Source organism: Sciurus carolinensis, chromosome 1, assembly GCF_902686445.1.
Source record: "Sciurus carolinensis chromosome 1, mSciCar1.2, whole genome shotgun sequence".
NCBI lineage: Eukaryota > Metazoa > Chordata > Mammalia > Rodentia > Sciuridae > Sciurus > Sciurus carolinensis.
In genome coordinates, this window is record NC_062213.1 from 128,461,887 (window position 1) to 128,604,061 (window position 142,175).

The following is a 142,175-nucleotide window of genomic DNA, read 5'->3' on the forward strand; positions in this document are numbered from 1 at the left end:
TGCTTTGTACATGTGAGGTAGACAATAATTTTGCTGTTGTTGTTAAAGACATAAGTATGGTTGACAAAAAAGCTAATGCACTCTAAGCCTTTATTAACAGATGTTCTGTGTGAAAGAGTTTGTACTCCTAATGACTCTTAGGTGGATCAAATCACATCTGAAATATTATGTTCAATTCTGGGCAACAACCATGCATTCCTTCCTTCAACAAATGTTTATGAAGTTCCTGCCCTGTGCCAAGCACCTTTATTCATTGCCAAAGGCTTGGGAGTCAAAAAGACATGTTTGAATCTTAGTTTTGCCACTTACAATGTGCATCAATCAGGATAAGCTAGGGTTTGTTGCAGAAACAATTTGAAAAGATCAGTGGCTTGCCACATCCCAGTTTTGTTTCTCAGTCATGCTACATGTTCTTCATGGACTGGAAGAGGGAGGTTCTACTCCACATAGTCTGTGCTCCAGGGCCCATTTAGAACATTGTTTATTTATGGCAGACAGAAAGCAAAGCTAATCATGCACTGGTTCCTAAAGCTACTGCCAGAAATAACACACGTCATTTCTGCTCACATTTCATATGATCATGTCTAAATTCACAGAGAGGGACAGATAAGGGTGGGCAGTAAAATCCTCTTCCAGACTGTATGACTTAACCTGTTCAAGACCCCATTTTATCATCTTTAAAATGTTAGACTGAGATTAAGAGTGCAACATAATGCATGTAAAGCATATGGTATGTTGTAGTCTGTCAGGCAATGGTAGCTATTTCAGTTTAAATTCTATCAAAAAATTTAAAACCTGATATTCAGCATAAGAAATTACTGTAAATAAAGCTTTCTAAGTACTTATGAGTGGAGTAAATTAGTTTTCCCTTTTTTCTTTGAAGACCCATTTAAGCTGACTAAATTATGTTTACAGAGCTGGCTTCATGTTTTCCATCTCTACTTTTTGACACTTTTCCAGAATCAAAGAAATCTATACAGAAATTTTTCATATTGAAAGTCTATTCTTGAAACAAGATTGTAAGCGAGTGAGTACAGGAACTTGTTTCATGATTTTTTTTTTGCATCATTGGAAACTAAGGCAATTCTCCACCCAAGGAATATTTCTTGGCACTGATAAGGTGTTTGGAAATAAAATTGGGACTTTATGTTATTTTACAGTGTCCATTGGTTTTTCTAAGTTTATACTTACATTTTAGAGTGATTTATTTTTAAAGGTATCTTAGTTGTTAAATTTAAATGCTATTTTCTACCAAATAACATCAGAGCAAAGAGTGTGATTGTCTGACTTGGCATATAGGTCCAGAGTTACATGAATCCTGGTAATATCACTTCTAGACTCATCCACTGAAAACTAAAGGGAATAATAATTTACAGCTTTATCATTGCTCTTCTTAGAATGGCTAAAAGAAATTCTATATAGAGAGAGTTGAAAATCCTTTTCATGATGTAACTTATTCTAGTTCTTTTAAATAGTTGGTTACCATGTGAGTTATCAAATGTGATTTTAAAAAATAATTATGCAATTGGGGGCATTCCAAAGTAAAGACTTTGAAATATGTATCTTCCAATTTCACCTCTTAAGAAACCTCCTTTGAAATGAGACAGGAGTGATGTTTGGGAGTCACATGGGTGGCACATTTCCAGACTTCTCTAAACCACTCAGTCCTGTGAACCATGTGTGCAGGGCAGCCAGGTTATCCCTCAGCACTGTTGTCCTGTGCAGTGTTGTTGGTGATTATGGGATGCTTTGAAGATAGAAAGCAATGATACCCAGGCTGCCATTCAAACTAATGGCCAGCTCTTTGTTAGAAAACAGAGAACTCTCCATGTTTGTAATCTCATTAAAATGTACTCAATAACAATAAGAATCTTACAGAGTTGACATCAGGGTTTAAATAATGCTTTTATGCACTCTTTTCTTAAACTTAAAAAAAGAGAGCTGACTGCTGGTCTGTGTCTTTGCCAAACTTTTTAACTTGGTATTTGTTTATAAAGCTCTATATACTAATGCCTAGCCTGTGAAGGGAGAGAAAAGTGAGGGAAAGACCATGTCCCCAAAAGGGAAAGTATACAGATATCCTCCCTTACAGGGAGGCTTTGAATTAGCCTTGAGTGATTTAGATTCACTCAGATCCAATTTAATTAATCAGATTTAATTTGATTCAAATTCACTCAGTTCTAAAACCCCAATTTTTGCCCAGACAAGTCACATGGGGAGGAAAATTATATTAATCAGCTTACACATGTCCCACTCTTGGTTCCTCTTCTGCATGAAGCAGTTTATAGCTCTCTAGGCTCTGGACTTTCCCTCTCAACACCCATAAGGAAATTGCAGGGCCCTGGATATTCATGCAACAGAGAAGAGGTTAGAGGTCTTGAAAGGTGGTAGGGGACTCTAAAATTCCACCTCCTATCTCATTCTCTTCTCCTTCATCTTTACCAACCATTAGCAAAATTTGGATCATGACTTAATGGTTCCCAAACCTATTGGATTATAGAATCCTCTGTGGAACTTTTTAAAAAGTCAAAGTTCTGGGCTCCAGCCCACATCTACTGAATCAAAATTTGAGGTGGTAGGGCCAGGAGTCTATGTTGTTTAAAATTTCTTGGTGATTCTGATGATCATTCCACTTAAGGAAGTGTTAAGCGGATTGCAGGTCTATGGGCCATCTTAGTTTTTTGGCAACTGGAGAGATCGGATAAGAACCATAGCTCTCCTCACCACCATCCCACACTGCCTCCCATCCCACAGTACACTGTGCTATCATAGATATTGAGGAATTCAAATCTGTGGATACAGAATATTCCATGCAAGGTCCTCAGTGATTACATGTCCACCACAATGACAGTCCTAACTGTCACATCCCCAGGGAAAAATAAATCTTCAGCAAAGCTGCCAAAGATGCACCTCTCACTCAGAATTGATTATCACCCACTCTGGCTGTACTCCATTCTGCTGTTTACACTGTACAGCATTTGTCCAACTTCATGTGGCTGATCCTTGGTTGATTTTATCCAGAACTCTCTTCCCTTGAGTGCTTGTAAACAGTACCTGACCAAGGAGCTCATTTAAAAGGAGAAGCCTATGTGCACATAATTCAAATTCTACAACCCCTAGTGATAACACTATTATGTGTGATTGCAATTCTCTAAATTCTTTTAACTTATTTCCTGCCACCAGAGTGACGAATGCTTTGATATGTTCCTGAATTTCTGTGATGCTTTGCCATGAATTCCTGTAACTCATCTCACTGATGGAGTTGATCTCGGGGTTAGCTTTAAGTGCTGGGCTGTTCCCAGAAAGACCAGCTTCAACTGCACCTCCTGCCTTGTGCTTGTCCAGTAAGATATGATGGCTCAAGCACCCCAATTCTTTCCCTATCTTGCTGTCATGTTGGACAAACACAGAGATTTATGTACATTTAGAAAATTACATATCCTCATTTTAGAAAGGGAGTTTAAGTGTATGTATTTATGTCTATCTGAATATTGTGCAACTGCATGTGTGTGGGTACACATTATATGTGTATGTAAGTATGGGTATTATTTCCCCTACTGCAGGGCAAAGCATTTCTGCACTTCTTTTTTCATGTAGTAAACATACATAATATAATATATGTCATTTGAATCCTTTGTAAAGTATACAATTCAGTGTATAAAATTTCTGTATTTCATAATGGTGGATTCCATGAGTCTACCATGCTCTTTGTGGCTAGCTTATGTAGACTATGAGAGAGACTAACTAGAGGGTGCAAGTGAGAACCCTGGAAGTCCCCAACCTTTCCATCTTCCTCTACGTACTACTTGACCCACTTTTCAGCTCAAGAGACTTTGTGTGTGTGTGTGTGTGTGTGTGTGTGTGTGTGATTGAACCTAGGGCCTTGGGTTTGCAAAGCAAGTGTATCACCACTGAGCTACAACCTTAGCCCTAGTTCTAGAGACTTTTATTGTGGGAAGCTTACCTACAAAAGATTACGGCAGGTTGGCAGTAAAAACCAGTTCCTGACACATAATAAATAATCAGTAATTGTTTAGTGAATAAATAAATGAAAGCCGAATTTTAGCACAGGCCAAGAACTGTGAAGGTACAAGGGCAATTTGAAAAATAGTGTGTAATGGGTGAATGTGACCAGGATATATTCTAGAAGGTAGTGGTAAAGTGCTGTGAGACAAAGTTGAAACCAGATTAGGGAAAATTGACCCAAAAGAGCACTTCTCACCTCATCCCCAACAGAGTAAACAGACCCGGAAGGGAAGTCTAAGGGCATGGTGAAAACCCAAGTCAGCACCCCTGCCCCCAGGAGGTCCGTCCCTTAAGATTTGGGGTGGGAATGGAGGTAGAGGTGGAACTTAAGAATTAAGACAGAATTTTAGATTGAGCAGAGAATCTACAAACACATTTAATGAGTCACAGAACAATGAAGCAATGCTGTATGTCCAACCAACTTGGACTAAGGACCTTCTTAGGCCAGTCCCTTCCGCCACACAAGTGAAATAGATGCAAACAACTGTCCTCATGGAGCTCCATTTTACTTTGAAAGATAAAGTTAAATTAGTAATTTGGATACAATTTGAAAAGTGCTATAATAGAGATTATGTGTTAAATACAATGGAACATAGTAGAAGGAGAGATTAGTTCCACTCCTTGGGGGCCAGGAAAAGCCTCACAGAAGAGATGACATTGAAATGTAGACTTTGAAGTAGAACTAGTCAGAGAAGTCGGAGAAGAGGGGCAGGGCGATCCAGACCAAGAGCACAGCATGGACAAAGGGGCATGAAATTGCATGGCAGGGAGAGCATTGCTTCATGCTAGAAGCAGCTGCCCACTAATCTGTGTAGAAATACCAATACTGCTGGAGATTAACCATCTGGAGCACACGCACAGCTGTTCTTTGAGAACCGCTATGTTAATGGACATAAAGAAACCATGAGAAATAGCGAACCTGGCCAAAACCATCAGAGAAGCTAGAGAGAGGGACATTACTCCAACACCCCCATAAATGGTAGCCAGATAAATAACAAGTTGTCAGTCACTACTCTGATTCCTTACAAGTATTTATATTAATATTATCATCAACTTATTCTATGCATCAGAAGTATTTTTCTTAATGGTCATTTAGATCTCATTTGTACATTTATCAAATAAATTTGTAGACAGTCCTCTTCATTTCATTTCCTCTAAGGTCCATGAGAAACCAAAACAGCACTAGGAGTGGTACAAGGTGGGCAGGCCTAATGCTTGGAGCTGTATTCATGGACAGTTGGGTTGGTCCAAAACCCATCTTTCCAGGCTGACACACATGCTTAGTAATTAAAGTGGGGTTTTTATACAGCTTTAAATATTTTAATGTGAACATGCCCCGAGGGCCCGCAGCAGAGTTTGGTTTAATAAATTTAATAACCAATTAAGACACCCTCAACTTCAACCTCCATTAGGTTAATTGTTTAATGAGTTTCAGAATGTCTCTCAGGACATTTCTTCCCTCGATGTGGTAAGAAACACACATGTACACACGTGTACCAGTTGTGAATTGTATTAGCTGTGCAACCTTGAGAAAATCAAAGAATATCTCTGGACCTCCTTTTTCTTCTCTACAAAAGAAAAGAGTTGGACAAGGTTTTCATAGTTCCTTCCTATTCTTGACTTTTATTAATGTAACAATTGAATGTTATCAGTACAGGGAGGCAGAGGTTCCTTACCTTCAAAGAATGCACTGTGCCTGTGTATGTGTGTGTGTGTGTGCGTGTGTGTGTGTGTGTATACATGTGTGTTTAAATGAATCTCAAACAACCTGGTGTCTTTGTGCAAGTAACTAAATTGGAGATGGATATATCAGTGTACAGAAAGTTTCCTTGAAAGGTTTTATTAACTGACGAATGTACAGATAAAATTTGTAGACAATCTGGAGTTGGCAAGTTGTGTTTGTTTTCCCAAAACTCAGCAGCTCCTTTTCTCCTGAGGACTTGAATGGCTTTCCCTCAGGAGCTACACCTTGGAGAACCCATCAGCAACTGAGTGAGAAGAATAGCTCTCACCAATCTACCTCCCTGCAGTAGGTATCTTGGGGCCAAATAAATCAACACCCCGTCCCTGTCCTTCTATTCTCCTAGTATCATGACAGGCCAATGCCATTGTGGGAAATTAACCTGGGTAGGAGAGAATTGTAGAGAAAAGGAAAGAGGAAAATTAAAAATATCATCTGCTTCATTTCCTACAACTGAATGAATGGTCCTTCTTGCCAGGCAGACTTGGAGACTATAATTCCTCGTTTTTTTCCTTCCATATTAAGACAGAAAAACAAAAACAAAAATTCAAGATACAATGCAATGTTAATCTGATCCACTTGGTGCCTTCAAAGACAACTGGTACTTAAAAAAACAACTATTTAAAATATATTTAAAATACTAGTCAGAGGGGCATTTGCCTTCACCTTCACAGTAACGTAGGGTAGCATGACCTGAGGAAAAACAAAGTCTGAACTGTCCCATTCAGTACAGCCAAAAGTTGTTTATCCAAATCCATGACAAACCCGCCTTTCAGTTTCTTTGGGACACTGCTCCTTCCCTCTGCATATTCAACTCATCTTTAAGAATGAGAAATTGGCAAGCTTTTCAGTTTCCTCAGAGCTGGATCTTCCCAGAGTGGCAACATTATTTTATTTAAAGTGCATTTGAATTCCCAGAATTTTAGAAATCTCCATATTCAAATGCTAGAATAAAAACACATTCCACAGTAAGATGAAAAAGTGCACTCTGATCCAAATCCCGGGTACTAATTGGGAAAGTTTCTGCTGTGGTTGAAAACATGCTTTCATTTTCAATAAGTCATAAAGGCCTCAGGAACAATTTGGGGGTCATAGCTATGGTAGTTAAACCCATTGGCCTGTTAGTACTAAGACGCTTAAGTCATAAGTATTAGGTAACATTAACTGATCCTTTACAATGCTAAGGAACAGATGACAAACATTACAGAAAAGAAATTCAGGAAAATGAGAGAATGAGAATCTTTCCTTAGAGAGGTCTAAGAAGGCTGCCAAACCCTGTCTGTGCTAAACCTGGAGGCAGGAAGAATCTTGTTTTGTTTTGCCAGGCTTGATTTATATACAGGTGCTGGATCTTTTACTATGTGAAGCATGCCTGTAGTAAGCATGCAGGCGTGATCCATCCAAGATTCACATTTTTGTTCTGTTACCTAGAGAGGAACTCCTGAACATTCTTCAGTGTATTAGAGCAACAAAGTTCACTCCCACACAACAACCTATCAAACAAACCAGTGTCCTTATACGGTGGAGATGGGAAGGTGGGAACCGTGATAAACATCCCTAAAAACATTTACATTTTTCCTTGCTTCTTGGTAAGATGTTTGTAAGTGTAGTCATGGTGATAAACACAGAATAGCTGACGGGAAAGGTTAAAAGCAACTTTAGAAATCCTCCTGACCAGCAGTTTCCAAACATGGTTCGTGCACATCAGAAGTGCTTGTGGAGTTTGTTAAAAACTTAGATTCTCAGGCTCTTCAAAAAATATTTTCTAAATAACTAAGATCAGGATCCCAGAATTCTATCTCAAATAAGAAGATAATAGCCAGGTTTCAGAACCTGCTGTTATTTGGGTGAATAGATGGCATCTGAGAATGAATTCAGTGGCTTCTTAGAGAAAGTAAGGACTCAAGGCAAACTTAGAGAAACCAAGATCTTTAAAAGTAAACTGGTCAAACAACATTACCCTATGTAAATTTATGATTACACAAATGGTATGCCTTTACACCATGTACAAACAGAGAAACAAGTATCCCATTTGTTTACAATTAAAAAAAAAATGTAAACTGGTGATTTCTTTGAACAGATCTTGTTGACAATGTCATTGTCAGGTCCTGGCGTGTGAAACATTTACTCTGTAAAGAACCTGAGCTTGAAACAGATGTAGACTGAATAGCAAACTAAAGCTGTGCTCCAGCTGTTGTTTTCAAACTCTGCTCCTGGAGAATGGAGCTGAGGGAAATTACAAGCAGAGTTGGCACTGAACCCTTGGCCCATCCTGCTAGAGACCCTCTGTATCAATCCATTTTCTCTTGCTACAACAAAATATGTGAGACTAGGTAAATTATAAAGAATAGAAATGTATTTAGGAGGTTGGAAGATTTAAGGGCCTTCTTTCTGCATTGTAACATGGTGGAGGTAATCACATGATGAGACAGAGCAAGCAAAATAGCTTGGGTTTCTTTTCCTCTTCTTATAAAGTCACTGATCCCATCATGACAGCCCTACCCTCACGGCCTTATTCAATCCTTATAACCTCCCAAAGATCCCACCTCCTAATACCACTAACATATGAACTTGGGTTTTAAGCTTCCAACACATGAACTTTGGGGAGACACAGTGAAACCATGCCATCCCTGATTCCCTGGACCAGGTCAGCCCTGCTCTGTGTTCTGTTGGTGTCCCAGTTTGTGCCCCCTCAGACAGCATTTTTCACATATATGAAAACAGTAATTTTCTGTTGTTCTTTCTTGCACAGCAAACTTCACAAAGGTATCTGTTATCATTAAATTGCTGACATTCTAGCAATAAACACTCAACTAGTATTTGTTAACTCATTCCAACTTGGTTAAAATTTTCTCTGGAGGATTCCAAATACATTTACTTTGAAAATCAACCCGAGTGCTTTGCATTTTAAAACATTGTTCCACTTAAGAACAAGAAACAACAATCCCAGTGGATAGGTCTACCCTCCAAATCTAGCTGGTCTGTTTTTTTAAATTAAGTCTTTCTGGAGCACAATCGTGTTCATTGGTTTATGTTATCATTTATGGCTGCTTTAATGATACAACAGCAGAGTTAGTAGTTGCAGTGAAGAACACAGACTACAAGACCCACAGAGTTGGTCCTTCACGGGGTTTGCCAACTCCTGCCCTAGAGTCATGCAGACATGACAGTGTGACATTGAGCATATCATTTAGCATATTTAAATCTCAGTTTTCTCATCGAACAGGGTAATAATAACAGTATCCTATCTTACAGAGTTCTTATGTAGAATACAACAGATAATTCCTGTAAACCTGCACATGGTTGTTAGGACATGTTGGTTGTTTGTTTTTTGGTACTGGGGATTGAACCCAGGGGCACTTAATCACTGAGTCACATCCAAGCCCTTTTTATTTTTTATTTTGAGACAGGATCTCACTAAATGTTTAGGACCTCGCTAAGTTGCTAAAGCTGTTCTCAAACTTGTGAACCTTCTCCCTTAGCCTCCTGAGTTGCTGGGATTACAGGTGTGCATCACCACACCTGGTTTAGTTGTTATTTTTATAATTAAAAAAAAACTTGCCTATATTTCTTGTTGTCTTTCTTATGCTATTCCTCACCTGCTTTTTACATATTTAATTAAAATAAAGCTAGATTATTCCTGAGTCTTAATGGAAGCACTGACATTTGAAAGAACTTTGGGTTCAATCACTTTTTGATAATTAAACTACACAATTCTTCAAAACAAAGACTCTAAAATGTTCCTTAATGCCATAAAAATAAAAAAAAAAAATCTAAGGTTAGATCTCTAGGATGCTTAGTAAGCGTGCCTTCCTATGTTTGTTTTGCACAATCTTCAATCATGATAGACAGAAGTAGGGCTTGACTTCACGCACATTTATCCTCTAATTTGGTATTTATCTTGCATATTGTCCCATTGCCTCAGATTTCAAGCACTCACAGCAGTTCTATTCCTTTTTAAAATGCAGGAGGTGGGTGAAAGAGAGCACTAAAAATATCAAATGGTTTTTCATAGCAAGAAAATCTGAATGATAAATAAGAAACCAGGCTAAGAATCTGCAAGGTTATCTTTTAAACTTGCAGCCCTTGCTGCTGTAAAGCCCACTCACTGTTTATATTAAAATAAATTGTTTAAGTCCTTTAATCAGATAGATATCTTGCAGAATGGATTGTTGCTCATGCAAAGGAGTAAAGAATTTGACTCATCTAACATTTTATTTATTAGTTTCTCTTTCTGATCATGGTGCTTAAATGGAATCTCAGTTTTCCCTTTCATATTCAAGATTTCTAGTCTGGCATTTACCAAGACTCTGTCTTATGAGAATTTTCAGCAATAAGAAACTCCTACTTTGACTCCTGTAAGTACTCATCCACCCATCAGAGGAGTTACATGCTGGGGCATAGTGTCTAATTGCCCATAGCAATGGGAATTTACAGTTTTTGTTAATGTATAAATCTGTGCTCTAAAAGTTGGACTGTAGTCTGGATTTGTATGTTTGGGATACTCACATGTTGGTGAGGCAATCTAGATTTTAAACTATTTTTTTCAGGAATTTTGCCCTCAACTCCGAAAGATAAGCTCACTCTAACCTGTGTCAGTTCTGGTTCTCCAAGAAGAAGTCACCAAGAAGGAACTTGTTATGCATGAAATTTGCTGGGGCAAAACCCATGAAGAATGGGAGCATAGGAATGGAAGAAGGCAGGAAGAGCCTTCTGCCTGTGATTCAGCTCTGACACATGTGGAAGGAGAGAAGAGGAAGAAGAATTGAGTAGAAGGAATCTCAGACTACAGCACACTCTATGGAAGTCTCAAATAGTCAGTGGAGAGCTCCAGAGCTACAACTATCCATCAGAAGAGTCTCAAGTTGGGCATAAATGGCCCAGCTCTAGTACCCTCTTCCCCATTTCAGTCATTGGCTAGGACCACCTGAGTAGACTATGACTTTGGAGCAAACACTTGTGAGTATCCAAAGGTGCAAGAGACTATTGGCTAACAACCTCCTTTCTTCCATGTCTCTTGGAGGGAGATCTGAGGAATGCATGACATCACAGTTCATCCTTCACCCCACAGATCCACTTCTTCATGTAAGTTCAAGCATTGTTCCCATAGTCCTTATCCTGAGGAGAAACTTAGAAAAAACAGTTAGTGGGACAAACTGTAGTCTCATCTCTGCAGTTGATCTTAGAGCCAAACTGGTACTCACTCTTAATTTTTCTTACTATATTTTCTTAATCTCCCTCATGTTGGTATTTGTGACTTTCCTGGTGATTTTAACCAAACCCTCATCCTTGAAGGATCTGAGCCTTTGGCATTTATATCTCTCCTATGTCAAGGTTGCTGTTTGTACCCATTGATAGTTAAAATTGGGTAAGGGATTACCAAGGGGTGCCTAAGTAGATAACCTGGGTTCGGCATACATTCATCCCTGCCCTCATTGTGTAAAAGCAGCCCTATCTCTCTTGCTGATCAGGATCAATTTCTTCTGCCAAGGCAATGATTCTATTTTTTGCCTGCTGATCTCTGGACACAAGGTTTCCAAAGTGTCCAAATTAGGGGTATACCTAACCTGGATGAGATTTCTTGCTCTGTGCTCTGACAAGAGGGTACTTTCTTTGGGGACCAGGCTATCCATCAGAGAGTCCAGAATTACTAGAATTGATCACTGGGAGTAAGTGAGACTACTTCTACTTTCATCACTTTGTATTCTTCCGGGAGAGGGTACAGTCTTACAAAGAGGTCTCTAAAATGTATTGTGTCCTGAAGGTCGCCATTCCATCCTGTTGGGCATTGTCACCAAATTGCCCCTTCAGCTGCACCTTCAGTAGGTCATTCCTATAGGACCCCAATGTGCTTTAGTGCCAACTGAGGGAGAAGAGTTGGTGCAGCTGTGGTTGGTGACACAAAGGTCTGGGCTACCTGAAATTTAGTTGGCCCTCTGGTGCTCCTTCAGCTGGATCCTTGGTGTACCAGTTCTGTCCTTTACTGGATCTCTGACTTTATGACTTGGCAGATCCAAAGTAACCCAACTCATAATGGATAGTTCTGGGTACTTGGTGTTTCATGGTCATGAATTCCAAGACTACAAGGGTTCAATTACATATTAAGAACTGTTTCTCAAAAGGCGAATAATGCTTAACTGCATATGGCACAACTGTGCTCAAGAACTCCAGGGGCCTTAATTATGATTCTCCCTCTGGGACTTAATCATAAACTCCACTTTCCCACCACTGAGATATCCACCATCATTGGTCTGCCAGAATTTATGGCCAAAGTAGCAGGACTGACTGAAGTGAACCTCCTGCAGAGCCTTTTCTGCTCTGGGCAGATGGTAGTCTTCTATGACACTATGGCACAGTATTTCTAGGTATGGAAAGTGTTGCTTCCAGAACCCTACGGGCTCATTAGGTACTGCGCTTTCTAGCAAGGTAGAGAATACAATACATAGCAATATCCCAGCACACCCTGACCATTGGACCCTGAAAATTTTATTGAATAGCAGATTCCTGAATCTTTTTTTTTTTCATTTCTTCTCTGTAAATATACATGACAGTAGAGTGTATTTTGACATATTATATAAGCATGGGGTATAACTTATTCTAATGATTCTTGAATCTTGATAGAGATTTCCCCCGTATTCTGGAGTATATGTGTCTGATCAAGGTCTCCAGCACTGTAAAACATGTTGCTGTTTTGTTTTCCTGATCAGCATGATGTTACCAATTATGTTCTGAGGGAAGTCCAGATGGTCCAGCTCTCTTTTCTATAGTATATTATGTCAAAGGGTAGGATAATTAACAGAACCCTGGGGCAAAACTGTAAAATTATTGTCCATCTCCTTGATTTTCTTCAACTTCCATGAATGCTGATATTAACTATAAATTAGGGGGACTAGGAAAATGACCCCATCTGGATCCATAGACCCAGTAGACCCCCCTCTCCATAAACTGGGTTCCAAGCAGGAATATAATTATAAGCTCATGCACCTATTTATTTATTTGTTTATGTCTCCCCAATTAGAACATAAGTTCTTTGAGAGCTATGAATTTGTCAGTTTTAGTCCTTGCTATATCCTCAGCATCATTCAGAGTACCTGGCATACAATAGGTGCCTTGTAATTGAATAAAATCTATTTATTCATTATTATTTTACTTGGCAATACTTTATGTATTAAATTTAAGGTTGTATTTTTTGTTCTGTAACAAACTAGTCTTTTCCTCACCAATAGTATTATTAATAAAAATATAATAACAGTAATCATCATATGTTTTGTTCCTTCTGTTCCTGGCCACAAGCAGTTGACAACACAAAGTAGACAGAAAAGTTGGTCCAGTAGTGAAAACCTCCTGTACAAGGGTGAACTTGGCAGAGATGGGTTACTTGGTGACTCTCTCCTAATTTCTTATGTTCCTGCAGCATCCTGCTGTCAGCTGCAAGGAGACCTAAAACTGCATTATAATCACCCTTTCTACTTGTCTGTGACTTCTTCTAGATTAGATTCCTTAAAGGAATGAACTTTGTCCTTTCATCATATATAACCAGGACCTAGCCACAATACCTGACAAAGAATGGGAAATGAGTAAGTTAATTAAATGAATGTTTATGAATAAATGAATCAAATCACCCTGACAGAGCTGAGCTGCAACTAACAAGTTTAATTTAGATAAAAACATGTTTTTTCTGAGTCTTGCTCTAAAATGATGCCCCATAATCAAGCACCATGGCAGATGATTCAGTTGTCTAACTGGGTCTGAGCCAAAACTGGACTCAACTCTGGGAGTTTTTAAAAGGAATTTTTTCTGTGCTTTTACCCCAGGGTATTCATTGCTCTGTGGGATATGTGATGAAGTATCTACTTCTTTAGAAATAAACATTGCCTCAAAATAGAAAAAAGGAAAAAGATTGTACTCTGTTGAGAGACTTATTGCACAATGAAAAAAATGTAATATTCTTAAACGTGCGTGCATGTGCATTTATATGCATATTAAACATGTATAGATGTGTATACATGTATATTCACACACACAGATTAACAGTCATGACTAAAGACAAGTTGACTTAGCAAGAAAATGATAAAAGACAAATAGAAGATAACGGCTCAAGGGTTTATCTATATTTACACCACAGAAGATAATCACAATGCCTAGAACACTGCCTGACAAAGAATGGAGTAGTTTAAATAGATCTAATATGCCATGTATTCATTTGACCAATATTTACTGTATTTACTGAATATTTAGTATGACCCAGAAACTCTTCTAGGCACTTAAAAATATTAATGAGAGAGATATAAGGAGGGAGGGAGGGAGGAAGGAAGAAAGAAAGAAAGAAACCCCTGCCCATGAGAAAAGAGGCAATAAACATAATGAAATTATATAGTGTGTTAGATGGTGATAAGTGCTATGGGGAGAAAATTGAGAGGTATAAGGCAGTTTGGGAGTGTCAATGTGTGTGTGGGGTTTGTGGTAGGAGTGGGAGAGGATGAGTTTCTGAGGCAAAAGGAAGGTAGATGTGGGAGAAGATGAAAGCTTACAGCATTAAATGGGATGATTAGAGTAAGTACCACTCAGAAGGTAAGATTTGAACAAAAATATAAAGAAGGAGAGGAAGTCTCTGTGGAAGAGATGAGTCTATGCTATTCACTATCGCACAGGAGAAAACACTCTCTAAATCCTTGGTCTCATGCACTTCTCCTTCTTTCAAGCATTCACCTTTATTCTAGAAAGTGATGCCTTGGGTGATTTTCCTTCTTTGCAAAAACTTATCTCTTAAATAGAGGAATATCTTTCTTCCCCAAAAGTATATGATCATAATGACCCAAAGTGATGTTGACTTTTCTGAATGAACTTTGTTTTTTTCTCTGAAACAGGAATATAGTAGTCCCTTGGTATCTGTGGAGGGCTGGTTCCAGGACCCCCTCAGATACCAAAATCTTCAGATCTGGAGTTCCTTATATAAAATGATGTGGCATTTGCATAGAACCTGCATATATCCTCCCATAAAGCTTAAATCATCTCTAAATTACTTGTAATACCTAATATAATATAAATACTGTGTAAATAGTTGTTAAATTGTTTAAGGAATAATGCCAAGAAATGAAGTCTGTATGTTTTCAATACAAATGCAATTTTTTCTATCTGCCATAGTTGTTTAATGCTGTTTTAAGCATGCTCCTCAGGAAAGAATAAAAAAAAAATTTTAAAAAGGAGAGGAAATTAGTAAAGTGAATATCTTTGAAATCATTGCATCAAATATTATCTATGGGTATTTTCATGTGTATTAGTCCATTTTATATTGCTATAACGAAACACCTTAGGTTGGGTAATACATGAAAAAAAGGGATTTATTTGCCTCACAGTTGTGGAAGCTGAAATTTTATGATTTGTTGACCCCCTCTGGTCAGTCTCTGGTGAGGGCCCTGTGCTGCATCAAAACTAGGTGAGGGAGAGATCACATGGGAAGATAGGAAGTAAGAAACTGAGAAGGGTCCAGTCCTGTTTTATTTTATAACAACTCACTCTTTCTGGAACTAACTGGGGTTCCTGTGAGAACTACATTAATCCTTCTAAGAACTTCCAATGACCTAATTAGCTCCCTCTTAAAGGGCCCACCACTTCACTGAGGACCAAACTTCCAACACATGAACCCTTGGGGGACAAGCTATATCCAAGCCTTACTACTATATAAAATAAATATTTGTATTAAACTCAGTTTCCATGATGATATTCAAAATGAATATTTGAATTTAGACACAATTACTTTTAAAAATCGACATATTAAACATAATTGTATTTAATGAGTTTACTAATTGTTCTTTTCTGTCTGACAGAAGAAGACTATGTTTAGCTGAAGCTTATGTGAAGTAAAAAAATTAAAAGAGTTAGGGAAACAGGGAATGGGTAAGAGAACAAATATTAGCACTATTAATATATCAAAGAAATGCAGTTATTTCATTTGGCAACTTGAGCACCTAAAGTTCTCTATTATATACAATGAAGACTAAGATAGCTCAATAGAGAGCAATAATAATAAAATAATTATTTGGGGGCATTGTTATTGGACACATCTAGTAGTAAAGCTTTTTCATGGATTATTTCATATAATGACTTCAAAGAGCACTCATCTGACGAATGAGAAAACTGAAGAGGTTATGTAATTTACCAAAGTCACACAGTTAACAGGTGGCCAGGTCAGGAAATGATTCCAGGTTTGTTTGCCACCAGATCCCACTTTCTCATTCTTTAAGCTCTCTACCTCTTTACTATTTTTACTATTGCATTCATGTTTACAATGAGAGATAAAACAAGTGAATTAGATCTTCACAAGAGCAGAGGAGAAATGTGAGATTTGACAATCATATGGCACTTTTACCTTATCCTAGAACATAACATAGTTCATTCGAAGGTATTCATGACCATAAGACTTGTGGCACTGTAGCCTTTGGAAACCGAAGCTGAAGATGCCTGAAAAGGTCCCCAGTAGGGACTTCCCAAGACATGGGTTTACTAAAACACCTGTTGTTAAAACACCTGTTGAGGTTGTCTCCATGATGCTCCTATTCTCTACTTGAGCAGACCATAGTCTTTTGAGGCTATCTTGTAGAAAGCCAGAATAAAATGCTAAAGAGTCAACTGGCCTAATTCTAAGCTATGTGAGTAATTTTGACTCAAGATATAGTGATGCATAAGCAAAAGATGAACAAAATCTAAGGAAGGTGTGATAGCACAAGGCAAAGATTCCTGGATTGAGAGCAGAAGATCTAAATTCTTATGCTGGCTCTATTACTAACTCATGTGACCTTGGGCAAGTCACTTCACCACTGAGTCTTGGGTTTCCTAATAGGTATGATATCCAAAGTTGTAAAGCTTAAAGAATGCTGATGGGTGTGCTTCTCTCAGGAGATAATGATTAATTGTCACCAATAATTGATTTATGTATGTATCTCTGGAACCTGAGGGCAGTCAGGAAGTTTGATTCAGAAAGATTAGAATGAGCAACTCCAGAACTGGGAAGATCATGTATGGTAAGATGTAAAGTTACCATAAATTTAGTAAAGATAGGACAACTGGTACTTCACCTGAAGTGTCCTCTTTAGAACCAGTTATGGGAATAATTTGGGTGTGCCATCCTCTCCATGTGCTCCACAGCCTGAACCCCACTGAAGTGTGGGTGAAAAGAAGCCAAGGCCATACCACTTAGAGCTCAGATCATGAAATAGAAGAAAAGAGCAGAGGTGAAGAGAAGGGAGGGGCAAGGAGGTAGAGTTAGCTCTTAGGTTAGTACTGTGAACACCATATTCAGAAAAAGTTCCTCTGTATCAGGGAGAGAGATCATAATCCCATTCAAAGCTCTATCTAATCTCTCCTTAACACAGTCTTGAGGTAAGAAAAGTTTGACTTCTTCGAGAGAAGTTTCTGGAGTAGCATAGACTTTAGGAGTACTTAGAGTTTGTGTAACCAGGAGGAAACCAGGAATAAGCATATGACAGAAGGAGAATGTGGCCTGAGTTCCACAGCCTGACTTTTGAGTCTAACTGATCCTCTGCACTGGACGTGTCAACGATTTGCCTGTCATTCCCTACTTCCCCCACCTTAGAGGGATCAGGCTTCCTCTTATTCCAATTGCCTGAATTCTGAGTAGGTTTCAGTTTCTTTTAATCAAAAGCAGCTTGACCAGAAAGAATACCACCATGTTTCTTGTCCTGCTGGCTCATAAAATAGTCAGAAACAAGAGCAATTTTTCTTCTCAGTCTCCCTACAGGCGCATGCCTGGTGCTATGCCAAATCTGCACAAGCTGCTGGAATGGAGAGGCACCAGACTTGTGGATCTTTGGACTTTGGCTTCCATGAACCAAGAGACCTCCCCTTACCTACTGGTTTTGGTGCCCCCTATCATTTCCTCTGGAAATAGCTCCTAGTCCTACAGAACTCACCAAGACAACCAGCCACCCTCACTCTTGAAGCAGGTTTGGGGCGAGGGGTTAGAAAGTCAGCAGAAGGTCTAAGGAAAGCAGTGAGGACATTCTAGGCAATAATTGATAGTTTGTTTCTCAGAGTTCCTTCAGATATGAGTGACTGTCCCTGTTCTCCACATTGTTTCCTAGGACGCGTCCTTGGAAAGGATTTGTTGGAAAGGGAATGGTCTGAGCTTGGATTACCCATATGCAAGGATTAGGCCCTACCTTCTCAGGAGAAAACTGAAATTTCAGGGGTTAAAATATCCTACCCCAAAAAAATTCTGGAGCAGGCCCAGAGCCCGGGAGGAGGCCAAGCCTGCAGAAATGCCAGGTCATGCCTTCAGGGCAGCGTGTGGATATGGCTCATAAGGAATTCAAACAAGGCCAGCAATGCCAAGGCAGGAGGGAAAGCTAAGTGGGCAACTGGGATATCATATGGTGATCCAGAGGCCAGAGGGCAGGTCAATCAAGATGCTGAGCTTAAACAAATGGAAGGAAGAAAGACCAATGGAAATAGGGCAGGGAAGGCATGTCTGGGAAGTACAATCGAGTTTATTAAGATGAAACTGGCAAACTGCCACAGCCTTTCTGTGAACATTAAGCACACTCCCTTAATATCCTGAAGCAAGGCCTTGAAGTGTCAGTTTCTTATTGGACTTGTATCACAAGGGCCAGGGTATACTGGGAACAGAAAAGAAACTTTGAGTCAAAATTAGAAGGCGTCTCCCAAGTCAGGGAAATGCTAGGGAAGAAATGGTCATTTAGAGGGGAATATGTCCATGAGAAACCATAACCAAGCAAAGGTATAGCAAAAATAGATCCATCTCATAAATGTTAAGGTCAAAGGGACAACAAACAGGAAAGCAGAATAAGGAATGGGCTCACTGGCCTTTAACAAAAAACAGGGATTGGGTGGGATGGAGGATTATGAAATTAAAAGCTTAATCTTCTGGGGAAGAAAGAAGTTAGAGAAAAATGGGGCTGGTAGGGGTGAGGCAGGGAAAGCAGATATGAGCTCCATGTTGGATATAAGGCAGGACTGCCCTGGTAAACTCAGGTGCCCAAGAGAAACAAGTAGAAGGAGCCATAGTGTCTATCCTGGGACAAGCAGGGAGAACCACAGCTCAAATACCTTAATGCACTTGGGTCTTAGGTCTTAGTTAGTGAACCAAAGAGCATTTCCAGCTCTCCGGTGATCAACAGGGCAAGGGCTACTGATGTTTTTCCCAAATGGAATCTTAGTCTTAGGGTGGAAGGTGCAGGCTTGGGATAGTTACATACCAACTGTGAACAGGAAAATGAGGATCAGCAGCAAACCTAACACAGAAGGACTGAGAGGAAGCCCCAAGAACTCCTAAGCCTCAACAGGACTTCATTAAGTCATAAGAGAACGAAATCAAGGCCTGCTGGAGTGATATTGCCATCCTGATATGCTCCTGCTAAGACTGTGAATAGGTACATTTGTTCTGGAGATCATTAGATCATTAGATTATTAGAGATCATCTGGCATTAATTAGGAAGAGCCATAAAAAATATGCCCCATCTCCGACTGAAACGTCAACATCTAGAGATCTAAATAAAGGAAACAAGCGTCGATGTAAACTCAGATTTATGTACAAGGAAGCTCATTATTGTGCTTTTTATATTCAAGGAAAACTGGGAACAATGTGAACATTCAATTGCAGAGAACTAAACCAGCTAAAGGAAGAAACTTCCGGAAGATGAACTATTAGGTGGCCACACTAAATCATACTAAGTAGCAGGGGAAATGCTTGGGTTATAAATGGTAAGTGGAGAAAGAAAAAACAAAAAACAAAGTGGAACATGTAGAATAATCTCAATTTTGTAAAAAGATTTTAAATATATCCGCACAAAAATATAATGAAAGGAGGAATACTAAAGCTTAATAATCACTGTCTTAGATAGTGATATTAGAGATTATTTTAGAATTCTCCACAATTTTCTAAGATAAGCATGTATAATTATAAACAGAAAACATAAAAATATTGTATAAAACTCAAAGGAAAATAGGAAGCGGATGGAATGCAATACACTGAGTTCTACCTCCTTAGGTGATATTTTGTAATTATGCCTCAAAATTTGACATGAGTATATGGTCTGCATGACTTCTAATATCTTTAGAATACTGTTATTCCTGATTGCCAAAAACAAAACAAACAAAAAAAGGCAGACACATAAAACCCCAAATCATTTGTTTCTAATTACTGACTTCTTTTTTAACTCTGTTCCCTTTAATTCTGTTGAGATGTAGCTGTATTTGATCTGAAACCATGACACAGTTAAGGTAAATGAGACTCAAGCTTGTTGTAATAAACACAAATTTAAGCATGCCTTACATTGTCATTCAATTATGGAAATAAAAAGACATTAAAGGCAATCTGTGCTATTACAACCCATGTGCTTTGATTTATAAAACATATCAGAACTTCTGGAGCAGGTGAATTGGGAAAGAGGAGGCAATAGAGCTGGGAGTAAGAAGTGGCCAAGTATCAAGATCTCTCTGGTGAGTGGATACTCAGGATCACTGGGATAGTAGCCAGGAAGTCTAATCTGAAGGAATTTGGCAGGGGCAGAAGGTGGTTTCATGGCCTGGTGTTTTAATGATTCAAGAATAGAGACATGTTTACCCGAGTTAATGGGGGGTATGGGAGTGAGCAGTGTAGGGATTGTGAGACAGGTAAGGAAGCAGGAAATGCTCAAAACTGCACTGCTGGACCTCATAGAGACAGCATATCCTTTGAGAACCAGAAGTTGCTTTAGAAACAGTGCACCTTGATTCATTCTGTGGGTCCCGGGGGTCCAGCATCAGGTGTCCTGGCTCCACACTTCTGCTACATTTGATGATGATGCAGCTGCTTTTTGTCTGGGCTTCTACTGTTCCTGTCTCTACCATTCCATTTTCTTCTTTATTTTTTTCTGTCTCCTGGTCTCTGTTCACTAATGGTGTCTGCCACATCATGGTATCTGCTTTATGTATGTTTTTCCAACCTCTGTTCCCACTACCAACAGCAGTCCCCACACCTCACTCCATCAAACCTCCTATTTAAACTCTACAAAACAGAGGATCTTATTGGTGCAATTCATTACCCTTTTCCTCATTAAGTAAAGGTCCCTTGACAGATTATTTCATAGAATGCTGACAGGCCTATGAACCGACTGCCCTGGGATCATATGTGCAAATTTGGTTGAATCAACTGAGATTAGGATGTAGAAGTTTGTGACCAGTTTTCCTCGGTGGGAGCAACTGAGTATTCCAGGCATTAGAAGAATAAGAGATTCCTCTTCAATGTAGAGTTCTTCCAGTTTGAGAATGAGTCCTGATCAGAGGTAAATGAAAGCTGGAAATGTCAGAATAATAGTTCCAAAAGGGAAATGGAAACTGCAGCCAGTCAGAGCAAGAATGGCAAAGCATAAGAAAATATTACATAACACATACTCAGATGTCCATGGCTACTGCTGGCATAACAAATTGGGATAGCATGACAAATAGTGGTAGACTGGCAGATGGACTTCCTAACACAAGCAAGTCTTGGTCAGGATTAGCTTTGAAATGAACCATATTGGATCAACATGCTGGATGCTCTGGTCCTCCCTAAAAATTCTATGGGTACTTTTGCATTTTATAGGGAGGAAAATGTTACTCTCTGAACAGTTTATTCTTTAGCTAACAGTGAGTTGGGAAATAACCCCTGAATTCTTTTACTTGAGAACTCTGAATTTAAAAGCGAAGCAGAGGGTTGTGGAGTACAACTGTGATCCCAGTGACTCAGGAGGCTGAGGCAGGAAGATTGCAAGTTCAAGGCCAGTCTCAACAATTTAATGAGGCCCTGTTGCAAAACAAACAAAAATTAAAAAGGAATGGGGATGTAGTTCAACAGTAGAATGCTCATAGTTTCAATCCCCAGAACCACAAAATAAAATAAAAATAAACATCTAACACAGATTCCTCCGTTCCCTCTTGAAAGGACAGTATTCAATTTTTTTCTTTAACATATGTATTAGTTTCTTATGTCTACTTTCACAGATTATCACAAACTTGGATGACTTAACAGAAAATGATCAAAATAGAAGGGAGACCAACAGCATAGAAGGTGGGATGGGGGAGGGAGAAGAAAAGGGAAAAGAAAGTACAGGGGGATGAAATTTACCAAATAGTGTTATGTGTATGGACAGATATATCACAGTGAATCTCACTATTATGTATAATTGTCAGGCACAAATAAAATTAAAAGTAAAGAATAAATGTGATAAGTATATCTATTGAAAATAAAATAAAACAATAGAAATTGACTCCCTTACAAGGTGTAGAACACAATGCTGCCTCTGAAGTCCCTGGAGAAGACTCCTACCTCGCCTATTTTCAGGGTCTCATGGTTGCCTGCGGTCCTTGGCATTCCTTGGCTTACAACTACATTGCTACAATTTGTACCTTTGTCTTTATAAAGCCATCCTCCCTTTGTGTCTCCAGTTTTTTGTTCTTAGAAGGACACCAGTCATCTGATTAGGACCCACGCAAATCCAGCATGACTAATTTCATTTGCAAAGCCCCTATATCCAAATAAGGTCCCATCCTGAAGTTCTGAGTAGAACTCAGTTTGGGGTGGGGGGAAGTATGCAATACACTACAACATGTTAAACATTTTCCAATCTTTGGTCAAAATAATAATGGGGACAAATCCTGTGCTTTTCTTAGTCTCTGTTGAATGATGTATATATGTTCCTTTTTGTCTCTAAAATGAATACTGGTCACAGAGGAGTTGTGAAACCTTAAATATTTGACTGGCTACCTATCACCAGCACAGACTCCCATGGGACCTATGCAGAAGGGACACCTAGCAAATGGACACTGCTTATAACTAACTGGGATTTTGGCTCTAAACTCCCATAGAGATTTGGGCTAAACTGCTGGGCCTCGCATAACACCCTGAATAAAAGCAAGAAAATATCTTCTTACAGACTCATAATCAATACTTTAAACTCTTCCAGGGTGACGAGAGTTCAAAAGGGATTCACCCAAATTAAAGATGCCCCAAGGGAAAAAGAAAGTTGATCCCTCTAGTAGAGGAAGCAATAGAACAGAGAATAAAGATGTAGGCTTTGAATCAAGTCTGACATGAATTCAGATCCTGGTTTTGTCACTTACTAGCTGGGTGAACTCATTCAAACTAATTAGTGTCTGAATCTCAGTTTCCTCATTTGAACAATGGAGTAGTAGCATCTTCTTGATAGGGCTTCTGTGAAGAACAGATGACATCATCTATGCAGTGCCCTCAGTACATGTCAAGTGCTGGCTATAATCATTACTAAGGCCAGAAGGACGGCCTAAACTGACCATACCAGACCTTTTATCTCCTGGGCCCTACCTTGATTACACCTGTACTTTGTAGAGCAGAAGTTTCCCCCTGTGGTAGCACCCTAAAGCCCTTTCTCATTAGATAAGTGGTAGTGAGCTTCTCTGAAAGCGTAAAGCAAAGAGTACTCTAACAAGTTATGCACAGTGTTTCAGGCTGTGGTCCCAGCTATTCAGGAAACTGGGGCAGGAGGATCACTGGAACCTGGAATTGGAGACCAGTCTGGGAAACACAGAAAGACCCCAACCCTCCTCTGTCCAAAAAAGAGCACTCTAGTATTGGCCAAAGATTTTTACCTAGAGTTGCAAATTGGCAGGTTTTAGATTAAATTCTACTCCTCATGAGTTTAATTTGGTCTTGGCAATTTTGAAAAAAATTGGTGTCTATTGCTGACATTTAAAAATCCAGAGTTGTTCTATAAAACTTCAAATTTCTGGCTTAAAAAAAAATAGAACCAGGTAAGATTAAGATTTGCACAAGTAAATTCTCTTGTGTCTAGAATGCCCATTTACCATATTGTACAATTGGCATACTTTTGAGATTGAGAAGGCTTTATTAATAACTATGCCTAAACAACAGGTGTCACCTGAGATTGCCTGGGGAAAATTGGGATGTGTGGTTAGGTACCTTACCCATAACCCCAGTGGTCTGAAGCTACTTGGGAATGGATGCCTCTGGGTATTGACTCTCTTTGTTTGCCTTTACCTCCCTGGTTTTGAGTTTTCAACTTCTATTTTAACACCTTACACCGCACATAACAATTGGTCCGGGGCATTCCTTCAACTTTGAGCAGAAACTAACCATCCTCCTTCTACTGAAAATGGAAATAGTGACTTGTAAGAATTAGGAAGAAGGATCCATCATCTCTGGTCTGGGCGTCTATCATTTTCTCCTTCCTCTAAAAAGAAAAAGATGCAGAGTAAGATGTCAAATCAATGCTGGACCTCATTCAGGTGACAACAAGTGTTCTGGTTTCCAATAGTACATTACTAATTACACAATGCCATCAATAATTCAGTGTCTTAGTAACTAGTCCTTCTCTGTACCCATCAGGCATGTATCATTAGGCTGTGCATCACATATGTCATAATTTACAGACATTACAAGATTTGTGAAGTGCCTTCTGAATCAGAAAGAATTGGTTTGAGAGGAACATAAACCAATTCTTTGAAAATTTTGAATTTTCAAGGAGTCCCTATCCCACAAATGTATTGTGATCCAAAGTTTAATTATAAATCTAGCATATTCCTAGTGAAACAATGTTGCTTTTCCCGCCCCATACATACAAAGTAAAATAAAAAATAAATCATATAACATGTAAAGATTAGTACTGTTAAATCTCTTTCTAGGTACTGGTTGAGGTAGAATTTATGTGGAAAAGAAAGTATCTGTTGGGCACAGTAGCGCATGCTGTAGTCCCAGCAGCTCAGTAGGCTGAGGCAGGAGGGTGGAAAGTTCAAGGCCACCCTCAGCAACTCAGAGTGGCCCTAAGCAACTTAGTGAGACCCTGTCTCAAAATAAAAAATAAAAAGAGTCAGGGATGTGCTCAATGGTAAAGCACCCCTGGGTTAAATCCCCTGTTACCCGCCACCCTCCCTCCAAAAAAACGAGAGTATCTTCTGAGTATTTAACTTCTTAGGAATTCTGAACCAAGAGTATTGAGGGGAAAAGTAACCTATGAAGAGGTTCTAGAGGCATTTTCTTCCTCTGCCTATTTGTATCTTCTAAATATTATTCTTGTAATCTTTGTAGGATAAATAGATAGATCGAATCTCCATAATCTTTAGGATATTTGATGAATACAGAAAATGCCATTCCTTGATTAAAGTGGGTTATTTGAAATTTACAAGATGGAACAGAACTATCTAACTAGGATATATTGGGAAATTCTGCTTATAGAGACAGGTGATCTTGCTTTTAATTTAATCTCTGCTATTAACTTATGCAACTTTACATAAATAACTCACTCTCCTTAAGATGCGGTTTTCTTATCAGCTTTAAGGATGACAACAATAATTCATATTTCACCAACTTGTTCTGAAGATTTGTTGAGATAAGGTATGCAGCTGAACTTTGTAGAATCACAAAGAATAGAAAAACAAATAAGTGCTTATTGGGCTTATGTTATGAACTGAGCACTATGATGAAATGACTATTATTAACTAGCCTTCAATACCAATTGCAGTGTTGGTAATACTGTCCTTAAAACTGCTACTCTAAATGGTCCTCAGTTACATACAAACAGAGATCAGGGCTTCCTTTCAACTTTAAGCAGAAACTAACTATCTTCCTCCCACTGAAAATACTTCCAGAACACCAGGCTTATAAACATCCTGCCAGTCTGAGTTTAATGACAATGTTACAGTGGATATGATGCAGCACCCTGGCCCACACCCCAGAGTAGGAGTGATACTGACTCATTGTGACTTGCATTAGGAAGAAGAAATGCCCTACTTCAAGAGTTGGACAATGGCAACTTCCAGCCACAGTTGGACTATATTTCTACCTGGCAAGGAAGGGGGTGGTCTAATTAGAATTGACTTCATCAATGCTGTTACTATTGAGTTCCTAGAATTCCTGGAATTAAATGGTGTTGCCTTGTATGTCGTGTCTTAAGGGCTGCCTCAACAAAGTACCTCAGACTGGGTTGTTTAAACAACAGAAACTTATTGTCTCACAATTCTGGCTAGAAGCCTGAGATCAAGGTGTTAGTATCGTTGCTTTCTTCTAGGGCCTCTCTCAGCTTGTGGGTAGGTGGCTGCTTTATTCCTGTGTCATCTGCCCTCTGTGTATAACTGTGTCCTAATCTCTTCTTATAAAACAACAATCATTGCATTAGGACCACACTAAGGACCTCACTTTTACTCAAGCATCCTTTAAAGGGTCTAACTTTAATTATATTATAGTCACATTTTCAGATACCAGCGGGTATGACTTCAACATACGAATTTTGGAAGGACACAATTCATCTTGTAAATGCTTTGTTATATAAATCAGTGGTTACTTTGTTCCCTGGTTCTAGATGAAGCAGATCCCTTGTCCATCCCAAAATAATCTCTGCATTTCCAGGTCTTTCACTTTTGCTCATGCTTCTTATTGTCTTAGAGCCTTGTCTTCTAACCATCTGCCTCTCCATCTTCAGGATTCATCAGGTTCATGAGCTCTTCCATACTGTGCACCAGAGAAACATCTTCCCACTGGCAATTTAGTAGATGCAGAAATCAATCAAGACTTTTTGTGACATCTTGAATGCTCTTGCTTGATGGCGTTAGTTAAGAGAGCCCTCAGAACTTGCTGAGGTGTGTGCTTGGTTTATAGGTTGCACTGTGTAGCCTGCACCTGGCCCTCAGTTATGAACCTGGTTTTAATCAATGATATTGTTTCTGTGTGTAAATAATACATAATTTATGCTATTGTTCCAAAAAAAAGAAATTTCCCTAACTTCCCATCTCTATCTCCTTTGTCTTTTCCTTCTCTCCACAGTCCTGCCCTGCCCCCACTACCAACCCCCCCAACCCCTCCAGTTTTCACAGTACTTCAAAAAGACTCATGAATACAGCATTGCTATTGGTATCGGCAGTTCCCTTTAACTGAGGTGCTGGTGTTCAAGAATAGCCTATGTAAATGAAAACACCATGTCTCTATGTAGCATCTTCAAAGGTCTTTCTAGAATCCACTGTCCCTTGATCCACATCCTATGTCTTCTTTTTTTGAGTCTCTCAGTAACCCCAAGGTCTACCCTTGAATTCCTATTTCTTGGTAGGTTTATTTGATCTTTTAGTCATTTTTCCTAAATGGAGCTCTCCCCCCACCCCTTTTTGGTTCTTAGTCATCGCACAGAATGAAGTTACTAGAAATCCACCTGGCCTTGTCCATTTCAACCAAGCCATACTCACAGAGAAATCTAAAGCATGTTTAACCCTGCTGTTCAATTTAGGTTAATTCCCAAGCAAGGCAATATGCTGTCTTGATGCCTTGTTTGTTGTTCCATCTGTTCTTTACCCTAAATATACTAAACTGATGGCTTCAGTGATGTTACATAACAACTATTTCATCAGTTTTTTGGTTAGTGACCTCATATGATCTAGTACAATATAGCTCCCAGATAAAACGTAATATATTCTAAACTGAATAGGTCATCAAGTGCAAAAGGTAGAGAATGTCAATACATCAGGAACAATTTATTGTTGTTGCTTTTAAAGCCGTAACCTTCAAACAAAATCCTCAACCAATGTTTTTGAAGGTCTTTTAAATAAGAGTATCTGTAGACATTTCTAGATAACAATGTTATAGAATTATTAACTCATAGTATGATTTTTTTCCTGCATTTTCTTTTCTTCTAATTTAAGGCCCATATTGTCAGTTATTAAGATAACTTCAGAATAAAGTACTTTAAATCCAGGTATCTAAGTCATAAATTAATAGTTGTATAATAATAGTTTTTTCAATGCTATGAAATGTGACATTCTCCCAAATGAACTTAAAACCAGCTTTGAAAACCAAATATTTTCCAATTTTTACAAGCAGTTACTTCCTAATCCTCTGGCAAGCATGCCACAGGCAGCCACCCCTATATAAATATGCAGTTAGAAAGATAAACACTCATTAAAGTCACTAGTGGTAGCATTGTTTCTCAGAGGGTTCAGCAATATTTGTTCAGTAGGTAGATGAAGAAAGAGATTAGTAATGTTTCCATTGGGTCCTACTCCTTCCTAAAGCCAGCCAGGCATCTCCCTAGGAGAAAGGCAGTATTATAGGTGTGTGTTTCAGAAACGCCTTAGGATATCTTTCTGCTTCAAGGACAAACCATGCTCCTTATTGGTTCCATGCCAAGCCAACCATTTTTTTAGGGGCAACATTTTTAGTAACAATAAGTCAGACCTCCAATATAGTAGGAGTATATTTATACAATGAATTTCATTTTTAAACATGTGGGTATAGCTTAAATATTTACTCATTAAACTAAGAATGTTTCAGGTAGGCACTTTGATCTAATTTCATAGGCTTGCAGAGTTTTAAAAACTCTCAATCTACCAGTTAGTGTAAAAAGAGCCCTGGCCAAGCTTCCAATCCAGTTAGGCCAATGGCTAACCTGTGAACTCTGGGAAAGCTGGCTGGGCTTTCCTTATAACATAAAGGTGAATAAAGTTGATGGGCTTTAATTGCCTCTGATTCTGATAATTATGAAATTTTCTTTGGGAAAAATAGACCTCATATTACCATTTTACAGGGTGTTTGTGAGGCTCAAAGAATAAAATATATCAGTTAGGGGTAGCTGTACTTGCTTTCTTTGCTAGAGCATTTGGTGGAATAGATGAAAGAAAAACAGTAGCAGAAGATATTTACCCGCTCCACTTTAAAGAAGGAAGGAAACAATTTAAGACTCTAGAGTTATTTATGGTTCATTCAGATAAAGATTTGGTGAAGTAATTAAACTTGGCATGTGTTAGTATGTTGATTATAAGCAGCTAATATAAAATCATTGTCAAACAAAGCAATATGTTTCTCTTATCTGATTAAAATGTTCAAAACGTTAACAAGCTAATCTTTTCAAAAGATAAATCTAGTGTTTGGTATATATAATGTTATTTTCTTTAAAACATTTCAATGATTGATTAATTCTAAGTCCTCCCAGGCACTGGGGATAGAGTGGTGAACCAAGCAGTCAGAGTTCCTTCCTTCATAGAACACCCATTCTCATACTAGTGAGAGGAAGCAAAAAATATATAAATAAACTAATAACACTGTATCAAGTCAGTAGAGGGATAAGTGTTATGGCAAAAATTAAAGCAGAATAAAGAAGATAGGAGGAATCAAAAAAGGAGAGTGCTGTTTTCTACAAAGTGAACTGCATTGCTGATACGGATTATTTGAGGACAGGCTAGAATGGAGCAAGAGACAAATCACAGGAATAAATGTGTGAGAGGAACCCATTCCCAGCTGAGGGAACAGCAGGTTTCTGGGGAAGAGCAAGAAGGACAAAGTGTCAGAGGTAGAATAAAAGGAGTAATTTCCCACTGGCTTATTTCTAAGAAAAGTGTGGCCAAACTTACACATACACATACACACACTTCCTAATTGAACTTCTTGGTCTGTGCCTGTTTTTCATTTGTAAAATGGGTATGATAATAATGTTTCATAAGGGTGTTGTGAGGACTAAATGATTTACTGAATGCTAAGTATAATTAAGGTAGTCTAACACAGAGTTAAACTATGATGTCTAGTTATTATAACTGACAAAATCATTATCATCTCTTTATTTACAGCAATTTCAGTAATTGGATTTTAAGGTCAATATTGTTTTTTGCACTGACCATTAATTATTAGGGGAGTTTCCTTATACAGGTTGTTAGGCTATTAGGTAGGGTTATGATATGGAGTGGTTCAAGCACCAAGGTTTATGTCATCAAAGTTCTACAGGAAAGTTTAAAATAATATAAAATGTAGTACCTTAATTATAATGTTAATATCTTAATTAATCATAGAATGATTATATTGTATCCATATGCTCACTTAAGTTTTTCTTTATTTTTATTAGTCCATCTTACTCATTTTCCTCTCCTCATGACAGCAAGGAATCCTTGCATGTTTGCAATGTCTTTCATATTCATTTCCAGCATGTGGACTGAATTGATTCCTTGTTTCTCAATTACAACCATCATGGAATCAAGATTAATAACCTGCTTGGTGAGTTTTGTCCACTTTGGAATCTGGAGGCTTTGTAATTACTGTGGCCTGTTGGGCTCTGTGTCGTTCTTGCTAAATGCTCGAGCAGTGAGGTCAAGGACAGCAGCAGTCCAGGGGCCTGGATGTCTTTGGGCAACCCCTGCCTACCTCCATTATTTCTCCACCTCATCCTGAGTGGATTGAAAGTTCCCTGATATACCTTCTGTGATTAGAATAATGCCTGGCACATTGGGGGTACACAAATTTGTGGAATGTTAAATAAATAAAAATAGGACAGTTAAATAAATAAAAATAGGATAAGCCTGGTGGACAATGTTGTACCCTCCTAAACAGACAGTCATTAAAGTGTGGCTGAGAAGGATGAAAACCTGTCCATTGAGGGACTAGACTCCTACCTCTATTGCTCATATGGAACATGCACCTTTATGATCAGCCCCCGTTACCTCAGGGCTTGTGATATCTGGGACCACCTTTGCTTTAGGCATGAGGTTTATGTGGTCACTGCATTTGGTTCCATGAGTAATAACCATTGAGCATAGCCTATATTAAAAAAGTAAAATAAGTTCACCCTGGAACAATTTTTATTCTCAGATCCACTGAACTGATTCCTTCTTTCTCAACATTCAACATTCCTTCAGAAAATACTTAGTGAGGGCCCATTCTGTATCAGACTGGGTAATGTAGTTATATGGAACTTCAACTCTACTTAGTAAACACCACCAAATAGCCAGGTGCAGAGGAATGCACCTGCAATCCCAGCTACTTGGGGAGTGGAGGCCAGAGGATGGCTTGACCCCACAAGTTACATTGCAAGACCCCGTCTCAAAACAAAACAAAGCACTACCAAATAAACTTGGTCAAGCACCATGGCGCCACAGAATAGTATCCTATGTATCATATGATCTCAAATAACATAGTTAATTTTCAGTGGGGAGAACAGAAAAGTTTCAGAGTAGAAGTGGTATTCTTTATTATGAAAGGAGTGAAGAACATATCAATGAGCAGAGTTATTATATGTTAATGTGTGCTATAAATATAAAATAGTGATACTACATCATCTGCTATATATGTTTTATTATTACCCAGTTAAGCCTCTGATTTCTCACTTATCTGTTGTTCCCTGTCCTCTAATGCCATAACCAGGAACCACTTTAACTAAGAAACACTTACTGGTTAACAAACAAGCAAACAACACACAACCACGCACACAGCCAGCCAGTTGGTTTAAAAAGATTATTCAGGAGCTGGCTACTTCAATGGTAGAGTGCTTGTCTAGCATGTGTGGGGCACTAGGTTTGATCCAAAAATAAACAAACAGAATAAAGGTATTGTGTCCATCTGCAACTAAAAAATATTTAAAAAAAATAATTCAGGGCAAGTTCTTGGGAACTTTCAGAGGGTTTGGTGGCAGTATACACCTTATTCCTTAGTTTCTTTGCAAAGAAACTACCTAATAGCAGATTTTTGACATTCATTCTTTGTCAGTTAAAACCTTTGTTTCATTATAAAAATGAACTACCATAATTCTTTGGAAATGTTTTCAAATATTATATTCCTTCTTATTAAGAAGAAAGAGGATATAGCAGATGTCTCATATATTTTGAAAAAGATTTAAGGGGAGGATGAGGTTGAACGACTTTTCCAAATAACTTTATATAATTTCACTCATTTGTCAGCTAATATTTGTGGACTGTCTGTTATATGTCAGCATAGACAACAGGAAAAATAATCTTGGTAGAGCTACTAAGAGTAACTAATATGCGCAGTACTTTATCCAGTATAAACACTGTGCTTTTTACCTTTCATATACGATGTATGATGCAACATCTAGATAAATACTTTGTGGTTGTTCATTTCTCTCCACTATGTTAATGAGACCCATTAATCAGGAGCATTTAATGTTAAGAAGCAAGTTGCTTGGTTAGACTGACATGTAGTCAACTGAGCATTTCCATGTGGCTGGGTACTATGTATACAGAATAACTTATGTTTTGAGTAATTTTGTTTGCTGAAAATGACAATCAGCTGAAGAAAGAAAAACGCGGGTAAGTTTTAAAGTTGGGCCCAAAATCTATGTTTGTTTCAAAAAGGAAAAGGAGGGAAGGGAAGAAGGCCCATACAAGAAGTTGAGGACCAGAATTCTGACTAGAATTTATAGTGTCCTCAAGAGAAATGTTCAATTATACAAGGATGGAAAACCTGGTCCCTACTGGAATGTGCAAACGGTGACTTTTTCCTAAGTCGTCCCGCTTGCCCGACCGCAGCCTCTGAGTCCCCGGGGACTGTGGGGACTGGGTCAGGCAGCCGCGCAGCTGATAGCCTACGCCCAGCGTGCGAGCGGCGGTCCCCGCACAGCCCCGGCTCCGCCCCGGCCCCGCCCCGGCCCCGCCCCCACGAGTGCCGGCCAATGACTGGGCTCCGGGGGCGGGCGGGGGGCGGCGGGGGCGTGGCGTCCGCGGCCGGCGCGGTCGTGGCGGTGGCTGCAGGGGCGGCGGCGGCTTGGCCGGTCGTCCGCGGCCCGTGCGTGGGGGATGGGGGCCTCGAGCTCCAGCCCTTGGCGACGGCGGCGGCGGCCGTGAGCTTTGGGCGGGCGTCAGTGTCCGGGACGCGGGATGGAACGTCGCGGTGAGTGTAGAACGGCGGTGCTCGCTCTGGCTGCGGACTGGGTTCGGGACTGCAGCGCCGGCCGCCGGCCAGTTGCAGTCCGGGGTTGGGGAGGCCACGCTGTGGCCCCAAGCGGAGGCGATTGCGGGAACGGGGTTTTCCGGGAGGTTCGGACTCTAGCGAAGGACGCCCACGAGCGGGGAGGTCGCGAGCGGGCGCTGTGGGGACTTTGCGAACCTAGGTGCGCAGCGCCAGTGCGGTGACGCCGCGGTAGCCGCGGGCGAAACTTGCGGGCGAACTTTCCTCCTCAAGTAGGTCTCCCCACCCTACGTCCCGCAGCCTCTTTCCCTTTTCTAGCCACCTGCGTTCATCGCCTCCCTGCGGAATTCAGGGGCTCTTTATTTTTACTCCTTGGTTTCCTTTCCCGGGTCTTCATATCCGTCTTTGCCACAGGGATTTGTTTGGAAGTTTGGTGACGTTTCCTAGAATTTAAGTCTGACTAGTACAAAGGCTGAGGTAAAGAAACGAACACCTCGTGACCTATATTTACTTTTTCTTACCACATTTCACCTCATGTAGGCCCTGGTTGTTTACTACTTTGGGCGGGGAGGGGGATGTCTAAAGGTTCAGAAACACCCTTGAGTGCCCCCTCTGTTGCATCTGTATCCCGCCCTTTCTCTGTCCTTCCCTTGATACTGTCCCTTCTGTTACCATTCACCTTTTCCCAGCCGTGGCCCTAGGGCAAGTCGTGTGCTTTGCAAAATTGGAATTGATAAGCTGGGAGATTGCAGCTGCTACATGGAGAGCATGCCCCTGTGAGTTTGTTGCCCTGGATGTCCCAGGACCCTGTCCATGATCGAAATCTAGTGTTCCGGAGGCGGCCTGGCTTGTGTGGAAACTAAGTCGACCAGGACTCTCCTTGTCTTTGGGTTAGTCAGACAAGTGCCAGGTTTAATCTCACTTTTTCATTACTATCCCTCTCTGCAGAGACCAAGGATGGGGTTCCATACTGAGTTGTGTGGATCTTCTGGGGGAAGGGAGGAGAGGTGTTTAGAACAGCAGGCAACTTTTCGTTCTGTATCTACCTTTTCCTCATTGGGCTAAAACTTCACCTCCTTATTGAGTTTGGGAGTGTGGGGGGTCTCCCTCATCACGAAAAAGAATTTCAAAATTAGATGTGAAGGTGAGTAGTTCGGATGAGTAAATAAATCATAGCACATTATGATACACTTGGAGATTTAGATCCTTTTTTTTTTTTCAGTGATTTCTATAGGCAGATTGCCAGAAATGCCTACTCAGAAATGCTTCCTTATTGTAATAACTGTGCAAGTGAGGAACTCTGACACTTAAGCCTCATTAGCTTAACAGTACATATATATGTCTCATGATTTTGAGAAGACTTTTAAGAGTAAATTTGAAGAAAGCAAGGTAGGCCTAGGTAGAAAAGTTTCAGTCCCCAAGTTGGCAGGATATTGAACTTTGCATGAAGAAATCACTATTCAGTGAATCCATGGTCACTCCAGCTCCCTCCACCTCCCTAAAATAGAACAACCATCTCAATTATCAGCACCCTCACCTCCCAGCTGTAAAAGCCCTTGACCTAGGAATGTGGGCTTTTACAACTACTCTTGGTCCCAGTGGGTTAGAACCACCATTGAACAAAGATTATTCCCAGAAGGTATCCTGGAAAGATTTTGATTCCTGTTCATGATAATTTATTCAGCATTCACCTTGAATATTTAGCAGGATCTGACTTTATGCTAGACAGAGTCCCTGTAGAACCTATCCATTTATTGAGTGGCAGGTATACAATAACCGAAAAATAGAGCCCAAGGCATAATATGAGTTACCTGAGAGAAGTATGAGGAATCATTTATGGAAAAGTATAGGGTTGATTATTTTCAGTGGAGGAAATGAAAAGGCATTTTGGAAGAAGTGATGTTTTTGTGTGAGCTTGAAGGTGAAGAGTAACTTTAATAAGCATAGAAGGTAGAATGGCCTTCCTGCACAGAATTGCTGGGTATCTCTAATGTATACCAGGATGTCACTGATCCAGCTTGGATTTTCTGCTTTGAAGGCTATTTTGTTTGCTTGTTTATTTTTAATTTCCCACTCACTTTCAGCATGGTAATGAGCCACACACATAAAGACTCATTCATGTGTGTAAAGAAACAAGGGGGTTTTAAAAGGTTAGGAGCACATTTTGGTCTTTTTGTGGAAGGTGTTAAGCATTTTATTTATTGTCTTTATTATTATGGTGATAAGTAAATGAGCCACCTTGTTCATAGAGCAGACATTTGGCAATATTGCCTCCCTAGATAAGAATTTTATTTTTCTTAAAGAATGTTTTAGGGTGTGTTGCTGAGAAAGCTTTCACATGTTATATTCTTTCTATTTTTTATTTTTTGTTGTGCTTCAGATTGAACCAGGGCTTCAAGCATGCTAGGCAAACACTCTACCACTGAACTACGCTCCCCCACCCCCTTTTAAAGGAAGAGATAGGAGCTAACTAACATGTTTTTAGAAGTACTAGGGAAGGGTAAATTGAGTTTCAACTTTAGGGAGTATTCAGACATAACTTCCCATAATTTTATTTAGAATTTATTTATCTAATACTCATTGAGTACCAGCAAGATGTCAGATTTGTGCTTAGTGTGTTAGAATTGTGTGTAACTGGCTGACTTCCAAAGGATATTCAGGGGACAGTAGGTTTGGGTTAGCCCTGAGTCACATATGTACTTTGCTGGAAAGAAATGGGAAGGAGAGTGATGGGGTTTATGGGGATAATCTTGAGATAGCCCAGAGTAGATCCAAAGGTAGATGAAAAAAACTAAAACAATTTTTTATTATGGGAAATTTCAAACATACATATGAAGTAGGCCAAACAGTATAATGAGCTCTGTGTATATAACCTCAGATTCAAAAAATTATCAACTCATGAACAGTCCTCTTTTATCTATAATACCATTCATTTAAACTTCCATATTCTTTTGAAGCAAATCACAGACATCATATTATTTTACCCATAAATATTTCAGTGTATTTCCCAAAACAAGATTACTTATTAAATATAATACCAACACCATCCAATATTCAGTTATTGTTCAGTCAAGTTGAATTATGAGTAATTTTTTTTAAACAGGCTATTTGAATCAAGATCCAGATAAAGTCCACATATTATAATTGATTTGATCGATACACAGTCATAAACATATAATTTATTGATGTGTAATTTACGTGTAATATATTCTTTCTAAGCATACACTTTGAGTTTTGACAAATTTATACACCCTGTAATCACCATCATAATCAAATTATAGAATATTTTCATTACTTTAAAAAGTTCTTTCATGCTCATCTGTAATTCTTCCCACACCTATCTATGTACCATACTGTCCCTAGGCAACCACTTATATACTTTTTGTCACTAAAGATTAAGTTTTGTATTTGCTAGCATTTCATATACATGCAATCAAACTGTTACATGTATGTATTTTTTTGGGGGGGGAGGACTAGCTTCTTTGATTTAGCATAAGGCTAAATGGTTTTTTACTGTGTAATGGATATTTATTGTTAAGTAATATTCCATTTTAAGACTATACCACCATTTGTTTATCCATTCAGAAATATTGGATTGTTTCTAGTTTTTGACATGAAAAATATTCCTGTGAACAAATTTGAACTTTGGAGGGAGTGTATGTTTTCATTTCTTTTGTGTATGTAAAATAACAAGATTGCTGGGTTGTATGTTAAATGAATATTTAACTGTTTAAGAAACTGTCAGGGGCCTGGGGAGGAAACTCAGTTTTCCTAGCATGCACAAGGTCACTGGATCCCCATTATAAAAAAAGGAAAGAAGCTGCCAAATTCCAGAGTGATTGTGGACCTTGTAGAGTAGCATTGTATTACAGTTACAGTAGCTGTTCATCTTTATCATCATTTAGTATTTCAGACTAGCTGAAATTAAAATTTCTTGTGACAATTTAGTGGCATCTCAGTTTAAATTTGTAGTTCCCTAATACTAATGATGTTAAGTGTTATTTCATGTTCTTATTGCCCATTGTGTATCTTCTTTTGTGATGTCTGTTCATTTTATTACTCATTTTATTGATTTATTTTCTTTCTTGTTATTGATTTGTAACAGATTCTGAAATAATTTAGATACAAATTCCTTCTCAGATATATTCTCTCAGTTTGTGGCTGGCATTTCATATCTTAACAGTGTCTTAAAGTAGAAGTTTTAAATTTTGTCTGTTTGCCAGTGTTTCCTTATGATTCTTTTTTGTCACTGAGAAATTGTTCCCTGTATTATTTACTGTATTTTCATTTAGAAAAAGATTCAGAAACTTTTTCTTAGAGAACCAGATAGTAAATATTTTATTTTAGGCTTGCAGGACATACTGCCTCAACTACTCAACTCTGCTGTTGTAGCTTAAAAGCAATTATACACAATACATAAAGATGGCTATGTTCTTAAAAAATCCTTTATTAATAAAAATAGGCAGCTGCCCTTCATAACCCTGAATCAAAGACTGATAGTGTTAGGTTGTATGTTTAGGTGTGTGGTACTTGTTAATTTTAGAGTTGACTAAAATAAGGGTTGGGGTTCATCTCCCCTCCCCACACATGGATATCTGTTATTTCAGCACCATTTATTGAAAGACCATTACTTTGGCACCTCTGTCAGAAATCGATTAACTAAATACATGAGGGTCTACTTTTGGAATCTGCTTTATTCTGTTGATTTGTATGTCTCTTATGCCAATATCATACTATCTTGATTCCTATAGCTTTACAGTAAATCTTAAAATCAAGCAGTTGTCTTGATTCTGGTGGCTCTCTAGTAAATGTTGAAGTCAAGCAGTCTAGATTTTCCAGCTTCATTCTCTTTCAAAATTTCTTTGGCTATTTCATATCTTTAACATTTTCATATAAATTTTAGAATTAACTTGTTAATTTCTGCATAAAAACCTGGAGGGATTTTGGAATTGCCTGAAACTGTATATCATTTTGAGAAAAAAAAATCTTGAGAGTATTGAGTTTTCCAATCTGTTAATGTGGTATACCTGTCGGTTTATTCAGTTCTTTAATTTCTTGCAGTAGTGTTTTATATAACTTTTAATTTAGGATCTTGCACATGCTTTGTTAAACTTATCCCTGAAAATATCTTTTTTTTTGATGGTTTTGTAAATGGAATTGGTTTTTAAAATTTTGTTGTTCAATTATTTGTAGTTAATACATAGAAATAAAATTGCAGTATATTGACTTGTATTTTGTGACCGTGCTATCTTCATTTATTAGATGTAGTAGCTTACTTATAAGTTTCTCAAGATGTTTTTTAGGAACATAAACATGTCATCTCATTATTTTCTCCCTTTTCAATCTGAATGCATTTTATTTTCTATCTACTGTACTGGCTATGCCCTTCAGTAACAATATTGATCTTGATCTTAAGGGGAAAGCATTGTCTTAGCATAGGTCTAAGTTTTTTATAAATGCCTTTTATGAGGTAAAAGAAATTTCCTTCTGTTCTGACTTACTGACTTCATCATGAATGGGCCTGGAATCTTGTTAGATGCTTTTTCTGCATCTTTTGAAATTGTCACGTAGTTTTTCTCCCATGTGTGTTAAACTAAGCTTGCATCCTGGGAAAAACCTTTTCATGGCCATGGTACTGTTGGGTTTAATTTGCTAATACCTACCGTATTGAGGAATTTGGACTCAATTTTCTTGTAATGTCTTTGTCTGGTTCTGGTATCACGGCAGTGTCAACTTAGAATAAATTGGAAAGGTTCTTGTCTCTTCTACTTTCCAAGAGTTTGTGTAGGATTATTTTTTCTGGTTTGGTGGATTTTATCAGTGAAGCCCATCTAGATTTACAATTTTCTTTTTTTTTTTTTTTAATATTTTCTTTTTTAGTTGTCAATGGTTCTTTTGTTTAATTTTATTTATTTATATGGGGTGCTGAGTATCGAACCCAGGACCTCACACGTGCCAAGCAGTACTCTATCACTGAGCCACAACTCCAGCCCCAAGGTTACAGTTTTCTTTGTGGGAAGTTTTACATTATGAATTCAATTTCTAAAATATGTAGAGGGATATTTCAATTTTCTGCTTTTTTTTTTTTGTTGTTGTTATGTCTGTGCCTCAAACAATACACAGTGCTACTGTGCCTCGCTACTCTTTATTTCTTGACAGTCTAGCTAGATATTTATCAGTATAACTGATCTTTTCAAACAACTAGCTTTTTAGTTACATTGATATATGTTTTTATAATTATTTCTTTTTACTTTGGACTTAATTTTCTTTTTGTTTTCTAGGTTCTTTTTGCAGGGAGGGTGCAGAGAACTTCGTAGTGGTACATGACAGTAGAGCTCCCTAAGCCCCTGGGTTCTGGAATAGAAACTGGAAGGAGGGGAGATTCTTAGTGTGTTGGGAGACTGAGTTGAGGGAGGGACTCCCTAGCAACTGAGGGCCTCCCTCTTCCTCTCATGTTTGGGTAAGAGAACATATACTGAATGATTTCAATCCTCTTAAATTTATTAAGACTTGTTTTATGGTCCCACATATGGTCTCTTTTAGTGAACACTCCATATGCATTTGAAAATAATGTGTATTCTGCCATTGTTGGGTGGTATTTTCTATAAACATTTGTCAGGTCAAATAGGTAGATAGTATTGTTAAAATCTTCTATATTCCTACTAATCTTTTGTCATTTGTTGTGTCAATTACTGAGAGAATTGTTGATATTTTAATTAACATTTGGGATTTTTCTGTTTTCCCTTATATTTCTGTCAGATTTTGCCTCAGATATTCTGGACCTCTATTTTTAAGGTGCATATACTTTTAGTATTGTTATGACTTTATAATGAAATGACATTTATTATTATGAAATGTTACTTTTTGTCCTTGGTAAAATTTCATATCTGATGTAATAGAGCCACTTTAGCCTTCTTGTGATTAGTGTTTGAATAGCACAGCTTTTTCTTTTGTTTTACTTTCAATATATCTGTCTTCATATTTCAAGTAATTTTTATATGCAGTATGTAGTCAGATTTTATTCTTTTACTCAATCTGAGAATATCTGCCTTTTTTAGGGGACATTTAAAGTATATTTGATTACTGACATGATTGGGTTTAAAGCTGCCACTTTGCTCTTTCTCATTTTTCCCATCTATTATTGGCTTTTTTTTCTTGTCCTTTTCTCTTTGGATTAGAACTTTGAAATTTTATTTATGCTTACTATTGACTTATTAATTGTATCCCTGGAAATTTTAACACACACTTTTAAATAATTATAGTATATCTTTGAATAATATTATGCTACTTCACATGTAAGAAGCTTCTTGTGTATTTTCATTTTCTCCTTTACACCATTTTCATGCATTTTACTTCTGTATATGTTGTGAATGCCACAACACATTGTTACTACTTATGTTTTAAGCCAACTTTTTAAAAAGAAATTATAAAATATGCTTGTTTTGAAACTTCATTGGGGTGGTTTTCATTAGATCTAGGTTAGATGTACTGTACTACAAAGCATGTGTTTCTGAGAACTTCCCTTGGGTGGGTGTTCTGTGGGTCACTCTGCTCCGGCGAATGAGAACTCACAGGTCTTCCACATCTTCAGGGAACTTGGGAATTATACAAATACAGTCCCCTTGAAATTCTTTGCCTATCATTTTGGAGTTTTGTCCTACATATGTGTATCTTGATATTCAGGCAAGAGAATTAAAGAATTTCCTATGCGAATTCCTGGAGCTCTTCCTCCTTCCACGTTCTCCCCCTCTATTATCTGTTGTATGGAGTCTAGCCACCCCAGTTTCCTAGAACTATGATCCCTTGCCTCTTAGCAAGACTACCATACTCTGTCTGGCTTTTCCCTTCCTTTTTTTTTGGTCTGTGCCTTTAGGCAGAAAGTTGGGGAGATTGTAAGGTTTCCCTCATTTGCTTGTGAGTCTCTGTCAGGGATTACAGTTCTGTGCAGTGTATTTCAGTGTTTGAAAACAATATTTATTTTGTGCAGTTTTCTCTTGTTTACTACAGTAGAAGGGTAAGTCTTATCTTATTAATTACTGCACTTGATATATCTTCTAAGGCTTTTTTTAATCTAGAGATTGGTTGTTCCACCTGTTTTCTTGCAACTTATTTTTTGAAGAAATTGTGGTGTTTGTCCAGGTTTTGTTGGGTGTATCATGTGGCATAATTTAATGTTTCTCTCTTTTAAAGTTTCCAAAGTAGGATTTGGATCTAATTTGGCACTGTTAACCTTTTGGGTCTGATAATTCTTTGTTGAGGATGAGGACTCTCCTGTGCATATAGGCTATTTAGTAGCATCGTTGGCCTCTACCCACTAGATGTCAGTAGAACCCCCTTAGTTGTGACAGCAAAAAAAAAAAAAAAAAAAAAAAAAAAAAAAACCCAAACAAACAAACAAAAAACCAAAAAAGAAACACAAACAAACCAACCCCCCCCAAAAAAAAACCCCAAACAACAACAACAAAAAAAAAACCCAAATAACAAAAACCCAGGTCTCCAGACCTTGTCAAGTATTTTCATAACAAACCATGTTCTGCTACGAAAAGTAGGTTATCTAAGCTACAAAATTAACAATATGGATGATCACCACTGTAGATAAAAAGATCATTCAGTCTGGAACCACAGATACTTTGAAAACACATGAACAAGATTTTAGGAATATTTAATTTAAGGCTGCACAGAATGGCTTGGTATTGTGTTTGGGGCTTAAAGGAATAAATTGTGAGTCTTCAAAAGCAACATATAGAGGATGTGAATTTCCTTTTGAGAAGGAAAATACTAGAGACAATAATAAAATAAAATGTTAAAAACACAAGTAATTCTTTTCAATTATAGGTTGTTTCCAGAAGTGTTTTTCTGAGATTAGTTGAACAATTTAAGGTGTTGGACTTATGCAATAGATACAATGATAGTTTTTCTTTTGGAGAGAGGCACTTTATAATTTTATTATAAACCAAGAATTTTGGACTTGCAGAAAAATATTATTTCAGTTAATGCAGTTTTCATACTTAAAATTGATTTGCATAATATAAAATTACTTTAAGCTATGCAAGTCAGGGGAGATTAATAAAATAATCCTTTTAATTTAAAAGTGAGCTGAAAGCTGTGGTGCATGCCTGTAATCCCAGTGAGTGGGGAGGATCATAAGCAAAGACCAGCTTCAGCAAGTTAGTGAGGCCCTAACCAATTTAGTGAGATGCTGTCTCAAAATAGAAAACAACAAAGGGCTGAGGATTGCTTGGTGGTAAAGTACCTCTTCTGGGTTCAATCCCTAGTACCAAAAAAATTAGAAACATTTTTAAAGTGAACTACCATTTTTGTGTGTCTTTGCAAATGTTATCATCATTTGGATGAAGGATGACAGAGAATGTATTTTTTAAAAAATTTGAGAGGAGGATTGAGATTGAGAGACATATCAAAATGTCTCAGACCAACCCTATTTTTAATTTAACCAATGAATATTAATTCATCAAATAGCTTCTCTGTGTCAGGTTTGACATGTAATATTTGGCTGTTTGAGGATACTTTAAAGGCAAATATGTTGTGGAAGGTGTTGAGAATAACCTGGAGCAGATACAGGAACAAACTTTGCTTCCTTGAACCCTTGAGAGTTGCCCCCTACCTGGTGATTGACTTTCAGAATCCTTTCTTCTCCCATTGGTATCCTTCAGTTTTGGTTCATCAGTGGTTTCATGAGTTGTACATGGTGCATCATTCCTCTAGAGGTATTTGAAGGAATGTTTGTTTTTAGATGTCTTCAGTATTGTTAGTGAGAGCTATTGATTTTGGTACAGTTGTGCTTAAGACTTAATGGGTAAATTTTTAAAAATCAACTCTGAAAAATAATTGTGGAGCCAGGTTCTATTTATCTTTTCCAGATAATTGGCTTCATTTCCACCAGAACTTTTTGAGTGTGAGAAGTGTTCCTCCTCTTTCTATCAGTGAATGGTGTCTTTCTTTATCACCTGTTTGTCTATCTTCCTTATCTCTGTCTTCATCTTATTTTCACTTTCCTTGCCTTCACTTTTCTCTGTATCTTCCCATCTCATTTGATCTACTTTCTATTCTATTCTCTTTCTTTTCCCTTCATAATTTTCTCTCCTTTTCATACCTGTCTCTGCTTTTCTGTGTGTAACACCACCACCTCCATTTCACACACCATTTCTCTCCATCAGGAGCTTGTTCATGATATTGTCAATGACATAGCCAGTTCCATTTTAATTAGGAACACTGTCCTCTTTATTAAAGGGAATGGTGGATAAGTGCAAAAATAAGGCATTTTAAAGTAGACTTAAGAGGGTGTTTGGGGTTAAGGAACTATTTCACATTTCCTTCCAAAAACCTTATTTATGATTTAACTGTGGTTGCTCCACTCCAGCCTCTGATAACTCCTTTCTTCTTATTAGTTTGCTTCAATTCAGGCTTCATAAGTTTCTATGGTGAGAGTGTTGGTGGCTTTATTTTTCAGTGTAGTTAAGTGGAAGTTTGGTGTGGAGGTTTCCTGAGTATTTGTGGCTCAACCTTGGTATTGTGTTTGGGGTTTAAAGGGATAAGTTGTGAGTCTGAAAAATTCAGCATGGAACTCATATGATAACCAAAGAGCCTCATTTCTGTCTTTTCCAAGTAGTACCCAAGGGGCTGTTTGTTTTATTTCCTCAACACTATTTTTCTTGCAGTGTTTCATTTATTTAAGAGGTGTCCTGCTCTCTGTCAGTGAGTGATTTCTCCTGTCTCACTACCCCAACTTGTTGGCTTTATCATGCCGGCCTTATTTTTCTAAGTGGGGGGCCTCTTTCTCCTTTTATTTCTCTCCGCCTTCACTTGTTACTGCCTTCCATCGTTTCATCTCTCCTCCCTATGTGTACACCACCATTTTCTTTGCACTTTTCACACTCCCCAAGGTCTTTTCAGTCTCTCCCTGTGTGAACATTTTTCTCTGCCTCAGCATGCTGTTCCCAGACCCACTCTCCATGTTTCTGTTTTTCTGACTGTTCCTTCACTGAGATAAATGGCATTGTTTGTTCCAATGAGTAACACGATCCTGGAGCTTTTGTGCCTTTTTTTTTTTTTTTTTTTTTTTGGCGGGGGCCATTACTTCGTATAATCATTCCATAGTCGTTTTCTCTTATTCTGAGATGAGGTTTGAGAGGGTAGTTGGAGAAGTAAGATATGCCTGCATGGGAAATACTACCCTCCACCGCGGGCAGAGTAGTGGGCTGGTTTCAATTTAAATTATTTTTCTTTGATGGGGTGAGGTCAAGTCTGAGATGGTTCAAGGTTGAGCCCTAATGACTGATGAACCTTGTCTCTTACCTTTTCAGAGGACAGGCTGGATGATACTTGCAAAAGGCGAGAGCTAAGCACTCCTCTTTTCTCTGTCCGTGACTGTGTCTTGTCGGTCATGAGTAGCACGTTCCTCTGGAAAGGTGTTGAGCCATGTGGTGTTGCATATTACCTCTGTAGTGCCGCTTCCCGGGTTCTTCCCCTCACCGGGGTTGGACGGGGAGGATAAAGTTGGTCCAAAAAGCACCTCACAAGAAATATAGATTGCTTATCTGAGAACGCCCATTAGCCGGATCCAGTCATCAGGTGACTTTTTCCTAAGTCGTTCCGTCTGCGAGGCTGCAGCCGCTGAGCCGGGCGACTGTGGGGACTGGGTCAGACGGCCGCGCAGCGGATAGCCGGCGCCGGGTGAGCGAGCGGCAGCCCCCACCTGCCACCGGCCCCGCCCCCACGAGCGTCGGCCAATGACTGGGCTCCGGGGAGCGGGCGGCGCGCGGCGGGGGCGGGGTGTCCGCGGCCGGCGCGGTCGTGAGTGTGGCTGCAGGGGCGGTGGCAGCGGCGGCTGTGGCTTGGTCGGGCATCCGCGGCTCCTTGCGTGGGGGATGGGGACGGCGAGCTCCAGTCCTCCGAGACGGCGGCGGCGGCCGTGAGCGTTGGGCGGGCGTCCGGGACGCAGGATGGAGCGCCGCGGTGAGTGGGACGGCGGTGCTCACTCTGGCGGCGGACGGGGTTCGGGACTGCAGCGCCAGCCGCCGGCCAGTTGCTGTCCGGGGTCGGGAGGCCACGCGGTGGCCCAGAGCGGAGGCCGCTGCGGGCTAGGCGGGGTTCTCGTAGAGGTCGGTCTCGGATGAGGGGCACCCATGAGCGGGGTGGACCGGAGTGGTGTCCAGGACTGATGATGGTGAACGCAGTAAAAGCGAACTGATAGCATGTACCACACCAGTTGCATACTGCTGTAAGAGTGTTACACGTTCTGCCTCCTTTATTTGTCGCGACAGATCCTTGGTTCTTCTACTCATTTCGCACACAGGAAAATTGAGGTTAAAAACCAGTTCAAGTATACTGACTATTAATTGTCAGAGTGAAGACCTAAACCCAGGGCACCTTTACTCCAGAATGCGTGCTCTTGATCACTTAAGTCTGCGGGCTTTCCTCAGTCCCTGCCCTGCTCCCGCCAACCCTGACGGCAATCCTCACTCCACTTGGGCTCTCACCCCTGCTTGGGGGTGTTTTAGGATTTCTGTCGTGTGTTTTTCTCCTCACCTCTGTCTTTTGAATTCAGAATGGGCGTTTTGTTTGCGGGCTTCTCAAGCTCAGTGGTTTTGTCTCAGTTCTATTTTGGATGGGTTTTGAGGTTTGATGGTTTCAATTAAAAAAAGTTTTTTCTTTGAAGGAGTGAGATCAAGTTGGAGATGGTTCAAGGTTGAGCCCTAATGACTGATGACCATTGTGTCTGTTTGTTTTTTCACACACTTTCTCAGGAGGGAATTGGCCTCTTACCTTTTCAGAGGGCAGGATGTTACCTGCAAAAGGCAAGAGTTAAGCACTCCTTCCCTTTTCTCTGTGTGACTGTCTCCTGTCTGTCATATATCTTTTGTTTGTCGCTACCAGGTCTTTGGGGAGCCTGGGCGGGGCGGGGCGGGGTGGTGGTGGTGGTGGTTCTCTCTCCTTGCCTCCGTATTTAAGTCCAGGATGGGGAATGTGCTCTTTCCATTGGGTAGTTTTGGCTGGTCAGAGACAAACCCTGCTTGCCAGGAATGCTAGACATTCTGGAGGCGTGGGAGGCTGGGCAGCTTCCTCTTTTTTAATCGTGCTGGGTTCAAACTGCACAGGAATGAAGTGTATGTGTGTTGCACGCCTTCATTTAGAAATTGTTTACATATTATTGATAACACTGTCTTTGACGTGTTCCTGTTTTTTTTTTGGGGGGGGGAGGGGGTTTATTTTGTTTTTGTTTGTTTTGTTGTGTTACTGAGAATTTAACCCAGAATTTTACCACTGAGCTTCAGTTCCCAACCTTTTTTTTTTTTTTTTTTTAAGTTGAGACAAGGTCTCGCTAAATTGTGGGGGCTGGCTTGGAGCTTGCCATCTTCCTGCCTCAGCCTTCCAAGTGGTTGAGATTGTCGGTGTGTGCCACTGTGCTAGACTTAGGAGTGCGTTTAAAAAGGACAATTAAAGACCTTCAGAACCCTTCAGATTTTTTTCATCATCTTTAAATAGATTCTTACCATATCAGAAATTGTGCTGAAATAGCAGATTTCTGAAACATCTACAGTTTTTCCTCAAGTAGACATAGTAAGGTGGGTCCAGTTAAACACAGATATTTGAGAACGTTGTGTGCTTCAATTAGCCCAGTGCCTAAAATGAAAATACTTATATAAAGTACATTTTCAGGGTGTGTGTGCATGGGATAGGGGATATTTGATTGACCTAGGCTACTGAAGTCTTGAAAAGCCACAGACAGGAGAATGTTTGTATACATCTTTCTTTGATTTCTCTCTTTCAGCACTAGGTATCAGCCCAGGGCCTGCCCCATACTAGGCAAACACTCTGTCACTGAGCTATTACCATCCTGTGCCCATGTTTCTAATTATATTATTTAGAATAAACAGAGAAAGTAGTTTTGCACAGTGATTTTTCTGCTTGCTACAGAATTCTGTGATAAGTGGGTAATGCACGTTTTTAATGTCAGTGGTTCAGAGTTGGAGGAAATGGTTTAAGAATTAGAGTTTCACAAATGTTTTGCTCAACTGTTTGCACAGTTCAAACTTCATTTGGAAGCCTTTTAGTAGGTTTGCATGAAGTCAGTTAAGTCTCAGCAATTCTTTCCACTTCTGTATTCCTTACTCACAATTTACAGAGTAGCAAAGTCACAGTTTATTACTTAAGTGTGTTGAAAAACAATTTCCCACAATAAAACACTGCTAGTAATGACAGCTAACAGTTATTGAGTCTTCTTGATGATCCAGGCTCTATGCTAAGTACTTTCCATGCATTAGCAACCCAACTTAATTAAATTGCTAGCTGCAGTCTGTTATTGTTCATTTTATGTTACCTCTAACATAGAAATATTTGTTTTAGCACATAGGAAAATGAAAAGTGCCTAATAAGTAGTATCTTAGTGATCATGGAAAAGTGTATGTTGTCTAAACTTCCTTTGTCATAGTTCAGTTATGAAAACTTGGTTTATATTTGTTATTCTAAACATTTTTTTCATTTGTAATGTTAATGTTTCCTTTTTTCAGTTTTTAACGTGAAAGGTAGTAGAATAACAAAATTAGAACATTAATCATAATATTGACTAGAGGTAGACTACAGTCCTTTTTAGTACCCCTTGTGTGTGTGAATGTGTGTGTGTATGTGTGTGTGTAAGAGAGAGAGAGAGAGAGAGAGAGAGAAAGAGAGAGAAACAGATCTGTCTTGTTTAACAATTTTCAAGTATTTTTAAAACACTTTTTTACAACTCTGGATTACTAATTTGACACACAGTTATTTAAGGTACATTCTTTTTATGCAGATAGATAAGATGTTTTATTTGAAACTTGTGATATGTCTTTAATTTTTGTAAACATCTTTACCAATAACTGTGACCAGTTGCCTAATTTACTAAATTTTAAAAGCTGCCAGAGGTAAACAGAATGACTTTGATTAAGTAAACTGCAAGAGTGATAAGATTTGTTAGGCTAATAGCTTCTTCAGTTAGTGATTTATAAAAGAGCTGCCCAAACAAGACACTTGAATTTTTTGTTTAATTTTGTTGATGGCAAAAATTAGGTATAACAGTAGTGCTAAAAAATTATCATAAGTTCATTTTACAAATTACACATTTAAGGATTAATATTAGATAGGTTGAAACTAGTTTTAAGTGCAGAAATTTATTCTTAAATAATTTGGAATTAACAAAAGAATATTGAATAAAGGAACTTAAAAGCAATTAAAAAGTATTGGGGCACCCTATTTATATAATCAGAAAGAACAATAGTAGAAATACAACTTTTATTTCAGTTTTATGTAATTTTGCCTTCATTCAGCTTCATGTACTTTTTTTTAAAGATAGCATTTTAGAGATAGATCTAAAAATTTTTTTCTTTGAAATAGTGCAGCAACCTATAGTTATTTTTGTTTCTATAAAAATCAGTTGTAACTTTTATTAATATATGTCCATTGTTTCTGCAAATTCATTATTCATTCTGCAAATAGTTTAAGTAGTCCATCCTTTCTGTTGTAACAAACTGTGCTGTGAGCAGCGTAAGAGATAACAAATGATTAACAAACAAGACAAGGTCTTAGTTTCCTTAAGATTGTAGCCTAAATGGGAAGATATGAATTATCTATTTGTACTGTGATAAGTACAGTGACGAAAAGTGTAGGATGCTCTAGAGCATCTGTAGGGGATTCTGTTCTAGTTTGGTTGTGGTGGTTGTGGGGCCTTGGGAATGATACAGGAAAGTTTCTCTGAGGAAGTGACCTTTGAGTGAGATGAGAGTGAGTCAATGAAGAAGAAGGAATATTGCAGGCAAATGAATCTGTGTGTAGACTGGACCCTGAGTTGAACAATAGGTGTTTTTCAAGCTATGCTGTCGTGACTCCATTACATGTATAAAGCCAATTTAGTGAGTTGCAACCAAGGTTTACAAAAATGAAATGGAATAGAATGAAAAACTCTTGAGTACACCTCATGGATCCTTATCTAGAATCTGTTTTATGAAAGACAAATGGATTCTTAGACATACCACATACCAACATTATATACTAATATATATATATACTGGTCATGATGTAAAATTGTTTCTTACTATGGGTTACAGTAAATAAATAGTTAAAAGAATGAAAAGGAGGTGTGTATGGAAGGAGTTTCGACAGCCAGGAGTGTGACTCCAGATGACATTGCAGAGGCAGGCAAGAGCCTTATCTCACTTTGAACCTCACAGAGCCTTACATTTTCTCACTTGGCCTTTGGAAGGGTTTGAGCAGAGAAATGAAACCATGAGGTTTATGTTTGAAAAGTTTACTCACTACATTTATAATGGAACAAGAATGGTTCTGGAATAATCATTAGGAAATTAGTTCAGCACCTCAAGCAAGAAATGATAATTCAGTAGCATGGTAGCAGCAGAAATAGAAGTGGATAGACTAGAGAACTGTAATCACAGGGAAAAACCAAATCTATGGAATTGGTACTATTGGTAACCAAATTGGTAACCAAATCTATGGTATGTACTATTATGCTATAATAGTACATAATGTAATAATGTGTCTTACAAATAATGAAAATATTGCATAAAACTTTCTACTGTGGATTCATAGGAGTCCTTAGTCATTTTACATTTTGAAAGTATCCAAGTATTTAAGACAAGATATTTGAAAAATCTTTTAATGATAATGCTTGGGCTAATTCTAGTCATTTCCTTTTTGATTTCTAGAAATTTTAAAAAACTAGGGCTTTTAATTCTGGAAAGTTAAAATAACGATGAAGAAGAAACAAAGTAAGATTCTCTTGAGTCCCAGTGGGCCAGGATTAGATATTTTAACATAAAAATTTCTAAATTTTGTGATCCCTTTTAATCTTTACACAAACCTATAAGTAAATTGTACAAGTCATACATCTAGAAGATATTAGAGCCAGGATTCAAATCTAATTTTTTTTTAAATTCCCAAACATTGCCTTTTCACTATTATATCCTTAAGTTACCAGAACTATTACTCTAATAATAAGACGTTTATTTGTTCAGTCAGGATACATCAGATTAGGGGACATCCTCAGAATTTGTTTTCAACAAAAATGTTCTTCGTGATACTTGATAACCCAGAATGTCAGTGTGGTATGTACATATATATATATATCACTAGAAAAAATAACTTTAATTGAACTTCTTTTATGTGCTCAATGGATATTTATATATTATTGTCTCATTTAATTCTATAAGATAAGCTCATGAGGTAGGTGTTGTCAGGGTGTTTTTCTGATTTTATAAATGAACATACCAAAGTAAAGAGATAACTTACAGCTTCTTAGGTCATGTAGTAAATGATGGAGGAGGATTTTAAAAACACATTTCTTTTTTCAAAGTCTGTATTTAATCTTTATTTTTGAAGGTGGTATTATAGAGGGAAAATGCTACGTGATGTTTCAAAACAACTTTTACAATTTAAAAAATATTCTATATCTTAGGAATTAAGAGGAAGTTAAGGCAGATCTATCTAGAATTAACTCTTAAGTTCGTCATTTATCAGTTGTGAGCATAGACGTATTTTTTTAACCTCTAGACCTCAGGTTCCTCTCTTATGAAATGAAAAGAATGATAGTTTGCATATTGTAGCATTTTCAGGATATGGACACTTAAAAAATGGAAGTTATAATTCATAGTATAGCTTTTTATTCATTTGTTTTTAAAAATTAAAAAAAAAATAGAATACTAAGGTGGACTCTTGGCAATTTGTGAAAACCTAATGTGTTTCCCTGGCTGATGTAGTATTTGTGTTTCTCTCTCTTTTTGTTTCTGTTTTTGTTTTTGTTTTTGTTTTTGTTTCTTGCCTCCTTAAGGATTTCAGTTTTTCTGACTGTTAAATGAGAGGATGATTGCTCACAAACAGAAAAAGGCAAAGAAAAAACGCGTTTGGGCATCAAGCCAACACTCTACTGATGTTGCAGCTTCTGAAATGGGGCTCAAGTCCATAAGTTCCAACTCCATTTTTGATCCGGACTACATCCAGGAGTTGGTGAATGATATCAGGAAGTTCTCCCATGTGTTACTATATTTGAAAGAAGCTATTCTTTCAGGTTTGTCAACTGTTTTCTCTTAGCATTCTTACTGGATAGGTTGTAAAATTTTAAATGCCAGCCTCCCTACAGATAAGTGTGTACACAATGGTAGAAACAGGGTATTATTCTGCTTTAGTTATTTGTGGTTAATTTCCTCCCCAAATGTTTGATATTTTCAGTGAAAACCATTTTATAGTCGAATAATTGTGCAGTTGAGGAATGATATTGTCCAAGCCATATTGTTATATTGTGTGCATGTATGAATATGGAACAACAAATTCCATCATGTACAACTGTAATGTACCAATGAGAATAATGGGGGGAAAAATTTAAAAATAAATAATAGTGCAGTACATAATGAAAATATTGGTAAGGGTGAGGAAACAAGAGTACCAAAAAAAAAGAAAAAATAAGTCTTTTGTTCTAGGGAGTTTGGTCCAGGATAATTTGAGACCATTGGAATCTAAACCACCTTGTTAAAGCAATGCAGCACATTGAAGGTCTTCAATAAGCAAGCTAATATTTATGATGTAGATTGTTGATGGTTTGGCCTTAATTCAGCTTTCCATATTGTTGCCAAATTTAAAATGATTGTATTTGAATGAAATTTCTTCCCTAATATTCAACTTAATTCTGTTTTGCTGATCTGTAAACTCTTCTTAAATTAAGGGATAATCACAGAAGTTGTCTATAGATAATGGGATTTAGTTATCATGAAGTGAAGAATTATATGTCCCTGACTTAAGTCTTTAAACTTTTAGTGTTTCTTTAATATCAAAATTTGATGTCAGTGATAATTAATAGTTGAGACACAGCTCCTGTTCTTTTGTGATAAGACGCAGTTCATTTCCATGTTCATAATGTTATGTTATAGAAACTGAAGATTATGCTTCACTTTTATTGTGTTTATATGAGACTTCCTGAGCCTTCTTAGGAATTTGTGAGGTTTCAACAAATCTTTATGTGTATATATGTTTAATGGTTATTTTCTGATATGCATTTTGAAAACCAGAATCTGAAACCACATCTCATGTTTATATTAGTTTGAGTTTATTTCTAACCTAACTATAATGTTCAAGTTGAAATTCCCAAAATGATTGAACTAGAATTGAAGCCTCCAAAAAAGAAAAAAATGATTTTTTTCTGGCATTGAGGCTTGAACCCAGGGCCTCATGCATGATAGGCAAGTACTCTACCACTATACAACCTCTGTAGCCCCAAAGCCACAAAATTTTAGTGTTTGAATTTTCCTTAAAGCAGCAATCATATGTAATTCTTTTGAGATTATGTGTAAAAAAAAAAAAAAAAAAAAAAAAATATATATATATATATATGTGTGTGTGTGTGTGTGTGTGTGTGTGTGTGTGTATGGGGTTTTTTTTGGGGGGGGACCACAGATTAAATCCAGGAGCACTTGACCACTGGGCCACGTTCCTTGTCTCTCCCTCCTTTTTTCTTTAATTATTTATTTATTTTGAGACAGGGTCTTACCAAGTTGCTTAAGATCTACCTAAGTTGCTAAGGCTGACTTTGAACTTGAGATCCTCTTGCATGACTGTCCTTCCTGGATATTAACAGGCATGCCACCACACCTGGCTCCAGACATTGTAAATGTTATTAGAAAGAAGTTGCTCACATTCCTGTTAATTTTGATAGGTTGATTTCGAAGTCCAAAACGGATGATTAAATTTAGTAAAAGTAACTTATTATTATGGAAAATATCCTAAATACATTAAATATTTTACTGGTAACAAACTTCTTACTTAAATAAATGTGCCATTTATTTAAAGGAGCCTAGTTTTATAATAAAGATTTATTCTTAACTGGCTTAATTATTTAAAATTTATTGTTAAGTTTGCATGTAGTAAATTTTGTTCTCTTTGATGTACACTTCATTATTGGGTTAATTTATTTATTTATTTTTTTTATTTTTACAGACTGCATTTTGATTCATTGTACACAAATGGGGTACAACTTTTCTTTTTTTCTTTTCTTTTTTTTTTTTTTTTTTTTGTGGTACTGGGGATCAGGGCCTTGTGCTTGCAAGACAAGCACTCTACCAGCTGAACTATCTCCCCAGCCCACAACTTTTCATTTCTATGGTTGTACACAATGTATATTCACACTATTTACTGGGTTAATTTTTAAGGTGAAATTTAAATTGATATATTCACTGACAAATCATATATTTTACCTCAATCTAGGGTAAAACATGATGTTATTTAATGTATCAATGTAAGTACATTTTCAATAATATAAGATTTTTAGTTAGGATTTCTGTTTGTTTATTTTCTTTGGGAGATTTATATCTTTTAAAATCCTCATCTTATGTAGGTATCCCTTGTTTCACAGATTTTAAATGGTGGTAATTTAAAACAAGTTGAGGGGTTGGGGATGTAGCTGTTGGTAGAGTGCTTGCCTCTCATGCACAAGGCCCTGGGTTCAATCCCCAGTACCGCAAAAATAAATAAATAAATAAATAAATAAAGTTGAGCCACTTCTTATTGGCAAAAAAATTTTTTAGCAGTTTTAATTTGTGAGTAGACAATTCAGAGAATAGGAAAGAAGAGGATTGGAAACCATCCTTAGTGAGAAAAGAGAAAAATGCTAATAAGATACAGGAGACTATCCCTTCAGATAAAAGGATATATATAGAAACACATTTATGCACTGAAAATTAAGTTTAAAAATGTGTGTGGACATTATCCTTTTAATAATAAACGTGCTAGTACTTTAACTTAAATAACAGATGTCACTAATTATTGAAAAGCTTGTAAATTAATTTTTTAAAACCCAGCAAAACAATTTTTTTGATAACCAACTCTCATCCTAATGAGATTAATCTTACTGCTTGGTTTTTCAATCAGATTTAAAAAGATCCATGTATGCCATGTCAGAATGAATTTTGAATTTAACAAGAATTTGTTTTCTCTGTCTTTGGAAGATTGTTATCCAAATCTGAAAATTACTATTTAGTTAATTTGAGTGACTGGAACCTTTTTGTTGTGTTTTCCTTAAGCAAGGAAGTATATATAGACATATAATGAATCCCATTATAAAAGATTAGGAGAATGTTATAATATGCTTGTGTTTGAGTTTGATCATGATTTTTAGCTTCTTAGATTAACAGACTATTTCTTATTACCTGAGTAGTTATTATAAGGATCACATGAAATATAATCATCAGGAAAACAGATAAAATGTTTAAAATGCTGTAACTCTTTGAGATAGTATTATTACTTATGTTTCTATAAACATGAACCATGTGTATTGGGAACAATTCCTGAACTTCTGTAGTTACCACCACAGCAATAAACAAGGGCCAGACAGCAAAGAGCTGTTTCACTATTCCCTTTTGATATGAAGGAACCTTGTCATTATTCTGCCAGTGACTTTGACAGTACTTCAGATTTTTGGCATTGTTTATTACCTTTTAAGTCACATCTGTTAGCTGTTAAAAAACTGGAAAGTTAGTCTTTAAGAATAAAAAGTGTGGCTAGACAAGGTACCTTTTGGTCTAATCAGAATACCCTTTTTAATGAATACTTCAGTTGTAATGAGGCAGTAATGTACAAAGTCACTTGACTATTGCCTTAGGTGTTCAGTCCTTCTGTTAAAACTAGTCTTAGATAAGTAACTTTCTGATTGATTTATGGTAATATTTCTATCTCCCCAAATGAGTTATAGAAACTATCATTCCTGATCCAAATATCTAAAATTCAAAACTTTTGAGTATCATGGCAATGGAAAAAAAAAGTTTCAGATTTTAGAGCGTTTTAGATTTTCAGATTAGGGATATTGAACTGGTAAAATCTGTGCAAATATTCCCAAATCTGAAAAATTCCAAAATCTAACATATTTCTGTTTCCAAACACTTTAGATAAGGGATAATCAACCTCTATTTTTGTACATGGTACTTTCCATTTTATAGAATATTTTTATATGCAAAGAAATTTATTCATTCTGCACCCATAAAGACAGGTCCTTTTAGCCACATTTTACCAATGGAGATGTATGTATAACTAAGATTGTATGATTTTTGTCAACTTCTTATTGCTGATAAAAAATGGTCTTATTTGGAGCCCCAGAGGTCATTCATACAGAACTGTATATTTTTTCCAGGCTATTGCACCTGCTTTACATGGCAGGCACCCTATAAAAACACTGCTCAGTTTTCATTATTTCACTAGCTAATTCTATACTCTGTGGGGATTATTTAAATTTGCATTGTCTAATATGGGAGCCATTAGATATACATGACTATTTGAATTTAATTAAAGTAAGAAACAACTCCTCAGTTGCAGTAGCTACCTTTTATATGCTCAGTAATGCATGTTACTGGTGGTTACCATATTAGAAAGTAAAGATACAGAAAATTTCCATTATTTCAGAAATTTCTGTTGGATAGTACGCATATAGACATTTGGTCTTTATAATTATTGAGAATACTAAGATGAGTTCTTGCATTATAAATGTTTTTTATTTCTAGAGCGTTTTTTTTAAACCTAGGAAAGTTGTTTATTAATAATAAGCAAATGTTTAAATTTTTACACAGAGACAGAAGTCCATTTGGGATCCCTTTCCTTGAGTTGGTTTTGTAGTGTGTATTTCCTTCTTGATTTGAACCAGCAGATAATTTTCTAGCTAGGTTATATAATTTGGTTAATTGACAGTAAAGGATGGCAGAAAAAACTCTGGAAAGAGAATCATGTCATCCAGCGTCTAGACCTAGTTCTGCTGCTACTGCTTTGGAATATGACTTAAGTCATTTAATCATTTGTTAAGAATGAGTTACTTGGACAAGCTTCCGTCAGTTTTATGATTTTGTGAATCAGAATTTGATTCAAGTTGGAGATTATATGTCATTTTGAATACTTTTCAGTTTGAAGCTGAAAAACACAGCCAAATATTTGTTTTCAAAGTATGAAATGCTTATTATAGGGTATCCTCTTTTCTCTCCACGCTCTAGAATGTTTTCATGACTTTTGTAATGAAAATTTTTCACAAATTTGTATGATAGCTATCTTGTGAGAGATCTGAAGACTATGAAATCACTCCATTCTTACTTGGATAGGAAAAGTAGAGTTTGGCAATTCCCTTTCCACTACTTGTGTGCAGGGTGAGATTGCCGTGTATTCTTATACATGTAGCAGATATAGAATTTGAAGTTTTAGATCTCTGTCCAGTATCATTAAGGTACATTATGAATAATTATAGGGATAAATCTACATCTTATATTAAAGCACTGAAGGTACTCACCTATGCATATATACTTTGTGTTTAATTATAATACTTTAGATTAATGTATGTTCAGTGTAAGTACTAATTCAGGTTTATGGTTGCTCCCTGAGGAATAGTGTGTTCTGAATTTCAATTAACTGATTTACAAATGCTCTTCTAGCTTTTTCAGTAATTTAAAAGCATACCTTTGTGATATACTTTACCATTTTCAGGTGGAGCATCATTCAAGGAAATTCAAAAATCTGTGAATTTTAAAGGTGCAAGACTTTTTAATTTGTCTTGAAAGAATAGTGCAGAATACCTCATTTTTTTGCTACTCAGTGCTTGAAAGTGTTAAGTGCCATTATAAAATGTTATAAGGAGAAACCAGTCTAATAATTCTTACAGGTTTTTCATTTAGTTTATTAGATATTATTTTAAAATGGATTTTAATGAAAGTTTACAGTTGTTAACTATGGGGTCTTATTTTTCTGTTTTGTTGTGTGTTTTGGTTTGTCTTTTAAATAGGCAAGAAAGGGAGATAAAATTTATCCTAAGTTTCAGATAAACTAGTTAAGTTCATGGATTTTTAAAAATGCCTTCTAATTTTTAGTGCTCATTTTATTTTGTAAAAGCATAACTTATTTTATAAGTGATATCTTCTGATGAATTCTAGATCCTAGATTTTACAGAACTGTAGTTGGAATAAGTATGTTAACTTTTTAAGCAGATTTTACTAAATAGTAGAAGTGAAATGAAAAAGCTTAATATCATTAAATGTTTTGTTGTGAGAGATTCTTTATAAATTTGCACTTTCAATTACTGTCTTGTAGATTAATCAACACCTTCCCCCACAGGTTGAATATACAGTAAGTTAGGTAAATATATTTTTCCCAGAAAAATTTCAGTGAGTGTTAATTTTACCTCATTGATAATTCTTAATTTTTGCCTGAAAGTGTGCCACAAGTTTTGTGGTATAGTAGAAAAATTAAGTTGCTATCCTCAGATGTGTTGTGCTATCTTCTAGAAGTCATCCTCTTTAGAAGTGATTTCTAACAGGTATCACTTAGGAGAAATGAATGTGAATGTTAATAGTGACAAAAAGATGTGAAATGAATCTTTGAGGAGTAAAGTATGAAATACAAGTAACTCATTTAATACACCTCTACCAGTTCTTAGGGGATTGTGGTCATCTGTGCTTGCCAAGAACTGTTTACATAATTTAATACTATTTATAGTAACAACTGGCATGTTCATTGAAAGTTAAAGCCTGTTAAATCAAATGTTATGGAGTATCCGTCATTAAGCTTTAACTTCTTTAACCATGTGGCAGTGTGTTATAGTGTTAAGAACACAAACTTCAGAGCCAGAATACCTGACAAACTTCAGAGCTAGAATACTTGAGGTTGGAATCCTCATTTCTACTACTTGCTAGTTAGCTATAACCTTTGTGCCTCAGTTTCTACATCTGTTAAAAGGAGATAACAGTATCTACATCACTGGATTTTTGTGACAATAAATGAGTTTAGAGCAGTAAATGAGTTTTAAGGTGTCAGCAGTTATTGTTTCTATAGTCCCCAGGTAGCTAGATAAAACTGCTGTTCCTTAGGTTTCATTTCCTGTAAATTCATAAGTTATTACAGCAAAAAATATGAGTTTCCTAGTGATGAGTTCTGATACTTTTTCCTCCTTGTTTTTTTCATTGCTTTCCTTAGTTAGGTTAAGCTGAATTAACAAGACTGATTTTAAAATTATAGTCAGTTTTTTTTAAATAAAGGAAAACAGTTTTTTTTCCATTTATTTACTTAAGCATTTCCATGAAACGTTTGCAATATAAACAGTACAGTATTGTGTTAATGCATGAGAACCAAAAAACATGAGCTGACTGATTTGTTTTTACTTGATAAACCAAACGAAGCAGAAAGTAAATGGCACAAATAGGTAAAACAATAATTAAAAGGTTATCATATTACAGGGATAGCAGATAAATAAGTAAACGTTGGGATACTTTTTTACTGTTCTAGATTATTGGTGTTAAGACTTTGGTTGAATTTCATTATATTTGCATGTATAAAACCTTTGTAGTGTTAATTAAACTTTATTATATATTTACAGTGTGGCCACTATGACATTTAAAAATATCCTGTATAGTTATAGAACAAAATTAAATACTATAAGTTAACAGGCATAGAAGTATTTATATAAAATATATGCTTAATGACTTATTTCTAAGTAATTTATTTAGATTTCACATATAAAATGAAATTGGAACTTTAATGTTTCTTTTTCGTTAACTAAAACATTAAGACTTGCCTATAGATGTTTGTTACTGAATGTAATTTTACCTGAGGCACATCTGCTTTCAAAGATACTTAGTTTGAATGGCTTACAGATTTACTAGTAATAATCTTTATTTGTATATTAAGACTATAAGCAATTTCATTTCTATTAACTTATTTGATATTCACAACAATCATTTAAGGTAGAATAGGTATTCTTATCAATTCTTTTACTGATGATGCATCTAAGATCAGAGAAACCAAGAGTTGGATTGGAACCAGATTTCTTAATCTAAGTTCTTTGTCTTCTAACATACCAAGCAGCCACTTTATTCAGTATTGGGAAAGAACAGTTACTGCCTCTTGCTTTACTCATTGTGTGACTGTTTTATTTTGTGGGGCCAGGGCAGGGGATATTTAGTGTTGATGAAGGAGCTGTTTAAACTCCTTCAAACTTTTTTTTTTTTAAGTTAGATTTTAGTTTAAGAGGTTTCTTTGCTTCATTAAAGAGAGTTTGGGGTAGCTTTATTCTATGGGAAAAAAAAGATTTGGTAAAAATGGAACTTTTTTTTTTTTTTTTTTAACTTTTATGGCACTGATAGTTGAGGACTTGCTAATTTATAAAGTCCCAGGTGAAGTATTACCAGGATATACTGATGTCCTAGTAGTTGACCCTTTTGCCCAAATATATATGAAAGCTTATGAATCTGTGATTAACATATTCTTTAGTTGACATATTCATTAACAATAATTTATAGGCTTCAGAAATATGTTTAAGCATAGGAATTGTAAGTATAGTGTAGTTTATTAGTTTTTCTGAAACATGTTTCTCAATAACTCAGTGACTGTTTTTCAGTAAGTTGTTTTGGAACAACTTCAATATCTTTTTATAAAGACTTTTAGGAAAAAGGAATTTCAATTTAGGTATTTTTTGCTGACAGTTATTGGAGTGTTTATAGTAATTTTAAGAAAACTGATAGCAGGGATTCTCATGACATCTGTGAAAAAAAAATTGAAGATCCCAAAGATCTTCCATTTGTGTATTTTATATCTGTTACATATTACCTACCATATTAGAAATTAAAACTGAGAATATTGAAAAATATTTAATAATTTTGAAATATACCGATGTCTGTATATTTGATTTCCTTGACTCTGAGAAGACCAGAATTTATTACCTTCATTTATTTAGACATTTAGGTCATTAGTGTTTTATAGTTCTTACTTAATATCCTATACTAATTCTGAATATTGGAGGTGGTTGTTGACACTCATTTAAAATCAAACTCTTTTGGCCTGAAACTTCAAAATAAAATAATATATTCTTGTGTATTCGTTAAGTATATTGATGTCTGTTTATTTTATTGTGGATATTAGAAATGAAGTTTTCTCTTTGAAGACTAACTATAAGCTTTGGGTCATAACAAAAACATGAGATAATTTATAAAGAGAAGTTTATTTTAGTTCACAGTTCATTATCATTTAACACCCCATGGTTTGGGACCTGTGGTGAGGCAGCACATCTTTGTGGCAGCACACGGTAGAACAAATCAAGCTTCAGAACAAAAGAGAAGAGAAGAAATGGAATGAACTGGAGTCCCACAGTCTTCTTTAAGGACACATCCCCAGTGATGAAGGCCCACCTCCCAAGAGTACCATTCTGGGAACCAACATAGGCCTTTGGGGAATATTTAGCATCTGTACTATAGCACTAATATAGATTAGGTTTCTTGTGAGGCACTGGATTCAATTCTCAGCACCACATATAAATAAATGAATCAAATAAAGGTCTATCAACATCTAAAAACATAAAAGAATGCAGTACAATTTTCTGTGATGATAATCACTCAACCTTGGTTTTGGTAAGTAGGCAGAAATACTAGTACATACTAGCTTTAGCGTACAGAGAAGAGACTTGGTGCAAAACTGGGATAACATAGGAAGTCTGAAATGTTTTACATTTTTTTTTATGACTATCAAGTAGTATTATTTTCCCAGAAGTTTCTTTTATTTCAGTGGGTTCTATTTCAGAGCCAACCTTTGTAACCTATGTCTTCTGTTGCTTAAAATAATAGGAACTGCAAATTTTTATAGAGGGTTTACTATGTTCTAGCAACTATTCTGAATGCTTTATATGTTTTAATGCATTTAATCTAACAACTCTATGAAGTAACTCTCATTATCTTCTCTTTATAGGTGAGGAAAGTAGGCAAAGAGAGATTAAGTAACTTGCCCAAATTTCTCACTTTGGAGGTAGAATTTGAAGTCAGGGAGTCTGGTTCTAAAAACTATGCTTTTTAATCACTGTGCTGTATTGGCTTAACTAAGTAAACCTAACATCCCCAATTACAAAACAGTTATTTATTTAACGAATATAATTTGTTAAGCTGCATATTCACATTTCCCCTAAGGATTAAAAATTACAAATGATTTTTTAAAAAATTATGTTTATGGGGAAAGTTCCAGATGTACATAAAATTCCTAAAATCTTTGACCAGCTTATATTTCATTTTAAAAATAGACTTTGATTTTTAGAACAGTTTTAGATTTACAGAAAAGTTCAGACAATGTATGGAGTTCCCATATAATCCAATGTCCATTTTGCCTTATTTTGTAACCTCTTTTATCTGTTTGAATCAGTATTTGACAATAACCAACAATAATGCTACCTTATTATTATACAATGTTCATAGTTTATTCAAATTTTATAGTTTTCCCCCAAATGTCCTTTTTTGTCCTATTACAGTACATTTAATTGTCATGTCTCCTTAGGTCCTCCTTGGCTCTTAAGTTTCTCAGACTTTTCCTCATTTTTGGTGAGGAAAGTTTCAAGGAGTACTAACTAGATATTATGTAGTATGCCCTTTGGTTAGAATTTTCTGATATTCTCATCATTGGACTGAGGTTATGAAATATTGGGAGAAAGATTACAGATGTAAAGTGTTGTTTTCATCACAGCATCTCAAGGGTACTTGCTACTAACATGATTTATCATTGTTATTGTTGACCTTAATCAACTGTCTTAAGTGGTGTTTTTCAATTTCTGCACTGTAAAATTACTGCTCGTATCCTCCCATGCATATTGTACTCTTTGAAGGAAGTCAGTATGCATAGCCCATACCTCTCTGAGGGCAAAGTATCTAAATAAAGTATTTAGTATTCTTTTACACAGAGGTTTGTTTCTTCTCCATTTATTAATTTATTCAGTAATTTATATCAATATAAACATAGATGTTTATACTTTAGCTATAAGTCAATACTGTTTTTTGCTCCAATTGTTTCAGCTTTGGACAGAGGGAACCTTTTTATTTGACTTTTGTATTCCTTTGACATACCCTTTTCACTTTCTTTTTAAATTTTTTATTGATGCATTATAATTGTACTTAATAGTGGGGATTCATTATGCCATATTCGTACACGCACATAACATCATTTGATCAAATCTAATTACCCAGTACTCTCCCTTTCCCTCCCCTCTTCCTTATCCTGATCTGCTGGCTCTACTAATCTTTTGATTACCAAGTGCCTTATAGTTATACATACAAGCAGGATTAATTGTGGTATATTCATACATGGACATAGCATAATTTGATAGATTTTGTTCCCTGCTACATCTCCATGCCCTCTCCTCCTCCCTCCTTCCCCTCTTCCTTACTTTCTGGCACTATTTTTTTTTTTTTTTTTTTTTTTGGACGGTGCTGGGGATTGAACCCAGGGCCTTGTACTTGCAAGGCAAGCGCTCTACCAACTGAGCTGTCTCCCCAGCCCTATGTGATGCTTTTGATTCAGCTTGTATATATCCTGCTCCTGCCCTAGAATTAGCCATTTCTCAAAGGAGCTCTGATGCCTTTTATTGGAGAATGGTTCAGGAACCAAGACCTGGGTTCTAGGTATACTTGTTGCTACTAGGGTGTCATTTGTTAAGACCCTCTTAACTGACAGCAAGGAAATACATATGTCTATGCTCATCCATGTATCCATACCCATATATCCATAAGTATTTCTATATGTAACCATTTATATCAAGTTGAACATCAGTTCCTATTGAAGTTTCCAACTTTAATCCATCACTACTTGCATTATTATAGTCTCCTCCCTGTTTATTTCTGAATTCCACTCTTAACACTGAAATGTCTGTATCCCACCATATTATCTATTTATTCAGTTGTTCATTTACAGTGTACATGTATAATGGTGTCAGTTGTAAACCCAAATTCCCATTGAAAAAACTTTTTTCAATTGGAGTGCGGTACTCAAGAGTATTTCCTTTGCCCTTAGTCTTACCCATTTAGTCTACTTATTTCCAGAGTTACTTAGACTAGTACTAATCTCCTGGTTTGTTTCTCTCTCCCCCACCAATAAAATTTGATAGATGAATGAATCAGATTTTTTTCCTGGAAGGTACTGTTTTCTCTCTTGTTTCTAGCACTACCTGAACTACTCTATGTTGCTTCTCTCTGAATACTCTTTGCCCTGATATCCCAGCTCTTTATCTTGTCTGCCCACCACCCTTGCCCCTTACTCCTCTTTTCCTACACATTTATTTCACTCTTGATAGTGCTGTTAATAAATGGACTATTTTATGGATTATGTTGGAATATTTTTATTTTTTATGCTGTAGAAACTTTTCATTTTGGTGTCTTTCAACATTTCTGAAAAAATGATTAATTTGTTTAATTATCTTTCTGCATTTTTGAAAACATGAGTAATAGGTTTAATTCTAACTCCAAATTTCAAAAAAATATTTTTGGTTTTTAGGCTGAACTATTTCAGTAGGGAGGCAGTATAACATTAAGAGCATGGATTCTGGAATTATATGTGCTGGCTTTAAATTCTTGCTCCATAGTTTAATAACTCAGTAAACTTAGGTTAGCCTCAGTTCTCTCATCTGTACAGGAGAGAACTTAGGGTTTTATAGGTAATAAGATCTTAAACATTAAATGGGATAATATATCTTTTTTTAAAACATTTTTTTAGATGTTGATAGGCCTTTATTTTTATTCATGTATAAGATTGCTTCAGAGTCTTAAAGGTGGTTGATAATACATACTGGTTTGCCTGGGGTGATAAACCAGAATATGCCTATTATGCTGACATGATTATAAAGAGCATCCTCCTTTTTACTCATTAAAGTATTTTGGTTTGGATGATAACTTATGTGCTCACTTAATTTTGGGAGGTTATAAAACTCTTATCTGCATCCCTCTGGCAGGGGTGATACAGAAGGCTAGGATTAGACTAGTGGGTCCAGGGAAAGGTGCACATCAGCACTGCTTCACTGCAGTGACTGAGCAAAATAGTAAGCTTGGTATAATCCTTTCTTGCTTTTTTTAGGAGTAGGCAGAAATCTGGAATTTTCAAAATGGTTCACCCAATTTTTCATCACTATCAACTAGTTAAATTTTTCTAAAAAGCACAAAAATTCATTAAAGATCTATACATTTTATCACTTATAATTTATATTGCAGTTTCTTAATGTGCATGTCAAATGATGATCCTTAAGCCTGAAAGTTAACTATTTCCAGTTAACTGATAATTGCTCAATGGAAAGATTGAATTCTAATGTGGAAATTGAACATTATTTTTAAACATACTAGTTATGTAAACATATCAAAATTTCTATGCCTTTTAACGTTGTTATGACATGTATTAAATACATGATAGTAAAAACTGTAAGACAGGAAATACCTTGTATGGTTGTTTCAGGGAAAATCTAGAGAGCATATGTAGATTGAGGAAAATGAAAAAGCTAGTGCTAAATTGACCATAATTGTGAGAGTCTCTGAAATCCTTAATGAATTAAAATGACCAAGAATTTTCTGAATGTAACGTAATTGCAGCAGTAGAAATAGAAGTGAATGGGAAGTAGTCAAAAATTGTGGAATACTTTCAATGCTTTCCACGTGAAACATGTTCATGTGATCTTTTGTAGCTTAGATTTACAGAACTCTTTGGAAATAATTTGTTTTTTCCTTTTTTAAGACTGTTTTAAAGAAGTCATTCATATCCGTCTGGATGAGCTTCTCTGTGTTTTAAAGTCTATAATGAATAAGCATCAGAACCTCAATTCTGTTGATCTTCAAAATGCTGCAGAAATGCTTACTGCAAAAGTGAAAGGTAAGGATGATATATTTAAAGAGGGTTGCTGTGGGCAGAAAGTATCCAGTGATACATTTTGGTTCATAATGACTGTATAATCATCTCCTCTGATGGCATTTGTATGAGGTGTATCAGTGAAAAGTTATGTATACTTGGATATTTAAATACTTCCACTAAATCAGCCTACAGTTTTCTTCCTCCTAAAAGTGAAAACTTTACTTGTCAATGAACACTGACTGTAAAATTACTAACTTAAACCAAACAACTGATGTTTAAAATTTGAGCTTTATGAATGAGTCCATGGTATTTTGAGGTAGTTTATTAGTGTACAAATGTCTTTGTTATGTGAGGACAAGTGGTGTTAGAAAATATTCAATTGTAGTGATTCCAGTTTGTAAAAGGAACCAAAAGGCTTAAGATTTGAAAATGAAATTAAAATTGTTAAATAAGTTTATCTTATATATGTATGTGTGTGTGTGTGAACACTTACATAGCCTATGTGTGCTAAAACAGCCAAGAATTGGGACTTTCCACTAAAGTGACTTGCCACTCAAAATTGTTAAAATTATTCTGGACTGCAGCATATAAGGATTGAAAGTGAAGGGAGAATTTAGGTAAATTAGGAGATTGTTAGAAGTAATGGGCAAGATAAGGATAAAAGTTCTGATCTAAGGCAGACACTGGGATGTGGTAGTGGTAGGTTGTTTACTGTCATCTAGAGGGGATGGGTGTCAATTGAAAAACAAGACATGTTGAACATATTAGGGGTTATGGAGAAGTTTGGATTTGAAGATGTAGACATGGGATTTGATGTATAGGTGGTAGATAATTTTAAGTGGGAAAAGTGGGTAGCTTCTTCATAACCTTTAAAGATGTGCTTAGTAACCAAATTTGTTTTTAAATAGACTGTTTACAAGTGCCATTTAACTCTACTTAGGGAAATTTGTGTCTATAGATAGTAAAATTTCCATGCTTGGAAATAGCGACCTAGTTCAATTGTTGTCAGTGGCTATTGTGTGCAGTCAGGATGTCCTGGGGAAGGAGCGGGTCTGTGGTTGGTGTCCACATTCCAGAAACAGACGAAAAGAGTGGTCTCTCAATTGCCTTGGAGATCTTTTTATCTTTGAGGCAAAGTAATCCTTTGAATATTATTTCCCATGATGACTGTCTTTATACTTCGGATTGTTACTGTTTTACTTTAAGTTGGATGAAACTTAAAGGGGGAAGATTATTTGTGAAATACACTGTTTCAGCAAGGATTTGTGAGACTAGAAAACTTTAAAAACTATTTTCTTTGGAGTAGGTTTACATGTTTTTAAATAAAACCTTCCTCCCTGTCCCTACTAATGTTGAGCCCCCCTAAAAATATGTTGATATTATAAATGAAACATATTCAGTGATCTGCAAAATGGACATCAGAACTTATTTCTTTCATTTAATGACAGTTTAGTTTTCAAAACCTGGAAAGGCAAGGTATAGGTGGAAACCACTGTTTAATGTCTATTCTATGCCAAGCAATCTAAGTGCTTTGTGTAATGCTTCAATCTTTGCAAAAAATCTGTAAATATACATCTTTGTTATTCTTATTTTAGAGAGTAATGTTAAGAAAAACTCTTGTATGACAGGATAAAAAACTGTAGGAATATGGAGATCATTTAGATCATTTAGTCTTAACACCCCTGATAACATTTTTAAAAACAACAGTGACCTAAGCAGTTGACTTGTTTTGGAGTCCTTACCCATCGAATGCATTTTTCAAGTTTGCCAGACTGCTCAAACAAAAACAAACATCCTCCTCCGACTACAGAATAACTTTAGAGTCAGGTATACATATAATGATGTTTGTATTCCCCAGGTTTGAATGTATAAAGTGCATCCACTTCCTGTACATAAGAAATGAGAAATTGAAATCTTTAATTCCCCCTACTTTTTATTGTAAATATGAAATTTACCTTGTCAAAACTTTAAAGGAAAAATTCTTAATTTTTCTCCATTCATTATAGTAGTGATTTGTATTTCCTATGTCTCCTCCTGTTTCCAAGCAGGAAGTTCAGTCTGACAAAATATTTGCAATGTGCTAAGAGAGATACAGCCTATTTTTGAAACAGATAAAGACATTTCAGAACTCAGTAATTTATGCTGTATTTAGTAGTTGTATTTTCATTTATTTAGGTTGATTTTATTATGTAGGATAAATGAAAAGAATGTTTTATTTAGATTTTTCATGTTCTGTATTTTGCCCTATATTTATAAATGGGCAAGTAGAAAAATAAACCTTAATTATACTCCCAAGATTATAGAAGCTTCATGTTTTCTCTCTGTTCTTCAAACTTGATTCTTTCGATATGCAGCCATTCACACAATTAAATGCAAATTGTGTGAGAGGGTATTAACAATGAAATTTTTTTACCTCAGCCTCTTTGCTTATCCATATCTTTCCCTAGATAAGTAATAATTGTCACTGCTTTCTTGTGCATCTTTGCAGAGATGTATTATACATATATAAGCAAATACATGTATGTATTGGTAACTTCTGACAAATGTACATTCCTGTGCAAACATCATCATAGTCATGATAATGCTTACTTCCCTTATAATTCTCCACCTTCTCTTTCACAGATTTTGATGTTTTGTTTTCATTTTCATTTGGTTCAAAATACTTTCTAATTTCTCTTCTCCTTTGGCACATGGGTCATTTGGAAGTTTGAGATTTGATTTTTCAGGTATTTGGGAATTTTACAGAGATCTTTTATTATTTATTCCTGATTTAATTCCAGGTAGTCACAGAATGTGTTTTGCCTGATATGAATACTTTCAAACTCAGTGTGATACATGTTTTATGACCCATAACATGGCTTGTTGGTAAATATTCATTTGTAAAGAACATATGTTTGCTGTTGCTAAGTGGAGTCTGTCTTGTCAAAGTGGTTGATAGTATTGTTCAGATCTCCTTACCTTTACTCTTTTTACATCTATGTGTTCTGTTAGTTACAGGAGGGTTATTGAAATCATTGGCTATTACTGTGAATTTGTCTATTTCTGTTGCAGCTCTATCAGTTTTTGCTTTATGCATTTTGAAGCTCTCTTTATTGGATGCATAAATGTATAGAATTGTTAGGTCCTCTTGATGAATTGACTCCTTCATAGTTATAAAACAATGTGGTGCCCCCCCCACCACCTGGTAATTTCCTTTGCTTGTGAATCTGCATTGCATAATATTAGGCAGTAAAGTGGAACATGGTCTTTCTTGTCTTTCTTTTCCCTCTTTTCCTTCCCTCCCTCCCTCCCTCCCTCCCTTCCTTCCTTCCTTCCTTTCTTCCTTCCTTCCTTCCTTCCATTGAACTCAGGGGCACTGAGCCACATCCCCATCCCTGTTTTGTATTTTATTTAGAGACAGGGTCTCACTTTTGCTGAGACTGTCTTTGAACTCTTGATCCTTCTGCCTCAGCTTCCCAAATAGCTGGATCACAGGTGTGGGCCACTGCCCCCAGCATCATGGTGTTTCTTGTCTGTCATTGATTACGGTCCTGTATTGTGTGATAATCCAGTGTCTTGAAAAATATTGTTTCTTAAATTTTATACAAGTTTGTTTTTCTTTCAGTTTTTTCAGGCATAATTATAACCTTTTTCTTCATCTTGGCCAGAACAGAAGTCTTAAGAATATTTTTAAAATTATTTGCAATGATTCCTAAGTTTTTCTTTTTGTTTATATAAGGGATCTTTAGGAGAATGTGATGAAATGTGTGGATCCCCTTCACCCCCCCCCACAAACCTGCAAAAGCTTATACATGTAAAATCTGATTATAATTTCATGGAGTTTATAGACTTGAGGTTTAATTCATCACAATTTAGGAGTTCTTGCTTTGCAACTCTATTTGCATATTAGAATCACCTGGGAGATCTTTTGAGAAAATATCTGTTCTTTATTCCAGAGCTTTTTTTTTTTTGGTACCAGGGATTGAACCCAGAGGTGCTTACCCACTGAGCCAGATCTCCAGCCCTTTTTTAGACTTTATTTAGAGACAGTGTCTCACTATATTGCTTAGGACCTCACTCAGTTTCTGAGTCTGGCTTTTTCCTACTGCCTCAGACTCTTGAGCCACTGGGATTACAGGCATGTGCCACTGCACCCAGCTACTAAAGACTTTTCAAATTTGCATCTTTGGTCATGGGGCTGACTTTGTTTTTAAAACTTCTCATCCAAAATTAAAAACAATTTGTAAAGCAGAGGGTAACTTCTTCTCCACATGGTTTCTCTACCTGCACCTTACTGGTGAGGATACTAGAGACCGTAGTTTACAGAGAACCGTTTGCTCCTTTTTACCAGGCTGAGTAGCATGGCTTATTTACTTAAAGGGAAAAAGCCATTTCCACCTTCAGATTTTGTCTTAGTAAATTGTGTTTGGGCTTTTATCAAGAGTGCATACAGAAGTTAAAAGAAACACTTTTCAGTTGTTTCATAATTTGCATTAACATAATGCAAAATGTCTGTGAGACAAAAGACAGCCATATGTCAGTTAACATAGATCTTAGAGCCCAAGAGCTGTTACGAACAATAAAACTATGAATAAATAGACATTTAAATTCTCTAAAGCACTGGATTTTTTAAAAATTTGTTATGTTGTGTTATAGGTTTTATATATAAACATAAAAAATTTCAGTTATTGATGGTTCATAGTAAATATGTGCTTCCTATTGATTTTAGTGAACCACAGTGTCTTTAACTGTTTTTAAAAACACCAGAAAGCAGTAAGAGAAAATAGTAAAGAACACTCTTCATGAAGAGGTCTGGTATAACAGACTCTTGACTCCAAGACAGATTGATTTCACGTTAGGTCACTTTTTATATTTGTCTAATTATGTAAAGCGTGGGGTAGAGAGTTTGGAATGCCAGCTACTTTTATGCAAACTAATTTTTTATGATTTCCTTAATGAAGAACTTGAACATCCTGTCAGTTTTGTATTTTATTAGCCCTTTGAGTTTCTGAACCTTTTGATGAAGTAATGGTAAATTTTTAAAGGATTAAATGATTTTGTATGAATCTAGTTTCAAACATTTTCTCCCTCATTTATTGTAACCAACCTTTCCCTATAGCTGTGAATTTTACAGAAGTTAATGAAGAAAACAAAAACGATCTATTCCGAGAAGTCTTTTCTTCCATTGAAACTTTGGCATTTACCTTTGGGAATATGTAAGTAGAGGACTATCATTTAAAGGTACTGGGTCTAGTGCGTTTGAGTATATTGCATGTAGGATCCATAGAAAATAAAGTATTAACTATTATAACATATTATCACAGCTTTGAAAAAAATTACATTCTGTGTTGCTGTATTAATGTATTTGGAGTTGTCTTTATAACTGTTTAGAAGCAATATTCATTTACAAGTCACTTATTCATGAGAATAGACTTCTAGGAGTTTTTTCTCAGATTCTTACTTAAAAAAGATTGTCCTAGATGACATGATTGTAAAGCCTGTGACAAAGTGTAATGATATGTATTTTTTAAAATTTTTTTTCTTTTTTTAAACATCCCTGGATAGCCTTACAAACTTCCTTATGGGAGATGTAGGCAGTGACTCATTGTTACGACTGCCTGTTTCTCGGGAAAATAAGGTAAGCTAAGTTTGTGTGAAAGTGAAGCCTTTAATATTTTTAACTGAGTGTTTCATTTATTTCCTAATCTTAATCTCAGAATTACTCCTTCATAGTTAAATTTATAAATTACCATATAATGGCAAGAAAATCAAACCAATTCATTTAAAATATAATATGATCAGTTTCTGGAGCAGTAATTTGGTAAGTGAATTGAACTATTAAAAGAGTATGATGATAATTTATAATACATAATGAATCCATCTGGTAGAAGGTCTAAAATTTTAGAAGGGGTTTTTAACCCTTTTTCCCTACTGACTTTGCCACAGATCTTGAGAATGGTGAAACTTGAAAAAAAAAAAAAAAGGAAAAAGTAAGGAGGGTAAGGAGGGTGTTAATCTTCTCACATATCATACTTTTTTCTTTTCTTTTCTTTTTTCTTTTTTTTTTTTTTTTTTGGCCAGGAAACACTTGTTAAAAACCCTGTAGGTCTTAATTCTCCCTACCAGTATCCCTATACGTTTGTTATAGGATTAGGGTTATGATTTCTAATTGGAAGAAAAATTCCTTTGAAATAATAAAACTTGAGGAATGTATGGAGAATATTGCCTTGAAGATTTATAATAGTAGGAATATTTTCAGTTGACTGAATTTTTTCACTTAGTGCAAGATATTTAAACATACTGCCTCAGGGACATACGTTGATAATTCCTTTTAAGAATGATCAGATCCAGGGGCTGGGGTTGTGGCTCAGTGGTAGAGCACTTGCCTAGTATGTGTGAGGGGTAGAGCACTTGCCTAGTATGTGTGAGGGGTAGAGCACTTGCCTAGTATGTGTGAAGCACTAGGTTCAATCCTCAGCACCACATAAAAATAAATAAAGGTCCATCAACAACTAAAAAAAAAGAATTTTTTTTCAATTGAAGAAATTTTTTTAAAAAATGATCAGATCCATTAGCAAGGCCCTAAGCAACTTAGTGAACCCTGTCTCAAAATGAAAAAAAGGCGGACTGGAGTTGTGGCTCAGTGGTTAAGTGCCCCTGGGTTTAATCCCTGGTACTAAAACACACACACACACACACACACACACACACAAATAAATAAATAAAAAAAAATAAAAAAAGATCAGATACAAAAAGGATTTCAACAAATGTGCCAGGTACTTGTATTATATCAAAATAATATAAAAACTTAAGCTGGTGCTGTAGTGCATGCCTGTAATTCCAGCAATTCAGGAGCCTGAGGCAGGAGGAGCCTAAGTTCAAAGCCAGCCTCAGCAATTTAGCAAGACCCTGTCTCAAAATAAAAAAATAAAATAAAAAGGGCTGCTGGGTGCAGTGGTGCACGCCTGGAATCCCAGTGGCTTGAGAGTCAAAACCAGCCTCAACAACTTATCAAGACCCTAAGAAACTCAGTGAGACCCTGTCTCTAAATATAAGACAAAAAAGTGCTAGGGATGTGACTCAGTGGTTAAGTGCCCCTGAGTTCAATCCTTAGTACCAAAAATAAAATAAAATAAAAAAATAAAAAGGGCTGGTGACATATCTCAGTGGTTAAGTACCCAAGATACAATTCCTGGTACCTCCAATCCACACACAAAAGAAACTTTAAGATCTTTCTTAAAATGATACAAAATATGAACATGAATGCTTAAGGCTTTTGGTATATGTATTATAACATTGCAAAAATGATTAGGACTGTTTCTAAACTTCTCTTGATGAAGGAGAATAAGGAAGAGTCTTAAAATTGTCAAATATTTTACTGTTTTTCATGTTTCTTCCTCAATTTTACCTTTTAAAATTGTTACTGATTCTTCAGAAGATAAGACATTTTATGTGTGTAGCAGGATTCTGAACAATTTAAATTCTAGGTATGAATCATATTTCCTATTCCTGGGTCTCTATTGTGAATACATACTACACTGACTTTTAATAGGAAAATACTTTTCCCCTTTTTAAAAATTTTACACCTTATTTTTCCTTTTTTTGAAGTTTTAGTTTTCCCTAGAGCTTAAGATTAAAAGCTCATGATATAATTCTAATAATAAAATTACTTTGGAGGTTTTTGAAAAATACACTTTAAAAATAATGCTGCAATTCATTTTAATAGTGCTTACTATGTACCCTCTACTGTGCTAAAAACATTATATCATCTTAATTCTTAAAACAGCCTATGGATATAGTGTTCTTATCCCCTTTTTACAGAAGGGCAAACTAAAATTAGGTGAGTTTATTATGTATAACCCCATGTCATACAGTGAATAATAGAGCTGGACCCGAGACCCAGGTCTTTTTGATCCCTTTTGCATTGAATCCCTACATACCTTATATTGCCCAACCAAGTACATCAAATTTGTTTAGGATTTAACAGTGGTAGAGTTGTTTTCTAGCCCTGGACTAATATGGTAGCCACTACTCACATCTACTTCTTTAAATTTAACTAATAGTTGAATAAAAGTAAAAATTTGCTTTTTAGTCATATTAGATACTTTTAAAATGTTCAAGTAGGTAACTACAATGTAGTTAATAGCTATCATATAGGATATTACATATATAAAACATTTGTGTTTTTACAGAAAGTTCTGTGCTAAACTGTCCAATAAACTTTCAAGGACATGACTTATCATATAATAAAATGGTAAAAGATGGCTGGACAAGACAGATCTTTATCTTCTATTTAGATACCAATCTATTTAGATCACTTCTTTAACTTCCTGACTAATATTTTGGGGATATGCAGAATTTAAAATTTTGCATAGATTCATTCATGTTAACTTAATGCTGTTAGTAAACAGTGAGATTGTTCATTCTTGAATCTTGAGAACTGCTTTGGTAAAAAGGCATATAATTCTTAGAAAGTGTTCAGGTATTTAAACAGACTTCTTAGGTTCTTTGAGTTTTAAATACTTGAAATTCTTTAGCAGGAATTATGTCAAAATAACAAATTGGGATAAAAAATTTCTGAAGCAGAGATTTGTTGTCTTTTGCACTAATACTAAATTTGTTTTCTTCCATGTTGTAAAGTCTTTTGAAAACATTTCTGTGGACTCAGTGGAGTCATCCAATGAAAAAGGTAATACTCAGTGTACTTACGACTTTTGTCAAACATTTTGTAGTTTCTTTCAGTTAGTATTTTGGATTACTTAATCTCTTCTTTCTTAGTAACCTGGTGTGCATAGTGTACTCATTCTTATGGCAAAATGAGTTATAAAGTGTTATGTTATGTTATGTCTAAAACTTCAAAGGAAAAACCCAGTTGAGTAGATAAATAATTTGATGATGTAGACCGATCAAGAATATAAGGCTTGTAACTTGAATAATAGAAATACATATTAAGATAAAAATATATTATAATTTGAAGCCATTTTATGTTTAAATTGTACCCTTTTATTATAAATTTGTCTCAATGCTGGTTTGTTTAAAATTATTATAGACTATATTTAACAAATACTTACTCTGATATTTTTATTTTCAGGAAATTTTTCTCCTATAGAATTAGACAGTGTGCTGTTAAGAAACACTGACTCTATTGAATTGGCCTTGTCATATGCTAAAACATGGTCAAAATATACAAAGAACATAGTGTCATGGGTTGAAAAAAAGCTTAACCTGGGTGAGTTGTCCTTTGGAGCATCTGATTAAGAACTAAATTGTTTATGATTCATTTTCTGTAGACTTATAAGAATTATGATTCTAAATTAGTTGTTTCATTGTAGTACATAAAGTAATTTTTCATTTTCTCTTATTGAAACATATTTCTTATACTAGATATATCTATTGAACATTTACTATGAGTCAGCCACTATATCTAGAAGTCATATTCTAATGGGGGAAAAGAAAGAAAATCAGATAATATATTAAAAGGAGATAAAAGCAACAATAGATGTTTAAGCAGAAGGCAGTGAAAGGTTAGAAGAAACACCCCTGCCCATGATGTGCTGGGGATTGAGCCCAGCACATCATGTGGGCTAGGCAAGCACACTATACTCTACCACAATTGAGCTATGTTGCCAGCTTGAAGAAATATTAGCGTAGAGTTTTACAATTGAAAAAATATTTTCATATACATTATCTCATTTATTCCTACAAAACCTTGGGAAGTAAGATAAGAATTCTTCGCCCCATTTACAGCTAAGACGAACAAATGATTTTTCTAAGGTCATGTAGCAGATTTGCTTAAGGTCATATAGCATAACTGGAAGAAAATAGACTCTAGCAAAGCCTGTGCTTTCTACTGTATTATTTGTTTTTAATAGGGAATGCTAATTAAAATCACTTGAATAGCCTTAGAAAGGGGCAATACAAAGGCCTCTCTATTTCTGAGAGGTGAAGTCAAGTGTGTTTTGAAAAATTTTTCCAGCTAATTCTGATGAACACTGAAGATTAAGAATTACTACATTTTATCAAGATGCACACTAATATGTGTAAATCACTTTTTTCCTATCTTTTCTTTTTTTGGCACCAGGGATTGAACCCAGAGGTACTCAACCACTGAGCCACATTCCCAGCCCCTTTTTATTTTTTAAGATAGGATTTTGCTAAGTTGCTTAGGACCTTGCTAAATTACTGAGGCTGGCTTTGAATTTGGCAGTCCTCCTGCCTCAGCCTCCCACCTCAGCCTCTGGAGCTGCTGGGATTACAGGCACACACCACTATTCCCAGATTGTAATCACTTTTCAATTGGAGAATTATGAGTAAGAGTATGGAGGGAGAAATAAGTTAATTTTGCCTTCTGATACTGTCTTTAATCTTTTCAGAATTGGAGTCCACCAGAAATATTGTAAAGTTGGCAGAGGCAACTAGAGCTAACATTGGACTGCAGGTAAGTGTTCTGTGAATTTCTAGGGTTCTATTACAAGAAACTAGTCAAATGAGCTCCCAGATAGTGCCTTGTAAAATCAGAAAATTTCAGTTACTTGAGGAACGAATTTAATTGCCAATCTTCTTATTGATAAAATAAAATCCTTTTAAATTTATATGACTATTCATTATGGAGAAAAAAACTAGGAAATTCACAATATTATAAAAATATTAATTATTGTGATAGCTGCTAATTTTCTAATTTATAAATATAATTAACAGTTTTTTTCCTGTCATGTCCACAAAGTCATTTTTCTAATTATTATTATTATTATTTTAGATTAGAAAAAAATCTAAACTTAAAGTTTCTTTTTTTGAAAAATAGTATGTGCATCTGGTATTCTAGTGCCATTTCTATTGTAAAATTTACTTGTTAATTTTTAATTGTAGGAATTTATGCCGCTACAGTCTCTATTTACCAGTGCTCTCCTCAATGACATAAAAAATAGTCACCTTTTACAACAAACAATTGCAGCTCTCCAAGCCAACAAATTTGTACAGGTAAAATTTATTTATTTATATTATGCACAATTTTTTTTTTAACAGCAATATACCTTTAGAAAACAACTTTTTTCTTTTTCTTTTTTTGAAATATCCTTGATAGCCTCTTCTGGGGAGGAAAAATGAAATGGAAAAACAAAGGAAAGAAATAAAAGAACTTTGGAAACAGGAACAAAATAAAATGGTTAGTATTATATTAGAGTTTCATGTACCTGTTTGTGAACATCTAAAAATCATCTGTATTGTATAACCATCTACCTTACTCTAGTTTTTCTAAAATGCTACTTAACTATCTGCTAAATATGCTAAAGAAACTTGTATAGTAGGGTTTCTTTAAAATTCTATGTTTAATATACCCTTTTCTGAATAGCTTGAAACAGAAACTGCTCTCAAAAAGGCAAAATTGTTATGCATGCAACGTCAAGATGAATATGAAAAAGCAAAATCTTCCATGTTTCGTGCAGAGGAGGAGCATCAGTACTCAAGTGGTGGATTAGCAAAAAATCTCAACAAACAACTAGAAAAAAAGCGAAGGTTGGAAGAGGAAGCTCTTCAAAAAGTAATTTTTTTGTTATTTGAAAGTTGAATTAGCAATAATCTGTAAAGGGTTTGTTTTTTAAACTTGTAATATGTGTTAGGAACATGTAGGAGGCTTATTCAAGCAGCCTGCTGGACCCACCTCAGAGCTGAGGATTGAGTAGGTCAAGGGTGAGACCCAAACAACATATTTCTAACAAGTTCCCGGGTGATGCTGCTACTGTTGGTGTAGAGAGCTACACTTTGAGAATGACTATGCTAAAAGACTTAAGGATTGGGGTTTTGTTTGTGAAAGAAGTCTCTTAAAGCTTAGTAGTTTAATATTTTTTACTTGATTTTTCAGAAAGTTCACCTTTTAGGCAAACATATATTTTGTATGTGTGCTAATTTCAGCACCTGCTAGCAAGGATAGACTAAAATTTTGTATTATTTATGAAATATAGTTGATAAACAAATTCTGTGAAATAAACAGTAAATATAAATAGAAAAGGCTACTTTAAATAGAAGTGAACACTTTATAGACAGACAATATACTAATTGTAAATTGTGCTTGACTATTCATTAAAGCCAAATACATTTGAATCACTGACCAGAATTTCTGTGTTATATTTAGAAGAATTCTATTTGAAATATAAGTAGACTATATCAAAATTTTCATGAATAAAACTTTTCTTTTATTATCATTCAGCTTTTCTACAATAAGTATTATTTTAAAATATAAATTCTAGTGATCAGTATTTTATTTTCTGTGATATTCCTAAAGGTAGAAGAAGCAAATGAACTCTACAAAGTTTGTGTAACAAATGTTGAAGAAAGACGAAATGATCTAGAAAATACCAAAAAAGAAATTTTAACACAACTAAGGACACTTGTTTTCCAGTGTGATCTTACCCTTAAAGCTGTAAGTGATTTCTTCAGTATATTTGAAGGCAAGAGGGGAAAATAAAATCTTATCTGCAGAAGAGAGAGGGATGCCTGATAAGTTGATTCTTATGAGATGTAACTTCTGAGAGCAATAGAACATGTTTGAAAATTGACTCAGTTTTCAGTAGTGACATAGTTTATTTTTGATCTGTCTCCCTCTATGTCCCCTATATTCATGATTTGCTTAGTTAAAACCAAACTGTGAAAGTTGGAAATTGCCTCTAGCCACTGTCTTTTTGCCTTGGTTGATAAATTTGATTTGATCCTACAACTTCTGTCAGTTCTTTGACAAAAGAGAGATCTATTCTTCAGAATTTGAATAAACTAAATATTAAAATGAACCCAGTGATGTATTTGAAGACAAAGCATTCATCTTGCATGTGTTTTCATTACCTCTTTAACATGTTTTGTTGTAAAATATTTATATATCTACAACCTTCTTGGTGTATAGTTTATAAGGTTTAACACACATATAAATTTGTGTAACCCTCACCACAGTCAAGATTTGGAACAATTTCATCACTTCAAAGGTGTTCTTTTGCTGGGCGCACAGTAGTGCATGCCTATACTCCAAGTGACTCAAGAGGCTGAGGCAGAAGGCTAGCAAGTTCAAGGCCAGCCTGGGCAACTTAGTGAGGCCCTAACAAACTTAGTGAGACCCTGTGTCAAAATAAAACAGCAGGTGATGTAGCTCAGTGGTAAAGCACTTCTGGATTCAATCCCCATTTAAAAAAAAAAGTACACACACACACACACACACACACACACACACACACACATACACACACATATATATACTGTTTCTGCAGGTGTAGTGACACACACTTGCCATCCCAGCTTACTTGGAAGACTGAGGCAGGAGGATCTCTAAGCTCAAGGCCAGCCTGGGCAACTTAATGAGAACCTATCTCAAAATAAGTGGGCTCAGAAAGTATGTAGCTCAGTGGTAGAATATCTGCCTAGCATGTGCAAGACCCTGGTGGGTTCAATCCCCAGTGCCACACACAAAAAAGTTCTTAAATGCTACACCTTTGTAGTCAAACTCACCATCTTGCCCTAACCCCTGGCAAGTACTGTTGGGTTCTCCATCCCATTACTTAGATCTTTTCCAGAATATCATATAAATATAATCATATGGTAGGTAACCTTTTGAGACAAGCTTCTTTTACACAGACTAATGCCTTTGAAATTCATCAACGTTATGCATGATCAACAGTTCATTTCTTTGTATTGTTGAATAGTAGCCCATTATATGACTATATCAGAGTGTTTATCTATTTACCAGTTGGGCATCTGTGTTGCTTATAGTTTGGGGTAATTATGAATAGAGCTACAGGAATATTTGTTTACAGGCTTTTGTTGAATATGTTTTCATAATTTTAAGTAACCTAGGAGTGCGTTTACCAGTTGGTATACTAAATGTATGTTTAACTTAATAAGAAAATGCCAAAATGTTTTCCAGAGTGGTATAATCAGTGGTGCATGAGAATTCCAGTTATTCTGTCCTTGACATTTGTCACTTCTTGTTTTTAAATTTTATCTGTTCTAATAGATGGGTAGTGTTATCTAATTGTGGCTTCAATTTGTGTTTCCAGAATGACTAGTGATATTGAAAAATTTTAAAGGACTTATTTGTAATCTGTATTTTGCCTGTCTTTAATTTTTTATTGAGTTGTTTGTTTTCTTATTGTTGAGCTTGCTTGTAGTTTCTCCCATTCACAGCTTTTCTTTTTATACTTTTAGCAATGTCTTTTAGAGAGCAAAAGGTTTTGATTTTGATGGAGTCTAGCTTATTTGTTTCTTCTTTTATGGGTCATGTTTTTGGTGTTATATCTAAGGATAAGGATACTTCATCTAACCCAACGTCACAAAGTTTTCCCCTAAAAGTTTTATAGTTTTTTTTTTTTTTTTCTTTTAACTTGGGATTGAACCCAGGGGCTCTTTACCACTGAGCTGCATACATCCCCAGTCCTTTTCTTTTGAAACAGGGTCTCACTAAGTTACCAAGACTAGCCTCAAACTTGCAAGGCTCTTCCTATCTTGAGCCTCCTTAGTTGCTGGGATTACAGGCATGCAACATAGTGCCTGACAAAATTGTGTAATTTTACATTTAGATATTTGATCCATTTTGAGCTACTCTTTTCCTTTTTTTTTTTTTTTTTTGGAGCATTATAATTGTACATATGGTGGGATTTGTGATTGCTTATTCATACATGCATACAATGTAACAAAATAATTTGGCAGTATCATTCCCCAGTAATTACCTCTTCCCTTCTCTTCCCCTTGTCCCTTTTCTCTACTCTACTGATCTCCTTTTGATTTTCATAAGAGTTATAGATTAAAGCTTGGTTTTTAGCATATAAATGTTATATTAAAATTATACCAGTGGGTTGGGGTTGTGACTCAGCAGTAGAGCACTTGCCTGGCATGTGTGAGGCACTGGGCTCCATTCTCAGCACCACATATAAATAAATAAATAAATAAATAAAGGTTAAATATTTTTTAAAAAAATTATACCTGTGGAATTTCAATTTATGGAAATGACTAAGTACAAACAGAGAGGTCATTGCAATTGATAGAAGAATTTATTGCTTACATTTTCTGACAGAAGGGGAATTGTCATGGCAGGTTTGGCAGACAGATTGGGAGTGAAAGGAAAGCTGAGTTGAGTATTGGGGTTTCCTCAGGAAAGGCAAAGTGGGAAAAGTAACAGTTTAGAATTGTCTAGTTTGAATAATTCAGGTGGCTTTGGGACACAGGGATAGTCTCTGGTTGCTTGGTACCTGGCTTTGGGATGATACCGGGTTGGAGGAAATAGTTGACTTGATAAAAGAGTTAGATTGGGAATCGATTGGGGCTACAGACTTGGGACTTGTTGGTTTGCATATGAAGTATGTGATCCCAGCAGAACCCTTGGCTTTTTAAAGAGTTGCCTAACCCAAGAAGAGGCAGTCTCTTCCTGGCCAGCATTCTTTTTTTTTTTTTTTTTTTTTAATTATTTGTTTTAATTAGTTATACATGACAGCAGAATGCATTTCGAATCATAGTACACAAATGGAGCTCAACTTTTCATTTCTCTGGTTGTACATGACAGCATTCTTTTTTAAAAAACATCAAGATAGCATATAATACAGAAAATAAAAAACATGGTTAATATAGATGTCCACTTGTTCTGATACCATTAGTTGAAAACACTGTACCATTTTCTTTAAATTGCCTTTGCATCTTTTTTAAAAAAAATCACTTGACTATATTTGTGTCTGTTTCTAGATTCTCCGCTTTAATCCATTAATGTATTTGTTTATCCTTTTGCTAAAACCCCAATATCTTGACTCAGTTGCTTTATACAAAATCTTAAAACCAGGTAATTTGAGTCTTACGACTTTCTTCTTTTTCAGGATTGTTTATGTGTTTAAAATCCTTTAACTTTCCATGAAAATGTTAGAATCAATTTGTGTTTATCTACAAAAAAATCTTGCTAACATTTTTATTGAAGTTCTGTTAATTCTTAGATGATATTATGGAGAATTGATTGTATATGTAGCATCTTCTATAAGTTTTTTTAATCCATGAATGCTGTATATTTTTCTATTTATTTAGATTATTGATATAAAATCAGCATTTTGTAGTTTTCAACATATAAATCTTTTTCAGATTTTGTTACATTTAAACCTTATTTGTGAATGATTTGTGTATACATACACTTGCAAATTCCAGTTGTTTAACTTATAACTATATTTGGAAATTGTTAATTTCTTTATATTAATCGTATTTCTTACAACCTTGATAAACTCACTTGTTTTAGGAGCTTGTTTAGATTCTTGGGGCTTTCTACATAGAAAATCATGTAATCTTCAAAGAACAGTTTTATATCTTCCTTTCCAGTTTTTTGTTTTTTGTTATTCTTATTGCACTAGATGCACTAGATGGGGCTCCCTGTTGAATAAGAGGGTAAGAGATGACATCCTTGTCTTATTCTTCTTTAGGGGGAAAACATTAAGTCTGTCACCATTAATACAATGATACCTGTAAGATATTTGAAGATACCCTTCAATCTGATTAAGGAATTGCTCTTTTTGCCAGTTTGCTGAGTTTTATCATGAATAAATATTGGAATTTATAAAATGTTTTTCTATATCATTTGATGTAACCATGTGGTCTATCTTCTTTAGCCTATTAATGTGAATTAAATTGATATTTGAATGTTGAACTGACCTTGCATTCTTGAGATAAGCCCGCTCCTCTTGTTTATGATATATTGTGTCTCTTATGTAGCTGGATTCAGTTTGCTAATATCTTGTTATATGAAAAGATATTCTTATTAAAAGAATTGGTATATCTTTTTTTCTTTTTCTTTTTTTAATTTGTTCTGATTAGTTATACATGACAGAATGCACTTTGACACATCATATATAAATGCAGTATAACTTCTCATTCTTCTGGTTGTGCATGATGTAGAATCACATTGGTCGTGTAGTCATGTATGCACATAGGGTAGTAATGTCCAATTCATTCTACTATTCTTCCTACTTCCTTACCCCTCCCCTCCCTTCACTCCCCTCTGCCTAATCCAAAGTAACCGTTCTTCCCTAGCCCCTCCCCTTATTGTGAATTAGCATCTGCATGTTAGAGAAAATATTCAGCTGTTGGTTTTTTGGAATTGCTTATTTCACTTAACATATTTTCCATCTCCATCAATCATTTACCTACAAAATGCCATGATTTCATTCTTCTTCCAGGCTGAGTAATATTCCATTGCACATGTGTGTGTGTGTGTGTGTGTGTGTGTGTGTGTGTATGTGTATATCTCACATGTTCTTTACCCAGTCATCTGTTGAAGAGCATCTAGATTTCCATAGTTTAGCTGTTATGAGTTGAGCTGCTATAAACATTGATATGGCTGCCTCACTGTAGCAGACATAAACTGGGGTGTGGGATAGCTGGGTCAAATGGTGGTTCCATTCCAAGTTTTCTGAGGAATCTCCACCTGATTTCTATAATGGTTGCGGCAGTGTGCAATCCCACCAACAGTGTATGAGTGTACCTTTTCCCCCATATCCTCACCAACTTATTGTTGCTTGTATTCTTGGTAATTGCCATTCTGACAAGTAAGATGAAATCTTAGTTTTAATTTGCATTTCTCTAATTTGCTGGAGACGTTGAACATTTTTTCATATATTTGTCAGTCGATTGTATTCCTTCTGTGAAGTATCTGTTCAGTTCCTTAGCCCATTTATTGACTGGGTTATTTGTTGTTTGGGTGTTAAGTTTTTTGAGTTCTTTATATATATCCTGGAGATTAATGCTCTATCTGAGGTGCATTGTTTTCCTTTTTTGTTGGTTTTGGTTTTAGGGTAATTCCTGTTTCATAAAATGGTTTGGGAAGTATTCCTTCCTATTCAGTTTTCTAGAAGAGTTTGTATTAAATTTGTATTTTTCTTTAAATGTTTGGTAGCATTCCCTGGTGAAAGTATCTGGGCTTGAGATTTTCTTTTTTAGCAGATTTTTTACTACATATTCAACTTCTTTTGATAAAGTCCTATTCAAGTTAATTATTTTTCTTAGGTAAATTTTGGTAGTTTGTGACTTAGGTGGAGTAGGGCCTTATCATCTTAAATTGTTGAATTTATGTTCATAGGGTTATCTGTAGTTTTCCCTTATCTTCTTAATGTCTCTGTAGGTTGTAGTGATTTTTTTCCTCTTTTGTTTCTGATGTAGATCTTTTGTATCCACTCTTCTTCATCTCCCCTCCCTTGCACTGGCAGTTTTTCTCTCTGATCAATCTGGCTCCTAGTTTATAAATTTTATTTATATTTTCAAAAACAATTTGTTTTAAAAACAATTTTTATTTGCATTGATTTTTCTTTTTCCACTTTTATTGATTCCTGCTTTTTGTTCTTTATTTCTGTTTGATTTGGGTTTGTTTTGTCTTGTGGTTTTTTTTTTTTTTCCCCCCCAAATTTCTTAAAGGTAGGTGCTCACATTGTTTATTGAGACCTTCCTGCTTTTCTAGTAAAAATATTTAATGCTTTAAATTTCCCTATATTATTGTTTAACTGAATCTCACCAAATTTAAAATGTAGTTTCATTTTTGTATAATTCAAAATATTTTCTAATTTCCCTTGAGACTTCATTTTTAATATAGGGATAATGTAAAATTTGTTTAATTTTCCAAGTAGTTGAGGATTTTTCTAGATGTTTTCCTGATATTGATTTCCAATTTAATTTCATTATGGTGAGAGAAATACTTTGCATGATTTCAGTTCTTTTAAATTTGGTTTGTTGTATGACTCAGGATTGAGTCAAGAACAAACAGAATGAAAGGCAGAGATATCAATAAAACTGAAAAAAGGAAAATAAAGATCAGTGGAACTAAAAGCTGTTTCTTTGAAAAGATCAATAATGAATATTCCATATGTGTCCTTGAAAAGAATGTGTGCTCTGCTGTTCATTGGAGTGTTTCATGAATATTAGTTCCTCTTGGATTATAGTGTAACTTATTTGTTGTATATTTTGATTATTTTTAAATGTGTCCATCAATTGCTGAGAAAAGCGTTTGAAGACTCTAACATTATGTATTTTTAGTTCCTTCAGTCTTTGAGTTCTGTTGTTAGTTACTTCCACATTAACAATTATTATTTTGCGGGGAGGGGTACTGGGGATTAAACTCCACTGAGCCACATCCCCAGCCCTGTTTTGTATTTTATTTAGAGACAGGCAGGGTCTCACTAAGTTGCTTAGTGCCTCGCTTTTGCTGAGGCTGGCTTTGAACTTGGGTCCTACTGCCTCAGCCTCCTGAGCCACTAGAATTACAGTTGTGCCCAACCACATGAACAATTGTTATATGATCTTGATAAATTTATCCTTTTATAATTTATGAAATGTCTCTTCTTATCCTGATAAATTTCCTTGCTTCTTAGACTAACTTATGTAATATTGATAGTTATTTCAGTTTTATTTTGAACATGGTATATCTTTTTTCCATTTTTTTTATTTTAACTTTATCATTGTATTTTTTTTTTGGTGCTGGGGATCGAACCCAGGGCCTTGTGCTTGCAAGGCAAGCACTTTACCAACTGAGCTTCTCCCCAGCCCCATCATTGTATTTAAAGTAAGTTTTTAACTTAGAATATACTTTGTCTTAAAGTGTTTAGTCCACTTATATTTAATGTAAATCTATGTTCAGATGTAATTGTGTTTTATTTCTTTCCTGTTTATACCTTATATTTCCTTTATCTGTTTCCCTTTTGCTGTCTTCTTTTGGTTGAATTGATAATTTTCTGGAATTATATTGTCTATTATATATTTAATTTAATATTTTATCAGAATTACATTTTACTTTAAAATACTCACCTACATTTTCTCTATTTTACATACTGGGTTTTTATTATATCTCATTGTAAACATACATATATTAGTTGTTCGTACTGGGAATTGCAGTATTTGTATGTACATATATATAAAACAGTTGATCCTCTGTATACATGGATTCCACATCTGTGGATTCAGCAAAAAAACAAAAAATCACATCTGTACTGTAGAACATGAACAGATTTTTCCTTTTTATTTTTCTCTAAACAATATAACAACCATTTATATAGTATTTGCATTCTCTTAGATATTGTAAGTAATCTAGAAATTATTTATTTGGGAGAATATGCATGTGAAAATACTATGCCATTTTTATATAAGGGACTTGAACATCTGAAATTTGGGTATCCGAGGGGTATCCTAAAACCATCCCAGTTGGATACTGAGGAATAACTGTATTTAATTTTTCAGTTCACTTAAAACTAATATTTTACCACTTCAAGTAGAATGTAGAAACCTTGCCACTATACAAGTTCCCTTAACCATTGAGGATCATGGTTGGTATGTGTTTATACATTAAAGATCTCTCACCAAGGCCATCTTAAAATTTTTACCTAAAAGTCATATGTATTATAAAGGAGAGAAGGAAAATAGTATATTTGCCCACATATTTCCATTTCTGTTTTATTTTCCTTTCATTCCTGTAGTTTCATCTTCCCGCTGGTAACGTTTTTCTTCTGTAAACTTCCCTTACCATTTATTTTATAGCAATTCTGCTGGCCACAGTTTTTCTTAATTACCCTTACCCATCATCTAAGAATATCTTTTTTTCATCCTTAATTCCAAAGAACATTTTCACTGTATATAGAGTTCTCAGTACACAATTCAGTTGATTTTTTTTTTCCCTCGCATCACTTTAAAAATGTTGTTCTACTGCTTTCTGGCCTCCATGGTTTCTCACAAGAAATCCATAATCATTTGCATCATCATCATCATTGTATGTGTTGCTTTTCTTTGGTTGCTTCCAAGGTTTGATTTTCTTTGTGTTTGATTTTCAGTAGTTTGGCTGAGATACATCTCTGCGTGAATTTTGCTGAGTTTTTCCTTTTTGGGATTCACTGAATATTTTGAATCTATATATTTGATCTTTGCAAATTTTGACAAGATTTTAGCTATTATTTTTTTCAAATATTTTTGTTTGTAGCACTTTCTTTCTCCACTCTAAGACTCAGGTAACTCAAATGCTCTCACAGGTCTGGATGATCCTATTTTTTTCCCCAATCTTTTTTCCCTTAATTGTTTTTACAAACAGTTCCTGACTTCTTATGGATCTGCCTAAGATTTTTCAACTTTACAGTGGGTGTTAAATACATTTTCAGTTTAGTGTGAATTTATCAGGATGTGACTTTATCATAAGTTGAGGGGCATCTTTATTGTCCTGTGATCTGTCTTCAGGTTCACTGACTTCAATTTTCTATTCAATCCTTTAGTAAATTTTTTGTTTTGGAAATTTTATTTTTAGTAGGAAAATTACCTTTTGTTTCATTTTTTGGGTCTTCTATTTCTCTGCTAAGACTTCTGTGTGTTCATATTTCAAGGTTAATTGTCCTTACTTCTTGAACATGTTATAATAACTGCTTTAGAGTCTTCATCTGATAATTCTACCAACTGAGTCATCTCAGCATTCATGTCTGTTCACTGTCGTTTTCTCTTGTTGAGATTGTCCTCATTCTTCGTGTGACAAGTAGCATTAGATGATATCTGACTTGTTTACAATATTACTTTCTGTGACTTTTAGTCTTGTTTATAACCTGCATTGAATATTGATTTTTTTTTTTTTAAGTTTAACAGAATTCAGTTCATTCTCCAGCTCCTGTGTGCCTCCCTTCCTAGTCTTCTGACTGGGAAACTAAAACTTATTGGTGCCTACTCTGCTGCCTTCCAGGGAGCCAGGGGCATCAATTCTCGGTCATTAAGTAAGGGGAAAATAAAGAAAAACAAGAAGAATTTCAAATCCACTCATTCACAGGAGCACAATTCATCTGGTCATAAAGGATTTCCTTCAAAGTTTAGATAACTGTTCTATCGCCATTGCCTGCTGCCACAGGATTGCATCTTATAGATTTGTGCTTGTTCGGGCACTGGGGCAGGAGAAGAAACAAACACACCAAAGAAACCAGGATTATCACCTACTCTTTTAGTCACGTCTCCTACCCCACATCCTTTTTTGTGCCTTGGTCCAGAGCAGACCTCTCTTGGAGTTCTTTCTGTGCACACCCTGTTTATACTTCTAGGACTAAAGCTGTTTTTGAGTAGGGGCCAAGCATAGACTGGAAAATGTGATTGGGGTGGGGTCAAGGAAAATGTACCTCGAATTGTAGTTTATTTGCTACATTCTATGTTTTATTCATTTAATAGATTTTGATTAATTAATGTTATAGCTTACAGAATTATAAAATAATTGAATAGAATTGTAAAAATCCCAAGATTTGAAATTATCTTCTAAGTCATTTAGGCTAACCATTTACCTTTGACAAGTCCCCTTCCCCTTAAACTATAATTAATAATATTTAAGATTTAGTCTTTACATGCTAGTGTATTAAGCTGTTTGTCTACATTATTTAATTTGCACATAATCATATTGGATAAAATATAATTGTTTTTATCTCCTTTTTAACTGATGCCGAAACAAATTCTAGAAAGCCTTTCCTCTAAAAATAAGGTCTTTTCCTCTAAAAATAAGAATCTTGGGTTTTAAATCCAGACTTTGGACTTGAACAAGATCTCCCAGGTGATTCATTGGAATGTTAATATTTTTCAAATCACTGGTTATAAATAAATTCTTCATGGTCATGCAAGTAATTTTAGGGAGTGTGGTCAGACCATCAGGGTACAGAGCTACGGATCCTCAAATCATGAACTGTCAGGGACATGGGTTGTATTTTTTTAACTTTATACTTTAAAAACAGTTTTGTAGGAAATGATCACTCCTAGATATTAGATTAAAACTGCCTTTTTATTAATAATCTTTATCTTTCATAATATTGGCCAATATAGCGTGCATGCAGTGGTATTTCACTTGTGTGTCCTTTTATTGGTGCATTCATTGAAATCAGTGTACATTTATTTATAAAGCATTCTGTATATAATGAGTTGTTTCTGCCTTTTGTCTCTGACTACAGGTAACAGTTAACCTCTTTCAAATGCAGCACCTGCAGGCTGCCTCCTTTGCAAACAGTTTACAGTCTCTCTCTGATAATGCCAAACTTTATGATCCAGGCCAAGAGTACAGTGAATTTGTGAAGGCTACAAATTCAACTGAAGAAGAAAAAGTTGATGGGTAAGAATTAATATATAGATGAATTTCTAGAAATAAAACATTTACTAAGTTTGTGTCTGGTATAAAGAGGTATCTATTCTAAAATTGATATAATTAACTTTAAAAATTTCTGAATTTTTTTTGTATTATTTTGTGGTTTCTTAGTAAGTCCATGCAGTGAATAGGTGTAACTCACTTGAGAGTAAAATTTTTCCATTTTGACACAGAACTCAGTACTGTGAGACTTAATGACAAATGATAGTCATACACATTTTGAATGTCCATAAAATTTAACGTACATTTTCCACTGAGGTGATACTAGTAAAGTCATAACCATGACACGAATTATTGACTATACCGTTGCTATTCCTATCTGTGTTTCAGCTGTGCAAATGTAAGTTTTATCCATATCTCCTTCAAGAAGCTGAACCATGTTAGTTTGTTCATGATATTTAGTTAATTACTCCACATTTATTAAATTAATACATTTTTCTGAACATGGTATAAAGTAGATTTATTGTTAGTGCTGAGCTTTATTTGCTTTTTCTTAGGAATGTAAATAAACCATTAACGAGTAGTTCCCAGACATCTAGATATGGCCCTGCTGACTCTTTAGAGGATGTTGTGCGCCTTCCTGACAGTTGTAATAAAATTGAAGAGGACAGATGCTCTAACAGTGCAGACCTAACAGGTACTTTTCATGCTGAAGAGAATACAGGTTTATGAAGGAGCAGATTGTTCGTTTGATTTATTAAATGAACTGGAGCTCTGGAATTAGAAAATTGGACTTCATACTGTAACTCTGTGAGATCAAGTCACAATTATAATGCCTGCCTTAAAGTCCATAATTGCTCATTGTTAAAGAAATTTGAATTGTCTCCTTTTATGTAATGTCAGTATTTTACATTATGAAATCCATCTGTTAGCTAAGTGTTGACTTTAAACATTCTTTTCTTAAAGGTTCTTCTTTCATAAGATCATGGACATTTGGGATGGTTAGTGACTCTGAGAGTACTGGAGGGAGCAGTGAATCTAGATCTTTGGATTCAGAATCTATAAGTCCAGGTACATAAATATTTAAGTCTAGCAGGGCAATCAATGAAAATATTAAAATAGTCATTTGGGGAGTATTTATAACTACCATACTTTTATAATGAACTGTCTTAGATATAGAGATGAGAGTGTACATGTATATGTACAGTTTAAAGAAAAAGAATGAAGCAGACCTCACTAACAATATTAATATATTAGACACCCCCGGGTACTCCTTCTTGAACACTGCCTTATCTCCCACCAGAATAAACCATTATTCTGAACATTTTTAAAATCATGCTGTAGATATTTTAAATGTTTTTAGTACCTATGTGTAGTGGAGTTTTGCCCTTTCCTGGTTGTTATTCAAATATATTCATACTATTCTTTTGTGACTTAATTCATGCATGTGTGCATGTTACATTAATGTGAGTAGTTGCCTTAATTTTTCCTACTGTATTCTATTCTCTGAACTTGAATATCATTATCTATCTTTTGAATTGTTTTGCAGTAATTTCTATAATAAACAATTCCATTATGCCAACCCTTGTGCCTATGATCGATTATTGTTAATTTTTTACAAGTGTGCTTTAAGATATTATGATATAAATTGTCTCAATATCCTCAGAGAGGACATATTTTCAACTCCCCCTTAGTAATATTAAAGAGGATAATTTGCCATAGGTTTTATAGCTAGCTGGAGAAGGTAGCATTTAAACCCAGGAGACTTCTGCTTCCATTCTTCTACCAAAGACCGCTGTGGTCCTTTCTGGCTATGTGCCTTCCTCTAGACTCTTGGGGGTGTTGTGGAGTTTGACCTCATCAAATTCCAAGGCCATTTTTAAAAGTATTTTACATATTGCACAGTTTTATACATTCAGATAAATGTCTTGTATTTAAAGTTAGAATTTTTGCCATGAAGCAGTAGGGTTTGTAGGTAGATCACTTTCCCACTTCCCATTAGCTCTATTTAAGGGACATGCTGGAGCCTAAATATTTGTAATTCAGAAATTAAGACCCAATCCAGAGCAAACCCTAACCCATTTGGGATCTTGTAGATGTCATGTGATGAAGGCAAAATTTTGGAATTTCTTTCAACCTGATAAATGAGTGAGATTGAGGAATGCCTCACCTAAGAAAGAGGACACTTAAGGATATGACATGGAATGAAATGAAAGGGGATTTGAGATAGAGTTTTTGTTTGCTACTGTGAGAAAAAAATATGACCAAAGACTACAATTCATACACAGAAAAATTTCTGTTCAATAATATAAGGGAACTGTTTTATAATTAGAATAGTTCTAAAATGGAACCAGGTAAACTTGTGAATTTTCAGTCATTGGGAACACATTCAAAGCAAAAACTAGACACCCATCTTTAAGCATATTGAGAAGAAAAACCCTTATGAGAAGAGGATATTACTTAAAATCATTTATGAAAAGTGTTACTAACGAAAGTTAAGACTATTAAGACTTGAGTTAAAGTAAATTCTTTACTCGGTGGTAGACCTATTTATAATTTCAACAGAGAAAATCTCTGCTAGTCAGTCTGCTTCCAAACATGCTTTGATATATACAGCAGTCCTTTGACATAGTTTGAACTTGTGGTTTCAGCTCCTGGCTAGAGATCCCTGGGTGGTTGTTCCTGGCTTCTATCTCCTATCTTACTAATAACATAATTTAATTTTATTATTGGATTATTGGGTTTAAATTATATTTATGTATCTTAAAAGGCCTTAGATTGTATTGTATGTCTTTATTTACAACTGAACAAACATTTAATGACAACTTTACTATTTTGGTAGCCACTCTGTCAGATATTAGATATAGAAAATGAATATAAGATACTACCTATTTTTGTGAAGCTTACAACCTCAGATACTTTCTATCAGAAGTTAGCAGTAAGTTCTTAAAAGAATATATGATCCTAAACTTTAAATTTATTTGGAAAAGTCAGATAAATTTAGTTAAATGCCTTTTGTTTCCATGAATGAACATCAGAATTCCCTATGACCTAGAGTATAAGAATGGAAGCAAATTTTTGCATCAAAGCTAATAAAATAGTATGACTTATATAATTCCAAAAATATTGTCATTTCCCATTTCTAGTATTCTATAATGAATAGTCAGATAACGGTGTCAACAATTTTCTTTTAGGAGACTTTCATCGAAAACTTCCACGAACTCCATCCAGTGGAACCATGTCTTCAGCAGATGATTTAGATGAAAGAGAGCCACCTTCCCCTTCAGAAGCAGGTATTGTATTGTATTTGCCTAAATGAAAAATGCATTAAACCAGTTGAAATAGTAGCACCTCATGATATTAGAAAAATAGTATAATTTTTTAAAGAGTCATTACTGTGTATTAAACAAAAGCATCACACAAGATCTTAAATATAGCCCAGTAATTATGTTCAAGTATTAGTTGATAATGTACTAATCAATTGTTTAAAATACAAATGGAAGAATAAGCAGCAGGGTTAGGGATAAGAGCTTAGTGGTAGAGTACTTGCTTAGCATGCACAAGGTCATAGGTTCAATTCCCAGCACCCCCACCCCCCGCAAAAAAAAAAGAATAAGCAACAAAATTAGTAGATCTAAAATGTATTGGCATGATATTAAAATAGCAGACTAGGTATGGTCTCCTTTCTTAAACCCAATACAGTGACTTACTTAAAAGGGAGCATGCATGAGAAAGTGTGAGAAATCTTCTTCTAAAGAAAAAGTATAAAAATTCACCTGGAAGAATAAGAAACCCAGAATAGCTAAAGCAATCCTTAGCAGGAAGAGTGAAGCAAGGGGTATCACAATTCCAGAACTTCAGCTATACTACAAAGCAATAGTAACAAAAACAGCATGGTATTGGCACCAAAATAGACAGGTAGATCAATGGTACAGAATAGAGAACACAGACACAGACCCAAATGCATACAGTATTCTCATACTAGACAAAGGTGCCAAAAACATGCAATGGAGAAAAGATAGCCTCTTCAACAAATGGTGCTGGGAAAACTGGAAATCCATATGCAGCAGAGTGAAATTAAACCCCTATCTCTTACCCTGCACAAAACTCAACTCAAAATGGATCAAGGACCTTGGAATCAGACCAGAGACCCTTCATCTTATAGAAGAAAAAGTAGCCAAATCTTCAACATGTCGGCTTAGGATCAGACTTCCTTAACAGGACTCCCATAGCACAGGAAATAAAAGCAAGAATCAATAACTGGAATAGATTCAAACTAAAAAGCTTTCTATCAGCAATGTGAAGAGAGAGCCTACAGAGTGGGAGAAAATCTTTGCCACTCATACTTCAGATAGAGCACTGATTTACAGAATATATAAAGAACTCAAAAAACCCTACATGAAGAATACAAATAACCCAATCAACAAATGGGCTAAGGAAATGATAGACACTTCACAGAAGATCTACAAGCAATCAACAGATATATGAAAAAATGTTCAACATCTCTAGTGATAAGAGAAATGCAAATCAAAACTACCCTAAGATTCCATCTCACCCCAATTAGAATGGCGATTATCAAGAATACAAGCAACAATAGGTGTTGGCGAGGATGTGGGGAAAAAGGTACACTCATACATTGCTGGTGGGGCTGAAAATTAGTGCGGTCACTCTGGAAAGCAGTATGGAGATTCCTTAGAAAACTTGGAATGGAACCACCATTTGACCCAGCTATCCCACTCCTTGGCCTATACCCAAAGGACTTAAAATCAGCATACTACAGAGATACAGCCACATCAACGTTCATAGCTGCTCAATTCACCATAGCCAGATTGTGGAACCAACCTAGATGCCCTTCAATTGATGAATGGATAAAGAAACTGTGGTATATATATACAATGGAATATTAGCCATAAAAAATAATAAAATTATGGCATTTACAGGCAAATGGTTGAAATTGGAGAATATCATGCTAAGTGAGATAAGCCAATCTCAGAAAACCAAAGGATGAATGATCTCGCTGATAAGCAGATGATGATACATAATGGGGGTGGGAGGGATGTAAGGATGGAGGAAGGAGGGACTTTATAGAGGGAAAAGAGGGGTGGGGGGGAGGAAAAATAACAGAATGAATCAAATACCATTACCCTATGTAATGTATGATTACACAAATGGTATGCCTGTACTTCATGTACAGAGAAACAAGTTGTACCCCATTTGTTTACATTTAAAAATAAAAGAGTATAAGAAATGAAGTAGGAAGAGCAGATTAAGTGTACTTCTTGAGAACAGGGAATGTTGTAGGTATGGAAGGATAGAAAAGTAAAGTCAGTTACCTTAATGACTCAAATTAGACTCAAATAAATTAATTTTGTACATTGGATACCTGCAGATACTTGTCTTGGCATAATTTCCCACATTAATGTAATATCAATATAATATTAAACTGTAACTAGCTAGTACTACCTGTAATTTTATAATGAATTAAGAAGAGCTTTATCCTTTCTATTTATTTAAATAACTCTAATGTGCTAGCCTTGTATAGCTTTTTCCTCTTTGAAGCATTTATAGCATTTATATGCCACCTATGAACATACTTCCCAGCTCTATGAAGGGCATATTATAAAAGTATAAATATGCTGATTTTTCCCCCCCTGGTCCTGGGGATTGAACCCAGGGCACTTTTTCACTAAGCTGCCATCCTCAGCCTTTTTCATTTTTTATTTCAAGACAGTGTCTCACTAAGTTGCTGAGGTGGGCCTCAAACTTGCGATTTTCCTCAGTCTCCTGAGTTGCTAGGATCACAGGCGTACACAATTGTGCCTGGCTTAAATTTGTTGATTCTGAAAACATTATGCCATGGTATCTTAGAATGATTTTATTGGTTTGGTGGTGATTTTTACTCATGGATAAAATGTTTAATGAAAGTGTGTGTTTTATAAGATATATATAAATTGGGTGCTCTTTTTCATGTTAGAAACTCAAAATAATAGCTTTTTGTAATATATGAATAATCTCAAAGTCAAAAGATTATTCCAGGGACTGGGGTTGTGACTCAGAGGTAGAGGGTTTGCCTAGCATGTGTGAGGCACTGGGTTCCATTCTCAGCACCACATATAAATAAATGAATAAAATAAAGGTCCATCAACAACTAAAAAATATATACATTAAAAAAAAAGATTATTCCAAATTCAATATCATGTGGTTTTTGTGGTTTTTGTTTGTTTGTTTGTTTGTTGTTTTTTTTTTTGTCATCTTACCCTTCTTCTATACTAACATTTCTGTTGTAAGGACTCAATTCCCTTGGAGCATTTAAGAAAACATTGATGTCAAAAGCAGCTGTCACTCACAAGTTCCGAAAATTGAGATCCCCCACAAAATGCAGAGATTGCGAAGGCATTGTAGTATTCCAAGGTGTTGAATGTGAAGAGGTAAGATCTTTTTGGAATCACATTGGCCCCCTTATTTTTATGCTTTTTTTGTTACGATTTTACTTATTAGAAGGTGTGTGTGTGGTGTATGTGTGTGTAAATAGACATAAACATACACATGTATAAATGTACGTAAATCTGTTGTTTGTAGTACTGGGAATTGAATTCAGAGTCTTATGCATGCCATGCAAGCACTCTACCCCTGAATGATACCCCGTTCCTTTTTAAATTGTATTTTGAAATGGGGGTCTTGCTAAGTTGGGCTGGCTTCAAACTTGTGATCTTCCTGCTTCAACTTCTCATGTAGCTTGAATAAAGGCATATACCATCACACCTGGCTCTGCAAATATATTTTTAATTAAGTCCCACAGTTTATAGTCTATAGTTTTATACTTTGATTTGCTGTTAAATGTATTTCATACACCACACATAATACTTTTTAACTCATTTTTTATTAGTTTGCTTTAGCTGCGTGTAGTTTTAAGGTGAGTTAATTAGTTTTAAACTATCATTTTCTTGTAGTGTCTCCTTGTTTGTCATCGAAAATGTTTGGAAAACTTAGTCATTATCTGTGGTCATCAGAAACTTCTGGGAAAAATACACTTATTTGGAGCAGAATTCACACAAGTTGCAAAAAAGGAGCCAGATGGCATTCCTTTTATACTCAAAATATGTGCCTCAGAGATTGAAAATAGAGCCTTGTGTTTACAGGTATGTTGTTAACTCTTAAAATTCTAAAAACGTAAAATGCCTGTGTGATTTGTTTTATTGAAAAGGAGACTTCAAGAAAATCAGTACTCTCAGTTTGTAACAGCTGAATTTATTCACATTTATTTGGAAAATGTTAATTTATGTGACTTTAACTTTTTTTTCCCTAAAATACTAATAAAAATTGATGTGGATACATCAAATATGTTTAGATGTCTGCATTTAACCCTTCAAACTAAAGCAGAATGTTGCACAACCTTTTTTCTTTTCTATTCAAGGGAATTTATCGTGTTAGTGGAAACAAAACAAAAACTGAAAAACTGTGTCAAGCTTTGGAGAATGGAATGCACTTGGTAGACATTTCAGAATTTAATTCACATGATATCTGTGAGGTCTTAAAATTATACCTTCGACAGGTAAAGTTTTTATTTTAAGTCTACCATCAAATAAAAAGAGTAAAATTTTTTATATTTCACATATTTTCATTAGCATAGACTATATTGATGTCTTTTTTTATAAGAGCTTTACATTTATACATAGTAATTGGGTTCGTCCTGACAATTTCATACATGCATGGAATCTGACTCTCCATTCAGTCCCCTTTCTTCCTCACTTCTTCTCCTCACTCCATTCCACTGATTCCCCCCCGTGTTGGTGTTTTTCTAATAATTAATATACAGATCATAAAATATATATAAAATATACATACAGTTTAAAGAACAGTAATAATAAAACAAAATTCATTTCTCATTACCCCACTTAAGAAAATAGAATATTACTATCCCTTGTACAAGATTTCCATGTACCTCTTCCATGTTGCAGCCTTCCAACTGCACCTTGGAGTTCTCTCCTAACCATGTTAAAGAGAAACATTTTCCTAAATTTAAAGGAATAAATAACACTTAAGTTTTTGTTTAAAGTTTTAGAATACTAACTTAAAAGTATAAATGTAACTATAAATAAAGGCCAGTGTTCATACTGTTAGGAATATTCAGTAGGTAGAACAGTGTCTAGATTATATAGACTAGCTTTGCCTTCAGTGGTGTTTTAAAATATCTATTTTGGGAGGTCAGTAGGCAAGGCCATGAAGTTCATCATATTTGGGGCATAGGCATAACTCTTTCTGTAAGATGGGTACTAGAAGTCCAGCAGGAATATGGTCAGGGTGTGAGCTGTCCTATAATTAATGTCTTTTTCTGTGCTCACTCTTATACCTACAGTTTGCAGGAGTGTCAAAACAAAAACAGAAACATATCTGCTGGGGTGGAGTAAGGGGCCTTGGTGGCTTTAGGCAACAGCTTACAGAGGGGTTACAGGAACTTAATCACTACATTGTCATGAACCAAGTGCAAAAAGATTTGGGTCAGACCCAGCTGGCGTCCTATCCTTGGGTTAAAATGAAGAGATAATAACAGAGAGACTAGTGCTGATCTGTCATTCTCTGGAGCTCTGTTGCTCCCTTGCCGATCCTTTTTAATCTGGTCATTAGCTATTATCCTGAAATCACTCTCCTCTCCTCATTTGTGATGGAACACCTCTTCAGTTTTCCTTGTTTTGGGGTTATATTCTGTTTTGGTTATGTCTGACCTTAAGCAAGGTGAATATTTGAAACCATATTCATCCATAAATATCTATTCTACTGTCTTAATAGAAATGGAGTAGTGGAGATAGTATGGAAGTTTTAGTATTGTAGACTAGAAATTTCTTTTCCTCTGAATTTTGAAAGCATGTTTTTTTTTTTGTTCTCTTCAAAATGCGAGTCCTTCTTATTTCATTCCTAACTCTTGTTATGTGCCTATTGTTTTGTCCCTTAAAAGCTAATGGAATCTTTTTTTCCCCCATTATCCTAACATTTTACAATGATGTATAATGATGTGGATATATTTCCATTCACTATTCTGGGCACTCCGTGAGCTCTGTCAATTATTGGTTTTAGTTCTTGGAATTTTTCTTGATTTTTATTGCCCATTTTCTCCCTATCTTCTCTGTCCTTTCTAGTTAGAGCTCTTGTTTGGATGCTTAATAACCCACACTAGTTCTCTAGTTGCCTTACCTTTCCTCTATTCTTCTTCTTTTTTCCTTCAGTACTTTCTAAGACATTTCCTCAGTTTTATCTTCTTGACTATTGTAAATTACTTCATTCCTGAGATCACGTTTTAATTTTTAAGAATTCTGATTTTCTATTCCTTTGATAACATTTTTTTAAATGATGATATCATGCTATTTTCCTATGGATATTTGTAGATTTTCTTTGTAAGGGTTCTTTTCTCTACTTAGCCTCTAACCTCCTATAGAAATATAATATTATCCTGATATATAGCATTAAATTTTCTATAGACACATAAATTTTTTTAAAGCTGAAGTTAATTTTAATATTTTATTTAACATTTTGAATATCTAGTATTTTTAAATTATGAACTATTTGAGCTCTTAATCTTTGAAATCTGGTATCTATTTTTCATTTAGAGCACATCTTAATTTAGATCAGCTGCATTTCCAATAATCTGGCACCATATATGATTTGTGGCCAGCATATTGACATTATAGTTTTAGACCTTCAATTTGTTATTTTTCTACCCATTTTGATTTTTGTCTTTCTTGGTCTCTAGTTACGTTAGAACTTGAAATCTCTTTGGAAGCTCTTGAACACATAAATGTTTTTAAAAAACTGAACTTTACTGTAAAGCGAACTAAGTGGGCTGTTTGGGATAGGCCTGATTACTTGTCTCTAGGTCCCTGCTCTTGGACTGATTTTTTCCTTGCCTAGAGATATGGTGCCAGTACTATGGGAACCAGGGTGGTTAAGACGACTGCAGGATCTGTGCATTCAGTGTGCTTGCCGCCAACAAATCCCCATTTTCAGATAGTTACTTCTCTGTTCTTTATGTTTAGCATCGCCCCCATTCAGAGAACCTCTGTATTACATTGCCCAGAGAAAATTTTTCCAGATTTTTAGGGAAAGGGTTACTCAAGAACATGGAGTGGAGACGGGATTCTGTATAGAGCTAACCTTTCTCAGATGGCCCACCACACACTACACCAAGAACAGAGGACCTGGTACTGATTGTCCCAGTCTCTTTAGGATTCTGAAAATCATGTTGAGTAACAAGGGGTCAACTTTCTTTGAACTGCTGAATCAGGATTTCTTCATCTACTCTTCTAATTGTGAATTGTTGGCTTTTTGTTTTCTCTATTTCCTAGTCCTTATGGGCCTATTGTATTTTAGTGGGGTTGCAGAAGGGAAAGAAATTAAGTATAAATTGCTGGATCTACGATGTTAGCCCAGGAAAATATTGATAACTCAATCATATTTTACAGACCCCTCAACTGAGAATTGGAGGTTGTTACCTTTGAATGACTATAAGTCTCATAATGTGTCATCCTTTATCTCTTTTAGCCAGTCAAGGAGAGGAGGTGAATGGGGTCCAGTACTATAAACTTGCATTCTGTTTCAGGAAGTTTATATGTCCAAGACTTTCATGTGGGAAACTGTGCTTAATTCTTAAAACAGTGTTAGAGAAGAACCTTCATTTTACTCATTTGTCTAAAGCTCCAAGAGGTTAAGTGACTTGCTTCAGATCCCAGAGTAGTGAAGATAGAAACTGATCACAGGGTGACACCCTATCTTTCCACAGATAATATAGGATCAGGTAGCCAAAGGTACACTGAATTTTCTATTGCAGATCAGTAGAAACATTGAAATTCATTATGGCAATGGACACTTGTTACAGGAACTTTTTCTTTTGACCCACTCATGGCAAATCAGGCTGTTTAAAAATTTGATGAATAAGATGTTAACATTATGTTTTTGTAGGTTATATTAGCTGATGCTAATCTTCATTCTGACCCAATTAAAGCATGGTCCCTTTAGCACTTTAGTAATTTTTACCCCTTAGCAATAAAATCCATGTTATTCACCTTTTCTAATTCATTTTATTTATTTTGTACATTATCCTAGGTTTATTTCAATAAAACAGCTGAAGATCATGCTATTTGGGGGACAGACATGAATATAATGTATATGGGATATAGACAAAAATTTTTTAAATCCCATCATGAAGCTTAAAGTTTAAACTTAAAGTTTAGAGTTTAATTGATTATCTGTTAACTTGTTTTTTAACATGAATATAATTTATGGTGAAGATTTTTATTTATAAGACATAGCTCTAGAAAACATAATGTTTTATGGATTGGGGACAAAGCTCATTAGTGGAGTGCTTGCCTAGCATGCTTCAGGTCCTACCTAGATTCAATTCCTAGTACTGCAAAAATAAAGATTGACTTTAAATTCTGTTAATCTAAAGGAATATGCTAAATCATTTGAGTAACTCTACCTAATAGTTGACTTAAACAGAAAAAAGTAGAAGATATTTTTAATGTAATTTTCTTTCTTTAGCTCCCAGAACCATTTATTTTATTCCGATTATACAAGGAATTTATAGACCTTGCAAAAGAGATCCAACATGTTAATGAAGAACAAGAAACCAAAAAGGATAACCCTGAGGACAAAAAATTTCCAAATATGTGTATAGAAATAAACCGAATTCTTCTAAAAAGCAAGGACCTTCTAAGACAATTGCCAACATCAAATTTTAACAGTCTTCATTACCTCATTGTACATCTTAAGCGGTAAGAATTTTAATACTATCCTCACCATTTTTAATTATATAGTGCATTAGTATTGAGTACATTTATTTTGTTGTGGTATTGGTTTTTAAATGATTATTTGATTTTTATGATTTTATTATGTGTCGGGAAAGGGAGACATTGAATATATGTTCATGCAGCCAACATTGTTCCCTCAGATGTCTTCTACATGCCAGGCTCTTGCTGGGGAAACTAGGATGGAAACACAGGGTTTCTGCTATTTATGGGTTCATCATCTTGGGGGACAGACCTGTATATGACCACAGTACAACATCATCCTTTTTATAATACCTGTGCATAGCATGCAAGCATGCAGAGGAAGTTTGGGGGCTAGGGGTAAAAGCAGAGGAGGCAAGCCCTTGAGTCAGATTTTAAGAACTGAGTGGTGATTCAGTAGAGAATGTGCAGAAGAGCATTCTAGGCAGAGGGTACCAGACATGGAGACACAAGAGATTTTGCATTTGGAAAATATAATTTCATTAGACTACAATATAGCAATCAGTAGCAGGAACTGAGCTGCCCAGGAGGCCTGATCAGAAAATCTTACATACCTGGCAGATGAGTTGACCATATTGTTTCTGTACCCACTAAAGAATTTGGAGTCAGGAATTTTACATGCTCAGATTTGCCTGTTAGATCTTTCTGACAGCAATATGAAAAATGGGTTGGAGATCTCCTTGAATAGTCATTGAAGTAAAAAGCAGTGAGCATTTGAAATAAAGCCAGAACATTGAGAGTGGCAATAGAACAGAGAGAGGCTTAGGAGAGAGAATCATCTACTCTAGAAAACTAGCTGTGGGGGACTGGGAGCATGGCTTAGTGGTAGAATACTTGACTAGCACATGTGAGACACTGGGTTTGATACTCAGCATCGCAAATAAATAAATAAAATAAACGTATTGTGTCCATCTACAACTCAAAAAACTAACTGTGGGGGTTAGGGATATAGCTCAGTGGGTAGAGTGCTTGCCTTGCAAGCACAAGACCCTGGGTTCAATCCCCAGCACTGAAAAAAAAAAAGAAAAAAATGTGGGCAATGAGAGAGGATTGACAGTGGTGTTTCAATTTCCAGTATAAGGAACTTGGAGTATATACCATATACAAAGAGCAATTTTTAGGGGTATTTTTTTTTCCTTCTGCCTATAAAACTTCAGTAGTTCCTTCTACTTATGTTAATTTCATCCTAATATAGTACTCTGAAACTCATTTTGGGTTATTATCAAACAAATGTATTCTCTTCCTAGACCAACCAAACTTGACCCTTGACATACTTTTTGTAGACTTCTGTAGCCCATGTTCCAGCTACCCTTCTCAATTCATAGTAAATTACTATTAAGGAGCTCTAATAATTAGGCAAATCTCATAGCTTTGTGTGTTGTTCTTTTCAGGGTAGTAGATCATGCAGAAGAAAATAAGATGAACTCCAAAAACTTGGGAGTTATATTTGGACCCAGTCTGATTAGGCCAAGGCCCACAACTGCTCCTGTCACCATCTCCTCCCTTGCTGAATATTCAAATCAGGCACGGTTGGTAGAGTTCCTCATTACTTACTCACAGAAGATCTTCGATGGGTCCCTACAGCCTCAAGATGTTACGTGTAGTGCAGGTGTTCTTACACCTCAGGTTGATCAAAGCTGTCCTTCGAAACTTCTGTTATCATCAGAAGAAAGAGACACAGAACATTCCATGAAGTCACTATATTTTACTTCAAAGGAAGTGAGTTTTGACCATTATAGAGTTGCATTAGAACTTTGTGATGTTTTTGTTAATAAGTTAACAATATTTGAACTGTTTATTTTGAGTTGCGTTTTGCTTTTTTAGTTTAAAATTTCTCTTGCATCAATAGGATATCTACACTGCAGACAGTGAAAGCAAAAATTTTGAAACTACTCCATCATTTGAGGAATCAGAACACAAGCAAAATATATTGGAAAAATGTGATGCATGTCTCATCGGTGAGTGGTCATGTAAAATATATGTTTGCATATTTTCAAACTTTGCAAACAACCCATGATTAAAAACCAAGATGAATGGAGTTGAGGGAAGTTCAAACTTCAAAGTTTTATTAATTAACTTTGCTAGCCATTGAGAAAGTTTAATGAAAATCATTTAAATGAATATCATTCTTTGCTTCTTTCTTGTAAAGAGATATCTTGGAATTCATGTTTTTGTTCTCCTTATGAAATTTCTTTTCATTTTTACGTCTTATCTTCAATTAAAGTCAAGACAAAAATAAACTGGACTCCTGAAACTCAAAAAAATAGACTCCAAAAGGTTTTTTTTATGTACTTTTACCTGTGGCCTGCCTTTAACACATTAAGCATGCGTCTTCCATTTCCTTGACTGGAGTCCTTTTATTCATTATTTTTCTCTGATAATTTTATTTCTCTGAATGGTCTGTTAAGATGGTTGAAAAGCTTCCATTTGTTACTGCTTTAGTAGAGCTAAATTCCAATTTTTCGAAACATAGCCATGTATGTTAAATTTGATGTATAAAATTAAATATCAATGATCATAGCCTGAGAAAGTCTGAAAACAAAGGAAGTCAATTACCTACCTGCTTAAGAAATAAAACAAAAACCCAAGACTCAACTGTTTGATTCCATTTATCTGATTTGATCTTATTAGGAGTTCAGTACTATGAAGTAAATAACATTAGCATCATTTAAGCCATAGCTAACAGTCTGAGAAGGTTAATAATGCCAAGGGTCATGTACCTAAACTAGTCCTACCTCATTCCTAAATCTAACCTTGTTTCACTGTCCCATGAAATTGGTTTCCTAGTTAGGTATAGTAATAACAATAAATAATTTTTAAATATTTTCAAGTTTTTATTACATACCAGGTAATTCTAAGCCTGTTCTTGCTTAGATCATTAATACCATGTGATAGCACAGCTCCATATAGGAGTCTTTTTTGACAGAGGAAGGCAGGTAGGGATAGTGCAGTGGACTTGCCCAGGGCAGAAGTGGAGCAGGAACTGAGCCAGCATCCAGGCAGCTGGCTGCAGAGTCTGCACTCTCTTCCATCATGCTAGAAGTTCTGCAAAACTAAGAACGCTCTGGTGCTTAACATCCAACCACAATGGCTCAGCTCCCTTAGGGTGTTCTGTAAATGTGGACAAGGGCCCAGGACAGAAAATCACAGGTGCACTGCATGGGAACCAGGGCAGAGAGGTCAGCAGCCCCAGGTGAAGAAGGAGGTCAGGTGACATGATGACCTGCAAGTGATGCTGGTTGTGCACCTGTGTGCAAACCACTGCCCAAGGATGTGGGAGAAGGACCAGGTGACAGGGAAGAGGACCGTGGGCTATGAGCAGGACCAGCAGCAAAGCCATCAGACCAGTCAAGGCCCACAGTTGTCTGATGTTTCTCAGCAGGGAGAGGAGGATCATGGCCAGAAGGCTGCACCTCTCCAGCAATGGGAGCTTCTGGGGTAGATGCAGCAAAGACAGAGTGTGAGGAGCTGAGTTCTAGGTGAGAAAACATGGACCTGGGACTAGACTAGAGGAGAAAGAGAAGGAAGTAAATCTGGAGTCACCAGGGCCATAGCAGAATGGTGATTTTGACAACTCTTCAACCTTAATTTGACCTATGGTGTTGCCATGTCTTAGTTGATCACTGGGAGAGCATCCAAGGCTTCTCCACTGTGTGCCCTCAGTGTGGATGGAATGTAGCTGGAAAGCAGATTAAGTGAGGAGGCAAAGTCCCTGGGATTCAGGACATGTCTTTGGTTGGTGTATAAAATAGTGTTATTGTTCTGAGGTTACCAGTGTCTGTCTGTTGAAATCACGACAGTCTTAACCCAGAGATATTGATTCATGAGTAGTATATTAGAGCAAGTTACTTCAGGAAGTTTTTTTTATTGTTTTATTTTATTTAATCAACCTATGATGTACTTTTTTGGCTATGTATTATATTGCGTTAGATAAATTTTTTAAAGTAATGCTTTAATTCAAAATGGTCTTTAATGCTGTATGAATTTTTAATTCCTCTGCATAGATGACTGAGAATATCAAGTTGGAAAAATATGAAAGACTGTTGTTTTGAGACAGTACCTATTTATAACTAACTACCTTATTAACTAAGCTTCATGAAGTTAAAAAAGAAATCTTTCTTTTTCAGAAAACAAAGAACCTGAATCATCATCCCAAAAGATGGACAATATTTGTAAAACCAATAAGCCACTTATTTTGAAATCTGATAGAGTAACAAACAATATGCACAGGCATACTCCAAGGACCAAGATTAGACCTGTAAGTTTGCCTGTAGATAGGTTACTTCTTGCAAGCCCTCCTAGTGAGAAAAACGGCAGAAATGTGGGAAATACAAATGCAGACAAGTTTTGCAAGAATCCTACCTTTGAAGGACTTAGTAGAAAAGATACTCCTACTACTGTTTGTTCCAAATTCAATGGCTTTGATCAGCAGATTCTACCAAAAACTTGGGGAAAACAATGTGAACAAAACAACCTAACTGCCAAGACTACAGTAACTGTGCCTGGTGCACTCCAGGAAAAAGTGACAGTGAGCATCAGCGTCAGTGGTGACCATTCCATCAGTGCCACACAACCCAATAAGCCATACACAGAACCAGCCAGATCAACAAGAGAGGCATCAGAGAGACGGTCTTCTGATTCCTACCCTCTCACTCCTGCCAGAGCACCCAGAACACTGCAGCCCCAGCACTGGACAACATTTTATAAACCACGTACACCCACCAGCAATGTCAGGGGGACTGAGGAGAGACCAGCTTCACCTTCAGCAGCAGTGCCTCCTGGCACAGCTCATACTCCCCTGAGTCAGGTGGAAAAGTCAGTTCCAGACTTGGACAGCACATCAGCTTGTCCTTTGCAGCTAGATGGTAAGCCTAAAGAGAACTCTGAGGAGCATGGCCTGCCTGATGTGAATCCAACGTACCAGAGACCCAGGCTAAAACGAATGCAACAGTTTGAAGACCTTGAAGATGAAATTCCACAATTTGTGTAGGGTTGTCAAAATTCAGTTTTTCTTTTTGTTGTTCTGTTTTGTGATATTGTGTTTATTTTATGAAAGAATGTTTTGACAGGACCCCTTTTGTATAGGATTGCCAAAGTGTGTTTTTTGCTGTTTGTCCTTAGTGTTTTGATAGGTAGTGTTTATTTTATGAAAGAATGCTTTGACAGGACCCCTTCTGTATAGGATTGCCAAAGTGTGTATTTTGCTGTTTGTCCTTGTATCATATTTTCCAGTCATATTGCATGGTAGTGTTTTGATAGGGCCACATTTGTGCCTCACTGGAATTATCTTTAAATTCTGTGTTTTTGAAGTTGTGCATAAAACAAGTATCATAATTTTAAGATTTCAAATGCTTTTTCCCATAAAATGGTCCATTTAAATGCATCCCAACTTATGAGATAGTTCTCAACAAATCTGCAGTGTGGATATCCTATTGATGCAAGAGAATTTTTAAACTAAAAAAGCAAAACACAACTCAAAACAGTTCAAAGACTGTTAACATTAACATAAACATGACAAACTTCTAATGCAATTCTATAATGGTCAAAATTATATGGAAAAAAACATATTCATACCCAATAAAGATTTTTCAGGTACTTGCATTCAGAAACATTTTATATGTAAGCACTTAGTTTCGCTCCAAAAAATAAAGTTGATTTTCCCAAACTGCAAAACGAAGTGCTTATTTATAAAATGTTTCTGAATGCAAGTGCCTGAACAATCTTTATGGGGTATGAATATGTCTTTTCCCAACAGTTTTATAGTGCATCTTTGAACATTTGTGTGTTTATAGTTTGAATGTAAGCTTTTATTTTTCAATTGGCAATTCACTTAACTTTTTAATATTTACATGATGGCCAAAAAACTTGCAAATCTGTATTTAATTGCATTCTAATTGTCACTTTTTACATATGGTAGTCAATTAAATTGTACAAAGAAAATGCACTTAAACCTATTTTTAAATTATATAGTTTAGTTATATCTTATTTGGCTCTAGATGGTTTTAATACATTTGATAGTTTTTTACCCCTTAGCTTCATCTGTATAAATTTTTACTTTATGACAGTTCCAAACCTTTTGTTATTTTCTATAATGGTCTTAAGAAGTGCCTGCTTCAGAAGTTTTTAAATTCAATGCATTTTCTCTTGATATTTGTGGGTTTTGTTAAAACCATTCTTTTTGTGTGAAATATTTTGACTTATAAATCATTTTATGTACTTTTTCTACCTGGACTATCAACCATTGAAAATGTATATTTCATTAGAATTAAGAAAAAATTTATTTAAGTTCATTCCAAGAGTAGAGTTCAGTAAGCCTCATTGTTTGGAATTTGAGAGAAGGAATAGATGATTGGATCTGTTTCATTTATAAAATATCAAAGTTTTTATAACTAATGCATTCCTATTACTTTCTGGGTTTCATCATTTTGTCTAAAATAGGATATAAAAGGGACAAAAATAAAATAGCCTCTTTTTATACGTGTGAACTGTATTTCTAATCAATGTTTTTGTATGATCATGTTACACTTGATAAAAAATTATATGTATATATTTATACATACACATATATACTTAAATTATTTCAAGTATTTCAAGTTATTGTGGCTTCTCTGAAATTGTTACCTCTTAAGAGTATGATATTTTTAAGATTATTAACCATTGACTCAGTGGTCATATAGCACTTGGGCTCATATAGCACTTGACTATAATATGAAATGCATTTTATGGCACATTGTCTTACAGTTCTCTGTAACATTAAGGAGAAATGAATAACCAGTTTGTTTATACTGAAGCCTGCTATTTTTAGTCTTCCTTATATAAAATACAAGAATCATATTGGTATGAAAATCTAAAAAGAATCCCTCTGTGTACAAAAACTTTACCAAGTTGAAATTTCACAGCTACATATAATGGGTAAGTAATTTTCTTATTCCTGTGTTACATATGAGGAAACTGAGGCTAAATTAAATGGCATGCTTTTAGGTTCCACAGATGCAACAAGCAAACAAACATAGGGCTGTCAAGTTTTGGTGGTTAGTGCTCATAATGACTGTGATTACTAAATAACAGCAGGAAACACCTAACAATAGAAAATGCACCTTTAGGTATTTTGATTGTGAAATACACATACAGTTTGCCATTTGAACCATTAAGTGTACAGTTCAGTGGCACTAAGTACATTCACATTTTTTTGCAACTACATTTAAGTGTCTATTTCCAGAACTTTTTCATCATCCTGCAATAAAACTTGCATACTTTTAAACTCATTCAGTTTTAATATGTGAATACAACCCAGTGAAAGAATATAAACTTCACAAATGAGAGCTGCACTTTCATGTCCTTTCTGTCTTCCTTGGAATGGTGTTCAGCTTGGAGCCAGTACGTTCCAGCTTCCTGGAGGCATTGAAGCAAGTGTCTCCTGAGAAGGAATTACTGTTTCTAGAGTACCCAGATTATGCATAGTGCCCTGCTACCCAATAATATGGTAGAAATTGTTCATTGGAAACTTGTTTTATGACACTTGGAAACAGATGTGAGCAAAGGGGGAAAAGGCATTATGGCGATTCCTTTTATAACTGCCAGGCCACCAGAAAGCTTTGTTCAAAGTACATTGTTCAAGTTTATGAGAAGTGTTTGTGGAGGGTTGATTATACTTTCCCTACATGGGCATGTTTTACATGCTGAGAATTTAGAGTATGAGTATTGTAATGTACTGTGTTGATACAGTTATATATGTAGACAATTCAGTTAACATCTGTACTTAAGCAATGTTACATTCACATTCAGTATGCAGAAGTCTGTTGTATTACTGGATATGGGCAATCAACAGAAAATAAGGTCTATAGAAATATCTCTTTAATAATAAAATGATAAATTGAAGTACTTAAGAATAAAAAGATACAAAAGATCTTCATGATCTTTTAGACCACATCAGGAATTAGAAGCCTCAATATTATAAAGATGGTAATTTACATTTATGGATTCAATATAATCCCAACCAAAATATTTTTGGACCATTTGAGAATTTAAGACATAATGCCCCGCTACCTCCAACCACTTGAGTGTGTACTTAAAACAGTAACACTCCTTCATAACCATAGTATACCCATCGAACTCTGGAGATTGACATGATAATGACATCTAATCCACAGATTGAACTCACATTTTGCTAATTGCCCCCAAAATGCTACTGTCTTCAAGTATCCCAATCCAAGATCACATGGTGCTTTTAGTTGTCTGTCTCTTTGGTCTCCTTCAATCTGGAACAGTTTTTTGGTCTCTTCATTCATGACCTTGACACTTGAGGAGTGTAGGCCAGTTTGTATAATATTGCTCAGTTTGGTTCTGTAATATTTCCTCATGCTTAGAGTCAGGATATATATATTTTTGTCATCAATATCAGTAATGATGCTTTATTTTTTTTCTGTGTGTCATACTAAGAGATACACAATGTCCATTTGTCTCATTTCTGGTAATGTGGTCTTTGGCCACTAGGTTAGGGTAGTATCTAGGAAGTTTTTCCATTGCAAAGTTAATAATCGAGGAGATTCTTGGAGACTGTGTAAATGTTCTCTACTTCTCACTGAATTTACCCTACAGCTAATTTGAGTCTATTGACAATTCTTGCCTGAATCTGTTACTATTTTGATTGCCAGGGTGAGTCCATAACTTCTGCTTTGATATCCCACTGTAAGGAAGAACCTTCCCTTTTCCATGTGTTTATTCATTTATATCAGTTTAGGCTCCTGGGTTCTCACTTTACATAGTAGTTTATAATACATTACTATCATTTATTTTCATGCTGAAAATTTCCCAGATTTTGTCCGTGGGAATCTCTTTAAGCTGGCTTTTATGTTCCTTTGACATGTCTACATTTCTTTTTAGATTCCTCCTTATTTTTTTGATACATCAAAGTATTTACAAGGTCATCTAATACTTTTCTGTATCCCAAATCTAGATTAGACATTTTCAAAGGAATGCTTTTTCCTTTAAATGGAAAATGGTATTTGAAAGCCCAGACCTGATAAGGATTCATAGCTTATTGGGAAGTTACTGGTTTTAAGTCCTGTTGGTAGACAAACTTATACATATGTAGACATAAACACATCCTTGTGCATTCATATGTAAACATGCATTGTAAACCCTGAAAACCTTGAGTTCACATTGATGTCTTTAATTCTACTTCAGTACTTTGGGATTTAAACTATTTCCCTTTCCATATTTGTAATTCCCTTTTCTCATAGAAATTTGGCTGCCATAATCCTAAATACTTTATTTGTTCCCTCAACCTCTTGACAACGTCAGCTGTTGCTTCATTCTACCTGGTCCCAAGTATGCCAAACCACATCCTCAGTCATCACTGCACTGGTCCTGACCACAGTGATCCCTGGTATGCCACTTGAAACCCTAATCTCTACCACACCAGCCCAGACCACACCAACTGAACGCTTAGCCCCAGGGAAGTTCATGCTGATCCACCATTTGAATCCTAGGCCCCTATCATTTGCCAGGAAGAGGTAAGAAACAAATTGGTCATAATTTGAAAATGAGCAATTGAATTTTGAGTTTACTGGGTAAAGTTTAAAAATGAATGGTTATACATATTTACCAGAAATGTTTAAACATGGACATATTTATAACATTTATAGAAATTTACAAAAAAATAATTATTATTTTAGTCTCAACTACAACAAATTTTAAATAATATTGATACATTAATAAGTAAGCTATATATGTTATACTGTTTTAAAATGTCTTTATAATCAACCAGTTCAATTACCCTGCATACATTTCAGGTGATAGATTTGAATTTGTCTCTGACATTTTATGTAAACAATTTAACAAATAGTGGTACATCACACAAAGTTTCTGGATATGTATTGCCCACATGTTATAGAATATTTTAAGTCTCCCTTATATTATTAAAAAATTAGAAAAAGATGATGAAACAGTGTAAAACTATATAATGTGAGCTTTTCACTGTCTAAGCATTGCTTATTGATATGTGAATACAACTCCAAAATTTAAAAACCAGGACATAGACTTTCAGTATGTGAAGATCTGATTTACAGTTGGAGGCATAGAGCCTGACACATCATAGTTGCTGTCTACCAAACTGTTTTTCCTTTAGTTTTACATCAAAAATTTTGACTTTTGAGATCTACTTCTGGCAAAATCAGAACTTTTCTGTCTTCATCTATTTTCCTCAAGGTTGTGAGAGTTTATCTAGTGAGTTGCCAAACGTAGTCAATAGACTGTGTTATTCAACATAACCAACAAGATAATGAATCAAGGGCTACACATTCTCCATCTGCAAGTGAGACATAAATAATTAGGATTAATAAGGGTTAAATGATTTTTGTTTAAAAATTGAATTACAAATGCTGAAGTGTGTAAATATGTGTGTATCATTTAAAGAATAATTATGAAATGAACTCCTAGCCAGGCATGGTGGCACATACTGTAATCCCAGCTACTTAAAAGGCTGAGGCAGGAGTAATGCAAGTTCAAGGCCGTGCCTGCACAACTTAGTGAATCCCTCTCAAAAGTGTTTAAAAAGCTAGAGATAGCATGAGTCCTGGGTTCAATCCCTAGCACCTAAAACAATAAAATAAAAATAAAAAATAAAATGAACTCCTATGTACCCATATTTCTCTAGTAGATTGTTAATGAGCCACTAACACATACCTCCCTGATCAGGGACCTGTTTCCCCCAACCAGGGTAAACACTATTGAATGATTGGGGGTAGAGGAGTGGTAGAATTGAACCCAGTGTCTTGCACATACCAGGCAAGCATTCCACCACTGAGCTACATGCCCAGCCCCTTTTCTATTTGATGTTAATGCAGGTTCTAAGTCGCCCAGACTGGCTTGGACCTTGAGATTCTCCTGCCTCATCCTCCCAAATAGCTAGGACTGCAGGCGTGCACCACATCATCCAGACACTATCTTGAATATTGATTTTTTTGTTTTAATTTGCCATCAACATTGTTTAATTTTGCCTGTTTTTTTGAACCTTTTACAAGTGGAGTCACTGAATCTTTTGTTACTTTCGTTACTTCTTATATTTAACATGTTTTGAGATTAATCATGTAAATCATGATTTTTCCTTTTTAAAAAAATTTTTTTTAAATTGTAAACCATTCTATTCTGTTGGATAAGTATACAATGTGTTGTTCTTCCCACTGTTGATGGGCATTTAGGTACAAGGATGGAAAAAGAATTTGGAACAAATGAAAAAGATGATGTAACTACACTAACATCTGATAAAACAGATTTTTAAGTGAAGCAGCACTACCAAAGAGAAAGAGGGATATTTCATAATGATAAAGAAGCCAATTCTCTAGGAAGAATTTCACAATTTTAAACACTGTTTCAAAATAGGTAAGGCAAGAAGAGACAACTAAAAAGAAAAAGTGGGCGGCAAACCCACAGATACATTTAAACAGAAAGTTTGCAAAAACAGTATGAAGAGTACAGTTAACACACTTGATCTAATTGAGATACAGAGAACACTGTAAGCAATGACAATTCCCATTTCATTTAAACCCATATTGAAAATTTCCCAAAACAGACAATAAAGAGGACATAAAGAAAGCCTTAAAATATTTCAAAGGATTTAAATAATTCAAATACACCCTCTAACCTCAGGAAAAATATGCCAGAAGTTAATAACAAAAGATAACTAGAAAATCCTCAAATTTGTCTCAGTTGCTTAGAAATTAAACAGAACACACAAGGATCAAAGAAGAAATAAACATTAGAAAATACTTTAAACTGACAATGAAGATGTGCCAATTCAAAAAGCATGGGCCGCAGTTAAACCAACAGTTAGAGAGATTTATAGATTTACCTACACATATTAGAAAAGTTAAAAGTAACATGGGGGCTACATTATAGCTCAGTGGTAGAGTGTTTGCCTAGCATGTATGAGGCACTGGGTTTGATCCTTAGCACCACATAAATAAAGGTAGTGTGTCCATCTACAACTAAAAAAGTTTTTAAAAAAATCAAATTGTAGCTCAAGAAGCAAAATGCAGCAAATCAATTTTTGAAAATGTAGGTGGAAGTCAAGAGCAGTGATAACTGCAAGACAAAGTTACAAACAAAACTAAAAACTGAGACTTTGAAAAGATTCATAAAATTGATAAGCAGCTAGTAAGACTAATCAATAAAAGGGGGAAATAACGTCAGGAATGAAAACATTGCTAGAGAACCCACAAACATTAAAAATATATCAACTAAATATCAACTTGAATGAGTGAAGTTAATGATAAAAATTTGAACTGACTAAAGAAAACCTGGAGTTCCCACTGAGCAGAATTCAGTTATTTAAAAGCTTTCCTTGGAGAAAATGTAAAGACTTATAACTGAATTCTTTCAAACATTTAAGAAATTACCCCAAGTTACATGAATTTTTGTAAAACAGAATAAGGGAATACTACCCAACTCTTAAGTCTGTCCTCACTTTAATACTAAGACTTCACAAAAACACCAAATATATAGAAAATAAACTAGCAATATATAAAAGGGATAGTATGTGACTACATAAATTCTCAATTGTATGCAAAAGTGCCTTAACATTTGGAATATCAATTGTATTTGTCACAATTTTTTTAAGGGAGAAAAATATAGTTATATCAATAGATTCAAGTTTAAAAAGAGAATTCAACAGCCAAACCTAAAAAAAAAAAAAAAAAAAAAAAAAAAAAAAATTGGACTTCCCTAATAGAGATACAGTCTATTAGTCTTCAGCAGGCTACTTAGTAGTAAAATATTAAAAGTTTTGACCCTGACACAAGGATACCTCTAATCTGTACAGAACTAGAAATTCTAGCCAAATGATAAGGCAAAGAAATGAAAAATGTAAAGATTTTTACTGTTTGCAAATTTTATCATTATGAAAAATGTAAAGGAATTTATGAACTATAAGAATTAGTAGATAATTTTGCAAAAAAATTTTTTAAAATTCAGCATTCAAAAGTCACTAATATTATATCAACACCAAATAGAAAATGAAATGATAATATTTAAATAATATTTAAAATAATATCAAAACATCAAATAACTAGGAAATCTAAGGAGAGTTTCTACACTGAAATATGAAAAATATTCTTGGTATAAATTAAAGAACTAAATAAATGACAGTATATACATACCATTTTGAGGATTAGGAGATTCAATATTATGAAGATAGCATTTCTCTCCCAAACTGTTGTATACATTCAGCCCAGTCCTATTTATTCTTGCCAATATTTTACAAATGAGGAAAATATACTCTAAGATACTTTGATATAGCCTGTCTCATGATCCTCAGAAGAACTGATGTTTTGAACTTTCTCTTAGTGGCTTAAGTTAATTTGCCAGAGGTTGTACAACTAGTGGGAGAAGATAGCCCCTGAAGCACTTCTGTGTTATACATTATTTCTTACTTTATTCTTACTTCCCTCCTATACCAGCCCTATTCTTCCTGGGTACATTTCTTCCTCTTAGCATCTTTGCATTTGGGAAACGTGCTATAGACCCTAACTCACCTGAAACCCAAACTCCAAGTCCCTTTTTCTTTTTTTCTTTTTAACACGCTCTCTATTACCGAATGTTTATTCACTTAAATAAATTCCTTGAATTTAAAGTTAGAAAAATATTTCATTACAACACTGAAGTTTGTAGACTGATTGTCAACGGCCACTTTGTCCCTTGTCTTCTCTTTTAAAACTAGTACTATTCAAGGTTCACCCTAGAGATGTGAGCCTAAGTATGTAAGTGACCCTGAAGTGGTTCTAGCTGGTCCCAGGAATTAAGACCCCATCTAGAGAAAGCCCTAAATTATTTGGGATCCTGTGAGACTTCATGTGACAAAGACAAACATTTTCTATCATGAAGGAGCTGGATAGTTTGTCTTAGCTACAAATTCTTTTGGTTATCCATTGAATGCTTCTTTTCCTTCCTCAACTCTCTTTTAAGCTAAGTTTGATGTTAAAGGGGGATTTTTAATTTTAATTTCATTGTTATTATTGTTATAGTCCTGGGGATTGAACCCAGGGCCTTGGACATACTAGGTAAGCACTGAGCTGTATCTCAAAGGCAGATTTTTTTAAAAAAACTTATTTGATTTAAAAAATTTGATTATAAGATTTAAAAAAATCTTATCTGGGCTAAGTTATTATCTGATAAGATTTCTCATAAAATATGTTCAGTGCTATGCAAGCTTTCCCCAATTTTATCAGTATCCCTTGGAATCACACCAAAGATCAAGATTACATTTGAAATATAATGTATAATAATAATTGAACATGTAATTTGAGAAGAATGTAGACAGTAATACCTGTTGGCTTTGGGGGGTGGAACACTAAGGATTTGTTCAAGAAATGTTGAAGAACTATAGGGTTTTAGTGAACTATTGTGAATATAGAAATGAGGACAGGAAAGCTTGAGTTGAATGAGATAAAAAAGGGCCATAATCTGAAAACCAGGTCACATGATAAACAGAGATGCCTCACCTAAGAGAAAACTTGAGGACATGACAGTGGTCTCAAACTTTGGAAGTGGAAAAGGATTCGAGTTAAGAAACTGTTTGCATTTTGCGGGGAAAATATGACCAAAGACTGGGATTCATAGGGAGGCAGATTTTTGCTCTAAGAAGTCATATTACAATTAAAATAGTTCTAAAATGAAATGTGTGATGATGTGATTTCTCAGTCATTAGAGAAGCATTCAAAGCAAAGACTAGGGGCTGGGGAGATAGCTCAGTCGGTAGAGTGCTTGCCTTGTAAGCACAGGGCCCTGCCTGGGTTCGATCCCCAGCACCCAAAAAAAAAAAAAAAAAAAAAAAAGAAAGCAAAGACTATATGACCACCGCCTTAGTTCATTCCTGCTACCATAACAAAATACCACAAACTGGGTAATTTATAAACAACAGAAATTTATTTCTCATGGTTCTGGAAGCTGGGAAGTTCTAGAACAAGCAGACAGCAGATTCCATGTATGGTGAATACTAGTTCTCTGTTTCCAAGATGGTGCATGTTGCTGTGTTTTCAGATGACAGAAAGCAGAAGGGCAAAAGGGGATGTGAATGATACGTGAAGCCTCTTATATAATTAATTCTGTTCCTAAATGCCCCCTTTACTGCTATCACACTGGTGATTGTTACAACATATACATTTGGGGAGAACACATTCAGACCATAGCAACTGCCTTTAAGTACATTATAAATAGAAATCATTCTGGGAAAGAATGTTGGTTTAAATCACTTGTAAAGTCCTTTCTAGCTCTTAACCTAAGACTGCAAGATAAATAAATCTCTATTCCAGCTGTGCTGCAATCTAGTATCAGTAATCATAAGGTCTTAAAAAAAAAACACTACACTGAAGATTAGTAATTCCTATTTATTTCATGCTGGGCATTATGCAAAGTGCTGATTTTTTTAATGTAATAACTATGTGATTTGAAATAGGTAGTACTAATCCCATTCAACCTATAGTCTAACAGGCTAATCTTAATTTAATACTGTGCTCCAAACTATGCTCCCAATGAGTTGTTCAGTTGAAATTTGAACCCAGATAGATTCCATTTATTTTACTATCCCAAGATCCAGGGCTCCTAATTAGGAATAGTAATAAAAGATAATTTTGAATTTTTATTTTTGAGTGCTTACTACATACCAGTTATTTCTAAGCCTTTTCCTTATTAGATCAGTAAGACCATGTGATAGCACAGCTCCACATAGGATTCTTGATAGAGGAAGACAGGTAGGGACTGACACCTACCTGGAAAATGGTGCAGTGGACTTGTTCAGGGCAGAAGTGGAGCAGGAATTGAGCCAACATCCAGGCAGCTGGCTGCAGAGTCTGCACTCTCCTCCATCATGCTAGAAGTTCTGCAAAACTAAGAACGCTCTGGTGCTTAACATCCAACCACAATGGCTCAGCTCCCTTAGGGTGTTCTGTAAATGTGGACAAGGGCCCAGGACAGAAAATCACAGGTGCACTGCATGGGAACCAGGGCAGAGAGGTCAGCAGCCCCAGGTGAAGAAGGAGGTCAGGTGACATGATGACCTGCAAGTGATGCTGGTTGTGCACCTGTGTGCAAACCACTGCCCAAGGATGTGGGAGAAGGACCAGGTGACAGGGAAGAGGACCGTGGGCTATGAGCAGGACCAGTAGCAAAGCCATCAGACCAGTCAAGGCCCACAGTTGTCTGATGTTTCTCAGCAGGGAGAGGAGGATCATGGCCAGAAGGCTGCACCTCTCCAGCAATGGGAGCTTCTGGGGTAGATGCAGCAAAGACAGAGTGTGAGGAGCTGAGTTCTAGGTGAGAAAACATGGACCTGGGACTAGACTAGAGGAGAAAGAGAAGGAAGTAAATCTGGAGTCACCAGGGCCATAGCAGAATGGTGATTTTGACAACTCTTCAACCTTAATTTGACCTATGGTGTTGCCATGTCTTAGTTGATCACTGGGAGAGCATCCAAGGCTTCTCCACTGTGTGCCCTCAGTGTGGATGGAATGTAGCTGGAAAGCAGATTAAGTGAGGAGGCAAAGTCCCTGGGATTCAGGACATGTCTTTGGTTGGTGTATAAAATAGTGTTATTGTTCTGAGGTTACCAGTGTCTGTCTGTTGAAATCATGACTGTCTTGACCCATTAATTTCATATCTATGAATTTACCTTATGGAAATGCTTGTTCAAGTTTTCATAAAAGGATTTCACAGAAGTGACTTTTGTTTAACAGTGTGTTTTGTAATTGTTTGTTATATCAATTTAACACATGTACAGTTATGCCCTGCATTAAGAATGTTTTGGGGGACTGGGGAGATAGCTCAGTCGGTAGAGTGCTTGCCTTGTAAGCACAAGGCCCTGGGTTCGATCCCCAGCACCCGAAAAAAAAAAAAAAAAAAAAAAAAAGAAAAGAATGTTTTGGTCAACAAAAGAGAGTCATAAGCATTGCCTAATGATATTGCAATTATCTTCAGTTGTACAAGTATACTCTATGATATTTGCACAATGACCAATTCATCTAAGCACCCATTTCTCAGAACGTATCCCTGTCATTAAGTGATGTCTGACTGTGTATATATTTCTACCATTTCAATCAAAGTATATTCACTACGTTGCCCAGGTTAGTCTCAATTCCCTGGCCTCAAGTTATCCTCCTATATCAGCCTCCCTTAGCCTAGGACCACTGGTACACATCACTGCACTCAGCTCAAAAGTGTACTTTTTAAAAAATTATTTTTTTAAATTTTTTACAGACTGCATTTTGATTCATTGTACACAAATGGGGTACATCATTTCATTTCTATGGTTGTACACCAAAGGCTGAATGTTTTCTCTGATAAGTGGAGAATGATATATAATGGGGGTGGGATGTGGGAAGTGAGAGAAGAATAGAGGAACTTTAGATTATGTAGAAGGAAATGAGAGGGAGGGGGATATGGAAAATGGTGGAAAGAGACAGACATCATTACCAGTGTACATGTATGATTATACGAATGGTATGAATCTACATCATGTACAACCATAGAAAAGTGTACTTTTAATATATTAGAGATACGTACTTCTGTTTTGCAGGGAACAACTTTTATGTGCCAAGCAGAAAGAAGTACTTACTAATGCCTATGTATCTTTTAGATCACAAATAACTCATTTAAAATTATATAATTTTCCTAACGTTGAAAGTGTGTCTGTCTGTTAACTTGGTCAGGCTTTCTTAAGTGTCACACTAGTTTGGTTTTGGCACATAAAGTAACAACCCAAGAGTTCACATTCCTCCCCTAAAATGAAGAATGGGAAAACCTCAAGCCCACTTTCTCTGAACCCCTACTGGGAAGTTAGCCCACAAAAGTTGTATACTCCAAAGATAAAGGTAAAGACTGGACCCATAAATTTACTTGTGTATAGGCTTCTTCTTGCAAGACCCCCAATGAAGAGTAATGGCAGAAATAGGGAACGATGTAAATTAAGTGAGTTTTGCCAGTGTTCTTCCATGAAATCTGGAATGTTAGCATTTTGCCCCTGGTGAAATTATCCAGGGAGGTTAAATAAGTTGGTTTGGTCAGGATGTGAACCAAGGCTAGTTTGACTTCTAAGCCAGTGGTTCTACTACCCAATAACATACAGTACACAATGAGAATCATCGATCTTAACAAGATAGTGAAGTGAATTGAGAATTTATTAGGTCAGGTACTGTTCTAAGCACTTTTCACTTCTCCCTTAACAAACTCAAGTGAACTCTTCATTGATCTACAAGGTTCTGCATCTATGAACTCAAACTTGGCTATTAATTATATACCCTTCGAGTTTGGTTTGTAAAAAAAATTGACACACACTAGATGCAGTCACACACACTTGTAATCCCAGTGATGTAGGGGAATCTCAAGTTCAAGAACAGCCTGGGCAATTTAGGGAGGTCAGGGGATATAGCTCAGTGGTAAAGCACCTCTGGGTTCAGTCCCTAGTATCCAAAAAAAAAAAAAAAAAAAAAAAAAGTTTTTGCTCTTGAACCAAGATGCTCTTGAAAAAAGAATTCGGTAAATATCTAGCTCTTGCTCAGCTTCAAGTTCTTGAACTGCTTTCAGAGTGCAGAAAACATCGCAGGCCAAATATGCAATGATGTTCTCTAAGCCTCCTGAGTTCATTACACACATCACTACACTTTGTGTTTTGAGACTTTCAAAGACAATGTGCTGATTTAAAATTTTTAAAGTTCCATTGATTTTTCTTTCCCATAAAGCAACCTTTTTTTAGTTCACCTTCAACAAAGTACAGTTGTCAAACTGATAGAAATAGCCAGAAGCAACTTCACTTTCTAGACTGGAGCTAAGTGCTTAAGTATAGAAGTAGTATTTCTAACTACAATGGTTAAAATTAAAATGTCTATAATATAAATTATATGGTTGTAAAAAAGAACTTGACAGTTTTTTTATAAAAACAAAACAGTCGTCCTCTGTTAAGCATATGTTTTATTTTCCAATTGACGGCTACATTTTCTTCCGTATCAGCTAAATGTTGCCAACTACATCTACATATTTTCCTACTAAGATTTTTGGTGTTGCCAGTTTTTACCAGTGACCATAATCTGGATGTACTTAAAGCTCTTTCTAAATAATATGGTTTAGTTACATCTCATTATTTATCTTTTTTAGTATGTTCATATTTTTTAAATGGGCTGAAGGAAATTTACATTTTTTATAAAATTCAGTGCTGACAATTTGAACAATTTATGTAATGGTGAGAGAAGTTCAGAACTGTATTGAAGATTAAAAAAGTTAAAGTATACCCAACAGAGCAGAAATATTTGGAGAGTGATGATTATTATTGGTTTAAAACAAATAACATTACTTCTTTAAACCTCACAATTCAAAGATCAGCTTAACTGTATTTCTTTATTGTAAAAAGGACAATTTATAAAACTGTTAACTTCTAAAAGTGGGTATAAAAATGAATACAATAGCCAGGTGCGGTGGTGGTGCACACCTGTAATCCCAGCCACTTGGGAGGCTGAGGGTGTCGAGTTCAAAACCAGCTTTAGGAAAAGTGAGGTGCTAAGCAACTCAGTGAGACCCTATCTCTAAATAAAATGCAAAATAGAACTGGGAATGTGGCTCAGTGGTCAAGTGCCCTGGAGGTCTATACCTTGACCAAAAAAAGAAAAAGAAAAAAGAGCAATTGCCCCCGCCAGCCACTTCCCAGACTCTGCACCCGCACCTCGCACCTCGTGCAAACTCGACACCCACAATGTGGCTTCCCAGGGTGTTTGGAGGCTGGTGTAGACAACTTGAATTATCCCTGAGGGAGTGGCCACCATCTTTGGGAGGGGCTGCTCCTTTCCTGAGACACCTGTGGGAGAATGGAGGCTCCTTAACAGGTACCTCACTTTCATCAGGATACTGAGGACTGGGAGGTCTGAGTGGTGGATGACTATTGTATTGTAATTTTCTTTTAATTTTTAAGTTTTTATTTCTTTATTTTTCTTGCTCTATTTTCCTTTTGTTTACCTGTTTCATCAGTCTCTTTCTCCCTTTTCTCATGGTAAGGACAAACTTCTTTTGATCTCGCTCTCACTCTTCCCTTGATCTAGTACCTTTATATACTCAAACTTCTTATCCCGTTAACAGTCACATCGCACACCCCTCCCCATCCTCTTTGTCCACCATTAGAAACTGTAGAGCTCATTGCAAGCCTAATGACTCTACTGTAGATAATAATCAAACTCATCCTGTTTATTACAATACCGTTAATGTCTTCATAGGGGCTATCTGGTTTAGGGCTGCATATTGTTTGTATTGGGTACTGCTAATATTGATCTCCCCCTTAAAAGAGAGGTATTGGGGATCTGCAGGGTCACAATAAGCCTACGGGGGGAAGCTGCAACACCTCAGATCTTCACTGCTAGAGGGGAAGATACAGGAACAACATGAAAAAGCAGGCAAAGAAAGTGTCCTTCAAAAAAACAAGATGATATTTTGATAGAATACAATGACAGTATGGCAGTAGAAATGACAGAAAAGGAGTTTAGAATGTACATAATTAAAATAATTCTTGAAGCAAAGGATGAGATAAGAAAGCAAACACAGTCAGTGTATGAGCACTCCAATAAACAGCTAAAGAGCAAATGCAGGAAGCAAAAGACAATTTCAATACAGAGAAATTCTTAAAAAAAAAAAATACTTGAAATGAAAGAAACAATAAATTATATTAAAAACTCAATAGAAAGTATCACCAATAGACTAGATCTCATGGAAGACAGAATCTTGGACAATGTAGACAAAATATTTAATCTTGAAAATAAAGTTGATCAAACTGAGAAGATGGTAAGAAATCATGAATGGAACCTCCAAAAATTATGGGATATCATAAAAAAAACAAAATTTACAAATTATTGGGATTGAGGTAGGCACAGAGATACAAACCAAAGGATTGAACAACCTGTTCAATGAAATAATATCAGAAAATTCCCCAAACCTGAAGAATGAAATGGAAAATCAACTACAAGAGGTTTACATAACACCAAATGCACAAAATTACAACAGATCCACACCAAGGCACATTATAATGAAAATGCCTAACATACAAAATAAACATAGAATTTTAAAGGCTATAAGAGAAAAGTGTCAGATTACATATAAGGGAAAGCCAATACAGATATCAGCAGATTTCTCAGCCTTGACCCTAAAAGTTAGAAGGGCCTAGAATAATATATTTCAAGCTCTGGAAGAACGTGGATGCCAACCAAGAATCTTATACCCAGCAAAATTAAACTTCAGATTTGATGATGAAATAAAATCTTTCCATGATGAACAAAAGTTGAAAGAATTTACAAATAGAAAGCCTGCACTACAAAACATTGTCAGTGAAATATTTCATGAGGAGGAAATGAAAAACAATGCAAAACAGCAAAGGGAGGAACTACCCTCAAGGAAAAACCAATCAAAGGAGAAACCAAATCAAGTTAAAAACCAAAAATAAGTCAAAATGATCAGGAATACAAATCATATCTCAATAATAACCCTGAATGTTAATGGCCTAAACTCATCAATCAAAAGACATAGACTGGCAAATTAGATTAAAAAGAAAGACCCAACAATATGCTGCCTTCAAGAGATTCATCTCATAGAAAAAGACATCCGCAGACTAAAGGTGAAAAGATGGGGAAAAATATACCATGCACATGGACTCAGAAAAAAAGTCAGGGTCTCCATCCTCATATCAGATAAAGTAAATTTCAAACCTAAGTTAGAAGGGATAAAGAAGGACATTTCATACTGCTTCAGGGAACCATAAACCAGCAAGACACATGATTTCAAATATTTATGCCCAAACAATGGAGAACTTATGTACATCAAACAACCCATTCTCAATTTCAAGAATCAAATAGACCAAAACACAATAATCCTGGGTGACTGTAACACACCACTCTCACCACTGGATAGATCCTCCAAACAAAAACTGAACAAAGAAATGATAGAATTAAACAATACAATCAATGATATAGACTTAATGGACATATGTAAAGTATTTCATCCATCAGGAAGCAAATACACATTCTTCTCAGCAGCTCATGGATCCTTCTCCAAAACAGACCATATGCTATACCACAAAACAGTCATTAGTAACTAAAAAAAAGAAAAAAAAAAAAAAGAGAGAGAGAGAGAGAGAGACTACCTTGTATTCTGTCAGACCATAATAGAATGCAATTAGAAATCAATGATAAAATAAAAAACAAAAACTACTCCAACACCTAGAGACTAAATAATATGTTATTGAATGATGCAATGATAACAGAAGACCTCAGGGAGGAAATAAAAAAAAAATTCTTAGAGGTAAACAAGAACAATGATACAACATATCAAAATCTCTGGGACACTCTAAAAGCAATATTAAGAGGAAAGTTCATTGCATTGAGCTCATACATTAAAAGAATAAAAAGTCAACAACTAAATGACCTAACATTACATCTCAAGGCCCTAAAGAAAGAAGAACAAATCAACACCAAAAGTAATGAAGACAGGAAACAATTAAAATCAGAGTTGAAATCAATGAAATTGAAACAAGAGAAACAATTCAAAAAATTGACAAAACCAAAGGTTAGTTCTTTGAAAAAGTAAACAAAATAAACCGTTAGCCACACTAACAGAGAAGGAAAGAGAAAACTCAAATTACTAAAATTTGTGATGAAAAAGGAAATATCACGACAGACACCACTGAGATACATAACATAATGAGAAGCTACTTTGACAATCTATATTCCAACAAAATAGAAAATATCAAAGACATTGACAAATTTCTAGAGACATATGATCCACCCAAAGTGAATCAGGAGGACATACACAATTTAAACAGATCAATTTCAAGCACTGAAATAGAAGAGCCATCAAAAGTCTACCAACCAAGAAAAGCCCAGGACCAGATGGATTCTCAACCAAATTCTACAAGACCTTCATAGTATTCCAGGAAACAAAGAAGGAACCCTTCCTAACTCATTCTATGAAGCTAGTATCTCTCTGCTACCAAAACCAGACAAAAACATATCAAGGAAAGAAAATGTTAGACCAATATCCCTGATGAACATAGATGCAAAAAATCCTTGACAAAATTCTGGCAAATTGCATACAAAAACATATTAAAAAGACAGTGCACCATGATCAAGTGGGGTTTATCCCAGGAATGCAAGGTTGGTTAAACATCCAGAAATCAATAAACTTGATCCATCACATCAATAGACTTAAGAATCATATGATTTTTTCAATAGATGCTGAGAAAGCATTTGATAAAATACAGCACCCCTTCATGCTCAAAACACTACACAACATAGGGATAGTAGGAACATACCTCAACACTGTAAAGGCTATCTATGCTAAGCCCATGACCAACATCATTCTAAATGGAGAAAAACTGAAAGCATTCCCTCTAAAAACTGAAACAAGACAGGGATGCCCTCTTTCATCACTTCTATTCAACATCGTCCTTGAAACACTTGCCAGAGCAATTAGACAGACCCAAGAAATTAAAGGAATAGGAATAGGAAAAGAAGAACTCAAGCTGTCACTATTTGCTGATGACATAATTCTGTATGTAGAGAATCCAGAGAACTCCACCAGAAAACTTCTAGAACTAATAAATGAATCCAGTAAAGTAGCAGGATATAAAATCAATATGCATAAAACTAATGCATTTCTATTCATAAGTAATGAATCCTTTGAAAGAGAAATTAGGAAAACTACTCCATTCACAATAGCCTCAAAAAAAAAAAAAAAAACTTGAGAATTAATCTAACAAAAGAGGTGAAAGTCCTCTACAAGAAGACTACAGAACACTAAAGAAAGAAATTAACAAAAACCTTAGAAGAAGTCCATACACACATCAGTGAGCAGATGTAGTTTGCTTATTTATAGCATGTTTCTTTTGGAAAAACTAGTGGTGGACACATTTGGATCACATTTATACAGTTATAAAAATAAAGATTTGATTTTGGTCATTCTTCAGATTTTGGGCTCTGAATGACTTAGCTAAAGTAATTGGCTCCTTTTAAAAAGTTGTGCCATCATTTAACCTGAAATGGTCTTGGGAGCCTGGTAGATTTTGTTAGGTGCTGAAACCATTCAGGCGTTTTCAGCAGAATGTAAACTTGTTTGTAATGACCTTATTCAGCTGTTAAATCTAGTACTTTGGAATTTTTAGTCCTTCAAATTGGCATACAATAATTTTTTTGTGCTGAGGTAGATTGATAATCAAATGACATCTTGCTGAAGAAATAAAAATGACCTGAGTGTCCTATAAATAATTTTTAAGAACTAGTTTCAAAGAACTAGTTGTGGTTTTTCAGTTCATGTACACTAGCCCTACATTGTAATCATTGGTGTCATGCGCATTGCACGTTGGATGAGCCAGGGAAAAATTATTACATTAACAAATAAGTATTTTAATGTGTATGTAGTGGTTGCTTTGTACCAAGAGAAAACTCAAACTTTGAGGTGTGATTAAATAATAAACTGATTTTATTTAGGGGAAAGAAAAAAAAAAACCTTAGAAGATAGAAAGATCTCCTATGTTCTTGGATAGGCAGAATTAATATTGTCAAAATGGACCAAGAATACAAATAACCCAATCAACAAATGGGCTAAGGATATAAACAGACACTTCACAGAAGAAGATCTACAAGCAATCAACAAACATATGAAAAAATGTTCACCATTTTTAGTAATAAGAGAAATGCAAATCAAAACTACACTAAGATTCCATCTTACCCCAATTAGAATGGCGATTATCAAGAATACAAGCAACAATAGGTGCTGAAGAATATGTTGAGAAAAAGATACACTCATACATTGCTGGTGGGGCTGTAAATTAGTGCAGCCACTCTGGAAAGCAGTGTGGAGATTCCTTAGAAAACTTGGAATGAACCTACCATTTGACCCAGCTATACCACTCCTCGGCCTATACCCAAAGGACTTAAAATCAGCATACCACAGAGATACAGCCACATCAATGTTCATAGCTGTTCAATTCACCATAGCCAGACTGTGGAACCAACCTAGATGCCCTTCAATTGATGAATGGATAAAGAAACTGTGGTATATATGTACAATGGAATATTACTCAGCTATAAAGAATAATAAAATTATGGCATTTGCAGGCAAATGGTTGAAATTGGAGAATATCATGTTAAGTGAGATAAGCCAATCTCAAAAATCCAAAAGATGAATGATCTCACTGATAAGCGGATGATGACACATAATGGGGGGTGGGAGGGGGGAAAGAATGGAGGAAGGAGGACTGTATAGAGGGAAAAGAGAGGTGGGAGGGGTGGGGGGAAGGAAAAAAATAACAGAATGAATCAAACATCATTATTCTATGTAAATGTATGAATATGCAAATGGTATGCTGTTACTCCATGTACAAACAGAAACAACATGTATCCCATTTGTTTACAATAAAAATAAATTTAAAAAAAATATTGTCAAAATGGTTATTCTACCAAAGGTGCTATACAGATTCAATGCAATTCCAATTAAAATCCCAATGGCATTCCTCATAGAAAGAGAGAATGAAATTCATCTAGAAGAATAAGAGACCTCAAATAGCCAAAACAATCTTGAGCAGAAAGAGTGAAGCCGTAGGTATTGCAATACCAGAACTTAAACTATACTACAGAGCAATAATAACAAAAATGGCATGGGATAGAGACCAAAATAGGCAGGTAGACCAATGGTACAGAATAGAAGACATAGAGACAAACCCACATAAATACAGTTACCTTATACTAGACAAAGGAGCTAAAAACATACAATGAAGAAAAGATAGCCTGTTCAACAAATGGTGCTGGGAAAACTGGAAATTCTTAAGTAGTAAAATGAAATTAAAACTCTATCTCTCAACCTGCACAAAGCTCAACTCAAAATGGATCAAGGACTTAGGAATTAGACCAGAGACCCTGCACCTTATAGAAGAAAAAGTAGGCCCAAATCTTCATCATGTTGGCTTAGGATCAGACTTCCTTAACAAGACTCACAAAGCACAAGAAATCAAAGCAAGAATCAATAAATGGGATAGATTCAAACTAAAAAACTTTTTCTCAGCAAAGCATACAATCAATAATATGAAAAGAGAGCCTACAGAGTAGGAGAAAATCTCTTCCACATGCACTGCAGATAGAGCACTAATCTCCAAAATTTATAAAGAACTTACAAAACTTTACACCAAGAATACAAAGAACCCAATTCATAAATGGGCCAAGGAACTGGACAGACACTTTACAGAACAAGACATACAGGCAATTAATAAATATATGAAAAAGTGTTCAACATCTCTAGTAATTAGAGAAATGCAAATTAAAACAACTCTAAGATTTCATCTTACTCCAGTTAGAAAGGCTGTTATCAAGAACACAAGCAATAATAATTGTTGGCATGGATGTGGGGGGAAAGGCACACTTTTACATTGCTGATGGAGTTGTAAATTGGTACAGCCACTCTGGAAAGCAGTATGGAGATTCCTCAGAAAACTTGGAATGGACCCACCTTTGGACCCAGTTTTCCCACTTCTCAGTTTTTACCCAAAGGACTTAAAATTAGCATACTACAGTAACACAGCCACATCAATGGTTTAGCAGCTCAATTCACAATAGCTAGATTGTGGAACCAACCTAGATGCCCTTCAATTGATGAATGGATAAAGAAACTGTGGTATATATACACAATGGAATATTATTCAGCCATAAAGAAGAATAATATTATGGCATTTGCAGATAAATGGATGAAATTGGAGAACATTATGCTAAGTGAAATAATCCAAGCCCCAAAATCCAAAGATCAAATGTTTTCCCTGATAAGTGGATGATGATACATGATGGCTGTAGGGGGATGGGGGTAAAAGAAGAATGGAGTAACTTTAGATTATGTAGAGGGAAATGAGAGGGAGGAGGGGGTACAGGTATGAAGATGATGAAATGAGACAGACATCATTATCCTATGTACAAGATGATTACATGAATGGTGTGAATCTATATCGTGTACAACCATAGAAACGAAAAGTCGTACCCCATTTGTGTACAATAAATCAAAATGCAGTCTGTAAAAATAAAAGCAAATAAATAAATTTTAAAAAAGAAAAAAGAGAATACAATATAGTTTTAAGCTTTTTCATAATTATATAAAAGATGTAAACATTAAATACTTATAACATTAATAACATGTTTCATATATATATACACAGATATTAATAACATGTTATATATACACACCTTTACACAATTGTCTCTGTTAATAGTGCACAAATTGTTAAAGTACAGAGATCACATTTACTTAAGCTTGTTTCTGAATAGTTCAGTGAAAGTTTCATCTCTCATTTTTGTCCCTAACATCCTGAATGCAACACATGAATATATATATACATATATATATATATATGTATACATATATATATATATATATATATTTAAATTAATGTAATAAGTAACTACAAAACACATAGGCCAAATCTGACCTGCCACCTGTTTTGTAAATAAAATTGTAGTGGAACACAGTCATGCTAATTTATTTTACAAGTTGTCTGTAATTGCTTTCCTGCTACAACAGCAGAGTTGAGTAGTTGGGACAGAGACCCACCAGCCTGCAAAGCCTAAAGGATTTACTATCTGTTCTGGTACAAAAAACAAAGCGTGCTGACCTATGGGCTTGATGAATGTGTCATACTGTGAATTAAATATTTCACTTGCTATTCCAATAAGTGTCTGTTTTACGTACAGGAATTCCCTCTTCTGGGTTTTGACTAATGTGTTTAAAATAGAATATAATATGAACCAAAATAGCCTACATGTCTATACTAGTATATGCATATTATATTCACTAGTACTTAATATTGCTTTGCATGATCATTTCATAGCTGCTGATGTATATGTATATATACATATTAGATGTATGTATTTTTTAACATGTAATTTTTGCAAACAATCCTTTTAAGAACTCGTGTCTCCTCTGAATTCATGGTCTCTTAGACTTTATTCAAGTCCAAGAGCCGTATGTTTTTCAACATTCTGAATCATACTTCCCTTGGCTTCAAGATGAAATATATTTTATAGGAAGTTGTATTATAGTTCTTAACGTCATTAAAAACTACAGGGATATGAATAGCTCTTCTCTTTGCCCCAAGGCCTTGTTTTTTTTTTTTTTCTTCCTCATTGTGTGAAATATAAAAGAATCATATTACTTATAGAAACCTAAAGAGAAAATAATGGTAGCTGACATTTATTGAGCTTCCATGGTGCCATGTATATACTACGTACATTCTCTCATTTCATCCACACAAAAACCTCGAGAGTGTGATATGTTATCCCTGCTTTACAAATGTGGAAATGAAAGCTTAATAACCACACAGGCCCAAGATCACACAACCTGTAACCGACAGAGTTGTATTTCACATGTCAAGTTGTCAGATTATCAAGGCAAGGCTCTTAACCACTATCTCACTATTAAATAATAGTTGTGAGTATTTATACACTTTAAAGTACCTTCACATGAGATGACGGGTTCATTATCTTGATTTAATTATTTGTAAATCATAACATTACTTTATACCCCATCAATACATATAATTATAAATTATCATTTATGTATAATTTACTATATATCATAGTATATTATACTATATGTATGCTACAGTAGATATATAAAATATAGGGTGCATATATATGTGTGTACATATATATATACATACATATACATATAGAGTCAGTTTCTAAATAAAAAATACTTCCACTTGCCTTTAAACATGTTAAGATAACCAAGCTAAAGAATATTATGGAGTTACCTGGTAAACTGATATCTTCATTTCCTTCACCGGCAGACCTCAGTGGGAATGTCATCTTTTGCTGTCATTCCTCTCTCCTTACCTGGTCTCCCTTCTCTATTCCCCACACACCTGTATACTCCGGAGTGAGTCAGGAAATCATGCCTTGGTGGGCGGTGGGGGCGGGGGCGGTGTTCTCTGGCATCTCACCCTATTTACAATCCTCAACCTATAGATACGTCTCAGTTTCTGAAGTCCAGTAAACAAGAAAAGAAACTGTTCTCTTTCTGTGCAAATCACTGACCTGGCAGGTGACCTACTGCAAATGGGCAGAGAGAGCTGCCCAACAGGATGTGGCAACAGGGTTAAGTTCCCCTGGGCCCCTGACCCTCAGAAGTCTTCATGACTGGTATACAGTGTGTAGCAGTAGTGAGAGACTCTGAGGGTTGAGATCTCCCCCTAGTCATCTGGCTTTATCACAGTTACAAAGATGAAAGGACACTTCAAAATGTTTCTTACAGGGCACATATCTCAAAATCTACAAATCCAGAGAGAGATGGATGGGGTGTGTTTCCTGTCATGATCTTCCAGTCTAGAAATGAATTTATTAGTTTATTTACTTGAGAAAAAGTACTGCAGCTTTTTAAGGCCCAGCCAGACTTGTGCTGCTTTTATTTGTCAACTCCGAAGTTTATTCCAGGAATGTCTGGGTGGTCCTGTAACATAAAACCTGTTAGTGTCACTTCAACTGGGGACAGAGAGGGATGGCAACCCACATCATTCTCAATGGGTAAACAACACGGTGGCGTCCTGATGTAGAGAAACAGGACAAGAACGCCGGCTGCTTCTGCGGTTTACTATTTAGCACTCTAGTAGAAATATTGCCCAATACAATGAAACAAGAGAAATATGTGCCAGGTCATGGGTTTGATCCTCTGCACCAAAAAAATTAAAAAATAAAAATAAAAAATAAACCAGAAAGGATGTAGAGGTAAAGATCTTGGAAAGGAAGAGATAAAATGATCACTATGAAATACAATTGTAAACATAAAAACCCAAACTATAAACAACAAAAGAATGTGGTAAGCTGCTGGCAAATACAAAAATGATCCTAAGTTAACAGGCAGCACCTAAGAGCTACCTTGAACTATTGTCACTGGGCCACCTGTTGAGAATTGTCTCCAGTGAAGGGTAACCACATTATCGTTTAGAACGTGTGATCTTAAAATACGTTTATCCTCCCAGCTCTGAAAATTCTCTTCCAGACCATGTCCTCAGATTACCCAGAGGAATCTTCCTGAACTGATACAAAGAAGAATATAGTAAAGTAATTAAGCACGGTTCCTAAGCAGCCTACTAAAACAAAAAAATACCAAAACCTCTCAATAGAGTTTTGGCATATTTATTACCTGAGGACCACCAGCTACACTTAGTTTGTCCCCTCCCCTGAAAGAGAGATGGTCCTGAGACTTTTCAACTCAGGTGAATCCAGGCTTCTGAGCATGACCAAAGGAAAAGCAGCTTTCAGCAAAAAGTTTGTCACAGCCATTTCAATAATCGTCGTCCCCACATCTCCTATAATAATGCTTGAAAGCAGACAGCACTGACCCAGTTAGAGGCCAGGATTAAAGAAATCTGCTTAGAATTGAATTGAGTCCACCAGAGAGCTACTGCCAAGAGAAGTGCATTCCACAGAGTGCCTTTCAGAGGAGCTCTCATTAGCCAGACTGCAAACCTTTGACTTTTTTTCACTTGATATGTGACCACCTGGAGTTGATTTAAACATGGCTGTAAATATATGTTCATACACACTCAGAGCATATTACTTATGCTTCCATTTTTTCTGGACAACAGATGCAGTCTTATGTAGGCCTTTGTTATTTGTCACTCTGGGATAAAAATGAAATGTTTTATAGTTTTAATATAAATTGCAGGCATTCTAGATAACTGAAGAGTTAAAACCTTACCTTTCAAATTAGAACTAGTTTTTCTGAGTTTAAGCTTTTATTTAAAATTTTAAAAAATACATAATGGAATCTCTTCTCCCATCAACCAGATGCAATAGAATCTGTCCATGCTTTTTCTCACCTCTGCCAATTTATGTTTATTTTTTCATCTATGCACTTGCTCATGCCATACTCTATGGTATTATCTATGGTTATTGTGTTTGGTTTAGAATGTTCTCTTACTGCACGTCCTTATCCAGATGTGTTTGCATTAATATTATCTATCCATGTCTAAGGTGGAGGACTCTTTACAGGATTGAACACAGTGGTTTTTCATCTTGACTCTCATTCTAATCACCTGCGAGATTTTACAAATGCAGCCTGGGTGCTGGCCCCAAGGCTCCAATTCAGTAGGTAGGCATGGGGTAGGGCCCATACTCAATATTCCTTAAAAACCTAACAAGTAATTCTAACACATAGCTAAGAAACACTTTTAATACAGTGCCTAATTCTATCCACATAAACAGCAAGATTGCCTGGCACATAGACAATCCTCAAAAACTGTTTACATAATTGGTGAACTGGTTTGAGATGGAGGTTTATGAAACAAATTCATTCGCTGGAGTGGCCATTGGCAGTCATTGCATTGAGCCAGTCCAGAGTTTCTGAGTAAATAAAATGTTAGTAAATCCACACTGCACTTACTTAAGTTCTGTCATTTGAGTTCACCACTTATTGATTTAACCCGGACAGGCCCAACCTCTTTTGTAAAATATGTATGTATACACACACACACACACACACACACATCCATGTGTGTGCATATTCAACATTACCTTTTGAATAGATACACATGTATGTACACATATATACACACAAATATATGTAGATATAACATATATGTGTTTGGGTTTTTTTGGTAAGGAGATCCTTATTGCTAAGATTGCAGGAAAAATGTGTCTTTGTTATCACAAAACATTCTTTATGTTTGTGGAGTCTTTCCCTGATTAAAAATGGGTAAATAACTGTCCAATTAAACAAGAGCTTTAAATAAGACCCCATTTATTTCATTCAGTAACTGAAAATACCCTAAGATTTGCATGTTTTGGTTATGGTGTGTGATGCGTGTTGATAGAGAAGTCAGTGTTATGCTTTCTTAGTCAACACCAGTTCCACTTTTCCTACAGCAGCGATGATGCTGTAAGAATTAACTGGACACGATGAGAGAGACTGGAGGCAAATGACGGTGCTCCCCTGGAAGACTGACATGTCCTCCTGATCTCGTGGGCTGCTTCACACCAGGTACCTCAGAGTTCCATGCAAAGTTTGCTAACCATCCAGATTTCTGAGCCTCGCTCCCAGAGGTTCTCATTGAGTAGCTGGACCACCAAGCTGGAAATCTGTATGTTAAACAGCTATTCCAGGTTAGTACCCACAACAAGACTGTTCTGGGGTTTTTCACTTTTAGAAGCTGAAGAAAATCTACTCAAGGGCTTCACGACCTTGCCAATAGGGGAGTTTTATTATACTCGGCATGTCTTAAACGGTTTTATTTAAACTAGTGTTTGTTGTTTGTTTGTTGTGGTGCCAGGGATTGAACCCAGGAATGCTCTATCACTGAGCTATATCCCCAGCTCTTTTTTTTATTATTATTATTTTAGTTGTACATGGACACAATACTTTTATTTTTTTATGTGGCACTGAGGATGGAAACCAGTGCCTCACACATGGTAGGCAAGCGCTTTACCACTGAACCCACTAGCCCTTTTTATTTTATTCTGAAACAGGGTCTTACTAATTTGCTCAGGCTGGCCTCAAACTTGTGACCTTCCTGCCTTAGCCTTCCAAGTGGCTGCAATTATAGACGCACACCACCGTGCCCAGCTTGTTTTTGTTTTTTAACAAATGTATTTATACACTAAAGAACCTTATATGCCTCTTGAACATTTATTCCTGGCTGAAATTCAGTCTTGGAGCCAATGTTTTCAAACCCAGTACATTCAACTGTTCTTCCAAAGCTCTTAGGACAAATCCTACCCTTTGATTTGAATGAAAATAGGATACAGACTTCACTAAAACAATATCCAGCATAATTTGTAATCCAATCAAGAGAGATTAGTACTAAGTAATCCAATGTGGTAACAGTTCTCCACAGTGGGAGAACAGCAGCTGGGACGCAAGCTGTACAAGTGCTCAAGTAAAATGGCGACTGCTGGGAAGGCCTTGTGGGAAGGAGAAGCAGAGACCTGCTGCACACGCAGTAGGGACCTCTTTGCTTGAGGGAAGGTACTCCTGGGAGATCAGGCTTCTAATCTTCATTTCTGTCTGCCTTTATCTTTTCCAACATTTTCCCTCTTTTCTCCCTTTCTTCTCCACTTTTTCTTCCCCTTTTTCTCAAAAGCGTGAATAAAATCTGAGACATTTCAAAGGTGGTATTTGACCTTTAACAAAGACTGGTCAGATACATTGGCCACAGACTTCAGTTCAAAAGTTCCATCTTCAGGATTGAAAGACCCACCCAACCTTTTCCTCTGTTTGGATGCTCACAGTGGTCACTAAAGTCTATTGTGATAATTTCTAAAACAGGGAGGAAATAGGAAAGTAGGACTCCTGGAACTGAACTGGAGCTGTGGACAAGCTGCCAATATGCAGGTGAGTCACCAAAGGCCTGGGAGCTGTTTGCCATCCATCAGCATAGAGAGAGGTTAGAATGGAAATCCGAGAAAAACAAGTGACTCAGTTTTCCCTTATAGAAAAACGCTCATTCCAGCTGCCTGATTTTCCTGCTTCCCTAAAGGGACCATAACCATGACTGAGCAGCAGGGAGAGTTCACCATGCTTCCTGCACTGGTGGCAATGGAAATTGGGATGCTTCCCCACTCACTGAAGCCTTGGAGAGCTCTCTGCAGAAGCTTATGACATTGTATACCAGGAAGGGGAATATAAAAGTCAAAGGGAGATTCAACCATGTATTTCCTGCTTTGTCAGAGACTCATGTGGTGGGAAAGAATGAGAAGGATTGTTTCTGTTCCAACTTTTCTGTTAACACACTGTGCCACCTTGGCAGGTCATTGAACCTTTTTGAGAGTGTTTCCTCATCTGTGAAATGAGAATAGTATCTACAACATAGGGCAGGTATGAAGGGCAGGTGTACCTGAGTTAGTGCACATTTTATAAAAACATGGAGCCAGGTGCAGTGGTGCACATGTATAATCCTAGTGGCACAGGAAGCTGAGGCAGGAGGATCCAATGTTTGAGGCCAGCCTCAGTAACTGAGGCCCCAAGAACTCAGTGAGACCCTGCCTCAAAATTAAAAAAAAACAAAAAGGGCTAGTATATGTCTTAGTGGCTAAGTACCCCTGGGGTTCAATCCCCAGTGTGAAAAAAAAAATTATTTTTGTTTCTGTGAAGGTATTAGGAGATTATTAGGTGTAGAAATGAGGCAAGAGAGAGAATGTACTTTCTCACACCTGGATGGAAATAGTAAAATGTTTGAATATAACTGGTCTCAAAGGTGTATTTTTGTATGTATGAAGATGGACCTTCATTTTAAAAGCTCAATTGTATCATCATTGATTTTAAGATATAAGGAGAAAGACATCAACAGTAGACATCTCTCATCAAAGTCCTAATAATATTGAAGCTATCCTTTGACGCTTCCTTTAAACTTAACACAGTGATAAGCTCTTCTTTTCAAATCATCTCATTTAATCACAGTCCCCATGATGTAAGAGTTCCCAGCAGCCATTATCTACAACTCTGGGCAAACAGAATTATTCCCATGTCACAGAGGATGAAATGGATCAAATGGAATTTTTAAAATCTTTCCCAGGATCTGCATCTAATAAGCAACAGAATAGAGTTTCAACCCCAGGGGTGTGTGACTCTAAATTTTTTATTTTTAACATTTTATATTTTTTATATTTTTACATCTTAAAGAGAATGGAAGCCATGCTCTCCCTAATTGGAGGAGAAGTCCTGACTCTGTGATAAGTTGACCTTGATTTAAATTTGTATCCATCCCTAAAGTCAAGGAAGACAACGAAACACATGTCCCTGAATGGCCCCTTTCTGTTCTCAAGAACTTAGTCAGGGTAGAGGAACCAGCAAGCCTGGCTGGGGAGTCCAGATCCATATGATCTTGAAGGACACTGGCTTTCCCTAGGCACACCGGGAACTAGGGCGAGTCAGTGTTATCTGTAGGAAGTTACTTTATTCAATGTACACCAGGACAATTGCTCCCTGGGATGCTGGTCAGAGGAGCTAACTGACCAAGCTAATGCTGGCATTGTCACTGCTTCTGCAGCCCAAGCTATAAAACCCCTTTCAGAGTGGGGACAGGCATGGAACTGAGGGCACTATAAAAAGCATGCATGTCACTTGTCCAGCCCCCACTGGACAGAACACTGTGAGGAGGGACCGCTTGGCAAAGCACCATGAGGTGTGGAGGTGCTATCTGTCTGCCTGTCACCACTGGACTCTTCTTGGAGTAGTCTCTGATCTCTTGTAAGCGTTCCTAAATAAACCACATCTCCCATGCTGCCTCTGGCCACTTTCTTTGGTCTGTCTGCAACCCACCCCACTGCCCTTACACTACTAGGCTGTGGATGAAACACAGTTCCTTACCTTGAAATGGGTGCCTGGTGATAAGACTAGTCTAAACCCACGTACATATATGTGGGTGTGCCTCTCACATCTGGTCCCTGTCCACCAGGAATCTGCTAAGTGGTAAATGACGCACTGACAGGAGGAGCCAGGGAACTTCAGCTCATATTCCTGCCTGAGATTGGCTAGCTGTGTGTCTCTGGGGAAGACATTTAAACCCTGAGCCTTATTCCCCTCTGAGTGGGGATTCATAGGGTTTGTCCAGCCACGGCACAGGTAGTTGTGAGGACCAAGTGACATAGTACCCCTGAAAATTATTTTTCAATACTAAAGAAAAGGAAGGCTTTCTGACTGGGTTTATTTCCAACCAGAAAGGGAGAAGTGTTGGTCAGTAATGTAGGAAAAGAAAAGTAATCATGAAGCCCCTGCTTGTCACTCCTTTCATGATAATAGTTGATCATCTAAAGAAGTGTCTTCCAAAGTATGGTAGGACATGAGAGGATCTCAAGAGGCACAGGAAAAATATATTTTACTAGTTGTTTTCTTTTTAAATATTTTTAGTTGCAGATGGACACAATACATTTATTTTATTTATTTATTTATATGTGGTGCTAAGGATGGAACCCAGTGCCTCACACGTGCTAGGCAAGCGCTCCACCACCAAGCCACAACCCCAGCCCCACTTTACTAGTTCTGTGCGCCAAGGGAAGCTGGAAAAATAGAAACCTGTGATTTCCCAGGTTATTGTTTAGAATTCAGCTACGTATAAAAAATGAGGCAATTTTAAACCAAGTAAATTCAGTAAGGCACAGGTGTTCCACGGATATGGCTAATATGGTAAAGTCGAAGGCAATTGCTTTGGGGAAGCCCTGGCAGATGCTTTCCCTGTTTGAAAACAGACTCGTCTGGCAGTCGTCAAGGTGATCTCTGATTGATCTCAGATGGCTCTTCTTGTCTTCAGCAACCGTCCTAATGATTGAGAGGTCTGTCAACATTCTCCCCGAAGCTCCCCACTCGGTCCCGCCCCAGCTCTGGTTGAAAGCACCGACCCCATCAGGAAGGCAACTTGAGTCAAAGGTTGTATTCCTTCCCTAAGAAATTTGCTTGTCCACCCCGCATTACACAGAGGGTCCAAACACAGCTGCAGCCACACAGGGCTCGAGTCTCCACTTTGAGAAGTGAGAAGTTACTATCAATATCTCAAAAGTCCTGGCCCAGCATCTTTCAGAGGAAAAGCCCAAGCTCTGGGAAAGGTTTGTAACAGCCCTGCTGGGATGAATTCCCCAGCCCAGGCCCTATTGGCCACTCCCCAGCTACAACTGCACTGCCAAAGGTTGAGAGCTGGTGGTAACGATATTAGAGCAAGGTTTGTTTTGTCTCTCGTGGCCCAGGTTTTGCTTCAGAGGGCTCTCCCAGCATTGTTGAGAAACCAAAGCTGACCCAATGTGACCTCTAAAAAGAGTAGGGTAGCCTTTTATGTTGAGGGACTTCTGTAGACCATGTCCTGTCTCTTTCCAAATATAAGCTAGCAACTTTAATAGCAATTGAGAGAAAAATAAAGAAGCATTGCTTATTAAGAAAAAGTCCCTTTGTGTATTTTCTTGAGGAACTTCTGGTTTAGTGCAGACATTTCTTTTCTCCTTTGAATAGAAACATCCAGAGTTTTAAAACTTAGAAAGGTTTATAGGTTCACCAGCAGTCACAGAGTAAAGTGGCAAATCTGAGATGTGAACCCACATTTGTCTAGTTCCAAAGACCATGACATTTCCCAGCACCATAATATCACACTCAAATCTTTATTAATTAAGTGGTATCAAGAAGTGGCATATTTTAAACGGAATTTCATAAAGGAGTAAAGAGACTCAGAATTTGCTTAGCCTACAGGAACAGAAACCTCTTGTACACCATTCTTGGGGGCTCCTGAGGTGACTGCGTGGACCCCAGTGCTGTCAAGGCTATTTTTGTGTTTGCTGAAATGCCCATGGAGCATGGTCCACCCCCACCAAGTAGAGTCTGGAGTGAGGAATGCAGGAATGGAGGCTGACGTGCTCTCTATTCCCCTTTCCTGGCCCCAGAGTGAGGAAAGGAGGAGCCCCAGAATCAGAGCCCTATGAGTCACTGAGGAGGGAGGTGATTTGGAGCTGCATGAAGAGAGTCCTCTCACTCAGGAGAGGATTTTCTCTCTGTGAAACATTTAGTGGAGAAATCCAGCAACAAACCACAAACTCTCTTTGTCCAGATGAATAGACAAGAACCATGAGAATTATTTTCCCACGCCACTTCCACCTTTTTGCAAAATGCTGCCTAAGCAGTTTCCATTTTCCTGCTGCTTTCCTCACTTGTTTGTTGCAGGACTATATCGGGAGGCAAGTTAGGCACTTGTTGTTGAAGGTCATTCATGCACCTGCAAGTCCCGTCTGTGGAGATGTCCCTTTCCAACCTCCTGAACACAAATTCTCCAGGACAAGGGCTAAGTCTTCCTCTGCATAAGGAAGTACAAAGTGCAAAGTGTACAGCTACTTAAATTACTACCTTCTTTATGATATTAGATGGATCACTTCCCAGAACTTGTTCTGAATTAGTCCAGTAGCTCAGTTCTTCAAAATTATTTTTGGTACTAGAATGTCTCTTTCCCTCTGTCCTTTAAGTTTGTTCACCTAATAGAGTGACTTGCCTCTGACCAGAGCCTTTTGGAATACCTGATCCAACCTCACTAGAGCTCTGGATCTGAGATTCAGAGTGGTTGATCCGGCCCCAGGAGCGAGGTTCCTCAATCAGCTGCACAAAACCCCCACAGAGACTTGGGTGATAACATCCAAGACTAATGGTCTCCTGTGAAACACTCCTCAACATGCCCCTAAAACTCTTATCTGGCAAGTTCTGTAGTTTGCACTTAATACCCAGAAAATGTAAAATCTTTGGGCTCTTGCTCAAGTCAGGCAAACTCTAAACAGTTTTGGAAATTCATGCAGAAAATGAGTTCAGAATTGCAATCTGCCCCTCATTTTCTATAACAACTTTATTTTGCCAAAGCATAGTTCTTTCCAAAGCACAAAGACTTTCCAAAGGTGCCAAGCCAGAATAATATGCGTGAATACATTTCCAGATCTTTCACTGTCGTACATATCATTTCCTCAAGTTGATCTGCTGGAATGGAGGTGGGGGTGCCAGGACGATCCAGTTTGGACCAACGCCAGAGAAATGGTTGAGGTTGGATGTCTAGGAGAGAAAGGTACAGGAAACCCCATAGGGGCAGGTGAAGGACAGCAGAGGGGAGGATAGAACCCAGAGGTAGACCTCACCTTGACAGGGACCGGGAGACCTCTGAAAGGGGACAGCTCTTCTGGATCAGAAATAACTGCAACTGGGAAATGACTCCCAGAAAACACTCCTGCTGTCATTGATTATTGGGTTAAATGATCAATGTGAATTGAATAGCAAGACTCTTATCCTGTAATTTGCCAACAAAGCACATGAATATCACAGTGTGTCTCTAAGATCTCTACACACTACATAAGCGAGTCTCTCATTAGAGAGGCCTAAGCAAGTATTCACTTCATATTAACAAAAAATGGTCAAAGGAGGACCAAGGAAAAATGAGATAGTAAATCTCCACATTTGTTAACAACTTATAATTCACAGTATTTTCACCTTATCTCACTGAATGCCCTTATCAACCTCCTATGTCAGACAGGAGCTACTAAGATGAGCTTCCTCAACTTCTGCCTCTGGCTCCTGAGTGAATCAGTAGCCACACCTTTCTAGCCTTCTTTCAGTGTCCCTGGAATGTGAGGTATTCCTTCCTGCCCAAGGCTAATTCCACCTCCTCTTCTTCCTAGGGACCCCATCAATCATCCCCCAGTAACTTTAGCATCTTCCTTTCAGAAATTAATATGGTCAGTCTCTCCTGTCGTAAGGGAAACCAAGACCTTCTTGACCTGGTGTGCCCTCTAGCTACTGTCTCCATCATTCTTTTTCCCTTCACATCAAGCTACTTGAAAGAGTAACCAGAATTTCTGCATCTCATTCTTCTACCCTCTGATGTCTGGCTTCTGCCTTTCATTAAAACTATTCTCTCAGAGACCAACCATCAAATCTAAAAGCTTTCAGTCTTTATCCTAATTGGCTTTTCTTGAACCATTGGATACTGCTGATTAATTTCTCTCCCTTGAAACATCCCTTTTCTGTGACTCCCAGAGCACCCTTCTTTCTAATATTCTCCCCTCATCTCCAAGTCAACCTGCTCAACTTCTTTATTGGGTTCTCTTCTTTCACCTGCAGTTTTTTAAAAAAACAAAAACAATTATTTTTATTGAGGTATAATATATGCACAGAAAAGTGCACAAATCTTAAGTTCACCAGTTGACAATTTCCACAAACTGAACACACCCAGGTAATAGGTACCAAGAACAAAGGCTGAGTATTTACAGCACCCCCAGAAATGTCCCTGTGCCCCTTCCAGTCACCATTCTCTCCCTCCAAGAGTAACCACTCTGCTGATTTTGAATGTCACAGGTGAGTTTTGCCTATGCTTGAACTTTGTGTGAATGTAGGCTATGAAAGCTTTTGGATGAGGGCTTCTTTTGCTTAGTATTGTATATGAGAAAATATCCACATTTTGTAGGTATAGTTTGTCATTTTCATTGCTATAAGAGAGCTGACTGAAAGAATATACCACAGTTCATTTATCCATTCTTTTGTGATGGATATTTGGTAAATCTTCAGATTTTGCTATTAAAAAGGGGACATTGTAGTGAACTCACGCATACCTGATTTTTAAACTTTGAGTTCCTTAGATTCCCACTGAGACCTCTTCCCTTGCATAGTTTCTCAGAGTGAATCTGGAATACTTAGGGGGTAGATAAGCAAAGATTATTTAGATATAAAAGCAGTAAGTTTCTTTTCTCACTAAACAATACAAAGACTTGTGGAAATGTTCTAGATAAGCAAAGATTATTTAGATATAAAAGCAGTAAGTTTCTTTTCTCACTAAACAATACAAAGACTTGTGGAAATGTTCAGGTGAATATTTTTCAAATAATATAATTTTCATAAACTAAAATTCAACATATGCATGTTAACCAAATAATAATAACAACCTGAAGTCCAAAATTCTTACAGGCAAGATTAAATTAGTAGCAGCTAATGTGCAAGATTTTTTATTTTTTACAGACTTCATTTTGATTCATTGTAAACAAATGGGGTGTAACTTTTCATTTCTATGGTTGTACACACAACGTAGATTCACACCATTCGTGCAATCATACATGTACATAGGGTAATAATGTCTGTCTCATTCCACCATCTTTCATACCCCTGTCCCCTTTCCCTTTCATTTCCCTCTATGTAATCAAAAGTTCCTCCATTCTTCTCTTACCCCCCACTCCCCAAGCAAGATTCTTTTTTTTTATTAAAATATTTTTATTTTTACAGACTACATTTGGATTCATTGTACACAAACGGGATACAACTTTTCATTTCTATGGTTGTACACAGTGTAGATTCACACCATTCATGTAATCATACATATACATAGGGTAATACTATCTGTCTCGTTCTACTATCTTTCTGTCCCCCACCCCCTCCCACCCCATTTTCCTCTACACCAAAAGATTCTTATAGGAGAGATTCCCTTGTTAAAAAATTATCTATTTCTCAGTTGATAGGGTCCCTGTTCCATACTACTACTGAATCCCTGAGTGCTATCAGTTTGGTCAGTGAGTTTTACATCACAACAGTTTGTGGAGAGTGGTGACAGAGAATGGGGGTCTTTGATGACCTCATGGCTGTGGCACACCTGGTGCCTGGGAAAGTTTCTATGCAAGGGCACAGGATGCCTAGCTGCTATGGTAACGCCCTGCCTGAGGAGGCTCTGTGCAAGAGTCTTATCAGCTTTGACCTTGATCTCAGGCACATAGCTCCCAGGAATAGAGGAATTCTCATGCTTGACAACCACAATGTTTCACCAGCTCTGCTACTTGTGAGTCTGCCCACTTAACTTTAAACAATGGACCTCCTTGAGGGCTACACAAAGTTCCTTATATTGCACATTGCAACCTTGGAAAAGCTGCATACATGTTTCTAGCTCTGTAACTTTCCGGAGTAAGTACAAAGAGTCATTCGAGGTGCCAAGAGATGTGCAGAAAACCTAAAGAAGTATGTTCCCAAGAAAATAAGAAGCAGAAGTTGTCAGGATAGTGAAGATACTTAGCAAAGAAATTTAAGAAGGAAAAATATAATAAAGTTAGTTTAGTGATAAATGATTTTGAACAATTTTGATACCAGTATAAAAGTGAATTCTGTAAATAACAATATGTGTATGTTTATGGGAAGAAAGCTCAGAATTTTCAGGCTCTGGTTTGTCTTTAGAACCCTGCATGGGGTCCACAAGGGGCATTGCTGGGCAATACCTGAGTCATAACAATTTATGTCTAGGGCAGGTGGGCAAAGCATTTTTCCTCTGTGTTGCAGAATAAAGCCCTGCTTCCTGATGTTTAAAAAAAAAGAAAAGAATAATGCTTGCATAGTCTTTAACCTGATAATGAGACATATATAAATAAAGATTGCTGGCACAACTCTTTAGATCTGTGTATATGTTCTTAGTAAGGCAAGAAAAAAAAGTAGAAAACAGACATGCTAATTTGTCTTGCTGATCAGTCAAATAAAAGCAGTATGAAATAGCTCTAAGCACGAATAAGAATGTCAAGTAAAAGAGCAGATAAGACTGAGTAAAAGATGGAATTGAGTTATACATATTAGGTATATGCAAAATTCTGGAATTATATTTGCATCATGACTACAAGGAATTTCTACATATTTTGCTATCACTTTACTTAATAATTCAATGATTATTTTTGTTTTAGTACAATCATTCTCAGAAAAAAATACAAATTTAAATCTAATAGTATAGTTGAAGTCCATAGCAATAGGTATTAATTTATAGTGTCCTGAGGAGGTAGGGAAAGATGCTTTACCCCAAATTTTATGCTATGTAATTTTCCCTTCTCCAAAGATACTTTTTTTCCTGTGTGATGTTACTGGGGACTGAACCTAGGGCTGTGCACATTCTAGGCAAGTGCTCTACCACTGAGTTACATCCAGGGCCCATTTTATTTTGAGACAGGGTCTCACTAAATTATCCTCAAATTTGTGATACTCCTGCCTCAGTCTCCAGAGTACCTGGGATTACAGGTGTGTGCCAGAGCACCCAGCTCCAATTATACTTTTTACTAAGGGGCTTTTAGAGATTCTTTGTCTAGAAAAATCCTCTACTCTGTGCCAAATGGTTTTGCAATATTCATTCTTTCTCTCTGGTGATAAACTATGTGGTGTTGCTTCTACTTTTAAAATCAAAGGAAAAATGTGTTTACAGTTTCACTTTGAGTCTGCTAACAAGGAAATCTGTAACACTGTGAGACAGATACATTTTCAGCAAAACATTAGTTCAAAACTGGGAACAAAGATCTCACTTGATTCACTGGCCACCAAAGCATTTAAAGAAACAACTGACATAATTTTAATAAACTACAAAATTGCTTCATTCCTAGCTCATAATGCACCAGGGCTAATGTGTTTTGAACCTTCGCACGACTCAGCAAGCTTTGAAATATTATCCACTTTTTTTTGATAGATGCAGGGATTGACAATATTGAGAACTTGGAAGTTGTTTTACTTTCTTCTTATAAAATTTAAAATAGATTTATTTTTTAAATGATACATAATAATTGTACATAGTTATGCAGTGCCATGTAAGTTTCAATACATGTATACATTGTGTAATGTTTAAATCAGATTAAACATATTGGTCTCCTTGAACTTCTTTCATATCTTGATGGTGAAACCATTTAAAGTCCTTTCTAGGTATTTGAAATGTACATCATTGTTATCTATAGTCACCTTACAGTGCAAGAGCATACCAGAACTTCTCTTTCCTATCTAGTAGTAATCCAGTACCCGTCA

The 142,175-nt window shown here is 36.2% G+C and overlaps 1 protein-coding gene across 4 annotated transcripts; it reads left to right on the forward strand.

Annotated features, from left to right (window-relative positions):
• Positions 1-32,259: 32,259 nt before the first annotated feature.
• Positions 32,260-105,364, forward strand: Arhgap29 (Rho GTPase activating protein 29). 4 transcript variants are annotated; one of them, XM_047549792.1, is made up of 23 exons: positions 32,270-32,405; positions 50,251-50,487; positions 63,951-64,085; positions 69,163-69,259; positions 69,609-69,681; positions 72,684-72,732; positions 73,135-73,272; positions 74,417-74,481; positions 74,910-75,020; positions 75,124-75,204; positions 75,391-75,579; positions 76,321-76,458; positions 86,975-87,132; positions 87,663-87,802; positions 88,072-88,176; positions 90,300-90,398; positions 93,394-93,533; positions 94,056-94,244; positions 94,520-94,657; positions 98,638-98,870; positions 100,277-100,604; positions 100,735-100,843; positions 103,013-105,364. In XM_047549792.1, exons 2-23 carry the CDS (start codon positions 50,283-50,285, stop codon positions 103,873-103,875), a joined length of 3,783 nt encoding a protein of 1,260 aa, XP_047405748.1. In that variant the 5' UTR covers positions 32,270-32,405; positions 50,251-50,282; the 3' UTR covers positions 103,876-105,364. The 4 variants fall into 4 exon arrangements, with proteins under 4 accessions (XP_047405757.1, XP_047405753.1, XP_047405748.1 ...); XM_047549793.1 differs by lacking the exon at positions 32,270-32,405 and adding an exon at positions 44,250-44,396; XM_047549797.1 differs by lacking the exon at positions 50,251-50,487 and having other exon boundaries at positions 32,262-32,405.
• The last annotated feature ends 36,811 nt before the right edge of the window (positions 105,365-142,175 follow it).

What these genes read in the sequence shown, in the direction of transcription:
- Arhgap29 (XM_047549792.1), top strand. Translation starts at nt 50,283, where the DNA reads ATGATTGCTCACAAACAGAAAAAGGCAAAGAAAAAACGCGTTTGGGCA. An exon ending in AAGGTGTTGAATGTGAAGAG is followed by an intron (nt 93,534 to 94,055) that starts GTAAGATCTTTT and finishes ATTTTCTTGTAG; the next exon opens with TGTCTCCTTGTTTGTCATCG. An exon ending in CTCATTGTACATCTTAAGCG is followed by an intron (nt 98,871 to 100,276) that starts GTAAGAATTTTA and finishes TGTTCTTTTCAG; the next exon opens with GGTAGTAGATCATGCAGAAG.